This window comes from Podarcis muralis, chromosome 10, assembly GCF_964188315.1.
Source record: "Podarcis muralis chromosome 10, rPodMur119.hap1.1, whole genome shotgun sequence".
Classification (NCBI taxonomy): domain Eukaryota; kingdom Metazoa; phylum Chordata; class Lepidosauria; order Squamata; family Lacertidae; genus Podarcis; species Podarcis muralis.
In genome coordinates, this window is record NC_135664.1 from 9153150 (window position 1) to 9272548 (window position 119399).

General features: G+C 44.1%; 1 protein-coding gene across 1 annotated transcript; it reads left to right on the plus strand.

Annotated features, from left to right (window-relative positions):
* Window positions 1-2810: 2810 nt before the first annotated feature.
* LOC114605062 (sucrase-isomaltase, intestinal-like) lies at window positions 2811-96048 on the plus strand. Its single transcript, XM_077935805.1, has 23 exons — window positions 2811-2901; window positions 8946-9033; window positions 11297-11399; window positions 11847-11995; window positions 30232-30400; window positions 31432-31528; window positions 35371-35483; window positions 49093-49218; window positions 49455-49586; window positions 56656-56769; window positions 57652-57768; window positions 57870-57954; window positions 60054-60171; window positions 70732-70900; window positions 72643-72759; window positions 74201-74349; window positions 80054-80142; window positions 81645-81697; window positions 83564-83694; window positions 84953-85041; window positions 85295-85344; window positions 90765-90923; window positions 95889-96048. The coding sequence occupies exons 1-23, from the start codon at window positions 2856-2858 to the stop codon at window positions 95946-95948; spliced, it is 2523 nt and encodes an 840-aa protein (XP_077791931.1). The 5' UTR covers window positions 2811-2855; the 3' UTR covers window positions 95949-96048.
* Window positions 96049-119399: the final 23351 nt, after the last annotated feature.

The window sequence follows — 119399 nt, forward strand, 5'->3', positions numbered from 1 at the left end:
AGTCCATTGTGGCATAGCTTGAGTGAGGCCTAGTCGCCACAGGAATCATTTACGTATTTCCCCTTGCTTTTGTAATTCAGAGTTCCAGACCCAGAAAAACACACGCCCTCCCTCGCAACAGGAAACACTCAGACTGTTTATGAGCCACAGATTGAACTAAATATCCCTTCGGTTCCACAGCTCTGTAGGCCTTGTCTTCAGCACCTCTGAACCACAACCCCACCCTACAAAATAAGATGAAACCTATGCTGCTCAGAGATGGGGGTGCAGGTAACAAAATTAACACAGGAATAGATCACATGTAGGGACGCGGGTAGCACTGTGGGTTAAACCACAGAGCCTAGTTCTTGCCGATCAGAAGGTCGGCGGTTCGAATCCCCACGACGGGGTGAGCTCTCGTTGCTCGGTCCCTGCTCCTGCCAACCTAGCCGTTCGAAAGCACGTCAAAGTGCAAGTAGATAAATAGGTACCGCTCTGGCGGGAAGGTAAACAGCGTTTCCATGCGCTGCTCTGGTTTGCCAGAAGTGGCTTAGTCATGCTGGCCACATGACCCGGAAGCTGTACGCCGGCTCCCTCGGCCCATGAGCGCCGCAACCCCAGAGTCAGCCACGACTGGACCTAATGGTCAGGGGTCCCTTTACCTTTATCTTTAGATCACATATGAGACAAAGCGGCTCTTCAAGTACCCAAGTACGTGATGGAGTAGGCTCCTGGGACTGACCCACCCCCCAAAAAAATTCAGTTGAGCCCTTCAAGCATTCTGGTCAAATACCCCAAACCCCACAGGGCTCCTTGTTTGTGGAATGCTCTCCCCAGGGAGGATCGCCTGACCCAGGGGTTAGCAAGATTTACCTCGCCTGGGCTGGTCCCCTCCAGCGGAGATCCCTCTGTGGGCTGGATTGTGCACATGCATGAGCATGTGCACCCTCGATATCTGGCGTCTGCAGATGCGATTTCCAGTGCCGCGGAAGTGAGTCCCCGCGCTGTGCTGCGCAGGTTTAGTGCAGCGCACAGGGACTCTCTGAGTGGGCGGCTCAGTTCAGGGGCGGCTTGTGGGCTCGTTAAATGACCCCTGTAGGCAGCTTGTGGCCTGTGGGCCTTTGGTTGCCTACTCCTGGCCTGACCCCTTCAGTACATAGCTTTATATTCAGTACAAAACCTTTCTCTTCTTCCAGGCCTTTAGGTAATGAAACAATCTATGACCTTCTAAACTGTGTGGGGTGGGTATTGTTTTTGTTGTTATGGTATGTGTTTTTTTGTTCTTATATTGAGACCCCTGGGTATAGGGCGGTATATAAAGGTAAAGGTTAAGGTACCCCTGCCCGTACGGGCCAGTCTTGACAGACTCTGGGGTTGTGTGCCCATCTCACTTAAGAGGCCGGGGGCCAGCGCTGTCCGCAGACACTTCCGGGTCACGTGGCCAGCGTGACAAGCTGCATCTGGCGAGCCAGCGCAGCACACGGAACGCCGTTTACCTTCCCGCTAGTAAGCGGTCCCTATTTATCTACTTGCACCCGGGGTGCTTTCGAACTGCTAGGTTGGCAGGCGCTGGGACCGAGCAACGGGAGCGCACCCCGCCGCGGGGATTCGAACCGCCGACCTTTCGATCGGCAAGCCCTAGGCGCTGAGGCTTTTACCCACAACGCCACCCGCGTCCCTTAGGGCGGTATATAAGCAACAACAAAACAACAAAACAACAACAACAACAACTACTACAACAAAAACAACAACTGTCCTGTAACCTTTGGATGATGGTGGCGTAGAAATTTAATAATAATAATAATAATAATAATAAGGCATCAGGCCATCTCTTCTGCCTCTGACCCAATAACACCACATCACCAGGGACCACCCCTAGGTTTCAGGTTAGCCCCCCCCCCCCCCCCGATATCTCAAGGTCCAGGATATTCCTGACCTGGAAACCCCTTTTCAAGTGTTTGAAAGGAAAACTCAAAGAGAACATTGAATGCCTGCCCTCTGCTGCCTGCTATTCCTGCCCTATCCACCTCCATCATGCATTGAAAGCCCTCGCTTTGGAAAGGAGAATGAAGCTCAAGCAGGGTCTCTCACGAAGATGACAGAGGCCAAGCAAGTGGCTCCTCCTTTTGATAGGTGATGCTCTTTTGAAATCTAGAATTGGGGCAGGGTTAAAGTAAAAGCCCCATGATCCTGTGCAGAACATGATGGGTACATGATAATGGCCCTAGTGAATCAAAGACCCATCTAGTCCAGCCAACCAGACCACAGGCAGGGACTGGGTGCAACAGCACTTGCCACACTTGCGATTCCCAGCAGGTAATATTCCCGCAGAGCCATCGTGTTTAGTAGCCCTTCCTAGCCTAATCTTCCACGAAAAAGCCCATAATATCTCTTTCCTGCTTCTATAAAAATTCTTGCAGCATCATTTTCTCAGAGGAAACATGGAGCTTTGACTTTAGATCCATGATCCCCTGCGATAAAAGTCCGCAAAGATCTCCGTAATGTATTGTGGGGTGCAAAATAGTAGGGAGAGTGTTAATGAAAGTGATTTAAGAGGAGTAGGATCATGTCCCTATCTCTGTGGTCAAATGCATGTGTTAAACTTCAAATCTATGCCCACACTGGCCTTGTAGCTTCTGTTACATAAGCAACTCTTCCCCCTTCTTTTCCTGAAGATAGCATTTTTTGATTACAAATAAATTTGCAACTTGTCTTCCCTTCAACCTTACATAACCTGCAAATAAGGTCATTTTCTTTTCCTTATCAAAGTAACAAATATTTGCAGTGTGTCAACTTGCAGATAACTCTGTGTGCCCCACTAGATCTTGCTTATAAAAGGCCATTGTCTGAGGAGCTTGTGTTATATCTATTCAACCATGGAGAGAAATAAGAAGCTTCATTTTTTGGCTCTTGCTCTTGCAGGTAAGATAGAATTTTATAGTTGGATAGCAGTATATTGGAAGGTGTTTCATACTGAGTCAGTCCATTGCTCTAGCTAGCTCCCTGTTGTCTAGACCAGGGATTCCCAAACTTGGGTCTCCAGCTGTTTTAGGACTACAATTCTCATCACTCTTGACCACTGGCCCTGCTAGCTAGGGATGATGGGAGTTGTAGTCCAAAAACAGCTGGAGACCCAAGTTTGGAGTTCCCTGGTCTAGACGAAGTGGCAGTGGTCCTCCAAGGTTATATGACCCTTTGCCAATCGGATGCCCTCCCATCAGCTTCAGTTTGGGGCCAATGGAATTGGTCACCCCAAACATCCTTTGCTACCTTCACAGGTGCAGTTCTCTGTTTAAGTCAAATGTGCCTTGGGGTTATGGAACAAAAAGACACTTTAAAAAAATTGTAGAAGGTGCCTGTAAAGGTGAACTGCGGTAGAAAAGTTGCCCAGATCCATTTGTGTTTCCCTTGATAAAAGACTTTCTTTATAATGCATCTATAATGCATCTACCCTTTTTCTTGTTCTTGGATTGTGTTCGACAGCTGTTATTGATTCTTCATTCATTCAACTGTGTATGTATCTTACCCTTCCAATGCATTCCCTTTTTTTGGAGCAGTTTGTTGTTGTTTAGTCATTTAGTCGTGTCCGACTCTTCGTGACCCCATGGACCAGAGCACGCCAGGCACTCCTGTCTTCCACTGCCTCCCGCAATTTGGTCAAACTCATGCTGGTAGCTTCGAGAACACTATCCAACATCTCATCCTCTGTCGTCCCCTTCTCCTTGTGCCCTCCATCTTTCCCAACATCAGGGTCTTTTCCAGGGAGTCATCTCTTCTCATGAGGTGGCCAAAGTACTGAAGCCTCAGCTTCACGATCTGTCCTTCCAGTGAGCGCTCAGGGCTGATTTCCTTCAGAATGGATAGGTTTGATCTTCTTGCAGTCCATGGGACTCTCAAGAGTCTCCTCCAGCATCATAATTCAAATGCATCAATTCTTTGGCGATCAGCCTTCTTTATGGTCCAGTTCTCACTTCCATACATCACTACTGGGTAAACCATAGCTTTAACTATACGGACCTTTGTTGGCAAGGTGATGTCTCTGCTTTTTAAGATGCTTTCTAGGTTTGTCATTGCTTGGAGCAGTTTACAATAGTCCAAAGAGCTGTGATCCATAAGAACAATATACAAACAGTCTGAGGAGACAGAAATTCAAAGACTCCCCAGAAAAGAAACCCTCATCTGCCTAATATGACAAAAGCTTGCTGGAACAGGGAAGCTTTCACTGGGCAGTAAAGGAGAGGGCCAAATCAACCTTCAGCAATCTGGTGCAACCACCAAGAAGGCCTATGCTCTTGTCCCAGTCAGTCAGGCATCCTGCACAGCTGGGACGTAGAGGAAGGTGTTTTAGGGAGTAGCAGGCTGGTTACAGGTACGGGAAGAGGCAGTCTTTAGTGTATCTTGGCTCAAGCTGTTGATCTGTGAGGATGTCTACCTCCTTCGATCATACGTAGCAAAATAGTTCAAAACAGAACCAAAGAAAGGGGAGAAGATACTGGAAAGGAGGAATGCTTTTTGATAAATTAACTGGCAGTCTTTCAGTTCGAACGCATTCCATAGTGGCTTCTTTGTCGCTTTACAAATAAGACCCTGCAGGTTCTTTGAAAAGGATGGTTTCTGAGCAATTTGTAAAGAAACATGCCCTTGAAGAAGGCGCTTTTGCAAATTTGGCAGGCAAATTTAACAATAAACATGCATCCTTTCCAGCATCTTTGAGATACACTTTCCCTGTTTTGTTTATAGCATTGGATGCTTCCTGTTTTGGAAGGTTTTCCTTTCAGCAAAATAGTTCCCCACACGACGGGCTTTAGGTTGTAGCTCTTCTTTAGGAACAACCGGACTGGTTTCAGCTGAGAAACGGCAGCAATTCTGCCGGCTATCTGCTAAAGCAGGTAAAATGCAATATCCCTCTTCTCTCAATTCCTGTGACGGTGCCTTCCTGCTCTCCCCCAGAATGGGTGGCCAAATGTTGGCTTTGGGAATGGCATGTGGTTATTCTTACCAGCAGGCTATAAAGAATGTCAGTCACCCATGTGGAAAACCAATACTGGCAGCATCTGCTTTCGCCAAAATGAGAGATTTTTTAAAAAGCCACCAGTGGGCAGCACAAGCTTTTGCTAAGGGGTTTTAAACCGTTTTTATTATTAATTCTAAGACCTTCTGCGCGAGTTCAGATCTAGAATTAAAATGCTTCCCTTCTCTAGGGATTGCGTGGGATTACGTATTTATTTATTCACGGGGGAGAGAGCGTATGGGATACGATCTCATTCAAAATGTTTCTGTTTGCAAAGTGGAATACAATGGACAGTATTCTTAAGGCCTGGCGGGATTAAGCATTATTCTAAGCATGCCATAGAACAGTTCCCAAAGCAAACCGGGTCCCTGCTGTAGCGCAATTGCCAGAATTGTGGCAGCACAATATGCAGATTGTGCTTATCAAGTGTTTTCATGGCACTTTAAATATCGGTACATGATGTCCCCATAAACTTCAATATTTAAAAGGCCACGAACATTCTTGGCATCAGGTCACCAAAGAAAAGAAAGAATTTCTGGGGGTGGTCCGGGAGAAACAGTTACACCTCATATTGAGGGAACTCGGAAATCTTGACAGGGTGGACTGGAAAGATGACTGGAAAGTTGCAATTTGCTCAACAAATACTCTGATGTCAAGGTTCTTTTAATTCTGCAGAATTTATTTGTTTTTTTGGGGGTAGCGAACATGCAGGGACTTGAGCTATATCTCTGTAAAGTTCACCATTACTCTGTGGGGTTAGGAAGCATTTTCAGAATGCCAGAAGTCCCAAAATGTTGTCAAAAGGCAATGGGATCGTGACCAGTCAAATAGCGCTAGGTGGAAATATGTAGACCATGGGTAGGCAAACTAAGGCCCAGGGGCCGGATCCAGCCCAATCACCTTCTAAATCCGGCCCGTGGGCAGTCCAGGAATCAGTGTGTTTTCACATGAGTAGAATGTGCGCTTTTATTTAAAATGCATCTCTGGGTTATTTGTGGGGCATAGCAATTTGTTTTCCATCCAAAAAAAATATAGTCCGCACCCCACCCCCCCAGGTCTGAGGAACCAGCCCCCTGCTGAAATAGCTTGCTGACCCCTACAGCATGGAGATCTGCTAGAGCAGGAATGGGGAATATTTGGACCTGCCAGATGTTAGACATGCATTCCCATTGGCCCCAGTCAAGAAATTTAGCTGCCTGAGGCAAAGGACAAGTTGTGCATACCCCCAATTGGTCTGGTAGTTTTCTCCAATACTAGTGAAAGGACACTTGAGGGCAGCACTATAGTTTGTGGGGGAGGAGACAGGCCACATGATAATCATAGCTCTGGCCATGCCCCCACCTCGTTATCTGCCACCTGAGGCAGCTACCTCAGTCTGCCAGCCCTGCCAATGGGTGTTCAGTGCTAACTGAGCCCTTAAAAACTCCCTGGGTGTGGCTTACCCCTTCCAGGCCCTGTGGAAGAAGTCAGACCTAGGGAATACAGTCATACCTCAGGTTACAGACGCTTCAGGTTGCGTTTTTTAGGGTTACGGACCGCCAAAACCTGGAACGGGTTACTTCCGGATTTCGGTGGTCATGCATGTGCAGAAGTGTTAAATTGTGCTTTGCGCATGCGCAGAAGTGCCAAATTGCAACCTGCACGTGCGCAGACGCGTCGCTGCGGGTTGCGGACGTGCATCCCACACGGATCATGTTTGCAATCTGAGCGTCCACTGTATACAGAAAAATAGAGAAAATGGTGAGCAGGCTTGTTGGCATGTGAGGCCCATCGTGACAAGAACGCTGCGTCTTCACTGGCGACTGGCCCAGGGGCTCACTGGCCTGCCCTGTTTCATGGGCTGTCTCTGGTTTGGAAGGTTCCAGGTTTCTGGGGTTGGGCTCAGTGTCAAGATCCAGATGTAGGACTCAGTTGGCCAACTATCAGTCACTGGGACCATGACCCCCAAGTTCATAAATTATACTCTGGTGGGTAGCTAGGTGCAAGGTATCACCTCCTATTGGGACTTTTTTTCAGCCAGAACTTGCTGGAACTCCGGCACCTCTCAGGCGGGCGCCATTGCCATTCTAAGAGAACAAGAGGTGTTTGTGGTGAGTTCCGGCACCTTCTTTTCCAGAAGAATAGCTCTGCCTATTATAAACCCATGGGAGTCATACATATACTATAGAAGTGGATTAACTAGTTCCCAATACATTAACTGAAGAGTCATCATGACCAGAAAGATCCCTTGGTTGGAATTGTGAATGTTGCTCTCAGCCACAGCTTCACTCCCACAATGGTTTATTGTGTGACTTAACCTTCCTGCAGCTTTGACATGCTTCTCATAAGAAAAGAGCCTCGCTTCGGAGATGGATTCAATCACTGATATACTGTTAAATTAAATGGGGATAATTACGTTGAATTGTAATTTGGGAGCCAGCAATTAATATTTCCAGAAGCTTTAGTCAAAAGTGAAAGGCTCCGTGCAGTGGGATTTTAATTGACTTTATATAATGTTTGGTGGCAACAGCAACTTCTTATTAACATTCATGCTTAGGAAGGAACTAATCTTGCATGCTCCACCTTATGTAATTTATTTCTGAGTGGCATTTGCGAACATCACCCTAAAGAGGGCAATAGACAAATGATATTGAGTTGGTATTATGACAATGGAGAGGGAAGGTTGCTATGAATGGCACCTACATTGGAGGGGCACTCCCTCTCTTCTTCGCGTTGCCCAAAGATGTCTGAGAAGCTCTTAGGTCACATCCAAACCATACATTTACATCGCTTCTATGCTACTATGACAGTCTGTTCTGATCCTCTGGCCTACCTGGCAGCCAGACAGCGTGACAAGACCAAGTCCAAAATCCGAGGGTCCCTCAACATCCGCAAAGTCCACAGTCCGAGATCCATAGCCAAAGGTCAGGAAACGAGGTTTAGGGTTGATCCAAGTCCCAAGTCAGAATGCAGTCCAGCATCAAGCCTGAAGTAGAAACCTGTGGAGGTTCAGGAGTATCCAACACAAGGTCCCTCAATTAATATTAATAATAAAAATAACAAATTAATTTTATTATTTATACCCTGCCCATCTGGCTGGGTTTCCCAGCCACTCTGGGCAGCTCCCAACATAATATTAAAAACACAATAAAACATCAAATATTAACAAAACTTCGCTAAACAGAGCTGCCTTCAGGTGTCTTCTCAAAGTCAGATACAGTGGTACCTTGGGTTACAGACGCTTCAGGTTACAGACACTTCAGGTTACAGACTCCGCTAACCCAGAAATAGTACCTCGGGTTAAGAACTTTGTTTCAGGATGAGAACAGAAATCGTGCTCCGGCGGCGCGGCGGCAGCAGGAGGCCCCATTAGCTAAAGTGGTGCTTCAGGTTAAGTACAGACCTCCAGAACGAATTAAGTTCTTAATCCGAGGTACCACTGTAGTTGTTTATTTCCTTGACATGGGAGGGCGTTCCACAGGGCGGGTGCCACTACCGAGAAGGCCCTCTGCCTGGTTCCCTGTAACCTCACTTCTCGCTTTCTTTCTTTCTTTCGTTTTTCAGATTAAAAATTTGCAGTCACATGCCCAACATACAGCATATAAACAAGATTCCAATGGATCTCTTGGAGTTCCCTCCTCCCCTTTGTGGGTCCCATTGTTAATCATTTCCTCCTGCATCTTTTATAATAATCCAAATCTTTTACCTCTCTATTGTGTCCAAAATTAAACTACAAGTGATATTCCAATCCTACTAACGATTTGAACTTTTTACAATGGTCTTTAAGATAAGTTATAAATTTTCCCTGTTCCTTATTTAAAAAAAATTATTGACCCAGAGATGGAAAGAAGTTAAAGTCCCTACCAGAGAAGAATGGCAGATCAAGTTGATGGATTATTCTCAAATGCCTAAAATGACTGAAAGAATCAGAAATCAGGAAGATTGTATCCACTAATTTCTGTTTCTCCCCTCTTAGTTTTAAGCCAGGCTTATGCTGTGAGGGAAGATGGACTGTATGGTTACTCTCTGACTGGAAAACCAGAGAAGACAGAGAAAGGCTGGAGGTAAAAGTCAGTTTTGTTATTCCTCTCCACCCCGGTTCTTTGTGTATTTAATATTTTGTACACTGACAACACTTTTCTGATATCTCTTGATTTTTCCTCAAATGTAAAGCCTTGCTTGATTGTGAAGGAGCCATACGCTTTGCAAATGGATGTGGATTGTTTAATGCTGAAAACAATGTAAAGAGCAACAGAAAAGTGCAACGATTGTGCATATGGTGCAATGCATATGCTAGCACAGATATGCTAGCACACAATAATAATAATAATAATAATAATAATAATAATAATAATAATAATAATAATTTTTATTATTTATACCCCGCCCATCTGGCTGGGTTTCCCCAGCCTCTCTGGGCAGCTTACAGCACATACAAATTGTAAAACATTAGACATTAAAAATTTCCCGATACAGGGTTGCCTTCAGATGTCTTCTAAAAGTCAGTTAGTTGTTTATTTCTTGACATTTGACAGAAGGGCGTTCCACAGGGCCACTACCGAGAAGGCCCTCTGCCTCGCACTATATCAAGGGGATACTCTCTGATATTGAAAAGAATAAGTCATTCATGTGGAGTTCACGGCCGCATCTACACAGCTATAAAAAAACACTCTGAAAAATAACCGCTTTAAAGCTCACAATGGAAAATTCCATGGAGTTCCAATTTCGACTCCACAGCGCCATCTGGTGTCACATTGTTATAACACATTTATAACGTTTTATTTTTGCTAATGTCGCTGAGTCCATGCATGTAGTCCATAGCTGTCAACTTACAGATTTGAAAATAAGGGACCAGCAGCCTTGAAAATAAGGGACCAGCAGCCAAAATAAGGGACCTGCAGCCTCACCTGTTCCAGGCACTCCAGTCTTCCTGTCCTCCTGCAGTCTGGTCAAACTCATGCTGCTGGCTTCGAGAACACTGTCCAACCAACTTTGTAACCAGAGGTTCAACTGAATAGAATCTGAATCACATGCACCACAAGGCCTATGCAGCCTCAACTTAAGATGGCTCCCCAGCCTGGCTTTGCACTGCAAAGTTTGCAGCAGCACGTGCAACAAAATGGCGTCCAGCATTCAAAAAACCCCTCAGCTTACATTAACTAGCCACACACAAGGCATGCAAGCTCCACCCCCAGTCGTTCTTAGACTTCTTATTGGGTGAGCAACACAGCCAAGCAACACAGTTGGAGCCTCCCTCCTCCCTGACCGGCAGGGAGGGAGGGAGAGGAGCTGCTTCCTTTGAAATTTAAGGGACATCATTTAAGGGACATTTAAGGGACATCTATCAATAAGGGACAGCAGCGGGACATGGCGCTGGAATAAGGGACTGTCCCTTCAAATAAGGGACACTTGACAGCTATGATGTAGTCTAAGATCCTTTGAGCTGAATTCTACTTGTGGAAAGGGTGCTTGCGACACCTGCAAATGGAAGAGGGCTAGGCAAAGTGTGCTGATTCCTCTTTCCTTCTGTCCCCACACCCTCAATCTTCTCTGGGACATTGTGGGACCATATGGAGTAGCACAGGAGAGGGAGATTAGGCAAATATTCCCTCTCTTCTTCTGTCAGAAAGAACCTCTCCTGGATCAGAGGTGCTACCCTTCACGGTAAAACTCCTTCTATGAGCAGAAGGGTATCTTAGGATCCCGTCCTGAGTGTCTGGAGAGTAGAAACCATTAAAGCTTTATTTTAATAACAAACAATGGGCATAAGAATTGATTTGATTTTCGCAAATGGAATTGCAACGCAATGGTTCTGAATCAATAAAACTGTTCACTGGACGGGAACTAGATGACATAAAGTTGGATTTAATTACCACAAACTGAATCACAATGCAATTATTCTGGATGAATAAAGGGTTCACTGGACGGGACACAGAGTAATAATGGGCATTTATGTCCCAGATGCCTTCTCTGCCTGTCGACCTGTGTAGCCATGTGGCATTTTATTGAATTATAAGGCCTTGATTGTAGAATTTTGATCCTGATTTAGCTGATCTGGATTAAAATCCCAACGGATTCATGGATCCATTTCCTTGCGTCTCCATGTAAACTATAAAACACTTTGCAGAAATGTCATAAAGCGGTGGGTAATATTCTTTCGATGGGATATACAGTATTTAGACACATGAACTGTTCACTAGAGTGAGATTTTGGAGATGTATGCTTACAGAATGTTCAGAGAACAAAATATTTTTCAATCTCCCTTGCTGACTGCTCATAGGAACAGACAATATAGTGTGAAGATAAATGGCTGTGTGTCTTTTCCAGGGTGGCCCTGTCAAGACATGGAACAGCTTCCCTCTACGGAAATGACATTTCTCAACTTGCGTTGGATGTGGAGTTTCAGACAGAGGACAGAGTCAGGTTTAAGGTGAGTGAAAGAGAAAGCAAGCAAGGAAAGAAGTTGGTCAGCTATCATTTATGCACAACCTACTGATGTTGTTGTTGTTTAGTCGTTTAGTCGTGTCCGACTCTTCGTGACCCCATGGACCAGAGCACGCCAGGCACTTCTGTCTTCCACTGCCTCGCGCAGCTTGGTAGCTTCGAGAACACTGTCCAACGATCTCATCCTCTGTCGTCCCCTTCTCCTTGTGCCCTCCATCTTTCCCAACATCAGGGTCTTTTCCAGGGAGTCTTCTCTTCTCATGAGGTGGCCAAAGTATTGGAGCCTCAGCTTCAGGATCTGTCCTTCCAGTGAGCACTCAGGGCTGATTTCCTTCAGAATGGATAGGTTTGATCTTCTTGCAGTCCATGGGACTCTCAACCTACTGATAACTCTATGTTTATTTTGTATGTGTCTCTTCTTATTTGGAAATAGATCTATGACCCTAACAACCAACGCTTCGAAGTTCCTCTCAAGATTGAATCCCCTCCTCTCGCTGCTGCTGACACCAGCTACGACATTGAATTTGTCAACGATTTATCTCTTCGGTTTAAAATCACAAGGAAAGCCACAGGAACAGTGCTGTGAGTACATGCTATATTAAGTTTGCTTGCTGGGGAAGAAAAAAAAGAAAACAAGAAGTGATGGAACTGAGATGAGCACCATTTCTCATGCATTACAGCTTGGCTCAGCATGAAAGGAAAAGAAAAATGATCCTTTCTATCCTGAGTAGAAGTTCTGTTTGTCACAGAAATAGCAGGGAGCAAATTATTCCTTGTCTTCGCTGAAGGGATAAAATGCCAAGTGCACACATGCAGATGAAGAAATATTGAATGAGTATATTTTCTTTCCATAATCCCTCATCAGATGGGTGATTAGCTAATACTCTTCGCCCTTGTGCAGATAGGAGTTAGTGTTATGTACTGAGTTGATCAGGATCCAAAAGGCAGCAGTCTGATTGGTGCTAGAACAATAGGATTCAGAATGCAGCAGCCTGATTGGTCCTAGAACAATAGGGTCCAGAATGCAGCAGTCTGATTGGTCCACAGGAGCCACCCAATCCAGCTCCACGTGGGGCCCATTGTGTAAATAATGTATATAAAGCAGACATTCTGGGGGAACTTCCATTCCTCCTCACCACTATGAGCTGAATACAGAGCATGAAATCCACACTCGACTCCGAGTATATTTCAGTTACTTTAAGACTTCTTCAGGAAAAGGCGTATTATCTGTGTCCAGATCTTCACATGTAATGATCACATTATCTACCGCGCTTCATATTCATGTAGCCATAGCCAGTTTCAACTTTTGGTCATGCATACATGCAGTGAAATGGGTGATCATCATCATATGTTATAATCTACATGTAGGATGGCATTTATTCTCACGTGAAATCTGCGTAGAAAACTGAGAATGTATGAAGAGGCCCTGAGACAAGGATAAGATCTTCTGCTAGGTTTTGCTAGGTTCTGGTTTCTGAAATGTGGATTTAATGGCATTGGCCAGCTTTACGAAAAGAGGAGACTGAGCAGTAGTTTAGAGGAAGCCAGAGGGCAGTCTTGGCTAATACGTTTATCGGCAGTAAAGCAAGATGCTTGGCTGCTTAACATTGCCTGGAAAGAAAAACAGTATCAGGAAATCATGATTCCTTTCAGGGGCTTATGTAAGTTCTTTCAAAAATCTGCTTCTCTTTCTTTCTTTCAATGGAGAATTAATTTTCAAGGTGATGCTTGGTTAGTCGCTTTTACCAAAAGAGGATGTGTTGAATGAAACATTAGCGTGGGAAAAAGACTAGCAGGGATTTCATATAACATGTTCAGAAAGGAGGGGGGAAGGCATAGACAGTGTCAAGGGGAGGCAGGGTGTGTGTGTTAAAAACAGGCCCCCCCAGCAAGTCGCTCTCCTTCCACTTGTCCCGCCCCCATTTCTGAACTCCTGTTTATTAACAAGTGCATTTTATTTTTCTTTCTCAATTTTCACCCATTTAGAAATACACTTTGCCCCCTCAATATCCCCTCCGCCATTTTTCCATGGCATGAAGGACAGAGCCAGTCAGTATTGATTTCAGGGTCTCCAGCCCAACTGACCTGCACTCTTCTTCATTTCATTTTTTGTGTGAAATAAAAATCCTTGCTCCTTGCATTCATTGGTTCCTCTGTTCAAACTGGACCTTGTTGTTCCCCTCAAAAAACTTGCACTAGCCGGGCGAAGAGGAGAAGGGGAAGGGGATGTTCTTGATGCCATCTTAGAACCATGTCCGCCCAACTTAAACTAGCAGTGTGGCTATTCCCATACTGTAGTTGCATAGCTGTCAACTTACAGATTTGAAAATAAGGGACCAGCAGCATCGAAAATAAGGGATCAGCAGCCAAAATAAGGGATTTTCCGGGCACAGGGATGTTCAACTTCTGAGCCCCTCTGAGCCAAAGGCAGAAAGCCCAGCCAGCAGCCAAATGAAGCCTCATCAATAAGGGACAGCAGCGGGACATGGCGCTGGGATAAGGGACTGTCCCACCAAATAAGGGACACTTGACAGCTATGTGTAGTTGTTTGACTGGCATTTATCCTTCTTGTTTGGTTTCTGCCTTTTCTTCCCTCCCTTGCAATCATTGGGACTGAAACTCTCAGTCTACACCCATAAGCATGCTATTAACTCATGCTTTATAGGGAAGGAAGTCCCACTAGACCAAGTGGGATTTTTCTTCTTAGTATGCAAGTTTAGGATTGTCCTGCCTTTCTCATTTGTTTTCTGTGGGGCTTAGGCATGCCCGGCTACCACCACATGCATATTTGCACTGGCAAACTCTGCTACACAGAAAAGAGTGGAGTTAATATAGTCGGCTTATCAGAAAGCCAAGCCGGGGTTTACAAAGGGATGTGCCTCGATTGCTTAACATTAAATGAACATCCATACAGTGGTACCTCGGGTTACATACGCTTCAGGTTACAGACTCTGCGAACCCAGAAATAGTACCTCGGGTTAAGAACTTTGCTTCAGGATGAGAACAGAAATCGTGCAGTGGCGGCGCAGAGTGGTACCTCAGGTTAAGTACTTAATTCGTTCCAGAGGTCCGTTTTTAACCCGAAACTGTTCTTAACCTGAAGCACCACTTTAGCTAATGGGGCCTCCTGCTGCTGCCGCACCGCCAGAGCATGATTTCTGTTCTCATCCTGAAGCAAAGTTCTTAACCTGAAGCACTATTTCTGGGTTAGTGGAGTGTGTAACCTGAAGCGTACGTAACCCAAGGTACCACTGTAATAAGCTGAGCAGCACAATTGCAGCAGAAGTCTTATTACAGGACTCACAAAGTAATAATAACAATAATAATAAATTTTTATTTATATCCCGCCCTCCCCAGCCGAAGCCGGGCTCAGGGTGGCTAACAACAATAAAATAATACAACAAATAATAATGAAACAATAAAATAATACAACAAATAATAATGAAACAATAAAATAATACAACAAATAATAATACAAAAGTACTACAGCTAATCTACAAAACAATATTGTCAGCATGAACAAAATAGCATCCAGAAAATAAACTGAGCGCTGCTGAATTCGTGCACAAATTCTCCGCACCCTGATGTCCCATAATCTTTCACTTTGTTCAGTTTGTTCTTGTTTGCATTGTTCCCTGGCATGAGGCTCAGGAAAGACCCAGGCAGTAGCAACCGGGGGGTTTCTCCCAGTTTCCAAACACAACATGCCATCTACACTGCTACATTGGCTGCTACCAGAACCATATTCTGCAGGCCAGGCGCCGCTGTGCCTCTTAGTGAAACGCCATCCAGATACATGTTTACCTGCATAACAGGTATATTGAGACCTAAGAAGAATCAGATGGGTGAGGTGGGTGTGAAATGTCAAGTATAAGGTTAAAAAATAAAAATAAAAATAATTCTAAGCCAAGGCAAACTTTTCCAGCAGAAGGAAAGCCTGGCAGGAATTAGAAAACAGTGGAGAGGAATATTTGGATAGGATCTCTCTGTGTGTGTTTTCCAGCCAGGGGTTTCAAAATTAAAGCAGAATTTTTGATAAATGTGTGAAAAAAACAGGCGGTCATTGGGGCTTGCAGAAAAACTTGTGGCAGGAAAAAGGCATGAATTAATATGCCAGAAAACTGACACACACACACACACACACACACACAGAGAGAGAGAGAGAGAGAGAGAGAGAGAGAGAGAGAGAATGTGCAACCAGCTGCAGCGGTGCAGGGCCAGTTGTTTGCCAATAAAGAAAGGGACCAATTTTGCATCTTTGAAAATAAAATATTGCTCAAAGCAATCAATAAGCTGCAAATGAGGCCGGCGGGCAGTTTTTCCAGCTGCATTTGAATGTCTGAATAGATGATAAATTGTGTCTAGAGAGCAACACAAAATCCTTCTGTACCTGCTGTATAATTTGCGGGCCCCTAAAGAAGCTCTGCCATTGCTCTGAGTCACCTCTGAGTTCCCAGACCTTTTTGTACCTTTTATCTCTGTCAAGCAGGCTTTATATTTTTGGATAACCTTGCCCCAAAAGCCCTAATGCACCTCCCTATCCCACAATTTTTCTGGCATAATTCAGGTTAACCCCATTCCAAGGGATGCTGTTGACATAGTGACATGTAGATATTTATATCCAGGGTTAAATCACCTCCCTGCCTTTCTATACTATAATCACTGCAATAAGTAATACGACGCATTACTTACTATACCACAGAGATTTAACAAAGACTGGCTAATTTCCATAGATAAGTGGGTTAGACAGAATAAGCATGCTTTTGACAGTGATATTAGGTGCTTTGCTCAGTTCATGATCTGGCTGGGAAGCAGCTATCAAGACTTTCCCCCAGGCCAGCATGGCTGTCCACCTCCTAGCAAATGTCACAACTTGGCGGTTTAGGCATTGGGTGAGTCTTTGGTGGAGGGGAGGTTGTAGCCCAGGTTTTCCCAAACTTGGGTCTCCAGCTGTTTTTGGACTACAACTCCCATCATCCCTAGCTAGCAGGGCCAATGGTCTCAGATGATGGGAATTGTAGTCCAAAACAGTTGGAGACCCAAGTTTGGGAAACATTGCTGTTGCCTCTGCCTGCTCCTCCAGGTTTTGGGGGTATCCTCTTAAAGGGATCTAGTGGGAGTTGTGTCTGTCTGGAAGCCCAGCCGGGGGTGTGGGCCATAGCACTCCTCAAAGGGGCCCCGACTTGACATGTGTCATAGGCCCCCCCCATCACCCCTGGGTCGACCCCATCTGGTATACCCCAGCAGATAGGCTGGTATCTCAATGGTTATATTCAATGCCTATGCCAAACCTCTGTATCTGTAGTCAATAAAGTTGTGGCCTGATCTGACCCAAATACTGCTTATTGGGACGCGAGTGGTGCTGTGGGTTAAACCACAGAGCCTAGGACTTGCTGATTGGAAGGTCGGCGGTTCGAATCCCCGTGACGGGGTGAGCTTCCGTTGCTCGGTCCCTGCTCCTGCCAACCTAGCAGTTCGAAAGCACATCAAAGTGCAAGTAGATAAATAGGTACCGCTCCAGCGGGAAGGTAAACGGTGTTTCCGTACGCTGCTCTGGTTCGCCAGAAGCGGTTTAGTCCTGCTGGCCACATGACCCAGAAGCTGTACGCCGGCTCCCTCAGCCAATAAAGCGAGATGAGCGCCGCAACCCCCGAGTCGGCCACGACTGGACCTAATGGTCAGGGGACCCTTTACGTTTACTGCTTATTGGGGTGACAGTCATGGGGGCTGCTGGGGGGTGGGTGGGTCACACAAATGTGCTTTATCTGGCTACTATATTGTGTAACATATAGCTATGTTCTGTATCTAAGTGAAAAATCCCGATGGGGAGTTTTTAAATGTCAGACTTGCAGGAGAAAAAGAGGCAGCATATTGAATGGGGACAAGTTAGCCTAGGGGGGGAGTGTACATTCTTGATTGCTGTTTACATTATACTCAGCATTTCAGCTCTTGCAGAGAGATTGTTTGCAGTGACCAAAATGCATGAGCACCAGATAGTGTTCGTAGGGGTTAATAGGCCAGGACTCTGTCAGAGGAGCTAAGTAGGCAAGGCTGCGATGTTAAATTGGGTGGACATCAAGGGATGACCTCCTGCAAACGCGGTGGTTACGTAGTAAGGACGGACGTCAGTGAAATACTCTACACATGAACAAATTTGACAGCACCAGGCGTTAGGTGAAAAACAGAGATTAGATGCACAGCTTCTGTGCAACTGATTCTTACCATACTTATGTGCAAAATGCCTCGGCCCCAGGGCTGTATCCAAGGTTAGTTCTGCTCAGAGAAGACGCATCAAAATTAATGGAAGTGAATAATTCAGGTTCATTAATTTCAATGGGTTTACTCTGAGTATAACTTTGCCGCCTTCACGGAAGGTCCTCGTGGTAACTTCAGGGAAGCCCCAGGAATCCTTGTCTAAATGTTTTCCTTCCGTTGCTCACAGTTGCATGCTGCAATGGCACTGGGAGCATGCAATGGCACTGGGAACATGTTTTTATGCAGGGTACCGCTTAGAGTTTTTAAAAGGATTAAGCAGTTTGTAGCTGCTTTTAAATAAATGCACATATGGATACTGTGTGGACCAACCCTTAGTTCTGATGAACTAAGTGGAACTGAGTAGGAGACTATGAATCACGGGGATGGGGAAAGAGAGTGTGTGAATTCAACAGTGCTGAGTTTGTTAGTTAAGATTGCTCTGTGGGTTATGAGTGCTGTAATGCTTTGGGAATTTTATAATGATTAACCTTTTATATAGCTGTTCTGGGATTTTCTGCATGAAAGGGAGATGTTCTATAGCATTCCCCACATTGAGTGCATTGGGACGCGGTTGGCACTGAGGTGTAAACCACTGAGCCTAGGGCTTGCAGATCGGAAGGTCGGCGATTTGAATCCCTGCGACAGGGTGAGCTCCCGTTGCTCGGTCCCTGCTCCTGCCAACCTAGCAGTTCGAAAGCACGTCAAAGTGCAAGTAGATAAATAGGTACCGCTCCGGTGGGAAGGTAAACAGTGTTTCCATACACTGCTCTGGTTTCGCCAGAAGTGGCTCAGTCATGCTGGCCCCATTACCCGGAAAAACTGTCTGCGGACAAACGCCGGCTCTCTTGGCCAGTAAAGCGAGATGAGCGCCACAACCCCAGAGTCGTTCACGACTGGACTTAATTGTCAGGGGTCCTTTACCTTTTTTACATTGAGTGCAGTCCCCAGACTGGATAAGGTTGCCCACCTCTGCATTACAAAACCACCCAGTTTTACTCCCATGTTACCATGTGGTAAGCTTGTGTCGCGAATCCAATGCTAGGGGAATAACTGCTACCTCTTGACCTTAGAGTTTAGGGTACTGTCCACATCCTCTGCCCACATGCAGTTTCTTAGGCATTTGCATTCATGCCGGAAACCAACCTTATGCCAGGAAATAATGGAGTTCTGTGTCGCCTCACTTGTCAAGAACTTAACTGTGAAGCTGCCCCTTGGTGGTAGTCCAGTATCTCTGTAGGGTGGCCTGGTTACATTGAAGTAACAGGATGCTGAAATAGATGGAGTGCTACTTTTATCCTACGTGATCATTCTCGAATGGCCAACAATATATTTTCCCCTTTAACAACTTAGTGTGGGCATGCCATTTGTAATACAAGTCAGAAAATCTTTCCCCCAGCCAGACAATTTCTCTGCAATATTGACTGTGGTGCAACGCTTTGTTAAACGCTGCAGCTGGAAAAGCAAGAAACAAATAACCACATCTAATCAGAAACTTTGCTAATTTCCAATCCGCTGCTCTGGAGTTCATTTGTTATATATAGATTCTGGTGGCAAACAAAGGCTGCGAGGGGGCTTTCTGCACAGAGAAAAGCTATTAGAATGATTAAAAACGCCATTGTCTTAAGCTGCAGTTCCTCCTGAAAGCAATGCAAATTGCTGCGTGGAATTTGTACAGCCCCCAACACAGCCATTCTTCTTGTTGAGCGTGTTCGATTTTTGCAAAGAATGAGGTGATTCGATTTGTTTTCGTTTGAGGGCGGTGTTTAGTAGGGTGATTTAGAAATCTGGTGTTTGTGTTGTGGTGTGTGTGTGCTTTAATCTAGAAATGCATTCTTCCAAGCAAATGAATATCGAGAATGTGCTTTACTTCCACTGAATGGGCAGCAGAGCTCTGCCAAGGCACGAATGTGGGATTTTTGTGAGATGTTTTCTTGGTGGATTGCATTCAATACAAGGATCTTAATAGAGCAGGCAATTGCAAGAGCACTTAATAACCAATTGGTTACTTGATTTATTATTAGATTTGTATCCCACACTTCTTCCAAGGAACTCAGGATTGCACACATGGGCCTACCATTTCCGCACCTTTGCCCTCACAACAACCCTGTGAAGTAGATTAAGCTGAGAGACCATGACTGTTCCAATCTTATTATTTACACCCTGCCCGTCTGGCTGGGTTTCCCAGCCACTCTGGGAGGCTTAAAGGTAAAGGTACCCCTGCCCGTACGGGCCAGTCTTGACAGACTCTGGGGTTGTGCGCCCATCTCACTTAAGAGGCCGAGGGCCAGCGCTGTCCGCAGACACTTCCGCTTCACGTGGCCAGCGTGACAAGCTGCATCTGGCGAGCCAGCGCAGCACACGGAAACGCCGTTTACCTTCCCGCCAGTAAGCGGTCCCTATTTATCTACTTGCACCCGGAGGTGCTTTCGAACTGCTAGGTTGGCAGGCACTGGGACCGAGCAACGGGAGCGCACCCCGCCGCGGGGATTCGAACCGCCGACCTTTCGATCGGCAAGCCCTAGGCGCTGAGGCTCTTACCCACAGCGCCATCCGCGTCCCAAACTGGGCGGCTTACGGTACATATAAAAAATTGTAAAACATTAGACATTAAAAGCTTCCCTAAACAGGGCTGCCTTCAGGTGTCTTCTAAAAGTCAGATAGTTGTTTATTTCCTTGACACCTGATGGGAGGGGGTTCCACAGGGCGGGCACCACCACCAAGAAGGCCCTCTGCCTGGTTCCCTGTAACCTCACTTCTCGCAGTAAGGGAACCGCCAGATGGCCTTTGGAGCTGGACCTCAGTGTCCGGGCTGAATTATGGGGGTGGAGATGCTCCTTCAGGTATACTGGGCTGATGCCTTTTAGGGCTTTAAAGGTCAGCACCAACATTTTGAATTGTGCTCAGAAACATACAGTGGTACCTCGGGTTAAGTACTTAATTCGTTCTGAAGGTCCGTTCTTAACCTGAAGCTGTTCTTAACCTGAAGCACCGCTTTAGGTAATGGGGCCTCCCACTGCCACCACGCCGCCGGAGCACGATTTCTGTTCTCATCCTGAAGCAAAGTTCTTAACCTGAGGTACTATTTCTGGGTTAGCGGAGTCAGTAACCTGAAGCGTATGTAACCTGAAGCGTATGTAACCCGAGGTACCACTGTACTGGGAGACAATGTAGTTCTTTCAGGACCGGGGTTATCTGGTCTTGGTGGCCATTCCCAGTCAGTCTAGCTGCCGCATTCTGGATTAATTGTAGTTTCCAGGTCACCTTCAAAGGTAGCCCCACGTAGAGCACATTGCAGTAGTCCAAGTGGGAGACAACCAGACCATGCACAGTCTGTGGGCAGGCAGGGGCTCAGCCAGCATAACAGATGGAGCTGCCCTGGACACAGAACTGACCTGCGCCTCCATGGACAGCTGTGAGTCCAAAAGGCTGCATAACGGGTCCTTCAAGGGCGCAGTTACCCCATTCAGGACCAGAGTGTCCCCCACACCTGTCTGCTCCCTGTCCCCCCAAAATAGTACTTCTGTCTTGTCAGGATTCAACCTCAGTCTGTTAGCCACCATCCATCCTCCAACCGCCTCCAGGCACAGGACATTCATTGGTTCTGATTTAAAAGAGAGGTAGAGCTGGGTATCATCCGCATAGTGATGAAGACCCAGCCCACCCCCTCTGATGATCTCTCCCAGCAGCTTCATATAGATGTTAAAAAGCACGGGGGAGAGAACAGAGCCCCAAGGCACCTCACAAGTGAGAGCCCAGGGGTCTGAATACTCATCCCCCAATAACCACTTTCTGGACATGGCCCAGGAGGAAGGAGTGCCCCCCCAGCTTCCAGATGGTCCAGAAGGATGTCATGGTCAATGGTATCAAAGGCCTATGGCTCAGTGCCTTAGGCACTCCACCAGACTGGCTTTCTGAGCACAACGATTGATTGCATCCATAGTCCATCTTGCCTTTGACATACTCACCATGGTTCATGGAAATGTAGGACCATGGCAATTTATTTTTGGGTAGACAATTTATTCTATTTATTTATTTATTTATTTATTTATTTATTTTTATTTTATTCTATTTATTTTATTATTTCAGTCTCAGGGCTACTCTTTGTGATTATGAGCCCAGGGTGGATACAGCATAAAAGCTTTAAATTATAAAATCACTTCTCTCAATTAAAACCTCAAAGGCAAATGTGTAATCTTAGCAACACTTGAGCACCCATAATTTCATAGCTGGCCACATTAAGCCAACCCCCTACAAAGGCCTGAGTGAAGAAGCACGTGTTTACCTGGCACTGAAAGGTAAACAAGAATGAGGCCGGGCGAAGGCTGTCGCCGCAGCAAAAGGCTGCTGAACACGCCCCCCCTCAGGCACCTGGTTGGATGCCTGCTGAGGGGCGTGGGCGCCAGCCAGGTGAGGTGAAGGCAGGGGGCTAACGCCCCCTGCTAGGGGCGGGGCTCGGGCTCCCGCCCACAACCACTCCCCTCTCTTGCAGGGAGGAGAGTCTTTAGCATGTTTTGGCGTTAGTAGCTTGCTCTTAAGCACTCTGTCTTATTGTTAAGGTAAAGGTAAAGGTACCCCTGCCCGTACGGGCCAGTCGTGTCTGACTCTAGGGTTGCGCGCTCATCTCGCTCAAGAGGCCGGGAGCCAGCGCTGTCCGGAGACACTTCTGGGTCATGTGGCCAGCGTGACTAAGCGGCATCTGGCGAGCCAGCACCAGCGCAGCACATGGAAACGCCGTTTACCTTCCCGCTATAAAGCGGTACCTACCGGTATTTATCTACTTGCACTTAGGGGTGCTTTCGAAGGCAGGAGCTGGGACGGAACGACGGGAGCTCACCCCGCCGCGGGGATTCGAACCGCCAACCTTGCGATCAGCAAGTCCTAGGCACTGAGGTTTTACCCACAGCGCCAGCCGCGTCCCTGTTTTATTGTTAGTTTGGGTTATATTTTTATAACCAAAGTCAAGGGGGCCCCTATAAATGACACTGGATGAAAACCACTAAAAAATGTATCCCCGTGAGAATGCCACGTAATGCTTACAGAAGAGATGCCCATTTATTTATTCATTTGTTATTGCAAGCCCTGTCTTTGTAAAAAAAAATATATTAAAAAATCCAAGTTAGCTTCCTAGGAGATAAAAATTTCAAAATACGGGAGGCTCTAAGACTCTTGAGAAAATCATGTTGTTTTGTTGTTGTTGTTTTTAATCTAAGAGACAGAGGAACTTGGAGGAAAATTCAAAATGATCTAGAGAAGGAGGAGAAATCAGGATTTGACCTTGGAATGATGCTTTGATCCTTTGCCACATTCCAAGTCTCTGTGATGTTTGGACGATCGGAATCCTGGGCTGCAAAATATAAGGAAACTATAAAACGGTCTTAGAGGAGAAGGTGTTTTGCAAGTTGCCTGGCTCCTGTCCCTTGGACGGGTTTTGCTCATTTGAAGGAGCAGTCGTGCAGACGTTGGCATTTCGAGCAGAATTGCAATGCGCAGCAATAAATGTTCCTTTGGGTTGTTTACAAAGAAGCCACGGCAGGAAGTTCATAAAGAACCCAGCCAAGTGCAAATGCCGGTTTCATGAATACTGTCATGATTTATCCAAGAGTCGCCATCAAAGTTGTACAACTGTGAAAGTTTATCAGGCTCCCCAGCTGTCCAGATAAGAAAAGCAGAGGGTGGCAACGCCTGGAACTATTGTAGGAAGAAAGCGGGTTGATGTCCTCAGGAGAAAATTAAATGGAACAAAGCTTTTGAGCCATGTGAACTTTTAATGTTCAGGGAATAAGTGACCATGTTTCAGTGAGCCACACTCCTCTGCCTTTCAGTCATCCATGAAATGCTCCAACTAAATTAGTTATATTCTGCCTCCTAAAAATAAACCAAACATTCCCCCACCCCACTGTATTTATTTTCCAAGCTGGCTCACTGTTCCATAATGGTTACACTTTCTCCTGGTGTTGTGGACAGAGAATGCCTTTCTGCACGTCTTCTGTATGCTGTTAAGTTCAAGAACCAGTCAGCAAGGCAGTCTTCAGCCTGCCGTCGCCCCTCCTGGGCTCCTGAGTCAGTCTGTCTTCCTGATGAGAAGCTAAAAATAGCAGCATATCTTCCTAAGCCTCCTGAAACAGGGTTTGGAACGAAGCACCTGTTTTCGGAAGGATATTTACAACAGCAAAACAAGGTACTTCCCAAGCGAGGGAGCTGTCATATACTTAAAAATATATGTGCTACATCCTTTGCTAGAAACCTCATTTTGCTTCCTATTTCCTGCAGACCTTTGGGGAACCAGCAGAAGTAAGGGTGAACTTTAGAGCAGAGCCACAGCAAAATCTTGCGCTCTTTCCTCTTTCCACAGGCATCCACTGCCCCAGACTTCAACCTGGGTCTTCCCTCTTCCTCCTCCTCCTCCTCTCCCTCCTGCTTTCTTCATCTCCAAGACCTAGCACAATGTTTCTTCTCTTCGGCCATTTTGGAGTGGATCGTGCTGTGAGTGGGTGGCTTGACTGACCAACCCCTCACTTCTGTATTTCACTCCCCACCTTTTCTCCATGCTAGTGCATACATGCACAGACTTTTTTTGTCTCATTTTATCTTTCATTATGTTATGTAATTCTGCAAATCTGCAAGTGGTGCCATTTTGCCTACAAAACCATTACAAAACCACACATTCCCCCCCACCAGGTTCGGTGTTAGAGGGAGTGACAGAACAAGGATGAATAAGCTATCTGCTTTTGGGCAGAAGATTGGAGTGGATCCTCTCTTGGGTTATTCCTTGTGGATCACATTGAGATGTTTGAGATAGAATGAGATAATATGAGAGAAAGAGAGAGGGAGAGGTTGTGAGGTTAGATTGAATGGGCCACCATTTTATGAGCTTTCACACTCTGTTTTTAATGCGATGGAATCATAATCTTGCCATTTTCATTCAAATCATGCCAGAGACTCAGTTGTACAGTGCACATTGTATAGTATAGTATAGGAATAAGTGAATTGCCATGACAACTTCAATAATAAATGTCAGCGTGTAGTGGTGGGCCCTTCAGATATAACTGGTGAAAGGAAACAATTGTATGATTCCTGAAAGTATTTATAGGAGTGTTCTGTGGGCTAAAGCAACAATCGAAGAGTTACAGCCCACATTACTCTGTTTCTGTTGTTGCTTTTTCATAAGTATAACGTTGCCCAATGGCAAGAGGTTTGGACTGGGAGCTGGGCATTTTCAGCCGTGGATTCCTTGTGAGGTGCTGAGCACATCACTCACATCTTGGCTCAATTTGCAGCCAAATTATAATGGATTGTTTCATAGAACTCTTGTGAGGATGAACTTAGTAAATACTGTGAAGCGTCTTTTCACAGTATATGTTATGTACTGAAGTTCTCACCCTGGGCCAGCAGGGGGATACTGTAGATAGTTATGCAAATGAAGGACCGAAAGGGACGTTCATTGATTGGATAGTTTTGGAAAGTTGTTACAGTAACGTGGTACTGGAGCTCTATATAAGCAGGCTGACTGAGCCCTTCAGTTCAGTTCTGTCCTGGCCTGTGAATAAACAAGAGCTGTTTGAAGAATCACTGTGTTGTCTGATATGTTCACCCACAACTTAACAGTATATATGTAGTCAGCGCTTTTCCCCCTTAAAAATATTTAGGGGTACTCTCATTTTCCTACTCATATTGAAATACTGCCCCTCAATGAGGCCAAACTTAGATTCACAAAATGTTTAGGGGTATGCGTACCCCTGCGTCCCCCCCAGAAAAAAGTACTGTATGTAGTTAATAGTAACTTGCTGACTAGGCCTATCCAATAGTTCTTAACAGAGCTTTAGCGATTCTTCATGTTCTCATAAGAGGTTTTTGCTTCTTTGCTTTTAAAATTGAAAGATGGTCGATACAAACTCCTGAGGATATATTGTAGTCGCTTCAGCAACAAGAACAAACCAACAGCTAATGTTTCCAATGACATATGCTTCAGCTGTCGGTGAGAGGTGACTCAGGAGCGAAAATTGAAAACTACTTGTGCTAGTGCAGTGATGGGGTAATGCTTTCTCCTAAAACATTACAAAAAGGTGACCCTTCCTCTCTGTTACCTCAGTAAAATCTCTGGTTCATGCCCTGGTTGTCTCTCAGGTAGACTACAGCAATCTTCTCATTTCTGGTCTTCCATTGTCTCACTTCGGTTCCCTCATGTCTATCCAGCATTCATGTGCCAAACCCCATCCACCTTTTTCATCACTTCTGGCCATGGGACACTCTTCCTCACATTGGCTTTGCCCCTCTCCCTGCATCTCTCCACACTTATATCCCCAAACTTGTCTGCAGTCTTCACTCTTCCAACTCCACCATCTCAAGGTCTCCAGCTCCCTCAAAAGACTCTGCCTTTTCTTGTTCCGTTGTTGTTTAGTCGTTTAGTCGTGTCCGACTCTTCGTGACCCCATGGACCAGAGCATGCCAGGCACTCCTGTCTTCCACTGCCTCCTGCAGTTTGGTCAAACTCATGCTGGTAGCTTCGAGAACACTGTCCAACCATCTCATCCTCTGTTGTCCCCTTCTCCTTGTGCCCTCCATCTTTCCCAGCACCAGGGTCTTTTCCAGGGAGTCTTCTCTTCTCATGAGGTGGCCAAAGTATTGGAGCCTCAGCTTCAGGATCTGTCCTTCCAGTGAGCACTGAGGGCTGATTTCCTTCAGAATGGATAGGTTTGATCTTCTTGCAGTCCGTGGGACTCTTAAGAGTCTTCTCCAGCACCATAGTTCAAAAGCATCAATTCTTCGGCAATCAGCCTTCTTTATGGTCCAGCTCTCACTTTCATGCTTTGTAAATTTGAACTGCCTCCCAAAACACATGTGGAGCTGATTCCATTAGTACCTTCCAAAATCTCCTCAAAGACCAGCTTCTGTGAAGCCTAAAGCATAATTCCCTACTTCCCATGTCCTGTTGTAACTCAGCCTATAGCAAAGCATATATTCCCCACCCCAGTTCATCAGTCCTCCCTTCTCTTCCTTTCCCCTTCCCCCCTTTTCCTGCATCAGATTGTAGGTTGTAAATTCCTCAGCTCAGGAACCTACTCTCCTATACTCTGTAAAGCTTCATACACACATGATGCTATATAAATAAGCAAATAATTTTTGCCAGTCATGTGGGTATGCAGCCCATAGGTACAGAAGCTTCTATAGGCATGTATGTAGGTGGTTCGCACTGTGAGATGCACACTTTATAGCTACTAGGTACATCAAAGACTGGAAGCAATTGGCTTCTTTTCCCCCCAATCCAGAAGAATTACTTTGTCACTTGCTGTTTGTTCACAGTAAGCATGTTACAATAGCTAATGATCGCTAATGTTCACATAATCCAGGTACAACCGGGTTACAAAGATAAGTAAGGAATTATCTTCTTTCAAAGACAAAGTTCATTGTTCTTTCTTGATGGGAGGCTGCAAGTCATATGGAGCCAGCCACTGGAACCCACACAAATAAGGCATTTGTCTCAAATTCAGCAAACTCTGTTCTATCAAACTGTACAAACACCATGTCTGAAAGGATGTAATACAAAAGCAACAAATAGCCGTGGTAATTGAGTCATTTTGGGTGTGGAGAACATTCCACTTAATTCATTCATTGGTTAATTTGATCTTCCACTTCATTTTATCAAAGCCCCTAATAGCAAGTAATTTCTGTTAAGAGAAATGCCAATTCCACAAGGTCCTTTTCCAGACAATTTGGTTTAATTTATTGTAGCAAGTCCACAAGTTGACGAGAAGGCCATACATAAATACACCATTCAAGTCAAAAGGTTCGTCATAGCCCTGGTAACGACCAGCGTAATGCGGCAGGCTAATTTGAATGTGCCTGTGAGTAACACAGGGGATTTAGCCGAAATAAATATAAAAGGGCCATGAGAGGAAAGAAGGCAAAAATAGAAAATCAAAGGGAAAAGAACCTTCTCTGTGCTTTGATCAGGTCTGATGTGCCCTAATTTTTTCTTCTAGCTACTGTCAGTTCAGGGAGATGGTAGGCACCTCAAATCTTAATGGCCAGCGAGGAAAGAAGCCTTCCTACACACACACACACACACACACACACACACACACACCCCAGATTATGGTTGTAGGCTCCACTGTTACACTGAGGGGAAGAAATATAATGGCAAATTTTCACAAGTGGATCAGAGTGATAATCCTGGTTTATATCCCCATTGCAAGGCAAACAAATGGGCTTTAAGAAACAGAATTTATTATTATTATTGTTGTTGCTTATTAAATTTACATACCACCCTTCATCCAAGGATCACAAAACACAAAATATGTACCATGATAACAAACAAAAACAATACCTCCGCACACAGTTCAAATGGCCATAGATTAATTAATTAGCCAATTAACTGATGGAGTCACTGTGGTGTGAGGGGGGCATCATGTGTGGTCCCGGGGGGGGGGGGGGAGTTACCTTACTTGGGAGCCGCCTTCCCCAACTTTGGGTTTTGCTAGTACACACTTTTATACCATACATTTGATGTCACTATGACTATGATGTCACTTTGAACAGTCTCTCCAATAATCCTGGGGGCTATAGTTTGTTAAAGGTGCTGAGCTTTGTTAGGATACGATATACGGTATCTTTATTGTCATTGTCCCATACAGAACAATGAAATTGAAAAATCTACATAAGACATTCAAAACCCCCTAAAAACTCTGAAACCCCGTTTTAAAATACAATATACTATAAAGACTCCTTATGCTGCATTTAGAACCAGAATTGCATTTGCGTAGAAACTGTTTCTCAGGCGGCTAGTCCTGGCCTTTATAACCCTATACCTTCTTCCAGAAGGCAGAAGCTGAAAGAGATCATTTCCGGGGTGCGTACTATCCTGCGCTATGTCTGCAGATTTCGTATGGCACCTGACAGCATAGATTTGATCTAAGGTGGGAAGAGTGCACCCAATTATTCTCTCTGCAGTCTTTACAACCCTGGACCTCTATCCCCCCCCCCCCTAGAGCTACAATTCTCAGTTACCTGTGAAGAGGGATTGGTTTTTAAATCACTCTGGTGACTGTAGTTCTGTGGGGAACGGGGCTCTCCCCCATCAACAAACTTCACTTCCCAGAATTATTTGGGGGAAGCCATGACTGAGGCATTAGCTTAGGCAATTGTCTAAGGGACGCGGGTGGCACTGTGGGTAAAACCTCAGCGCCTAGGACTTGCCAATCGTATGGTTGGCGGTTCGAATCCCTGCGGCGGGGTGAGCTCCCGTCGTTCGGTCCCAGCTCCTGCCCACCTAGCAGTTCGAAAGCACTCTTAAGTGCAAGTAGATAAATAGGGACCGCTTTATAGTGGGAAGGTAAATGGCGTTTCCGTGTGCTGCGCTGGTGCTGGCTCGCCAGCTGCAGCTTCGTCACGCTGGCCACATGACCCGGAAGGGTCTTCGGACGGCGCCGGCTCATGGCCTTTAGAGCGAGATGAGCACGCAACCCCAGAGTCAGACACGACTGGCCCGTACGGGCAGGGGTACCTTTACCTTTACCTTTATGACTGTTTTAAAAGTTGTATCATAGTGCTTTAAGTGTGTTGTGTGGACGTGGGCCAAAACGACCAGCAAGGCAGGAAGGATTGGTCCAGTTGTATGGGCAATGGAGATGTCCTGTTTGCAGGCATCTGATTGGCCACTGTGAAGACAGGATGTTGAACTTGATGGGCCTTTGACCTGGATCAGGGGGGCTGTGACAGCTTAGTGTGCTCCCAGTGACATCACTGCATTGCCACAACTTTGTTGTTGTTTAGTCGTTTAGTCGTGCCCGACTCTTCGTGACCCCATGGACCAGAGCACGCCAGGCACTCCTGTCTTCCACTGCCTCCCGCAGTTTGGTCAGACTCATGTTCGTAGCTTTGAGAACACTGTCCAACCATCTCGTCCTCTGTCGTCCCCTTCTCCTTGTGCCCTCCATCTTTCCCAACATCAGGGTCTTTTCCGGGGAGTCTTCTCTTCTCATGAGGTGGCCAAAGTATTGGAGCCTAAGCTTCACGATCTGTCCTTCCAGTGAGCACTCAGGGCTGATTTCCTTCAGAATGGATAGGTTTGATCTTCTTGCAGTCCATGGCCTACCGTCCATGCCTACCGTCAATTGCCTCACCCAAATTCTCAGCTGGATTTGAACTTTAGCTTTGTTCCTTATTGCTGAAAATTCTAAGAAAATTCCCAACCAGTAGGAAACACGTCAGAAAAATAAATGCACCATAACAATGGGAATTCAGTATGTGTATGTGCATAAGTGCTTATTTTTAGTGACATTCTAAATGTCACCATGTGCGGTGTGTGTGTGTGTGTGTGTGACCCACAGGCACCAGAAGAACTGGCAGGCAGGTCAAGGAGTGATTTTGTTTCAAAGACCACATATTGTATTCGTATTTCTTTTAGCAATGATTTTTTTTTAACTTACCTGCTTAATTTTTAGGTATAACCTTTCAAGTAGGTTACTGTCTGTGACAGACGCCATAGTTTGTATCGGGCCTAATGAAATTTAATATCTAGAAAAGCAACCGCGTCACATTTATGCTTGCTCTTCTTTTTGACATAGGTGGGACACGTCCCTTGCAGATCTGGTGTTTTCCCAGCAATACCTGCGCATTTCAACCAATGTCCCGTCCAGTTCTGTGTATGGCTTTGGTGAACACCAGCACCCATCTTTTAAGCACAATATGAACCATATAACCTATGGGATGTATTCTAGAGACCAGTCTCCCAAAGTAAGTACCGGTAGTTCAATATTACATCTTGCACTCCTCTCCCAGAAAGAGCCTTGTGCCTTCTATACGTCTTCTGCCATTTATTAATAGTAGCTATTAGTTAGGCTTCCCCTCACACATTAATCCAAGTTATTAACAATCAAGCACCACATTCTGCTTCTCTGGGCAGTTTTGGCTCATTTCACATAACCCTTGGCCATCTCGGATGAATTGTAGGCAGATGTTGATGGTTGTTTTTTTAAACATGAATTATGTGCTTTTTAAATTAAGTCCATTCATATCCTCCAGTGGATCCTGATAGTTCTGGCTTAATTTGGACACTGTCCTGAGGAATTTAGGAAAACCTAAAATGGGGGATTTGGGACGCGGGTGGCGCTGTGGGTAAAAGCCTCAGCGCCTAGGGCTTGCTGATCGAAAGGTTGGCGGTTCGAATCCCCGCAGCCGGGTGCGCTCCCGTTGTTTGGTCCCAGCGCCTGCCAACCTAGCAGTTCGAAAGCACCCCCGGATGCAAGTAGACAAATAGGGACCGCTTACTAGCGGGAAGGTAAACGGCGTTTCCGTGTGCGGCTCTGGCTCGCCAGAGCAGCGATGTCACGCTGGCCACGTGACCCGGAAGTGTCTCCGGACAGCGCTGGCCCCTGGCCTCTTGAGTGAGATGGGCGCACAACCCTAGAGTCTGTCAAGACTGGCCCGTACGGGCAGGGGTACCTTTACCTTTACCTTAAAATGGGGAAGAAAGAAGAGAGAAGAGAGAAGAGAGGTGGGCAGGCAGGAAGTTGCATAGGGTGATACTGATTTTTAAGGCAAATGGTTCCTATTTGGGAAAATCATCTAAGGAACTTAAAGGAAACAAAATATTTTATTTTATATTTTTTTTTTAAATAAGACTAGCAAAATTTTAACTGAAGACTGTAGAACTTCTTAGGAAGGCGCTATGCCTGTTCAGCAGCCTAGACACTGTTGCGATAACCACACCTGAGTAAAGCAATAAAACTAAAACTAGATGTAATCATTATTATTATTTATTTCAGATGAATGCAAATCTGTATGGAGTTCATCCTTTTTACATGTGCATAGAGAACGACGCAAACGCTCACGGTGTACTTTTCCTCAATGCCAACGCACAAGGTGATCAAAGGTTAACAATTAAACAGAACTGTTTAGACTGCAGTTTATATATATATATATATATATATATTTATATATATATATATATATGGCAAATAATTTCCCTTATTGATGCAATTTAGGGATGAGGCATACCTGAAGTCCCATATCATATTACTACCTGGAACCAAATCCTATTGAGCTTCATGTGATTGGATTTACTGGTGTGTATGTGTATGTGTGTGTGCTTGAGCTGCACACTTAAAGCCTCTTTGCACACTGGAGAAGTGTTGCACATGCATGCATGGACTCCTGGGTTTTCCCATTCACTTCACAGGAGGAGGGGAAACACATGACAACATTTTTGTATGTGAGGAGCTCCAGCCATTCAGGACTGCTCAAGACATTGCTGTCTGAGGAAAATGACAAATTGGAGCGCACACCATTCTGAGCACAGGACAGGCAGCTGGATCTCATGTCAAAACAGACATGAGATTTTCTCAATGACACTGAAGCGCCGCAGACCCCCTAACTTAGGGGTTGTAGGGCATGTGACAACCCAACGCTTCCCCAATGCTTCTCACTACCCAGCCTCTATTGCTTGAGGTGGCCACGTCATTCTACCTAATAGACACGGGTGGCTCTGTGGTCTAAACCACTGAGCCTCTTGGGCTTGCGGATCAGAAGGTCGGCAGTTCGAATCCCCGCAACGGGGTGAGCTCCCATTCCTCTGCCCCAGCTCCTGCCAACCTAGCAGTTTGAAAACATGCCAGTGCAAGTAGATAAATAGGTACCGCTGTGGTGGGAAGGTAAACGGCGTTTCCATGCGCTCTGGTTTCCGTCACGGTGTCCCGTTGTGCCAGAAGCGACTTAGTCATGCTGGCTACATGACCCGGAAAGCTGTCTGTGGACAAACGCCGGCTCTCTTGGCCTGAAAGCGAGATGAGCGCCGCAACCCCTTAGTCGCCTTTGGACTTAACTGTCCAGGGGTCCTTCCTTTACCTTTACCTAATAAAGGCCAGCTTTCACATGCACCAAAATGAAAATGTATGGCCATAGATCACATACCAAAAAAAGCCACTACTTAGCACACATTTCTCATATAAAATTATCAAAGTATTATAATATATAGATGCTTCCAATGCCTCAAAGAGCATTAAATTAATAGAAAGGTGTTCCTTTTCTTTTTTTCTTTTTTCTTTTTTTTCTTTTAATAATTTTATTGGGAATTTTATTTATAACATAACAACCCCCCCCCCAATACAGAAATCCACCCTCAATAAACGTGAACATAACATACAATGAGCATAATATACAACAATACAAACAACCAAATAAAAGACTTCCTTCCTGTGGATATTTAAGTTATAATTAGAAAAATCTGAATAATTATTCATAAACAGTTTATAAGAAGTAAATAAGGAGGCCAGATACAGTATACAGGAATAGAAAGGTGTTCCTAAACCTGCATCAGTGAATACTGGGAGAAAAGTACATTTCCCACCACAATTCAAAGTGCTGTTTTTTTACCTCTAAGGCTAATAATAATAATAATAATAATAATAATAATAATAATAATAATAATTTATTTATACACCACCCATCTGGCTGGGTTTCCCCAGCCACTCTGGGCGGCTTCCAACAAAACACTAAAATACAATAACCTATTAAACATTAAAAGCTTCCCTAAACAGGGCTGCCTTCTGATGTCTTCTAAAAGTTTGGTAGTTATTTTTCTCTTTGACATCTGATGGGAGGGCGTTCTACAGGGCAGGTGCCACTACCGAGAAGGCCCTCTGCCTGGTTCCCTGTAACTTGGCTTCTCGCAGCGAGGGAACCGCCAGAAGGCCCTCGGCGCTGGAGGGCCTTAACATAGCTTTGGACCACAACACCTCCTGCAATGTCTCTCCCCATGTGAACCTACCTGGGTTCTTCATGTCACTGTAGTGGCTCTTCTCCAGGTGCCTCCTCCAGCAGATGTATGGAGGGTGACTGAGGGAGAGATGGCCATTTCAGTAGTAGCCCCCTGGCCTTTGGAATGCTTTCTCCAGGGTCTCCAGGTCTGGTCTTGACTTTGGTGACATCTTTTTGCCACCAAGCCAAGACTTTTCTTTACTCCCTAGGCATTCGATTGTTGAGGTTTCCATATCTGGTTTGTTTTTAGTCAGTGAGTATCTGGCACTGTGGGTTAAACCACAGAGCCTAGGACTTGCCGATCAGAAGGTTGGCGGTTCGAATCCCCGCGAAGGGGTGAGCTCCCGTTGCTCGGTCCCAGCTCCTGCCGACCTAGCAGTTCGAAAGCACGCCAGTGCAAGTAGATAAATAATTACCGCTGTGCTGGGAAGGTTAACGGCGTTTCCATGCGCTCTGGTTTCCGTCACAGTGTCCCATTGTTCTAGAAGGGACTTAGTCATGCTGGCCACATGACCCGGAAAGCTGTCTGTGGACAAACGCCGGCTCCCATTTGAATCCCCGCGATGGGGTGAGCTCCCGTTGCTCAGTTCCTGCTCCTGCCGACCTAGCAGTTTGAAAGCACCTCAAAGTGCAAGTAGATAAATAGCTACCACTCCAGTGGGAAGGTAAACGGCATTTCCGTGCGCTGCTCTGGTTCGCCAGAAGCAGCTTAGTCATGCTGGCCACATGACCCGGAAGCTGTACGCCGGCTCCCTCGGCCAATAAAGCGAGATGAGCGCCGCAACCCAGAGTCAGTCACAACTGGACCTAATGGTCAGGGGTCCCGTTCCCCTTTACCTACCTTTTAGTTGGTCCGACTTTTTATAGTATTTATTTTTCTTGTATTTATGTTGCCTTGAGACCCTTGTGATATAAGGCAGCAAATAAAGGGACAATAATGGTCAAAAGTGCGACTTTAATTCTAGACTGACCGATCTAGAACTGAGGCTGAAATCCTATGCAAATTTTCTTGAGAGTAAGGTCCATTGACCTCAATGAATTTACTTCTGAGTAAGGAAGGAGAGGGATTATAGGAATACAATTCTGTTAACATCTTCTAGAACTCAGTGATGACGCTAGTTTGTGTCTACTAAATAAAGATAACATCTTCAGTGAAAAGCGTTTTAATTTTTCTAAAACGGTATCACGGGATTCCCAAAGTCTTGCTCTCATGTTCCCAGATCCAGTAATAAGCTATTGTTAAATGAAGCAAAATGGGTCTGTTCCACTAAAAATTATGATTAACTGTTAAAAATAGATGCATGTGCTAAAAAAAACCACACAAAAAATGAAGTTGCTACAAATTTCCTCGGGGGTTCATACAGTTGAAACAAACCAATTTAGATTTGTCCTGTATTCTGTTGACGGGGTATAGCTTTGCCTGTTGCCATGGTCACCTTACTGTATTAATCTCGCTCTGTAATTTTCAAAAAGGAGAATCTTCCCTAAAGCAATGAAATAAAAATTCTTAGCCAAGCAGAGGCGAGAAAAGAAGGCTATTTTGCAGTCAGATCTATATTTAAGCATTGTTAGAATGTCTAGAGTTGCCGAGTTGTTATTTTCTAAATAAAAAAGAAACCCTGACTTATTATTATTATTTTGTTCCTGTGTTTCAGAATCGTACGTCAAATCCTACCACTGCATAATCACCTGCTTTTTTCTGTTTTCACATGCACTGGGCTATGTGCCTGACAAAGATGGGTTTGAAGGAGTGTCTGTTTCTGTTTAGTTAAATAATGCTAAATATTTTGAGCTTGCTTGGCGGGGAGTGTGGGTGGGGTTACATTAAGTCCAAGGATGACCTACATAGCAATAATAATAATGTACAGAAAAGGCAAGGTCATTGCATAGGGATCCTTAGCTCTGAGGTAATGTATACTGAATTCAACGTATCTGTCAACTTCTTCTAGATGTCACGTTGCACCCAGAGCCATCTTTGACCTTCCGCACCATTGGAGGGGTTCTCGATTTCTATGTCTTCCTTGGCCCAACTCCAGAAAATGTAATCCAGCAATACACAGAGGTTAGTTGAGAAATCTGTTCAGGCATGCGGTGCTAAGAAAAGCACTTACTTGTTGATTTGGTTGTGGGTTTGCATGAGGTATTGCATTACAATGATGACAGTGAAACTCAATGCGTCACCCCTTTGCAAAACAACAACAAAAACACACACCCTTGATTTAAAGATCAATTGTACTGATCTTTAAATCGACAACTATACTTACTTATTTGCAATGGGATTCTTTTATTAGTCTCCTTGACTCTTTGTTGCATTTGTTGAGTTCCACTGAAAACAAATTGTATCTTCAGAAGCCAGTGGGGCAACTTTAATACTTGTCCTATCTATGAATTTTAATACAGAGTTAGAAGGATTGAAATTGCTGTAAAACATTTTTAAAATGTTATCAATGTGCTAAAAGTTAATGTTTATCAGTCTAGTATCTGGATTACTTTCAGGGAGTAAGAACTGAAATAAATAATAAATAATAGGATATTGGAATGATCACCAAGGGTTTGTAACCCATGTTCCATCTAGATTTGTTTATTTGGTTCCTCCTATTGCTCCTTCCCTTCTCTTCATTGCATTTTTCTGGCACAGAGCACCAATATTTTCTCAAAGCACAAAAGGCCTTCTCCAGTATATTATCCTCAATAACCTGGAGCTCTGATTACAGCCCCTTTAATGCCACCTGTGAATCCTTGTTTTCCTGAGAAGGTGCCTGAAATATACTCGGAGTTGAGTGTGGATTTCATGCTCTTTATTCAGCTCATAGTAGTGAGGAGGAATGGTAGTTCCCCCGAAATGTCTGCTTTATATACATTATTTACACAATGGGCCCCACGTGATTGGCTAATTCGGGGATTCTCCTGTAGGCCAATCAGGTTGCGGATTCACTTCCACCTGGAGTTGGATTGGGTGGCTCCTGCGGACCAATCAGACTGCTGCATTCTGGATCCTATTGTTCTAGGACCAATCAGACTGCTGCATTCTGAATCCTATTGTTCTAGGACCAATCAGACTGCAGCATTCTGAATCCTATTCACCTTAGTACACAACAGTGCCAAATTCCACAAGAACACATTGCTGTGTTACTGTTATGCACACTGCATTTCCTTCCTTTGTTTCGCTCAGTCTGACTTGTGAGGGCTCCTTCCTAAGAGAGGCGTTGCTTGCAAAATGATTGGCTGAAATGCTCGTAGCATTTGCCCGTAATTCTCGGGCGAACATTTCAGAAACTTTACCATGGTTGCCTAGGCTTGTTTCTTAAGCAAGGTTCCTTTGGGCATTCCACACTGCTGCTGTTTTGGGGATGGATCTAGATCGCAACAAACCCGCTCAACCCAAATATCAGACTCCGCAATAAGGAAACGGATGAGGAAATGCCCCTGAAAGTGTAGGATAACACTTGCCCTGATGCCATAGCTGTCAACTTTTCCCTTTTCTTGTGAGGAATCCTATTCGGAATAAGGGAATTTCCCTTAAAAAAGGGAAATATTGACAGCTATGCCTGATGCAACACTCTCTAACCACCCTGCAAGCAAAGCAGAATGAATCCTCAATAATTTGATTGGTAGCTAGGTATCGTGGAATTAACAGAATCACAGAATTGTAGAGTTGGTAGATGGGAAGAACTCTTTAGCTTCCCTAGGATTTCTTCTCCTCCTTAGCTAGAAATGTTCACAACTAATAATCCTACTGCAAAAGAGCCCTGTGATACTTTCTAGATGAACTGCAATATGGCATAAACATTTCTTGGCCAGAGTCTGCTTTTGCTTGTGTTTCTTATCCTAAGTGGGCAGATACCTTATATGTTATGTACTGAAGTTCTCACCCTGGGCCAGCAGGGGGATACTGTAGATAGTTCAGGTCCACATATGCAAATAAGGGATCGAAAGTGACGTTCAGTGATTGGATAGTTACAGAAAATGGTTACTGTTGCGTTCTAGTGGAGCTCTATATAAGCAGGTTGGCTGAACCCTTCAGTTCAGTTCTGTTCTGGCCTGTGAATAAACAAGAGCTGTTTGAAGAATCGCTGTGTCGTCTGATATGTTCACCCACAACTTAACATGATATACTGGGGTAATAGATGGAATAGTGGGGCAGGGGGAAGCGTTATTACCTCAGAGAAGCAGCAATGCAAGAGAGGTGCTTCTGCCATTGCAGTGTTCCCACCATAGGAGGTGGGATCCACAGCCAACCGGTAATGAGTTGGCAAAGCAAGACACATAAACTCCGAGGGAAGGGCAATTGCTCTCTCCAGAGGCACTAGCCTCTCCCAATTTCTACTCAGCCCAAGTCCGATCACGTGAATTCTAACTCAGCAGTTTCATGCTGACATCTCCCTTTGAAATTTCCTAGCTGAAATCTGTTGCTGAAGGCCGAGCTGGACATGTGTTTATTAAATGCACATTGTCCCATTCGACTGTATAAAGCAGGGACTTTTATATTAGAAAAAGCGCACAGAGGAAGGGAGTGAAACCCTCAACTGCTTTACCTCAGTGCACTCTTTGTTCTCTCTCAGCCTAGCTCTAATATTGGAAGTAAGCTAGCAGGGATTATATGGTTTAAGCAGGGGTGTGTAAACAGCGGTTGGAGTCTTTTTTTATTCTCTCTCCCATTCAGTCCTTTTGGAATAAAGGATTGCCCCTCTCCATATCCCTGCCTTGCAGCTGAATGAACAAGTATGTCCATGCACTTCTGATTTCTCCCTGCCCAAAGAGACTGGAATGTTGTTCACTAGTTCCTGGATGCTACCATTTTTCATTCCTAATTGGTGTCCGTCTATTATTCTCTTGTATGATTTGGCCAGGCTAAGTGGCAAAAGGGGATTGTTGGTGCATGGTGACATATATCATATTAGAATGGGGGTCGCCAACCTTTTAGGTCCAGGGGGCACATTTGGAATTTTCAGAAAGTGCCACAGGTGCCAGTCACAAAATGGCTGCCCCAAGGTTGTGGCATAACACAAAATGGCTACCGTTAAGGCATGTCATAACAGAAAATGGCTGCCACATCCAAACAGACAAAGCAAAAAAGAGAAAGGATCAGCTGCTCCGTCAATTGTGGGGGGAGGCACCCACATTGGCTAATGCCACAGTTACAGAGAGCAACTATTTGCACCTCTCCTCTGTTCGAAACAGATGGGAAGATGGTTGTCCAATCCTGGCATCCATTGAAATGTGGGCATATTTAAAGGGATCAGTGTAGGAGAGGCTGAGGCAGTGCTGACAGGAGCCGAGCAGGGAAAGCAACCAGTGTCTCATGCATTGTAGATTTTGAGGGGATCTTTGATTTATTTTTATTTAACAAAATTCAACAGACACAAAGCTTGATGGGGAAGGACTTTTTGTGGGGACCATGGGTGGTAGTGGCAGAAACACGGGCTCCTGCAGGCGCCCCATTGCCAACTGCCACATTAGAAAATGTGCCAAGTATAAGCTCTTAGAGGCAGGACCCATGTTTAATCAGGGGATAGTGTTGTTTGAGTAGACATGGTGACAGAATTGGCATCAGGATTGTAGCATCGGCTCCTTGCTTATTCTGCATCTCTGTTAAGTAGTCACTTTGCGTGCTGACTATTTGCTTTCAAGACTGGGAGCTGCCTGTAAAGATGGGCAGGCCTTTACTTCAGAGCGAAGGGTCATCTTCTATTAAAAGTCGAAGACCCTGGATGATGTGCTAAAGAGGCTTTAGCTGGGCACTGCCCTGATACTTTCACTGCAGGATCTGTCCTGTAACAGGTACCTGTCTGGCATTCTTGGTAGGCATCTTCTCTTGCCCAGGAAGAGGAGACACTGCAGTTTTAACTACGGTGTATGTTTGCAAAGGAATGCCTTTAAAAGCTAACAGCAGAAATTAAGCAAACTGAACCGTTTCACGTTTTCACTCTGGGAGTAAGTGCATTTGTAAAAATTCTGCCTGTTGAGAAGAAGTAAAGATGTCAACCCCGTCCATTTGAAGTCAAAGAAAATAATTCATAAGCCTGTTATTTCATCAGTGCAAAAGCTCAATTTCCCTTTTTAACACCCTTTCAAACTTACATTAGCCTTTCCCAACTTTGCAGAATATGGCATTTATTAATTGTTTAGCTTCTTGTGTCATTGGCGACACCAGATCTCGTCTCCTCACGCTGTCCGTCATACGTTCTTCTCAGAGTAAATGCAGGAATTCTCTTCTAAAGACACAAAAGTAAATAAGGTTATAGCATAGGGCTTGGCTATAGATAACCGGTTGCTATAATAGAGAGAGGTAGCGTTAAATGAATGATATAAGATCAGTAAGGCCAAATAAACTTACCGTATTTTTTGCTCTATAAGACTCACTTTTTCCCTCCTAAAAAGTAAGGGGAAATGTGTGTGCGTCTTATGGAGTGAATGCAGGCTGCGCAGCTATCCCAGAAGCCAGAACAGCAAGAGGGATTGCTGCTTTCGCTGCGCAGCGATCCCTCTTGCTGTTCTGGCTTCTGAGATTCAGAATATATTTTTTTCTTGTTTTCCTTCTCCAAAAACTAGGTGCGCCTTATGGTCTGGTGCGTCTTATAGAGCGAAAAATATGGGGCTTTCCTTAAAATTAGGTATTTCAAAGATTGGCAGGTAAATTTTACACACATTCCCAAACATACACAGTGTACATTTGTGGCATGACAAAACGGATGCTTTGATGGGTGGTTGTTGATGCCTTATATCATTAGTATCATTATTAATCATTGAACTAATTATAGCCACCTGTCAGTAAATATGCCCTGGGCAGCTTACGAAAAAGCATAAAAATAGGGCAGTGAGGCTGTAATCCTATTCACACTTCCCTGGGAGTAAGTCCAAGTGAACTTCCGAGTTAGAGTTGTGATGTGAGATGCTGATTAATATATTTTATTCAATTACTTTCAGTGTCAGTGCCATTGATGGTAACTTTATTTTCTGTCCGTGTTGTACCAGTTATATTGTAATAATAGGAAAACTCCTTGGGAAATTGCCTGTATAAATAAAGCCGCCATTCAGAATTTCTCAGGTGAAATCCTAATCAATTAGCAAACCTCTGGGAAGCCTGCCCCTGCTCCCTGATGTCTGAAATTAAAATTTCCCCAACTCAGCAAAGTGGGAGCAACTAAAAATATAAAGCTCGGTCTTGATTTCTGTTGGTACCTAATGGCAGCTAGGGTGGGGCTGTAAAAAAATAACCGAAGCACCACCTCATATTTCCAAAATAAAAATGTGAGAGGCCAGCAGTAATGGATATTGCCCCCAAGTTCTTTGCTACGGTGGAAATCATGGTGGGAAGTCTGAGGAAGTGCTCTGAGGTAATTTCACTGTGAAATTATTTCTGAAGCCAGCTTCCTGGAAATCTTTAATAGCCAGATGCTATTATTAGAACGTTACTCAATTGGTGAATATGTTGACTGCAAATTTCAAAAGCAAGGGATGTGCCGAGGGAGACAATTTAGTTTGTTCAGACCTGGTGTGACCTTTAACCTGCCAAATTGGTAGCATTCAATCCCTTCTTCTTTTTATCCTGCTTCTCTCACAACTTCTAATTGGGGAGCTTGAGGAGAGCTGATAATAATTCCGGTATAGGAGAAAAATAAATGCCATTCTGACAGGAATAAGTCTTCACAAACCAAAGTTGTTTTCTTTTTTTTTTAAAGATTAGCTTCTAGAGTCCAGGGAATGGTAGTTTGTTATGGGTGCTGGGAATTGTAGCTCTGTGAGAGGATTTTTTTTTTGGGGGGGGGGAGAGCCATGTGCTTTAAATGGATGGTGTGTAGGTCGTTAATATGCATAGTACCCAAGGCCAAAATCCCACAAGTTCTACTCCTTCTCCCTAGCAGTAAAATTACAATAACTTAAGTAACTAATCGTTTTTTGCCCTTTCAAGACTCTTTCAATCAGTTGCCTGAGGCAGTCACCTCACTAAGCATTATGGTGGGGCCGGCCCTACCACTTTTTACCATACAGTGGTACCTCGCAAGACGAATGCCTCGCAAGACAAAAAACTCGCTAGACGAAAGGGTTTTTTGTTTTTTGAGCTGCTTCGCAAGACGATTTTCCCTATGGGCTTGCTTCGCAAGACGGAAACGTCTTGCAAGTTTGTTTCCTTTTTCTTAACACCGTTAATACAGTTGCGACTTGACTTCGAGGAGCAACTCATAGCATAGTGTGGTAGCCTTTTTTGAGGTTTTTAAAGACTTTGGTGATTTTTGAAGCTTTTCCAAAACTTTCCCGACACCGTGCTTCGCAAGACGAAAAAAATCGCAAGACGACAAAACTCACGGAACGAATTAATTTCGTCTTGCGAGGCACCACTGTACGTTCCTTTTTTGCAAAGCGGCCCCACAAAATAAACCTCCCAGCACATAGAAAGCGATCCTACCCAGCCTACAGACTTCCTCCCTGATTTGTCAACTTTATTTGGGTGCACTTTTAGATTTACATAACCTTCACATGAAAAAAACATATCTTAGTGGCAAACAATAGAAAAGATCACAATGCTCTTAGAGTTCAGATAAATCGAGAGGAAACATGTTCCAGGGTTTATTTATTAGAAATAATATTTAAAACTAAAGCTAATGTATTGTATTGTTGTGCTTTTTTAGATAACCTTTTAAAGCCAACATATCCTCTGAATTACACCAATTATTTCCAAACAGATACATTACATTCCCATAAGAATTCAGCTGTGAAGCTTTTTAAGAATGGTCAAATGCAGAAGACACTTTTTGCAGGAAGAATTTATCAAAAAAAAATCCTCTTTGACATTCCCTCATCTCCTTGTTTCTGGCTATAGTAGCCTATAGATTTAGTCCTTCTACGGTTTCAATTATTTTTCTTCACCCTCTATTGTACTTTTGCAAATTATTCTATAGCCTTTGTTCTGTGCAGTTTTGCAAAGCGTACCGAAAGCTCTACACTGAGGCTGCATTTCAAGGAAAGAAAGCTCTATTCTGGCAACATCAGACGTAAATTCCAGGTCTACTAAATTCTGCTCTGCTTCAGCGGAACCATCTGGAATATCTGCCAGATGTTGGTTACTTTATTGGGAAGCTTCAGGGGGATCCATTTGAGAGACCATCTAAGGCGTAATTAGACTAAGGAACATTTGTTTCCCCAGCTGTCCTACTTTTAAATTCTTCTCTTGGACTATTCTGTTAATTCAAAATCAAGTTCACCTTAGATGCTCCAGCCTAATGAACTTGGGAAAGGAACTGTTTTAAAAGTTAAGCACACCTTGCAAGCAGTTTTCTTGTAATTGTTCAACCCTACATGCTGTTTCCTCAGGGGGGCTCTGGCAGAATATAGCCTTGCCTTAGGTTACACCCGATGTTTACAAGCTCAAGGATGCAGTTACGTAACTGAATCTATAACAGGATTATGCATGGGTCACACTGCCTAGAGAAGGACTCCTATAGCCCAAACCAGGATGCTCCTAAAGGCATGCTAATGCAGATGAAAAGTCTAAGTTATTGAAGGACGCACCCTTGAGCTCCAACATCAATATCAACTCAGTACCTAGTTGGTGAAAAGGTGCTGCAGAGGTCTGTCTTGTAGAAAAAAGAAACTGTATCATGTAGAATGGCAGACCTTCCAAGTGTACCTATTTTCCAGAGACAACCCCAGATTTACAGAAGCCGTCCCAGTTTCTGATTTGAACCCAGAATGTCCCGGTTTTCTTTAGGATGTCCCTATTTGCGTCAGAGAAATGGAGGGTATGGAGTTATGTGGCCCCCAAGCCAAGGAGATAAGTAACCATGCACCCTTTAGAAGACATCTGAAGGCAGCCCTGTATAGGGAAAATTTTTAATGTTTAATGTTTTATTGAGCTTTTTCATATGTTGGAAGCCGCCCAGAGTGACTGGGGCAACCCAGTCAGATGGTTAGGGTATAAATATTATCATTATCATGGAATAGGATCAGGGCTGTCTTAAGCATATGCGGTGCCAGGGTGCAATGACCCAACTGATCCCCCCCCAGTTGCCCAGTCCCAGGTGTGCAGGAGGGTGGAGCCGGCCGGCCACCTCAGCATCTCACTGGCTCGGTTGCCCCTGAACTTGCTGCGCAGAGCCACCTGCAGCAGAAGAGCCCGGCGCAGCACTCTGACCAACGGGTGGGCTCTTCTCCGGACTCAACTCTCGGGCCCTGGGCTCTCGGCCTGGCGCTCCTGAGAGCCCGGCACCCAGGTGCCCCACACCCCTAGTGCCTATGGGTAAGATGGCCTTGAATAGGACATTCCTATTTTCATTGGAGAAATGTTGGAGAGTATGGAATGGTGGCTTTAAATCCTGTCCTTCCCTGATATCTATTTTAAAGATGGCATTCAGAATCCATAAAATTCCGTGATAGATTTGTTAGTAGTCCCTCTACCATGCAATGTGGCAAAACTGTTTTTAAAATGGAGGAAAGTTGTTTTTTATTATAAAAAAGCCAACCATCCAGTTTGTGGTATGACATGGAGATCACACGTTCAAAGAAAAAATGATTCTACTGGGTCAGAGAAGCGTGTGTGTGTTTAAGCAGCTTTTTAGACCCCAGTTCTCATATGGAACCAGTTTGTGTACCTCATCTACTTTGTGTACTTCACCGTCTTGGTTCCTTTCCATTTAATTAAGTAAAGTTAAGCCTGATATATGGCTGACCATTTGCTGATAGAAGTATAGGAATCTGTCCCACATGTCCCATGTGCTGTATCTGGCACTGAGCTCAATATTTCAAAGCTTTGAACCTAATATATAGCTTGAGGTAGAGAACCTACCCAGTGACGTGGGTGGTGCTGTGGTCTAAACCACTGAGCCTAGGTTTTGCCAATCGGAAGGTCGGTGGTTCGAATCCCTGATATGAAGTGAGCTCCTATTGCTCTGTCCTAGCTCCTGCCAACCTAGCAGTTCGAAAGCACATCAAAGTGCAAGTAGATAAATAGGTACCACTCCAGCGGGAAGGTAAACAGCGTTTTTGTGCACTGCTCTGGTTTCGCCAGATGCGGCTCAGTCATGCTGGCCACATGACCCAGAAAAACTGTCTGTGGGCAAACATCGGCTCCCTTGGCCAGTAAAGTGAGATGAGCACCGCAACTCCAGAGTCATTCACAAATGGACTTAACTGTCAGGGGTCCTTTACCTTTAGACAACCTACCCACCCAATAGGCAAATAATGTTTCTTCCACATTGGAAATTTCCAGTCTTATTATGCAGGGTTGGCAAGTACATTTGTGGGCTCTGTGGAACATATTATTGCCCTGTGGTGGCATCAGCAAGAGAATCGTGTTGTCCATGGTTTCCCAACCAACCTGATGCTCTGAATTTAGGTCATGTCTGCACGCACTTAAAGCGTGTGGCTTCCGCCCCAAAATCCTAGGAAGGGTGCTGGGAATTGCAACTCTGTGAAACGTAAGCTACAGTTTTTCAAGACTCTTTGGCGGAAGCTATGTGCTTTAAATATATGGTGTTGATGTGACCTAAGATAATGTCATGCAAGGGTGGTACTTACTGTTTGGGAACACATACCCTCAAATACTTAGCAGCAGGGTACTGGTACATTGAGGCCCTTCAGTTATTGAGAGGAAGCTTTAATGCTGTGAGAAAGACTTTCAGTGCTGGAGTCTTGCTCTGAACTCCTGCTGAACTCTTTCTCCTGCAGAAGTATTACTGAGAAGCTTAGTTTGGTCATGCCCTGAGACGATGCATGCATTTTGCCATTGCTCTTGCCAGGAACCTGAGAAAGCCAGGGAAACTCCGGGGTTCCTGCCAAATATCTTCCCAATACCAGCTGCTGCAACGGGGCGGGTAGGGGGAGGCGTCCCAGCTCTGACATATATATTTAACAAATTGCATGGGTGCAAGCCTAATTAGTCCCCGTAACTTCTCCCAAATCTAAAGCAAGCAGACACATCACCCTTTGCATTACTTCATTCTGGAGTCTGGATGGTAATGGAAGTGGCTTTTACCAAGCCTCTTCTCTTGGGAATTCCAGCAAGCCTCTTCTCCACCTTTCCCCTTGAAGAATGTCTCAGTCACCTGGCTGTGAGTTCTGCCACTATGTGGTGTGAATCTTGTACTGACAGGTCTGTAACAACCCAGTACTTGATTATTATTTTTAAGTTCACTAAGAGCCAAGTAGCACACCATGATAGAAGCATAAGTTGTAGCTATACCATTGTTTTTCCTTTAATGAATTATAGGTGAAGGGTGTCTTTATTGGGACCGCAGCATACATGAAGGAGGTTGATACCTTCCTTCTCCAAACATGATTGGGACAAAAGACACACCCTCTTCTTGTACGGCTGTGATGCTTAGAAAATAAGTTCCCATTAGTGCCAAGAAGTAAACCTATTTCTGTCTTCCAGCTTTCCAGCCAATGAGTGCAAAAGCACTGAACTAATTAAAAGCACTAGGTAGATTTTAAATGACATCATTTCATTTTTTGTTCATATTCCCTACGATAAGCACACAACATTTTTGATCACAACATTTTTGGCTAAGGGACAGTGCTGGATTTACGTATAAGCAAAACAAGCTATAGCTTAGGGCCCAGTCTCTTGGGGGCCCCCAGAAAATTTAAAGGGGAAAAAACCTGGATGTACATTTCTAAAATATAAGATAAAAAACAAATAAAATAAAACCTACATACAGCAACAGTGTTTTGCGTTGTGTAGGCTCCTATGATGTAAGTAATGTGCCACTCCTGCTAGCCTGCTCCCTAAAATATCACTGGTTTGCTCATTTCTATATACAGGGGTACCTTAGTTCTCAAACTTAATGCGTTCTGGATGTCTGTTTGTTGTTGACAGAGGACAGCTGGACATATAATGGGCCCCATTACCTTCAGTAGCTTAGGGCCTCATCAACCTAAATCCAGCCCTGCTAAGGGACAGTAGACCTTTGAGTCATAACTTACTGTGTACACAGATGGGAGGTTACTTGTTAGCTTTCAGTGTCAGCAGCCAGGTGAAAAGTGCATTCAACGCTGAAAACTTCTATAACCGGTTCCTCCCCGCTCCTCCCAAAAAACCACATAGCTTTCCAAAGCTCTTCTTACTAATTCTTTCCATGACAAGCCAACCCTCATTTCTTATCTTGAGTTATTCTGATTAGTAGCTGAACACCTGTACAATGCTAGGATTTGATAAAGCTGCAAGAGTTCATTTTCATAGTATCCAGTTGCACTTGCAATGTAAAATTTTAAGATTATATACTATATATAATAAGGTTACCAGATGTCCCCATTTCCCCTGGGACAGACCCCAGATTTCCAAATCAGTCCCCTGACAAAATCCTATCATTCCTACTGAAGTTGAAAAGTGTCCCCAGATTCACTGAAAAACATCTGGTAACCTTAATATATAAGACAGCAATCTTAAAAGTGCTTTGACATTTGGAGAAACTTGCGGTTGTCTGCAGCTCATCCCTGTGGGTGGCAAAGCCATCTTGTGTGATGGTTTCAAGGAGTGCACAATTGTTGTTTTGCCATTCAACAATTTGCAAATGCTTAGCTATACCAAATCAAGTGCCTGAACTATGAGTAGTCGATTGCAATTAGCTGAGCTTTTTGTGTGTGTGTGTTTGACCTGAGGAGGTGAATGCAAATAATTAAAACTCAGAGAGCTCTGAATAAACACCAACCTTTCGATGAGGTAGCTTAGCAGACTGTGGCATTAAAAATAGTATCATTCTGGGCTGGAAAGTTCAAAATGTTGTATTGATTTAATTAAAGGCTTGCTAATTGGCAATGGCTATGAAGAAACTGGGGATTGGACTGAGCCAGTATGTGGAAGAAAACTCAGGGTATTTTTTTCCAACATTTAATTAGCGGAACAGTATTGCTATACAAATGCATGGAACAGCCACCTGTCAATGGGAACAGCTAAATATGGTCTCTTCGATGTGCCATTTAGACCTGAACTTTAGATGGGGGTAAATTGAAACAACTAGGGTACGGACTATAGCAGGAGCAAGAAGGTAGTTTCAGTAAATCCCAGGCACAGCTGAGGCTTGTATTGGGAAGAAAGAGGGAGACACCAGTCACTGGGTGAAATTAGGACACAATTTTGTTTCTTTGTGGGCCTGAAAAGGGGTCTGCAGCATCTGTCTTCCCCACCGCAAAACACCCACTGCTGAAGTGATCAGTGATGTTTATACCCCAAGATGAAAATCCATTTGTTTCCCATCATCTGACAAAAGCCTGAACAAATATGCATTGGGTGAAGAAAATAAGAAGGGAATGCTTTCCCTCCCACTTTGTCCTATTTAGCACAGATCTCCTCAACAGCCTCTCATTCAAGGCTACGAAAGTAGCAAGGACTGCAAAATCAGGCTTCTGTAGGATTTTATAAGGCTGTTTTATATTTGAGGTGGAAAATCCATCAGAAGGTGACCTTAACTCCTGTATGCAGTTCTATAACAATATTCTCATCTGGTGAAATGGTACTAATTACTAGGGTGGCAAAATGTTGAGAGGCAAAATCAGCTCATGGTGGCTGTTCCACAATGCTGGCTTTGAGACATTTTGGCACCTCTGTTGAAAACGATACTTGATCTGATTTCCACCCACCCTACTCGGTAATGATAGATTAAGAGGAAGGAAAGTGCTCTCCTCCGGGGTGGAATCTTCTGCTCGACAAAACTGCTCCTTGATAATGCTGGTTGTGTTCCTGCTCTTCAAAAGAGCTATTGTGTGAATATTCCTTGTGGTACTTTAACTACAAAAGTTTGCCTGCATCTTCGTGACATCTTACTTGTTTAAAAGGCCTCTAATCAGCTTCCCTAGCTATCTTGCCTGCTCAAAGTGCAGAGAAAAACTAACACACAACGAAAATAGATTCCAAAAGTATTTCTTCCCCAACAGAAACAAGGTTTGCAATCCTGTGTACACTACCTGGGATCAAGTCCCCTTGAACTCACTACTTCTGAGAAGAAATATACACTCGCTCTCCACAGATTGTGACACTAGACTCCTGCTTTGTTGCCTGATAAAGTGATAATTTCCCCACAATTCCAAGGTCTGCACTACAAAGAATAGAATTACAGTGGAACCTCGGTTTTCGAGCATCTCGGAAGCTGAACGTTTCAGAAGCTGGACGCCAAAAACCCAGAAGTAATTGCTTCCGTTTTCGAACGTGCCTCGGAAGTTGAACGGCTTCCGCTGCGTGTTTTTCTTTTTTCTCAAAGAAATTTTGGATTTTGCCGACTGCCCATTACGCCTTGGTTTTCAAATGCCTCAGAAGTCAAACGGTCTTCCGGAACAGATTACGTTTGAAAACCGAGGTTCATATTAACAGAAAGAACTAAAAATACTGTATTTTTCGCTCTATAATTCGCACCAGACCACAAGACACACCTAGTTTTTGGAGGAGGAAAACAAGAAAAAAAATATTCTGAATCTCAGAAGCCAGAACAGCAAGAGGGATCGCTGCGCAATGAAAGCAGCAATCCCTCTTGCTGTTCTGGCTTCTGGGATAGCTGCACAGCCTGCATTCGCTCTATAAGACGCACACACATTTCCCCTTACTGTTTAGGAGGGGAAAAGTGAGTCTTATAGAGCAAAAAATACGGTATCTAAATTTCTCTGTCACTGTATGAGACTCTGCAGCACACTTAAAAGAACCAAAAAACTAAAAAATGTTCTGGTTTTGTTTTTTTGCTTTTAAGGCTATTGGACGGCCACATCTTCCTCCCTACTGGTCTCTGGGGTACCAGCTCTCACGATGGGGATATCCTGACATTGGTGCAGTAGAACAGGTTGTGAAGCGCATGACAGAGTATGGCATCCCTTACGTAAGTGGGCATTTTGCAATGTGTATTTAAATTGGTTTCCTGGGGGAAACAATGAACAGAGTGTATCCCTAAAAGAATAGTATTGATAATGTTTGTTGGTATTATATTAATTGTATAATTGATAGGGCATGGGATAATTTCTGTACCAGCTTTTATTATGGTATCAGCCTGAGCAAAAAGGTAAAACTTGACCAACTTTGTGCTTTATTCTTCTTAATTTCTGTTGCAATTGCCAGGATGTCCAGTACGGAGACATTGACTATATGGACCGTAAGCTGGACTTCACATATGACAAAGAAAAGTATGCTGGCCTACCGGAATTCATGCAAGAGTTGAAGAAGGATGGATTGCATTATGTCATTATTCTGGTAAATGAGCTTAAGTACTAACCTTGTTTACATTGCTTTCATTCATACGACTTGCTATATGAATTGTGGCATTGAAGCAAAGATTCTTTCCTCTACTTTCTTTTATAACAGGATGCTTCCCCCCCCCCCCCCGGCCGGGTAATGTACATTGTACTCTCAGTATGCTCTGCTCAGTTTTTTTCTTTTCTTTTTTGGGGGTCCCTAGTGAAAATATGAGAATGGGAGGGGTGGGAAGTGAGTACTGTGTGGGAGAGGAAGAAAACACAAACACCATCATGGATTGGGATGGGGAAGCTGTACTGCAGGGATGGAGGGACATCAGGCCTGGAGGCTACATGAGGTCCTTTAAGCCTCTCTCTTTCTCTGGCTCTCAGGACTTACCCCTCATTGGCCCTTCTCTGTGCCTTCCTCAAGTGCCTCACTGGAAGGTATCCTCTTGCATCCAGTGCCCTGCCTACTTTTGCTTTTGGCCCCACCCAGCCGCCAAGACCACATAACACTGGTCTTGAAAGACCTACATTGGCTCCCAGTACGTTTCCAAACACAATTCAAAGTGTTGGTGCTGACCTTGAAAGCCCTAAATGGCCTCGGTCCAGTATACTTGAAGGAGCGTCTCCACCCCCCATCGTTCTGCCCGGACACTGAGGTCCAGCGCTGAGGGCCTTCTGGCAGTTCCCTCGCTGCGAGAAGCCAAGTAACAGGGAACCAGGCAGAGGGCCTTCTCACTAGTGGCACCTGCCCTCTGGAACACCCTCCCATCAGATGTCAAGGAAATAAACAACTATCTGACTTTTAGAAGACATCTGAAGGCAGCCCTGTTTAGGGAAGTTTTTAATGTTTACTTGACTATTGTATTTTAATATTTTGTTGGAAGCTGCCCAGAGTGGCTGGGGAAACCCAGCCAGATGGGCGGGGTATAAATAAATTATTATTATTATTATTATTATTATTATTATTATTATTATTATTATTATTGGCATGGCACCCCAGGGGAATGCAAGCCTTGGGTTTGAAAAAACCTCCCCATCCCTGCTATGCAAAAATTCTGTTATCCATCCAGCTCAGTGTATCTCTCTGTGAGGGTCTGCATGAATATGGAAAAAGGAATTTCCTGACTACCTTGAACCCACTAAAACCACTGCTTTGGATTTTGTAAGGGGGGGGGGGGAGTACATTGGTTGTCATGATCATAATCTGTTCATAAGGCAGAAGGAAGTTCTTAGGCCATCTTGTGCCCTTTAAAGCCAACTCATGTTACCAGAATAGTGTGGGAGCTACTTCTGTGAAGCTAGATTCTTTACTGCTCTGGAAATATCTGTTGGGAGGAGCCACTGAGACTGGCCAAGTGACATATTTCCTGTTCATGTCAGCCTCAGGGGAACCCCATCCCTCTGACTGTCATGGATGCTCAGATGAAATGTGCAGCATAAATGCACAAAACATCATTATAACGCTAGCCTAATAGTTTCCCTCTAAATGCTTGCCTAATATTTCATCTCTAATTCAGAATCCATAAGCATGCCAGAAAACACAGTTCTTCAGTTTAGTAAATCCATCACCAAAGGAAGCACATTAAGAATTCTTAATGCATCCTGCAGACTAATAGGACCTGGTGTTATAATTGCAAGAATACCGATTAAAGCTGAAGAGCACTTTTTGCTTTCTCCCAAGATCTGTGCTGATGAAAACATGTCAAAAATGGGTCTTTACTTAGAATGGAAGGGGGCATAATCTAGGGAGAAATGCAAATGTCCTCAGCCACAGCTGCCTCTGTGAGCTGCTAGGAGGAGGGAGACGGTCTGCTCCTCTATTCTAGAGACCGATACATGCAGAATAAACTCATTCCCTTATTAGGAGGTGAACGTGTGAATGGCAAACACATTTCAGTGTGAAGTGCAAGCTAGTAATGACTGACCAAGAAAGGGATGTGGTGGTTTTAATGAACAGCTCAGTGAAGACAGGGTTATAGTGTAGCTACTGTGAAAATGGCAAATGCCCTGCTAGGGATCATTAGCAAAGCAATCAAGAACGAAACCGCCGTCTGAAAAATGAATTGCTAGAAAAGGTGAGGCGTAGGACAATCAAAATTATTGTGAGTCTGGAGCAACTCTCCTCTGAAGAAAGTTCATCGTGTTTGGAGCTTTTTAGCCTAGATACAGTGTTTCGCAAACTTGGGTCTGCAGCTGTTTTGGGACTACAACTGCCAATCATCCCTAGCTAGCAAGACCAGGGATGATGGGAATTGTAGTCTGTAAACAGCTAGGGACCCAAGTTTGAGGAACACTGGCTTAGAAGAAATGTAAATTAAGGGGGAGGGACGTGATAGAGGTGGCTTTAAAAGAGAATTGGACAATTTCATGGAGGATAAGACTGTTAATGGCTACTAGCCATGATGGCTGTGTTCTACCAGTTGCTTGGAATCACGAGTGGTGAGGGTACAAGTGCACTGATGTCTTGCTTGGTGGGCTTTCCATGAGCATCTGGTTCTCAACTTTGAGAACAGTGTCCTGGACTAAATGGGCCTTTCGCCTGACCCACTTGCTATGTTCTGCCTATGCATCTATGATAATTAAGTCAACGTATAAAGCCAAATAGGGACACGGGTGGTGCTGTGGGTTAAATCACAGAGCCTAGGGCTTGCCGATCAGAAGGTCGGCGGTTCAAATCCCCGCGATGGGGTGAGCTCCCGTTGCTCGGTCCCAGCTCTTGCCAACCTAGCAGTTTTAAAGCACGTCAAAGTGCAAGTAGATAAATAGGCACCACTCCGGCGGGAAGGTAAACGGCGTTTCCGTGTGCTGCTCTGGTTTGCCAGAAGCACCTTAGTCATGCTGGCCACATGACCCGGAAGCTGTACGCCGGCTCCCTTGGCCAATAAAGCGAGATGAGCGCCGCAACCCCAGAGTCGGTCACGACTGGACCTAATGGTCAGGGGTCCCTTTACCTTTATAAAGCCAAATTAGCTATGTAGTTGTACCCATAATGCTATCAAAGATTTTGAGTTTCCCTTTAAGGTCAGGTTCCTCTATTTATCTTTGATCGTGGTGAACTCCCAATGAGCAGTGACTGTCTACCTGTTTGTGTTGTCCTTCTGAACGAGCCTCCACATTGTGCAATGCACCAGCTTCCTCTGGACATTGGATTTAGAAGAACGGGGATATTTCTTGGAGCAGATGGGGGTGTGTGGCCGTGTTCTTCTGACTTCCTGACAGCTGAGTTACTGCTGGTTAATGGAGGGAGATGGGCGAGGCGATGGAGAAGCAGCACAAAGCAAACACGTGAGCGGAACCAATCTGGTGGCCGCTCTGCTCATTCATTTGCACCATGCCAGACTCCCACCACTTTGCTCCTCCCAGGTAGAAGCTATAACTCAGCTGTTGGGAAGTCAGGTAAGCACTATGCTATCTGCTACTGACACCTCGGGTTTCAATGCATGGAGAAGTGGAGGCAAATTTGGATGCTGCATTCACCTCATAAAAATCACTGTTGTGTTGTTGTTTTTTAAGTGAGTGTATCATGTGAAAAATATATGAGGCAATTTCAGTCTCTCTGCCACCCCTTTGCCTCCTGGCAATTTCCCCCCTAAGAATGTCAGGGCTTACTCATCAGCCTCTGCTGCCTGCCTTGAACAATGGCCCCATTTTCGCCTCTGACTTATTCTGAGTCAGAGCAAATGCATTGTTTCCATACAAAGGTTGATGCTCTAAAAGTAACAATGGTTATCAAGCAGAATGATCAACATCTATTCCAGCGGAATAACTTTAATGAGGAAGGTTGCCTGCTCTCCATCAACCCCCACAGAAAAGAGAATTCGTTGCAACAGCAAAGGGAAACAATTTAGAATTCACTAAACAATTGAAAACAATATTCAGGAACTTTGGCATACAAAAAACTAGGGGTGGGATTAATTCTGAAATGGCAGGTTGCAAGCCTGGGTGTATGATCTTGAGGACTAGGACATTAAGGGTTTAAGATCAGCCCCACTGAGACTGAACATGGTGGGATTTACTTCTGAGTAAACATACTCAGGTTTGGGCTGTTTCCTCCCAGTATGAATGTGATCTGGTTTTGTCAAATGTTGCTTATTTACAGTAGCCCCCAGTGCATGCACTGGGGGAAAAATGTGCATTATTCTTGAATATCTGTTTATCAAAATTATATCCTACTCTTCTGCCAAAGAAATCAGGCCAGCTTACGCATCCAGGGCCGGACCTTTAACTCCAGCAAAAGAACTGCATCGTTGGTGTGCCATTCAGACAATTATCTGGACCCTTTCCTAAGCTATTCTGTCAGTCTCTAATATGGCACTCATTCCCTGAGGAATAGGTAGGAGCATGTGAAAAAGGCACGGAGTTTATTTGGAATGCAAAATCAGTCACCAGAGCCTTTTGTTCTCCTTGGTATGAGGCAGGAGCTGCATAATGTATTAGATTTATGCACTACAACAACACTTTTGGCTACGAGATATCAGAGGTTCAGATTAGGTGTAGATAATTAAACTGAGTTGTTTTAGAGTGTTAATGTCCCCTGGGTATCACCTGCCTGGGTTTTAATTACTACGTAAGGGCAGCACTTAAAAAAAACACCATGTCTGAGGGGTTTTGCGTAAGCTAAAACTGCACACCTGCTGAACGCATGGACTCCTCAAGTCTGTAGGTGCCCCCCGCCCCACTTGAAAGTATTGTACAGTCTGCCAGAAATAAGAGTATTGTGCCCAAAAGCACAGTATTTATCATAAAAGATTATTTTTTTCAAAAAACGAGACAAACTGAGCCGTTATTTAGTTATTAGGGAAGGAATGGAATGAGATTAAAGGCTCAATTCTATGACCCGCTCTTAGCACTTACATGTTTAGGAGTGCGCCTGCTGTGTTGGAAAGATCTCATGTGTTGGCATTGTGCTGGTACAATAAGCCACGCCAGGACGTCACACTGGTGCAACAGTGTGGCTCAGAGCTCCCGTGCCACCACCGCTAGAGTGGCATTGTGCAGTGCTCTTAACGTGGCAATTAATTGGATGGAAAGGAAATTGAGGACAGATGAAAGTGCTTCTGCGCACAGTGCTGTGGAATTTGCTCCCACAAGAGACAGCAATGGCGGTAAACTTGGATGGCTTTAAAAGAAGATTAGACAAATTTGTGGAGGGTAAGGCGTATGAAATGGCTACTAACGGCTGTGTTTTACATCCCTGGTTTTCAACATCACTATATATTGCTGACGCGGGTGGCGCTGTGGGTAAAAGCCTCAGCGCCTAGGGTTTGCCGATCGAAAGGTCGGCGGTTCAAATCCCCGCGGTGGGGTGCGCTCCCGCTGCTCGGTCCCAGCGCCTGCCAACCTAGCAGTTTGAAAGCACCCCCGGTGCAAGTAGATAAATAGGGACCGCTTACCAGCGGGAAGGTAAACGGCGTTCTGTGTGCTGCGCTGGCTCGCCAGATGCAGCCTTGTCACGCTGGCCACGTGACCCGGAAGTGTCTGCGGACAGCGCTGGCCCCCGGCCTATAGAGTGAGATGGGCGCACAACCCCAGAGTCTGTCAAGACTGGCCCGTACGGGCAGGGGTACCTTTACCTTTACCTTTAGTATATATTGCTGATATATCATGATGTCTGAAATAAGGATGGAACTATGTAGAGGTAAACAGTAGGACTGAATGATGTCTGATTTTTGACTTCATGATATATCACCTGCTGAACATCACGATATACTGATATATCACAATGTCTGTAATAATAATAATAATAATTTATTATTTATACCCCGCCCATCTGGCTGGGTTTCCCCAGCCACTCTAGGCTGCTTCCAACAAAGCACTAAAATACAGTAAGCTATTAAACATTAAAAACTTCCCTAAACATAAGGATGAAATCACAATGAAGCTATGTACTGTAGAGGCATTGGCTGGCTTCAGGTTTTCCCCCACATTGTTATTTGTGCATAGCACACACGTCAGCACACATCATGATTCACAATATATTGCCAGGTCAAAAATGATGAAACCAATATCATGAAATGGACTTGAAACCGGTTCTACACAGATATGAAAAATGCTATAAAAAGAAGGCTATAAAAAATATAGCTCCCAATGCAATTTAGCAGTGGTGCAGTTAGATGTTTTCTTGCTTGCTTACTTTCCAAACCCCTTGGTCCCTTGGAAACAAGATAATCTGAATAGTTTGTCACTAGAAGATTAATCGTAAAGGACCCTAACGTGGCTCATGCCAAATCACAATTCGTTCTCATCGCAAACCGTTCAGGCAGCGTGTGTTGCATTTGCAAAGTGTAGCCATACCCAGCGCACAGTTTGAAAGTGCACAGTGTGACAACTTCCTAAGTTTTGGCTTCATTTGGTGATCGAGTTTTTAAGCTTCTTGGAAATTCTCTATTCAAGAAGTTTAAATTCCAATAAATACTCCGATGTTCTAAGAGTCAGTAGTCCAGTGCCAACAGGATTTTTCTGGATTCACACTTTGACTGATAAGCTTCTTCTCTCTCCCTTTTCATGGCCTCTTCTGTAATAATGTTCTCTGACGGCAACCTGGTAGCTTCCACGCAGAAGTGGCCCAAGCAATTTCATACGTGATGGGAATAACCAAATGGCACCTCCATGGTGGTTAATAATATGGTAACAACATGTGGTAATAATTAATTAATTGGACATTTGCCACCATTTAATGGTACCCCAAAAACCCTGCTGTGTGTTGAGATTGGCTACTTCATCTTGCCTAATGGTAGGGTTGGTCCTGCTTCCATCTTTGACATTCTGCCAGCCTACCAATAGTTTCTTCCATGCCATCGTTTGGAAAGAATGTTACATAGCCCATGTCTATGTAGGGAAGGATTTATGTTGTGCTCTGTTAATATACTATATTTGCATTTCTGTCACCTTAAATTTTAACTTTAAGGCTAATGGGTTTCTAGTGGGTGATTTCATATCCAGGTTATTGTCATATCCAAACAGTAGTTCCATTTTGTTCAGTATAATCAGGCATCTCAGATCCATTTTTCAAAACCGGTATTGTTGCAGTGTTTCTATTTCCTATCCTTTACTTTTGTTCTGTTTTGTTCCCTCATCAGGATCCTTTCCTAAGTAAAGATCAAGCTAGAGGGGCTTACCAACCCTACGAACTTGGAGAACAATTGGGAATTTGGGTGAAAAATTCAGATGGAGTGACTCCAGCTGTTGGGCAGGTAGGTATCTATGGGGCAATCCTTTGGATTGGATAAGATAGTTGTTGTTGTTTGGAAGAGTTTACATTGCTGTAACACAGAGTTTCCCAAACTAGGGTCTCAAAGTGTTTCTTTGGACTACAATTCCCATCATCCCTGACTACTGTTCCTGCTAGCCAGGGCTGATGGGAGTTGTAGTCCCAAAACAGCTGGGAAACCCTGCTGTATCATGTTGATCGTTATGTTCTCAAGGCAGCAATGTCCAATCACAGTAGCAGTAAAGGAAGAGAGAGCAACACCCATTCTCACAATACTATTGCCTAATTATGACACTGCTCTTGATGATTTCATATGAACATAGGACAACAAGTCAAACATTGGTCCATCTAACCTAGTATTGTTGACAGTGACTGGCAGTAGCCCTCCACAATCAATTGGACATAAGCAATAGTATTCCAAGAAGAAGTATTTCCTTACCTTCTGCCTTGCGGGATATTTTTGGGAGAAGAAAAGTCTAAAGGGTAAACCCTACACAAATCTGGAGTAGAGTTCCTAAACCCCTGGCACCTTGTACACCTCCTTCCGGCAACTCCTGCACCCAAGCTGGTGCCAAATGTCTTGCTCTGCTTTCCTCTGGACCACATCAGTGAGGCCAAGAGGGAAGCAAAAACAACGTGGGGGGCAGCACTTTCGAGTGACCTGTCCCAGCAGCCACAGCAGGTGCTGTGATTCTCCAGCTGTTTTACTTCACCCCTGGAGGCACACTCCATTGTCTCCCAAGACAGACAGATGCCAACAAGTGGTACACTCTGAGCTTGCATCCCACGCAATCTCTGAAATTTTCCATGTCCATTAGCAGGACCGAAATGTCCTTATCTTAATATATTTCATTCTCACTTCCAGGCCTTGGCTCCAGGAAATTCAGTGTACCCTGACTACTTCAACCCCAAAACAGCTGACTGGTGGACCCAGATGTGTGTTCAGTTCCATAATGTCCTTCCTTATGATGGTATTTGGCTTGTACGTTTGATAATATTTCCCTTTATATTTTATCTCTCTCTCTTCCCCCACCCAAAGTATACCATAAAACCTAACCTGTTTCTTGTTTTTTATTTGGTTAGGATATGAATGAACCCTCAAATTTTCTCAATGGCCAGATCCCAGGCTGTGCTCACAACAACCTCAACTACCCACCTTACATTCCCAGTAAGTGACTTTTGAAAAAACAAATATCCTTTGCCTGATTCCTATAGCCACTTACAGCATCAATGTTTCTAAAAGTTTAGTAGGCACTTATTTTTAAAAAAACAGAATCAGTCCTTCTAGGACATCGCTGGTATTTCACTATTGATCTTGAGCTATATAGAACTCAAGGCTTGATTGTCCCTAAGGGAGAAGATAAAAAGGGGCTTGTATAAGTGATACAGTTGTTAATGATTCCGACAGTAAGTTCTCTTCCAAGGTAGCTACAGTCTCTATCATGATGTTGTGAATCACATTTGTCTCTTGGCATTGTACTACACTGTGGGCAAATCCATGATGCCCTCTGTGGAGAAAATGTGTGGAATTCCCCTTCAAAAATTCAAGGCCTGTACAGGACAGACTGGGAAATGGCTACTTTTGTTGGACAGTGCCCCTGAAAAACACCTAAGCCCAAGGATGGGGATGAGCCCCAGCCAGCATGACCAAAGGCCATGGATGACGAAAGCTGTAGCCCTGTAACATCTGGAGAGCATAAGCTCTCCTCCTTCTCTTCATCACTTTTTCCTCTTCTATCTTTGTGACCACAACTGTTTCAGCAGGATGAAGAGTGTTGGAGGGTGGAGTGGTGTTGCGGGGCAGTAGCAGGCTCATAGAGTTCACTTGCATTCTTTATAACTACCTCTCCAGTCCAATGGTGTCAGGACCCACCAGGGTTAGAAATAGATGTCCATTGGCTCTGATGTGGTGAGACACCAGAGCTGCTTTGGGAGCAGTTTCCCCAGGCTCTGAATTGACTTTGTCCACTCAGGCTGACCATTGAATCCTCATACCCTGGTTAGTCTATAAAGGGCCTCCTGTCTAGGGTGGGATTTGAACAAAAGGTCTTCCTGGTGCTTCAAAAAAGTTGCTTGTTCCTTAGCTCTGTCTCCTAGCTTTTTCTGGCCCTCTGCCACACCTGGTTCCAGGTTCCTCGCTCCCCTCTGACAGCTACCTACAGCTGAGCACTGACAGATGGGTGAAACACAGAGAAAGTGAAATGCTTTTTAAGTCTTATTGATTTCACTCACCCTAATTGTGTTTCTAGAAACCACATAAATCACAAAGAGCAAGAATATGAGAACACTGGTGTTCAAAATTCCAGGCATGACTGTGGATCTGAATATCACAGTGCCTTGCTTATTGCAAGGATAGACAACCTGGTGCACTCCAAGTGTTCTTAACTACAGCATCTATCATCCCTACTGGATGGAGATGAGGGGAGCTGTGGTCCAGAACATCTGGAGGACACCTTCTTTATTGATTTTGACAGTTGCTCAATATTTCACATTCAGTGTCAGCTGGAAGAGGCAATGGTACGGGTACTTATTTGATAACAGGAATCATGTCTATCCTAGTAACCTGGGTGCAGAGTTCAGTGTCCCTATGCAGGCTGCAGTATTCTCTCTATATGAAAGAATTTGGAAGGTTAAAACCCTGTTCTGGGAAGCCCAAAGCCCTATAGCTCCTGCCAGCCATCCAGCAATTAGTCTGGTCAACATCCTTCTAACAAACCCTGGCTGTTTTCAGGAGCCTAATTGGCAGCAAGCAGCTGATATCTATTATGTGCTGCTGACAATGAAATATCAGGGGGGGAATCCAAAACGGAAAACATCATTATGGAACTGCCTGTCACTGAAGGCTTAGTTGTGGTGAACTGTGAGTGAGGAATCTCCTCCCTTTATTTGAGGAAGGGAGCCAAATTCATGGCTGGGAATTTTATTCTGAGAATATTCTCAGCCATGAATTTTGCCACAGTGAATAGCATTGAAAAAATTGGACAGTGATTTATGTGATTACTGTGGGACAAGTTCGTGTACAACAAAAAGAGCGTTTCTAGTTTATACTCTAGGTACAACTACATCCTGCATGCCTTATTGTTCCACAGCCAGATGGCAGGAATAATCATGGGAATAAATGTAATTATCGGTGGATGTATAAAGCAACCCAACAAAAACTTTCAAGTTTATTTCTTATGAATCAACTTTACTTTTAAAAAATGACTGTGAATGTGAAGGGACTTGTTACTCAACAATAATTCTTAATATTTTGTATTCCACTTTCAGGAATATCTGATTCTTCTCTGTTTCAAAGCACACTGTGTCCAGATTCTAAAACTTTTCTGGGAGATCTTTATGACACACATTCCCTCTTTGGATGGTCTGAAGCCCCACCTACGTTCCAGTAAGTTCTCTGAATGTCTTCCACTAAACGCTCTGAAAATCTTTAAAGATACGTTTCACCGTTTTCATTTAAGTTTTTTTGTTCAGGAAGAATTGGTACCACCTGGAAACATGAAATGGGCTGTATTTAGGATCTCATGTTGCAAATGCAGAGGGTGGACTTGAGAGCAGGGCAAACCACTCCCAGTCCATATAAAATGGGCTGCCTGGGTACTTTATGTACTTCAGTATAATTTACTTCGGTATAAAGTAATTTCATATGTCCTTGCAGAAACTATTGCCAAAGTTATTCCAGTAGTGGTAGTTAGGAGGGAATTTATCACAAAATTGGCTAGATAAGTGCTGTCAGCGCCAAGGATTTCAGGCACATGTTTTCAAGGATGAAAGTAAAAGATGAGAGGGAGAAGCAGCAGTGTGGTGGAAATTAATTCAGAAAATGGCTAGTAAGGAAAGTGTTTTACACACACACACACACACACACACACACACACACACACACACACACCATACCACTGCTCTAAGCCATGGGTAGGCAAACTATTTTTTTATATATAATTTTTTTATTAATTTTCCAACATAAATAAAAAACAATACAATAAACAATACATAAACACACAAACATATAAACACGTATAATTTAGCAACCTCTTTTTCATAAACCTTACGTCCCCAACTTCCCCACACCTCCCCCTTCTGCATCCCTATTTCAAAATTTCTTCAGCAACCCCTCGCTTCAATTAACTGATTACTCATTTTCTTCTTTTTCCCCCCCTTTCTTCTCTTACTTAATCAATTTACAGCTGTAATTCTATATTTTCTTAACCTTGACATTTTAGCACTCATCAATTTTACAACAATTCTTAAGGTAAACTTTAAATTTCTTCCAATCTTCATCCACCGTCTCTTTTCCTTGGTCTCGGATTCTGCCGGTCATCTCCGCCAATCCCATATAGTCAATCACTTTCATCTGCCATTCTTCCAGCGTGGGTAGTTCTTGTGTCTTCCAATACTTTGCTAAGAGAATCCTTGCTGCTGTGGTAGCATACATAAAAAACGTCCTATCTTTTCTTGACACCAATTGACCGACCATGCCCAGGAGAAATGCCTCTGGTTTCTTATAAAAGGTACACTTAAGAACCTTCTTAATTTCATTATAGATCATGGGTAGGCAAACTAAGGCCCGGGGGCCAGATCCGGCCCAATCGCCTTCTCAATCCGGCCCACGGACAGACCAGGAATCAGCACATTTTTACATGAGTAGAATGTGTCCTTTTATTTAATCTCTGGGTAATTTGTGGGGCACAGGAATTCGTTCATTTTTTCCTCAAAATATAGTCCGGCCCCCGACAAGGTCTGAGGGACAGTGGACTGCCCCCCTCCTGAAAAAGTTTGCTGAGCCCTGATCTAAGCCATACTCTCCATTTTTATAAAATTGCTATCAAGGCTTCCTTCCACACATTTATACTTATTGTATTGCCTGCCTTAGTTCATCTGGGAGATTGCAGGCTCTAGCTACAGTGGTACCTCGGGTTACATACGCTTCAGGTTACATACGCTTCAGGTTACAGACTTTGCTAACCCAGAAATAGTGCTTCAGGTTAAGAACTTTGCTTCAGGATGAGAACAGAAATCATGCTCCGGCAGCGGCAGGAGGCCCCCATTAGCTAAAGTGGTGCTTCAGGTTAAGAACAGTTTCAGGTTAAGTACGGACCTCCGGAACGAATTAAGTACTTAACCCGAGGTACCACTGTATTGCCTTACATGAACTGTGAGTACACTCTGGACCCCATACCCAAGGCTACCTGAAGTTGCGAGGAAGATCAGTAGAGAGTCAATGTAGTATAGTATCAGAGGGGACCCAGGTTAAGTTTCAACAGTCAGCCATGGGAAGAACCACATACATCACTCTGAGCTTCCTGGAGGAAAGCCAGGTTGCAAATGTGATAATAAACATAGTGAATAGCAAACTGTTTTTAGGAACTCTTATCTCCAGTTACAGATCTTTTCGCTCAGGAACTGCTAACAAGCTTCCACAGAACACAACAGTTCCCTGGGAAATGGTTTGAAAACCTTACAACCTTAAAAAAAAGAAAAAGAAACCTCTGTTAAGCAATTGTTTCTCCATGAGTTTCTGCAAAAGTTAAAAAAAAAATCATAGGAAGGTTACAAATTTGAGGCTATAAAAAGCTCCAGAGATTGCCTAAATCAGGCTTCTGCAACCTAAGATCCTCCCTGTATTTTGGACTTTTAAGTTTCAGCCATCTTAGGAAAGGCTGGTCCAAATTACCATTTTACACTGGACCGTATGAGGCAGTGGAATGTCTGTTGCTAATATTGCTACTGTAAACCACTTATTAAGGGATGCGGGTGGCGCTGTGGGTTAAACTACAGAGCCTAGGACTTGCCGATCAGAAGGTCGGCGTTTCGAATCTCTGCGACGGGGTGAGCTCCCGTTGCTCGGTCCCTGCTCCTGCTAACCTAGCAGTTTGAAAGCACGTCAAAGTGCAAGTAGATAAATAGGTACCGCTCCGGCGGGAAGGTAAAGGGCGTTTCCGTGCGCTGCTCTGGTTCACCAGAAGCGGCTTAGTCATGCTGGCCACATGACCCAGAAGCTGTACGCCGGCTCCCTCGGCCAGGAAAGCGAGATGAGCGCCGCAACCCCAGAGTCGGTCACAACTGGACCTAATGGTCAGGGGTCCCTTTACCTTTACCTTTACACCACTTATTGCAATCTTTTTTATAAATAGTAAGTGGTCCAGAAGTTGACTAAATAAATAAACAAATAAATAAATAAGTAAATAAATGTTCTTTGAGCAAAGTGCCATACAAACGTTCCCAATTTCATATGATGAGTCCATGACAGAGGTGGGATTGAAACACAGGTTGCTAGCCAGCCTTAAAGCAAGCAAGCAAGCACATTTTTGCAGAGCAAGGGACGCTCGGTGCTGCTGTAGATTGAAGGCACCTGTTGCTCTGAAACTAGAGTGGTTGAAAAAGGGAAGCTAGACTCTTTTAAGGTCTGGAAAAAAGGAGAAACAGCACAGAAGCATCATGCTGTTTTCAATACAAAATTGAAACTGGATAAAGTAACTTTAAGCTGCATTATGAGAAGAATGAGCCCAGAGGGGCTTACGCTATGACTCTTCGGTTCCTATTATTGAACGTCCACCTACCCCAGAGAGATTTAAAAGAGGCTATAGGTGAGCAGTCTCTATAACGAATAGAGTAGGAATCAACTGGAGTTCATTCTAACAAAGAGCATTCAGAGCCAAATCAGGGCTCTCCCCTCTTTTCATATAATGGCTAACTAAGGGCTTTATTATAGCATCAGAAGATTCCTGGGGATGAGCCCGGCTCCACTTTTGAATTATTCCCCAGGGGTTTGTAACCAACCATTTTACTTCCCAGGAGGAAGTCTGATTTAAACTGCGCACCCGCTGTGTCTGTTGTACAGAACTAAGCCAGCAACTAAAGGTCAATTTTGACCTTCTCCCGCATGTATGTCATTTCAGCTCCACACAAAACATACTATACAAAAGCATCTCTCAGTGATCCTCTTGCCCCTTGGGGCAGAACAGTTGCACTCATATGCAAATGCTTTATTTGGCTAAACAAATAAAAGGTTGGAAGACAGAAAGGTGTTCAAAAAGGAATCTAAAAGTGGAAGCCAATGCTGTGCAGTAATAGAATTTGGCCGCAAGTAGGAAGTAAAATTCTTTAAACAAATTTGCCACAAGGATGGGTGTGGGTGTATATATAAACAGTATATATGCAGGTTTTGGTGTCCTCGGGTGTCTTCCCGTGTAAAAGTTGGGGTGTCTAGGCGACGTTTCGACGAGGTCTCACTCGTCATCTTCAGGCTGGTGCTTTCGGCTTCTTGTTACTGGAACAGAGCAGGATCTCAGTGTTTGAGTTCCTATAAATACTGTTGAAGGTGTGGTGTATAGCCTCCAATGTTCTGGGCAGAGAGGAGGTTCCCAGGCTAGTGTGCCTTTTCTTCTTTTGTTCCTTAATTACTTGAGGGATATCTTGAGTGATTTCTTGAGTGATATCCTGAATCCCACTTAGGTGGGTCATTAGGTGTGGATTAGTTGCTCAAGCCTTTGTGTCTTGAACTCTTGAACTTTGTGAAGAGTTTTTCTGAGAAGATGGCTGTACTGCATTTGGTTGTGCTCTGGCTTGGCTTCGTGTATAGGGGCGAGCTGTGGTTTTGTGGCCTGTGCCAGCCAGATCTGTGTAGGGGTTGCGGGGGGGTGCAGCATCCGGAGGTGCCACCATGGTTTGGCTACTGGATGGTGTCTGTAATTTATCTGTGGAGAGGGTCTGGGTTTGGGTCTGGTGTGGTTGATTGGTGATGGCGTTCTGTGTGCCTCTGGATCTGGTGTCAGATTTTGTGGGGAGGGCTAATTTCCAGATGTCTGGCAAGCGGGATGTGTCGTCACGCTTGTTCATGTTGTGAGGGTGTTTCTCTATCTCGATGGCTTCCATGATTATTCTCTTGTGGTGATGTTCCATGTTAAAGAGCAATTTGGAATCTGCAAAATTAATTTCGTGTCCTGTTTCTTTCATGTGTTGGAAAAGAGAGGAAGTTTTTTCTTCTTTTTTGACGGCATTCTTGTGTTCTGCGATACGTGCATTTATTCGTCTGTTTGTTTGTCCAATGTACGTGGATGGGCAGACTTTGCAGGGTATTTCATAGACCCCTTGGTTTTCCAACTGGATTTTATCCTTGGGGTTTCTGAGGATATTGGCTATTTTTTGGTTGGTGCAAAAGGCTGTTTTGATATTGTGTTTATGGAGGATTTTGCTAATTTTATCTGTAGTGCCCTTGATATAAGGAAGGAGGGCCATGCCATTGTTTTCTTCTGTGTCTTGGTTTTTGGGGGGTGTTTCTTTTTGGATTAGCTTCGTAACCCTGTTTTGCTGGTATCCATTGGCAATTAACACATTTGAGAGATTCTGTAACTCAGTTGTCAAGTGGTCTTCGTCAGCCAGGCGTTTGGTTCTGGAGATGAGAGTCTTGGCTACGGAGTTTATTTGTGCAGGGTGGTGGTGTGATTGTGCATGTAAGTAGCGGTTGGTGTGTGTTTTTTTCCGGTAGATACACACTATCTACCGGAAAAAAACACACACCAACCGCTACTTACATGCACAATCACACCACCACCCTGCACAAATAAACTCCGTAGCCAAGACTCTCATCTCCAGAACCAAACGCCTGGCTGACGAAGACCACTTGACAACTGAGTTACAGAATCTCTCAAATGTGTTAATTGCCAATGGATACCAGCAAAACAGGGTTACGAAGCTAATCCAAAAAGAAACACCCCCCAAAAACCAAGACACAGAAGAAAACAATGGCATGGCCCTCCTTCCTTATATCAAGGGCACTACAGATAAAATTAGCAAAATCCTCCATAAACACAATATCAAAACAGCCTTTTGCACCAACCAAAAAATAGCCAATATCCTCAGAAACCCCAAGGATAAAATCCAGTTGGAAAACCAAGGGGTCTATGAAATACCCTGCAAAGTCTGCCCATCCACGTACATTGGACAAACAAACAGACGAATAAATGCACGTATCGCAGAACACAAGAATGCCGTCAAAAAAGAAGAAAAAACTTCCTCTCTTTTCCAACACATGAAAGAAACAGGACACGAAATTAATTTTGCAGATTCCAAATTGCTCTTTAACATGGAACATCACCACAAGAGAATAATCATGGAAGCCATCGAGATAGAGAAACACCCTCACAACATGAACAAGCGTGACGACACATCCCGCTTGCCAGACATCTGGAAATTAGCCCTCCCCACAAAATCTGACACCAGATCCAGAGGCACACAGAACGCCATCACCAATCAACCACACCAGACCCAAACCCAGACCCTCTCCACAGATAAATTACAGACACCATCCAGTAGCCAAACCATGGTGGCACCTCCGGATGCTGCACCCCCCCGCAACCCCTACACAGATCTGGCTGGCACAGGCCACAAAACCACAGCTCGCCCCTATACACGAAGCCAAGCCAGAGCACAACCAAATGCAGTACAGCCATCTTCTCAGAAAAACTCTTCACAAAGTTCAAGAGTTCAAGACACAAAGGCTTGAGCAACTAATCCACACCTAATGACCCACCTAAGTGGGATTCAGGATATCACTCAAGAAATCACTCAAGATATCCCTCAAGTAATTAAGGAACAAAAGAAGAAAAGGCACACTAGCCTGGGAACCTCCTCTCTGCCCAGAACATTGGAGGCTATACACCACACCTTCAACAGTATTTATAGGAACTCAAACACTGAGATCCTGCTCTGTTCCAGTAACAAGAAGCCGAAAGCACCAGCCTGAAGATGACGAGTGAGACCTCGTCGAAACGTCGCCTAGACACCCCAACTTTTACACGGGAAGACACCCGAGGACACCAAAACCTGCATTCTTGTACCCGTGAAAATCTACGAAAGCAAACAGTATATATGTATATATGCATTACATACCGTATTTTCCCGTGTATAAGACTATATTTTTTCCTAAATTTTTGAAGTTTAAAATAAGGGGTTGTCTTATACACGGATAGAGCATAGTGCATTGTCTTAATTTTGGGTTAAAAAAAATAGGGGTCGTCTTATACACGGGGGGGCGTCTTATACATGGAAAAATGCGGATACACAGAATATACACATGCAACTGGAATACATATGCAGATACCTTATTCTGTGGCAAGACCAAGTTTAATCATTATTATTCTCCTGCCCCCTTCAGAGTGTCTAAGGTAAAGGTACCCCTGCCCGTACGGGCCAGTCTTGCCAGACGCTAGGGTTGTGCGCTCATCTCACTCTATAGGCCGGGAGCCAGCGCTGTCCGAAGACACTTCCGGGTCACGTGGCCAGCGTGACAAGCTGCATCTGGCGAGCCAGAGCCGCACACGGAAACGCCGTTTACCTTCCCGCCAGTAAGTGGTCCCTATCTATCTACTTGCACCAGGAGGTGCTTTCGAACTGCTAGGTTGGCAGGCGCTGGGACCGAACGACGGGAGTGCACCCCGCCGCAGGGATTCAAACCACCGACCATGCGATCGGCAAGTCCTAGGCACTGAGGTTTTACCCACAGTCCCACCCGCGTCCCTAGAGTGTCTAAGAATCTAGTTTAAATACAAGATTAATAGGTTATCAGCAATAGTACATGAACCCTCCCTTGCCCCCTCTAGTAGCATTTCAAGGGACTGGATCCAATGGAAAGAGTCAGTGACACATTAACTTCTCATGCCAAGATCCAAGTAACTTGGCAATGCTACTCAGTGCAATGACCTGAAACCTAGGTTCCTGACATTAAGCCTCTACACTTTGTACCACACTTGCTCCTTAATGTTGGGACAGTTGTCAAAACTCATGTGGAACATCAGTGTTCCCCAAATTTGTGTGCAGAATCCATGCTCTCCACCTTTCATACTTTGGATAGGAGGAGGGTTTTTGGCAGGCAGCACATTTCTCACCTTATCAGGTGACTTGCTGCACTGACCAAAATTCCTTCTTCCATACAAGTATTAAAGGTGAAAGAGTCTTCCTCTCTCATGCAGCTGGTCACTTTCCCCAGCTGCACTGATTTCATGTTCCCCAAAACCACAAAGGATCATTGTGGAGTCAACATGACATTAACAACACTGCACCTTCTTTCCCCTTGGCCCTGTTTAATTATTATTAATTACTGATCAGTACCTGCTTCCAGGCAATAAGGAACTGTATTGGGAAGCACAGAGTGCTCACGTGTTGCGAATGATCCAGATTTATCATGTGTAAATCCTTTCCATGTTGCAATTTTTGGAAACGGCAAAAGATGTGGCAATAGCCATTCTCTTAAATGGCTTTTGTTAAGAAGGGACATGGGTGGCGCTGTGGTCTAAACCACCGAGCCTCTTGGGCTTGCCAATTGGAAGGTTGGCGGTTCGAATCCCCGCAACGGAGTGAGCTCCCGTTGCTCTGTCCCAGCTTCTGCCAACCTAGCAGTTCAAAAGCACACCAGTGCAAGTAGATAAATAGGTACCGCTGCGGCGGGAAGGTAAATGGTGTTTCCATGCGCTCTGGCTTCTGTCACGATGTCCCGTTGCACCCGAAGCGGTTTAGTCATGCTAGCCACATGACCCAGAAAGCTGTCTGTGGACAAACGCCGGCTCCCTCAGCCTGAAAGTGAGATGAGCGCCACAACCCCTTAATCACCTTTGACTGGACTTAACCATCTAGAGGTCTTTTACCATTTTTACCTTTTTTGTTAAGACTAAGGCTGTGTAGATACAATATACATTTAAAGCACATTTGAAACACACTGCCAAGAATTCTTTGAGAGCAAGAATGTGCCTAAAATTAAAGTCATAGTGTGTTGCACAGCCATATATACATGGAGGAGAGTTCTATCAATAGCTGCAATAGCTGCTTCAAGCTTTTTAAAACTGCCAGCCAGTAAGCATCAGTCATTTATATCCATGATTAGATTCATTCTACTCCAGTGCAGTCTATTCATAAGCTCTTGCATCTACAAAACCAAACTGGAACTTGTATAAAATATTGTGGCAGCACAGCTTTCAGGCAGGAGACAACATCCTAACTATATTATACACTTGGACACCTTGTGAATGGCTTCCCTCTTCCCATCTCCTGTTACCCCTCATTCCCAACCATGGAGACTAGCTAGCTCCCAAGTCCTGACATTCACATATGCAGATTCCAAGGTAAGAGGCAGTACAGTGGTACCTCGGGTTAATAACGTAATTCATTCCGGAGGTCCATTCTTAACCTGAAACTGTTCTTAACCTGAAGCACCACTTTAGCTAATGGGGCCTCCTGCTGCTGCTGCACCACCGGAGCACGATTTCTGTACTCATCCTGAAGCAAAGTTCTTAACCCAAGGTACTATTTCTGGGTTAGCAGAGTCTGTAACCTGAAGCGTCTGTAACCTGAAGCGTCTGTAACTCAAGGTACCACTGTACATGCACTTACATTTTTTGTTAAGACTAAGGCTGTGTAGATACAATATACATTTAAAGCACATTTGAAACACATTGCCAATAATTCTTTGGGAGCAAGAATGCGCCTAAAATTAAAGTCATAGTGTGTTGCACAGCCATATATACATGGCGGAGAGTTCTATCAATAGCTATATGGAGATTCCAGGGTAAGAGGCAGTAGTTCCCTGAGAGCCACTTGCTGGGGAGCGATTGCTTGTTGGCATTTGGTTGACCTGTTGCAAGCAGGATGTTGAATTTGAATAGGGATAAGGGAACTACAACTCCCATTTGCCCCAACCAGCATGGCCAACTCAGGGCACTGCAGCCCCACAACACCTGGAGGACCACAAGTTCCCCATCTTGTTCTTAAGTTCACACAAAATTCTGCTTCCGATATCAGGTAAGCAACACATTTAGATCAGTAGAGAAAAACATGCATCAGTGTTAATCCCTGATCCACATCTGTTCAAGCAGCTGGTGCAGCTACTTCACAATCTAACCTCCAGCCATGTTTACCGTTAATTAAACCCACCATTGGAAGTTCTTTGCTGGCATGGTAGTGGTAGGTTGAACTGCAAGTAGTGTTTACTGTGGTGATTTCAGAAGGTGCCAACCTCCACATGGATCCATTTGGTAAACACTTGGTTGAAAGGCTTGGCTGTAAGTGGGAGCGTCATCCAGTCAGGATTAGAGGCAGTTGGAGTCAGTAAGAATGAAACCTGACATACGTAGCAAGCTGGTGCAATACATCACTGTGAATGTCAGGACTTGGGAGCTAGCTAGTCTCCATGGTTGGGAATGAGGGGCAACAAGAGATGGGAAGTGGGAAGCCTTTCCGGCAGTAGTAACAACGTCAGGGTTAAATTTAATCCATTCACAAGGTGTCCAAGTGTATAATATAGTTAGGATGTTGTCTCCTGCCTGAAAGCAGTGCTGCCACAATATTTTATACAAGTTCCAGTTTGGTTATGTAGATGCAAGCGCTCATGAATAGACTGCACTGGAGTAGAATGAATCTAATCATGGATATAAATGACTGATGCTCACTAGCTGGCAGTTTTAAAAAGCTTGAAGCAACCAGCTGCCCAAATCCTCCTGGAAATTCAATAGAAGTTGGGTTTCTGCAATCTTCTACATTCTGAAAACTCCTTTGTTAGTTATTAATACAGGATATTCTGTTAAATAAAATGACATCTAAAAGTGAAAACACATTTCAATGCATAGAGAGGGTTGGCCAGTTTGTTTTCTTGTTCAGCAAGCAGTGGCCCCTAAATTACTTGATCTTTTTTTTTGCAACTGTGAGATACTATATACTCTTTGAAGTTCAAAAGAGAAGGGAAGCATTCATCTGGGAAAGAAGCCTTTATCGAGAAATTACTATGTCGCGCCAAGATAGGAAATCCAGCGTCAAATAAGGATTACATTAGAAATAGCTGCAGACATTTCAAAGTTGCATTTGAAGTTTTGCCTCTGCTCTGGTTTCATTTTTGACTTCCAAGCTAAAGGAAAATGAATTCCCAGGGCTTTGCTGATGTGGGTGCATTTTTCATTCTCAGGGCCATCAAGGAAGCCACAGGAAAGAGGCCATTTGTGTTGAGTCGCTCTACGTTTGTTGGAAACGGGAAATATACAGCCCACTGGCTAGGGGACAACCATGCTCTTTGGGAAGACATGCACACATCGATAATTGGAATTTTGGAGTTTAATCTTTTCGGAATTCCCCAAGTAAGTGGTTTTGAAGGCACGTCAGGCAACCATTTGCGTACAACGTTGTACCATTTCAAAATGGCCACAAAAGTTGGCAATAACAACAGAAGCAAAGGAATATAAAGTGTCCGTTCAGGGGGTGGGGGTGATGTTGTGGCATGGTTCAAATGCTGCACTTGTAGGCATCAAGGGTTTAAGTCCAGAGGGTATATTATACAATGGGGTGGATCTACAGAAGCATGACCACAAAGAGGCAATTTTTCCATTCCCTATATCCTGTAGCAGTCCTACAGCCCTCCCCCACTTCTCCTGAATATCCCTCTGGAATGCCATGGGGCTCGGGAGATTTCATTGGGAAGGTGAATCAGAAACATAGCTGTCAACCGTCCCTTATTTGGCGGGAAAGTCCCTTATCCCAGTGCCGTGTCCCGCTGCTGTCCCTTATTGATGATGTCTCTTACATTTCCCGGGTTTCAAAGGAAGCAGCTGCTCTCCCTCCCTCCCTGCTGGCCAGAGAGGAGGGAGGCTCCAACTGGGTTGCTTGGCTGCGCTGCTCACCCAATAAGGAGTCTAAGAACGACTGGGGGGTGGAGCTTGCATGCCTTTTGCCGATCAAATCGGCCTTGTTGCCTGGGGACTCGCCTTTGCTCAGTGCTTCCCAGCGGAGAGGTGACGGTGGTTTTCCTTGCTGCATCCCCTTTGCCGGGTTGCTGCGCTGTGGGAACCACCACTTGAGGCTTCATTTGGCTGCTGGCTGGGCTTTCTGCCTTTGGCTCGGAGGGGCTCAGAAGTCGAACATACCTGTGCTCTGAAAATCCCTTATTTTGGCTGCTGATCCCTTATTTCCGAGGCTGCTGGTCCCTTATTTTCAAATCTGTAAGTTGACAGCTATGATCAGAAACCAAGCAAGATATATACTTACATAGTTTCAAAAAACTATGCAGGATTTTGAAACCTGGAAGAGAGGCAAACAAGTAGCCTCCATGTTAGTAGACCATACAGGAGTGTCTACAGCCCTGGTGATTCAATGAATACTTCGCAAAAAGAGCAAAAGGACAGACTCTGTTACCAGTTAGGGTAGCGTATGCTAATAAGCTTACATTTCAGTGCTAGATAACTACTTTTCTTGCATGGAAACAAACTTAATTACAAATTTCTGCAGGGTTCTGTTGGCATACGTGAGAATAATCTGGAAGAGGAAGTTTGAGCATTGTGGCCTCAGTGGTTTGCACAAGGAAGTGTCTCTGACAAAACAATTGGCCTTCACAAGCCACAAGCGCTAATTCACCCTACTTAAATTTGATATATTATCCAAAGCTCAGCAACCAAACACCATTTAGCATAACAGAGTTCTACATACACAGAAATATCCATACCTTGATCTATATACAAGATCTTTTGCTGGCCCATTCATTCCAAAAGAGGGAGCCAAGCTGTCCTCATGAAGGGATTTGCATACATATCAGTTGCCTCTATTGCAATGAATGAATCCAACACCTGTTACAGACATACGGACTTAAGTAGCAAGGCCTTATGAAATCCAGTATAAAGAGCATTGTGGTTTATTTTGTATGTATATTGAAAAGGTCTGATGGGCTTCACCTCCTTAGCATCGAGAAATCAACGGACAATTGCAGCACTGCAGCTGCTGCATACAGTTGCTGCTTACCTTTTGCAGTAGGCAACTGGTATCCAAGTGAATTGTGGCCAGTTTACAGCATGAATGGCAGGAAACACTGATTTTCTGTCTGTCTTCACAGGTGGGTGCTGATATCTGTGGCTTTTACTATGATACTACTTTTGAACTCTGCCTGCGTTGGACACAGCTTGGTGCATTCTATCCCTTGTCCAGAAACCATAATGCATTTGGTCAGAAGGTAAGTAGGTGCCACTTAGAAATATTGCAGTTTGGACATTAAATATATATATATATATATATATAGACAAATGCTCACTTTTCTGGGCTTGGTACAAATTTGGAATGTTCTCCGCATTTGTTTTGACATTCAGTATTGTAGGATTGATGCAATTCTGATGGTTGGCCTGGAAAGACGTTTTTAAATCATGAGCAACTTTGATCATTTGGTTTCTCAGTTTGATTAATCCCCTTAATCTTTTTACAAAAGCTTTCAAAAGTATCAGCCAAGTCACTAGCCTTGTGGAACAAACACCTTTCCTACTCAAAAGAAATCATTTTGGTCAGGTTTGTGTAATGAAATACAGGGCCAAGGCTGAGGTAATTTGCTATCTGGTCACATCAGGGTCTTATGAAAGCTTGTCAAGCACTGCTGCTGTTGTGAACAAACCAGCGCCCATTGAATGTCTATTGACCCAGCTACTGTAAATAAGCAGTGTTGACAGAAAAAGGGGGGACATTAAAATTATGTCTCTGGAAACCAGCTGATTCAGAGAACAGCATAATGTCGGTCAACTGCCTCAGAGGCCACCAGTCTGAAACATAAAATGTAGAGGATCAGAGTTTTGCTTTCTTTGCAAATGTAATTAAAAGGAAGAGGATGCTTTGGTTATACCTGAACAATAAACTTTTAAATAACATTTTTGGGATGCATTTATTTGTAACACTTTTATCCCATTCTACTTTTGAGATGCTCAGGACAATATTGGTTCTCTGCCTTCTTTAGTCCTTACGTGTGTGGGGGGGGGGTCCTAATTGGGGGAGGGAGGGTGTCAGATGACCACAACAGATATTGAAAGTACCTCAGGGGTGAGGAGATGAAAAGAACAGCCACGCTCCCAGCAACATATGCAGCAGCCGCATACATAAACATAGTGTACAATGGGCTTCTACATGCATATTAAAACTGGTCAAACTGGGTAGGGGAGAGTCATTAGCAACCTTCATGCATTGTTCCAATGGGGGGGCATCTGAACCCTCCTCTATATCATGAGATGAATTGTGTTGAGATGTTGTGGTTGGCCCAAAGTTACCCAGCAAACTTCCATGTATGAGCTGGAACTTGGATCTCCCTGATCCGTACCACGACATCTCACTGGTTCCTGCTCCCAGGACCTTCACAAAAAAATCTTGTTTTTTTAATATATTGTGATTAGATTAGCTCATCCCTGACCACTGATCCTGCTAGCTAGGGATGATGGGAGTTGTAGTCCAAAAAAACCCAAGTTTGGGAAACCCTGGCTTAGTTAAAAGCCAAGAAGTTGACGAAAGAAGTCTTTAATAGGTTTACATGCCAAAGCCTGTTGTTCCCTTAGCTTTCAGGATGGGGCAGGGGGTTCAATAAGCTTGAATGCGTAAATATAAATAAATGCAAATCAAACCGAAATCCTGCTTTTTCACAGGAACAAGACCCTGGAGTGTTTGGGCTTGAATTTGCCACAATTGCACGATCAACACTGCAGATTCGATACTCCCTCCTGCCATACTTGTACACCCTATTCTTTGAAGCTCATGCCTTTGGAAATACAGTAGCCCGAGGTTTAATGCACGAGTAAGTTACCCATTCATTTTTCCTCCTTGTCATGGGTTTTTACTAAAATATATGTTATTTGGTATATGGGTCCTCCCTTAAAGAGGGCACGTGTTGCGGCAAGACCTGGCAACCAAACCCTGTGTTGTGGGTGGGTATGATTGGATAGCCACAACACCCAATTGGTAGGTCCCTTGATGCTGGGTTTAATCAGGCCAATGGGACACAGTCCAACAGATCAAGGGACCTATGTATACCTATGCACGTGACCCAGAGCTTCTTCTTTCGGCGCGTGCATTCGGAACACCTGCCCACCTCTCCCTATTTTTAGGGCTTGTGTGCTTGACCTTGCTAAACCGCCGTGTGTTGTCTGTCGTTGGGACAGGGGCACAGCAGGAATTTTCCCCACTTGGCTGATTGGCTGTTGCCATTTGGATTTCGCCTGCCTCACGGCAAATCATCACAACTTGTAAGGTTGTGGATAGGCTCTGGTTCAGGTGATAGGGATGGCGGAACGCTCTCGCCATCCCTATGTGAAGGGTATTCCGTTAAAGGAATCCAGGGACTCAGTGTTTTGGTCAACCCTGTGAGGGGGTTGTGCCCATGCCAGAGTCCAAAGGGACATCTGGGTGGTGGACATAGCCTGTTCCCAGCTTTCCGTCTATCCAGGTGTTCACCCTAGGCTGACCTATGCTGGTGCCCTGGGTCAGCACTACCTGCAACGGTGCAGAGAGCTTGTTGAACCAGAGCCTATGCAACCACTCACGTGCTGTAATCAATAAAGTTGTGGCCTAAATTCTGCCAAAAACCAAACCAAAATTTGAGTATTGTCTGAATTTATTTAAGGGGGAGGTTTAAAGGTCTGAACACGCAATTATTTTGTTGATCGTAATGATGATGGTGAATTAAACAGGGCTAAGTGTTCTCCACAGGAACAGCAACAGCAGGTTACAATGGAAATATAATATTTACAGGCATATTTAAAAAGTCCATTGCTTACCATTCAGAATTCTTTGTTAATGGAAGGTTTGTGGCTAAGTCGATGATAAACTGTTTGAGGGTCTCCAAACGAAATTCAGTTACAAAACAAAGACAGCATTGCTCAGTTTCACCCAGGGTGTGATGACGGGAATTAAAAATGATAGTGTAAAGGCAAAAATCATGTATAAGCTTGGCCCTACCATGAGGCAGTGGGATGAAGCTGCCTCAGGTGGCAGATGCTGAAGGGGCAGAAGCAGACAGACCTGTATGTACCACGTGATCTGTCCAATGCCCCTTAAGTTGGCCTTGTGTCCTCAGGTGCAGCAGAAGATGCTAGCATCAAAGTAAGATTCAGCTGCCACTCTGGTTGACTTTTGTATGTGGAATATGCAGAGGCACAATCTTCTCTGCCTCGGGCAGCAAAATGTTTCTAGCTAGTCCTAGTCATTACAATGACAGGATGTTCTAAATACCTTTTGGTAAGCCCTCCTTCAGTCAAAAGACCTCTTGCAATTACTGTATTTTTTGCTCTATAATACTCACTTTTTCCCTCCTGAAAAGTAAGGGGAAATGTGTGTGCGTCTTATGGAGTGAATGCAGGCTGCGCAGCTATCCCAGAAGCCAGAACAGCAAGAGGGATTGCTCCTTTCGCTGTGCAGCGATCCTTCTTGTTGTTCTGGCTTCTGAGATTCAGAATATTTTTTTTCTTGTTTTCCTCCTCCAAAATTTTCCTCCTCCTTATGGTCTGGTGCGTCTTATAGAGCGAAAAATACGGTATATACCCTGCCCACAGGTTGAGTACACCAAACAGTGAGCCATTCATGCATCACAGTTTTCATGCAAACCAGTCCCCACCACGTACTTTTCTCTTCGGTGCTTCAAGCAGCCAACAAGAAATATTTTGTAGCACATGAGAACGGCCAGTCTACACAGAGAGACAAGTTTGTGCCAGGTTTCTGTGCCTGTTTAGTGTCATCGAAGCAGCTGTCTGCTGGAAACCAGAAATAGCTGTGTGATGAGGAAAGATGAGATGGCTGCCTCTGGGAGCAGATTTTGGTTACTTTTAAGAGCAGCCCGTTTTGTTGGGAGACAGAGGAAGCTAATGAGGTTAGAAACTTGGATTTTTTACCTCAGGTAGAAAAAATGCCTGCTCTTAGTAGTTCTAGGTTTTTAGTGCCACAGTTAGGTGTGCCTCTTTTACCTCCTGAAATGGTATATAATACTATGCAGATACCCCATGGAGCCTGCTAAATCTATTGGGCTAGCACACTATTTGAAAGCATTATTTGGGTTGTGTTTTTAAAGGGACTCATGACGTAGACATGCAGGTCTGAGTTTGATCGATTTCCTCTTTATATTGGATGGTTTCCTTTTTATATTGTGACAGCATCGAAACCATTTAATCATGCTCATTGTGCTTGCATTAAGAGCAGTGTTTCTTAGTCACCTTTCCTTTTATCATTTAAATCACATTATGAACGTATGCGTCTTGCCTCACTGAGGAGAAAGGGAGAGCAATAGCCCAGTTTCTTTTCCATCCAAAGAGCAAAACATAAGGTGTCTCTGTGAAGTTTGTTTTGCCACAAAGCTAAATAGAGGAGGAAGCCCTGAAGGAAGCCCGGGAGCATATTTACCCTTGCACATTGTGACCTCACAAAGTGTCAATAGCTTCAGAAAAACGAATAGCTCAGATTCCTGTGGGCTCCTTTTTTCTTCAGAACATTAATGGCGCAACCATCCCTTTTCCAAACCCTCTGTGTGCACATATGACAAGCTGGTCTTGAGCTTCCTCACAGTTGCTATAAAGGCCACTGCAGCTCAGATTACTGCCGAGTTTGATTTCATTTCTGGGCGAGGGAGAGATTGTGATTCAGAAGCAAACATGCACCCCATGTGTTTGACTCCTGCTAATAAAACATCAGGCAGCCACTGACATGCAGCAATGCCATGGAATACTAACGAGAACAGCTTTCTAAAGCTCAATATAGAAGCCCCCAAATCTATGTCAATGATATCAGTTACAGGTAGGTAGCTGTGTTGGTCTGCCGTAGGCAAAACAAAATAAAAAAATTCCTTCCAGTAGCACCTTAGAGACCAACTAAGTTTGTTATTGGTATGAGCTTTCCTGTGCATGCATTAGTTGGGATGCTGGTGGCGCTGTGGGTTAAACCACAGAGCCTAGGACATGCTGATCAGAAGGTCGGCGGTTCGAATCCCCGCGACGGGGTGAGCTCCCGTTGCTCGGTCCCTGCTTCTGCCAACCTAGCAGTTCGAAAGCACGTCAAAGTGCAAGTAGATAAATAGGTACCGCTCTGGCGGGAAGGTAAACGGTGTTTTCGTGTACTGCTCTGGTTCACCAGAAGCAGCTTGGTCATGCTGGCCACATGACCCGGAAGCTGTACGCCGGCTCCCTCGGCCAATAAAGCGAGATGAGCGCCGCAATCCCAGAGTCAGCCACGACTGGACCTAATGGTCAGGCGTCCCTTTACCCTTTACCTTTAAGGTGCTACTGGAAGGAATTTTTTTATTTTGTTTCAATTACATCAGATTGGTATTTTCTTTTTTGGAACATAGGTAGACTGACTTCAATACACAGTGAAACCATTTAACCACAAATATCTACACAAAACTGGCAGTGGCTTTCCATAGACCCTGACAGAAGTATTGCCAAACGTTGCCTGGAGATGCTGGGAATTGAATCATAGAATTGTAGAATTGTTGAGTGGGAGGGGACCCTGAGGGTCATCTAGTCCAACCTCCTGCAATGCAGAAATCCTTCCCACAGCTGTCCCTAGGTGGCCTCGAACCGCCAACCTCCTGGTTAACAGCCTGGTGCACTGACCCATTGCACCACCTGACTCTGGAACCTTTCGCGTGCCAAGCATGGGCTCTGAACTATGGCCCTTCCCCTTTCAGAGAAGGAAGCGTAACATTTCCTATATTGCTGTGCCTTTGGCTTCTACGGCACACAAACTGGTAACCAGCAGGGGTGTAGGTGGGGGAAATTAAAACAGAAATGTGGAGCTCCGAAGTGCTGTGGAGCTTCACATAGGCAGGGGCTTCTTAATTTTTCCTCGCGGAGGAATGCTTTGCAGTCATGGGGCATTTCCTGGCATTAAAAAGAATAAAGGACGACATGTTTATACTGTGTTCCATGTTGTATCCCATTGATCTTTTCAGTGTGACCCAGAGGCTTATGCCATTTACATTCTATGTACAATAAACTGAATCCTAGTCTATAGAAATAAATACTCATCTTATTGAAATAACTTAAAATAAAGGAATCTCTGGTTTGGCAGCTGCTGAGCTAGAACAACATAACCAAGCCTGAGGTGCCTACAAAAAGGCGGTTGAACATGAACCAAGGCAGTTGCATGACAAGGCAAGACTTAGGGAAATTTGTATTACTGCCAAGTGATCAAAGTACTCAGCCGAATATTATTGGGGAAAGTGGCTTCAAGTATGAAGAACTGTTTCAGCTATCTTTTATTATCTCTGAAGTTTTAATCTCAGAAGGTTGTACTGATTACCGAATGGAATTTTAAGATAATGTTTAAGATAGCACATGGGGAATAATGCAAGTAATTTTATTAATTATAATTGGCACTGCACTTGCCAGCATGCTGAGTGTTTTAGAGCAATTTCATTTATCCTGTCAGCACAATACAATTTACTGAATGTTGGATATGCAAATATCAGTCTGGAAGAAAGTTTTGTTAATATTGAAGGGAAAGCCTAAAAAAGAATGACAAAAACATAGGCTCTGGTGCATTTGACAAGGGTTGATATTATTTTGCCATACCACAGACAGAATAACTGAAAAGAAGGGCATAACTGGGTACAAAAGTACCACAATTCCACATCCAGCCAGTCAAACAGGCTAGATGGGACCTCCGTAGGCTTCACTATCAAATACAAACAACAGGAAGGAAAGTGAAACTAAAGTAACTGCTTTGCCCTGAAGGCGCTATGTCAAAAAATAAAGTTGTGTTGATAGGGAACAGCCCCAAATTTTCACAAGAAATATATCATAATATAAGATAACATAAGGTTATGTTATGTTTGGGTCCTAATGATTCAGCAAAACTGGTTAGAGTCAGAGCATCTCTTTATGTGCGTGTGTGTTTAAGATTAGACTTTATCGCAAGGAACACACGTATTGGTTAATCACGAGTTATTCTTAAGGTGGGGACGCAGCTGTCGGAGACAGCGAGGATACACAAGCTTTGAAAATAGACATTTGACATGTTCTGGAATGTTGGAGGGTATGCACTGTACAGTGGTACCTTGGTTTACAACCACAATCCGTTCCGGAGGTCCGTTTGTAAACCAAAACCGGTTGTAACCCAAGGCACGCTTTTGCCAATGGGGCCTTCCCCCAAAAAATTTGTTCGGAATCCAGAAAAAATGGGTTGTAATCCAAAAAAATGTTGCAAACCAGGACACGCACTTCCGTGTTTGACGTGTTTGTAATCCAAAGCATATGCCAACCAAGGTACCACTGTATAGGGCAGGAGCTCTCTGCTAGGGTATAAATTATGGACAATTTGGAACTTTTACACCCGCATTTATTATGAATTATTATTTCTAATACAAATGTTGGTAGCTCCATCCTACTTGGCAAATGCAGACAGGGAGCCTTTGCAAGCCGATAGAAACATTCTGCAGACACAGGGGAGCATCCAAACCTGTAGAACAATATGAGTTTCCACATACTGAGCAAATTATACAATTCTTGTTCTAGGTTTCCAGCTGACCCTCAGACCCATGAAATAGACACAGCTTTTCTTTGGGGATCTGCGTTTATGATTGCTCCAGTTCTTCAAGAGGCAAGTACTGGAAACACAATGGTACTGGGAGGAAGTGAAGATGGGCAATATCATTCATAGTTTTCAAACAGAAACAGGATGAACCTCTGTTTGCTCATGCCCTTGCTGCTGCCGCTGCATGATCACAGCCAATTATAGAAAATGATTGAATCTCGGAGATAGTCATTATAAATTGATCCTAGTCAATTTTCGGAAGGGATTGGATCCAAGTAAAACTGAAGCAGTGAATACTAGCTCTCACCCAGCTGCTCCCAAATTTTCCTGCATCTCTTGCCTCCCTTCAGAGATGTGTGTTTGCACTCATAGTAAATCAAATTGCTAGAAATAAGCAAAAGTAGGAAAGGGAGGGGAAAACACAGTTGTAAAGCAAATTGAAATATTTTGATACTGTTTTTTTTTTTTTTAAAGAAATAAATCTGTAACATGCGGCCAGGCACTGAGAAAAGGTTTTAAACCACCACGAATACTGATTCATGCATCAGTTATTCTATGTATATAAATCTATTACCTTAAGAGTGCCGCAGTGTGTACAGAGCACAGTAATGAACTCATTGTACTGACACAACGAGCCTTTCTACCCTTGTACAGCAGGCCAAAAAATTAGATCATAAATATGCCTTGCTTAAAATGCAGATGCCTAATTGTCAGGGTTGGCAGCCTGGAGGAAAGCGAAGGAGCGGGAAGGTAGCGACAGGCAGTCTTCTTTGCTCAGTCTGTGCTGAGCAATGAGTTGCTTAGACTGAGGAGCCATGCCTGAATCATTAGCTGCACAAAGCTAGGTGAAACCCTTTTGGTCATTAGTGCCATGTAACTTGGAGACGTGGGTGGCGCTGTGGGTTAAACCACAGAGCCTAGGACTTGCCGATCAGAAGGTCGGTGGTTCGACTCCCCGTGATGGGGTGAGCTCCCGTTGCTCGGTCCCTGCTCCTGCCAACCTAGCAGTTCGAAAGCACATCAAAGTGCAAGTAGATAAATAGGTACCACTTCGGCGGGAAGGTAAACGGCGTTTCCGTGCGCTGCTCTGGTTCGCCAGAGGCGGCTTAGTCATGCTAGCCACATGACCCGGAAGCTGTACGCCGGCTCCCTCGGCCAATAAAGCGAGATGAGCACCGCAACCCCAGAGTCGGTCACAACTGGACCTAATGGTCAGGGGTCCCTTTACCTGTAACTTATAGTAACTGCAGTACTGTGTCCTAGTTATGGTGGTGCCTGCAATGGTGGCACTGAAACACAGGCAAGAGCAAGTGAACCACTTCCTCCTCCAGCTTGTGGCCATCTTACACTAATTAAATCAAGCCACAGTTGTGATCGTAGTGAAGCCAAAACAAAAAGCCTAAGTTCTGAAGATGGTGGTCATTGCACTTTTGAAATTTGATAGCATCACAATTTGTTTACCAGTGGTATAGTTGTATCTGTAGAAATATCAAACCAAAACTGAGGATATCAACATTGATATAGCAGAAATGTATAAAGCTGTTCCAACTCTTTCATGTTGGTTACAGGGAGCAAGATCAGTAGACGTATATTTCCCAGAAGCACCCTGGTTTGATTACTATACGGTATGTATTTGCGTGTCGAGGTCCCCAAGCCACCCCCCAAATAACTCACAACGCACACTTAATTTTTGTTTAAGGTTTTTGGCATAATTTTGGCCACAACTTTATTTAAATACAAAACTGTGAGTGGTTGTTTAGGCATTGGTTAAGACTATCTGTCCCCCCCGCCTGGGGACAGAACTGACTTCCGGGCACCACCGAAAGACAGTGCGGGGGAAAGCAAGTCGGGGAGAAATGGAGCTGAGTCACAGACCCTCAATTCTCACCCGCATGCTCCCCGAAGGCTTGCCGGCCCTAGTCCCATTCCAGGGATTGGACGAAAAGATGGCAAGCCCCAGGATTCCTTTAACAGAATTCCCTTTCCGCAGCAACCATGGAGGGGCAGGCCCAGCCTATCCTAACCCCTCCTCCATCAATTTATAACCAATGCCTAACCGCAACCTTACAAGTTGTGACGATTTGCTACTCAGTAGGCAAAAACCAAATGGCCCAGCCAATCTGCCAGATGGACAAATTCCTACCAGGCCCCTGCCCCAACGGCAGACGACCCCATGACAGGCATAGCAAGGTCAATGCAACAACTCCTTACTCAAGGGCGGGTGGGCGGGTGATCCATTGCACACAGCAAAGAGAAAGCTCCAGGCTGTGTGCAGAGTATTTAAACATTTTACCCCTCCCACCAAAATTGCAACATAACTTTTACCCCAGCAACCCAGTGAACCAATCACTGCCCCAGGCCATCTTTAGAGATCCTGCCTGGTAACAGAGGGGTGGCTCAGCAGACCCCACCGTAACACGTGCTCTCCCTGAAGGAGAACACGCTTTGTAAAGATTACATTATGTTATATATCACTGAGTGTCTTGCATAAAATCTCACTGATCTCCAGTCAGCTGGCATTTCCATTGTTTTTCTTCATGTGCCCTTTACTAAACTTCCTAATTTCCATTTTCAAAATCATCATGGAGTCCATCTTTGTTCTGTGCTGAACTAAATCTAAAAATGTTGAAATTTCAAGGAGCCTATGGAATTGCGACTCAGCTGAGCAATGTTTTCTTCCACTTTATGCATTGATTTCCCCATTTTGCATTTTATATATAAAGGTGTGTCTTTCTATACTCTTGTGTGTAATACCCCACACAGCCTTGGCAATAGGCTCAGGACTGAAAATAGAAAATACTACTTTAGACAAAACAAACACATGCTTAAATTCATCATCACAAGCTAGTTGAGACAAAAGCTATCTAGATGGCTTTAAGAATACATTTAATTTACAGAGGAAAGATCTACCCAAACCTACTAGCTAAATGCATCCTGTAAGTGCCTAGGAATGTTTACCAGATGTTGAGGATAAGAAGCAAGAGATGGACATCTCCATCTTGCTTTGTTTATGAGTTCCTCAAGAACATCTGGTTGGCCATTGTTGAAGATACAATCCTGGACCAGGTGAACCATTGATCTGATCAAGGATAAGCAGGATGCTGCCTTAGGTTCCTTGGAGGAAAGGAAGGAGATAAATGTAGTAAAACAAAGACAATAAAATCTTATTTTTCAGACTAGTTACAAATATGTTTATTTGCATATATGAGAAGCTATAGGTCCCAGGAAGTAATTTGCATTTTTGTTTCAGTAAACATTGTACTATAAACAATAGGCAATTTTGAGTTCAGATTAAAATCCAGTTGACATGCCAACTGGGGAAATGGCTTATGTATTTATTTTTTAAAACTATATACCACAGTTTACAACAGTTGCAATACAGTAAAAGCCACAAAAATAATCAAAACAGATCACCGGCTATTTATATAGCCAGAGATGCTGCTACGATTGCTTTTGGGGAAAAAATTCAGCTGTGTCCAATTTTTTGGTAGGGAGATAAAGTGCCAGAGTCATCGCACCGTAAGCGTGTCAACATTGATGCCCCACTGGAAAAGATTCCACTCTTTATCCGAGGAGGATATATTTTGCCAACGCAAGCACCAGCCGTAAGAACTGCTAAGAGGTAACTAACATAATCACCTTTTTAAAAATGATCAAATTAGAAAACTGGCCTGAACTTGGTACCATGCTGAAATTTGTCTGTGTTGTGCACCAAGTGTCAATTTCTTATAAATTACTATGGTAATGAGCGTAATCTCACTTTGCACACTTAAAACCTTCCTGTTTGTTTTTTTCAAATGAAGTTTGATTGCTTTTTGCTCCTTGACATGGCAGAAATGAAATACGGGGCTGTGAGCACGCATGGCATTTGGGAGGTGGGTTTCCGAGTAGCCCATGCCTCAATCTAGGTCTACCCAATCTCTATCCCTAGTGCTTATTTCAGGGTTGTTTTTAGCATTGGAGATTCAGCCTTTCCGCAACTAACATGTCCAGCTGTCCCTTCTTGGGTTTTTGTGGATTGTGGGAACAGGTTTTGCCTCAATGCTTTTGTTTTTCGGGGGTGGGGGGATGTTGCACCTAAATGTGCAAAAAAGGTGCACCTATAGCAAACCTGTATGTTCCTGATGAGTACATTAATGTTGCACCACAACCAACTCTGCAAATTTTCTGTTAGTGTATGGGTAAGAAAATTTCTATTAGTGTATGGGTAAATAAATGCTAAATCATAGCTGTAGATACCAATGAATTTAATAGCCTTCTCAGTTATTCAGGTACACCTCCACGTCACATTTTTGCTATAATGATATGACCAGGGAGGCTGAAAATTTTGGATTTGAATTGTAGCCTTTGAATTAAGTCTCATGCTCTTCATATGCTTTGGTCTCCCATCGCTATTTATGTCAGATGCTCATAGGGCACTTTCTTCTCCATTACTGGATAGCTCCCACTTGTTCACAGGACCATATTACTGGGTCGTCCTTTCTTGTGTTTCATAATTGTGTTGTTGTTGTTGTTGTTGTTGTTGTGTGTAGTGTGTTTTTATACTGTAAGCCGCCCTCTGATCTCTGGATGAAGGGTGGTATATAAATTTTATAAATAATAATAACACTAATGATAATGAAATGTCTATGGTTAATTGTCATTGTGTTGCATTTTGGTGTACCTTGATTTATATTGATGTTTAATGCATGATTTGTGCATGGTTTGGTTTTGAATGTGGAATTTGTATTTTAGTTCTTTTATTGATTCCTTTTAGTTTGGATTGGCAAACTGCTTAGAGATTTCTGATGAAATCTGAAGCCGGATAGGAGTTAATCAAATAAATAAAAAGACTGTATCACCCACATTTCATAATTAGTTTTACATTAATAACCCAACAGCCGACTGAATCCATTTGGACTCATTGTTGCCCTGGATGAACAAGGCCAAGCCACTGGTTCTCTCTTCTGGGATGATGGCGACTCTGCCGGTGAGTGTTCAGAAATGCTGGTATTGTATCTAAAACACATTGTATAAAGTGTAAAAGGGGCAGGGAAGGGTCTGACCTACTAACTGTCCCTTTAACTTGTGAGGAGGGGAGGGGGAAGGTTATTATTGAATAGGCAAGCACATGTTGTCTCAACGTGTGTCCTTTGTTATGTTTGAGTCTAAAAGGAAGCTATTCCTTTTCCTTGTTAGATGACCTAATACTAACATCAGTCTTGTGATTTGTGTTTTGGCAGACACGGTCGAGAATGGAAATTATTTCTATGCCAGATATACATACAGAGAAGTAAGTAGAAAAAAGCACTTGGACAAATAAGGTGTGTATGCAGCAGATGTGGGTGGGGATGGAGAAGAGAGGTTCAGGAAGCAAAAGCAAAGTAAGGAGTAGAAATGAGTAAAAATTAGGCTGGGGAAGTGGTAGCCTCTACTTAGGGAAGACATGTATCAGTTTTTGTTGTTGTTGTTTAGTCGTGTCCGACTCTTCATGACCCCATGGACCAGAGCACGCCAGGCACTGCTGTCTTCCACTGCCTGCCGCAATTTGGTCAAAATCATGCTGGTAGCTTCGAGAACACTATCCAACCATCTCGTCCTCTGTCGTCCCTTTCTCCTTGTGCCCTCCATCTTTCCCAGCATCAGGGTCTTTTCCAGGGAGTCTTCTCTTCTCATGAGGTGGCCAAAGTATTGGAGCCTCAGCTTCACGATCTGTCCTTCCAGTGAGCACTCAGGGCTGATTTCCTTAAGAATGGATATGTTTTATCTTCTTGCAGTCCATGGGACTCTCAAGAGTCTCCTCCAGCACCATAACTCAAAAGTATCAATTCTTTGGCGATCAGCCTTCTTTATGGTCCAGCTCTCACTTCCATACATCACTACTGGGAAAAACCATAGCTTTAAGTATACGGACCTTTGTTGGCAAGGTTATGTCTCTGCTTTTTAATATGCTGTCTACGTTTGTCACTGCTGTTCTCCCAAGAAGCAGGCGTCTTTTAATTTTGTGACTGCAGTCACCATCTGTAGTGATCATGAACCCCAAGAAAGTAAAATCTCTCACTGCCTCCCTTTCTTCCCCTTCTATTTGCCAGGAGGTGATGGGACCAGTGGCCATGATCTTAGTTTTTTTGATGAGGCAAAAACAAGGGACACACATTTTGAGGGGATCCAGTGAATCCTCTTCCTGATTCTTGATATCTCTTTGAAAATCTTCAAGGATGGAGATGCCATAACCTGTAGGAGCTGCTCCTTCTCTTCTTTCTAATATCCTGGCAAATGTTTGAACACTGCAGGCATCTTTATCCTCCCTTAATGTCCCTTCCAAGTCAGCTTCGTGCTGTTAGTAATATTGGCAAACATCATGTAACAGGCTATTGGCTGACCATCTCTTTGTTAGGGAGATCGCTTGTTGATAGCCCAAAATGGTTGGTTTACTCAGTGGGAGGTATGGGTTGAGAGATCACTCTGAAAGGAAAAGCCATGAGTACAGATTGGGGGGGTGTAATGTGGGGTAGCTGATCTGCTGCCGGATAAGAGTTCTACCCCACTTAGGTTCTACCTATATATTTGTAAACCAAGCAGTTCTTACAAACATGTCACAAATCCTCTATATTCTCTCACCCGAAAGGAAGCCAAATCAAGGTAGAGTTTTCGCTGCTTGTGGGGAACACACAAAATATCAAGCATTGGTGTTGCTGTAAGTCAGCATGCATATCTCTCTATGAAGAAAAAATCAGAACATTAGGGAGGACTGAATTACCGCTACTCTCTGATTGCTGCAGCCGAGAAAGGTTCCTTTCCTTCCAGTCCTCCTCTACAGAGCTGCCTATTGATGATGATATTACTCAGGTCTGCAGTCCCAGAAAGATGCAATTGGCATGCAGTCCCAGAAGTATGCAATTAATAGGAGCCATTTAGAAGAACAAAATGACATTAATATTCCTGTGGTGTTGTTCCCAGACCTCCTGCTTACAGCACTGACAGTGAATTGGAGAAGAGTGATGACTATTTTTTCTGCATGATTATCTCTGCAGAGACTGGCATCGGATATTTCGTCTTAAGACAGCAGATGCTTTCCCAGCATTAAGGCTCCTCCTTTGCTCTTTTCTTCAGAGTGCTTTTATCTTGTTGTCTTGCACAAAACTGGCATGGGCTGAATGGCAAAGGAAGGAAAAGATTAGACTAGGCTTCTGTCTTTGGCGTGGCGGGCAAAATGTGCCGAAGGCAATTGAGAGGCGATAGCCACTTTTATGTTCTGCAGGAAATCGCTTTGCATTTGATTGCTGGCTCTGTGGCACTTCTATTTCTCATTGCTTAAATTGGATTCTTCTCTGTAGTACCTGAAATTACAACCTGCATTTAAGCCAGCCCTAACCGCCAAGTTAACATTGCAAATGTGAGGTAGTTAAATCGGCATTCTAATACAGAAGAGGCATGCAATGCAGTGATATATAAGAGAGGCCTTAGAGAAATGTGTGTGTGAATGAGCAGACAGGCAAACAGACACACAGACATACAGTATTGAACTTTCTTAAAACAACATTCATAAACCTACAGTAGTGAGAGAGGTGGGAAGCAGGGGCCATTCCATCAGCTCTGTTGAAAGGTGCTCTGGAAGCCTTTCCTGCTGAAGAGTGATGTACACACACATTCTTTATTACGGTCCAAAGACCCACAAAAACACCCCCGAAAGCAAAATACAGCAGGTATACAGAGAAAACATTTTATTAAGAAGAGTGAAGTGAGCTTAATAAAACCCCAATATGATAAACCAAGAGAAATGAAAATTCCCAAGAGCAGTGATCATACTCAAAACTGCATTACAAAGTCAAGGGGGGCGGGAGTTCAGACCAAATTCATGAGGTCGGGGAATCTGGAGGAGGGCCCTCAATGCCAACCAGAGCAGGCAGGGAGAAATATGTGGCCAAAGATGCTCAGGTCCCAGGCTATTATACAGTGGTACCTTGGGATGTGAATGGGATCCGTTCCGGAGACCCGTTCATATCCAGAAACAAACGTAACTAGCGACAGCACGTCTGCACACGCATGCGCCGCTTTTCGCCACTTCTGCGCATGCGTGTGACGTCATTTTGAGCATCTGTGCATGCGCGAGCGGCGAAACCCAGAAGTAATGCGCTCCATTACTTCCGGGTTGCCGCGGAGCGCAACTCGAACGCGCTCAACATGAAGCATATTCAACCGGAGGTATGACTGTATGTAAAATAAGTAAGTAAGTAAGTAAATACTGTAAATCTTCATATGCTGTAAGTTTCTTACAGTCTATTTAGTCTATTTTTCACTAAAACTGTTCTTACACATGTCTTAATTTTATTCTGATTGAATAGCTGGCCCCGTTTAAGACTGTTTAAAGTAAGAGACACTTAGCATCTATTCATTTCCCATTTTATTTTTCAAAATAGAAAGAAACAAGGCACCTATCCACAACTTGAAAACTTATTTATTTATTATCGCATCAACTTTATATGCTGCTTAAATTGTAGAAAACCTCAAAGCAGGTTACAAAAAAGATAAAACAATAAAACTTGGGGGGGGGGGATATCACAAGCAAACTTTAAAACATACAAAAGTTAAAATACCCAAACACATTAAAGTTAAGTCAGCTTTCTAAGCATCTGGTTAGGCTTGTCTAAACTAGGTGACAGAAATAGTACAGTGAATAGCCTGCTTGGTCTCAATAGGCAGGGAATTCCCAAGTGCAGGTGGAACAGGTATTATGGGGCACCTATACTAGTGCCATGGAACGCAGGTGGCGCTGTGGGTTAAACCACAGAGCCTAGGACTTGCCGATCAGAAGGTCAGCGGTTCGAATCCCTGCGACGGGGTGAGCTCCCGTTACTCGGTCCCTGCTCCTGCCAACCTAGCAGTTCGAAAGCACATCAAAGTGCAAGTAGATAAATAGGTACCGCTCCGGCGGGAAGGTAAATGGCGTTTCCGTGCACTGCTCTGGTTCACCAGAAGCGGCTTAGTCATGCTGGCCACATGACCCAGAAGCTGTACGCCGGCTCCCTCGGCCGGTAAAGCGAGATGAGCGCCGCAACCCCAGAGTCGGCCACGACTGGACCTAATGGTCAGGGGTCCCTTTACTTTCTACTAGTGCCAATTCCGACTGAAGCACATAGTGGGTACATAAAATCATTTTAAAAATAAAAAAAATCACATAATAACAGGTGTAGAGAGGAATTCTAGCGAACCGCTGTTGGAAACTGACAGATCTGTCTAGCGAAGTAATTAATACCTCCTCAGTAGCTGGTTTTTGTGGGTCTTTTATTGCTTGAAATGCATTTGGAAGTTGCTCAGTCATTGGCAGCTGTCCCCTTGTGTGTATTTCTTCAGCTTTTAGTGCTAAGGGTTATCTCTCTGAGAGCAGGTGTAATAAAGCACAGCACTCAGAAGTTGTATCCTGTGCCAACACAGGGCTGTGCTGATTGTGTTTTGACGTGGTTTTCAATGTATAGTGGTACCTTGGTTCCCAAACTTAACCCGTTCCGGAAGTCTGTTCTAAAACCAAGGTATGCTTTCCAATAGAAAATAATGCAAAATGGATTAATCCGTTCCAGACTTTTAAAAACAACCCCTAAAAAGCCATTTAACATGAATTTTACTATCTAACGAGACCATTGATCCATAAAATGAAAGCAATAATCAGTGTACTGTACTGTAAAATAAATAAGACAGTATTGTAGGTGATAAAAAAAATAAAAAAAAAATCTTATGTGCACTGATGATAGTCATTGTTTGGATGGGGGGCTTTTATCCATTTCTGCAGTCACACAATCAATCAATCAGTAGCTGAACTGGGTTCCACACAGTCACAAAAAACAAGTCACAGAAACGAAGTCACAAGCCACAGTCCCAAGTCAGTCCCATAAAACGAAGAACAAGTCATTGTCAAAAACACGAAAAAGCCGCACAAACCAAAACGCAAAAAAATAGCAAAAGCTCTAAATATCACCTCTGTGTTGCATGGGTGCTTGGGACTCAACAGCCGACAGACTCAACAGGTAGCCTTTGATTAGCAGTGGGGGACACAATATACAAATGGAACACACTCAGCATGTTCTGCTTCCAAGGCAAACACCTACTTCTGGGTTTGCAGCGTTCTATTTCCAAGTTGTTCATAAACTAAGCTGTTCTAAAACCAAGGTACCACTGCATGACTATCACTCTGCCTACAATGCACAGGAGACAGGGGCTGGAATCGTGTGTTGTTAAAAGGGTGTCTGAATGGCCTCTCGGGGTTTTTTTTTAAAAAAAATTATTCTTTGAATAATTCTGAAAAAACGCATCATGTTTCTTGCCTTGTTTATCAGAGCTTTCCCAGACCTTATCAGCTTCTTCGGTATCTTTAAAAAGAGGGCATATGGAAACTACAGTAACTAGCTTAGGAGAACCTGTAGAGAGGTGAATAACTAAGCCATTAAATTGCAGCTGTGGTAGCTAGTGGCTTGTGAAAGACAAAGTCTCTCTTGTGTAAATGCGCTATGATGTATGTAGCAGCTGGTCCTTTGTGTTCCAATTTAGCTGAATGTTTGTTCATCTGTACTTCTGACACCAAACTGGAATTCTGACAGCAGCACAAGACAGTTCTGTGTAGGACTTTTAAAAATAAAAAAATAGTGATGCCTGCATCGTTTGCCATTGCACTGTGTGTCAAATGAAGGCCTAAAGTATTCTCCTGCTGAATTATTCCAGGGGCACTTGAAGACAAGTATTGTTAACAACAACTACCGTGGGGTCGATTCTCTGATATATGATACAGTTCAGATCCTTGGTGTGACCTCAAGACCTAATGCTGTTGTTATGAATGGAAAAGCCATCCGCGGAAGTGACATACATTACCAGGAAAATGGGGTAGGCATTCTGCTTGTGAATTACTTAAAATATTTGTTGTTGTTGTTGTTGTTGTTGTTGTTATTCCTGTAATATATATATATACCATATTTTTCGCCCCATAGGACGCACCGGCCCATAGGACGCACCTAGTTTTTTTTGGGGGGGGGGGAATAAAGAAAAAAAATTACACCCCCCCCAGGTGCTGGGCTGGGGTGGGGGAAGCCCGAGCTTCCCCCGACCCCAGCCCCCAGAACAGGCTGCTATCCGCAAGCCGTGGGAGAGCTGTGCGAAGTCGTGCTGCTCTCCCACGGCTAGCATAGAGCTGCGCGAAGCCCGAAGCTTGGGGCGTGCTGAGCAAAGCGCGCCCCAAGCTTCTGGGTGCCGGCAAGCTCTCCGCTAGCTGTGGGAGAGCTGCGTCTCCCACGGCTAGCGGATAGCTTCCTGAAGCCTGGAGAGCGAGAGGGGTCGGTGCGCACCGACCCCCCTCGCTCTCCAGGCTTCAGCGAAAGCCTGCAATTCACCCCATATACCGAAAAAGACGGTATATATAGCACTGTTTCTGTTTTGCTGCAGTTAATCTTCAGACAAAAACTATGTTATTTATCTTGCTGTCCGTAATGTGCTTTATGTAATCAATTAAGTACATTGCATTGTCATTACACGATTCCACTCTGTTCAACTGTGTGGCATTCACTATTGGCAGTAGTACACTGTGTGCAACATACCAGAAAGGACAGGGGGTAGCCTGAGGTGAGTGTGGTGCAAACACATGGGCAGGAGCGCCAGATTGGTTCTGGCACATTTGTGTCATGCCATCAGTGGCGTCTCCTTCCTCTTCCCCATCTATGTCCCAATTTGCTGTAGTTCAGGGGTTGGCAATGTTTTTTGTTTCCACCTCCATCGTTCTGCCCGGACATCGAGGTCCAGCGCCAAGGGCCTTCTGGCAGTTCCCTCACTGCAAGAAGCCAAGTTACAGGGAACCAGGCAGAGGGCCTTCTCGGTAGTGGCACCCGCCCTGTGGAACGCCCTCCCACCAGATGTCAAAGAGAAAAAGAACTACCAAACTTTTAGAAGACATCTGAAAGCAGCCCTGTTTAGGGAAGCTTTTAATGTTTTAATAGGTTATTATATTTTAGTGTTTTGTTGGAAGCCGCCCAGAGTGGCTGGGGAAACCCAGCCAGATGGGCGGGGTATAAATAATAAATTATTATTATTTTGAGGCCGGTCCTGTCCACTCCCCGGCAGACCTCTCGGTGGGCCAGAGCATGCGTGCCCATGCACGCACTCAAGCTATTTCCAGCACTCTTCTGGGTCGGAAGAGCACCGAAAATAGCGTGTGCGCATGCACACGGATGCTCCTCCGTCCCAGAAGTGCGCCGGAAATAGCTTGTACGGACGCGTACAGGCGCTCCTCTGGGTGAGGAGTGCCTGTGTGCATACGCTATTTCTGGCACTGTTCCAACCCAGAAGTAGGTCCCCATGGCGAGGGAAAAAATGGCGCCACAGGGGGGGAAAGCATGGAATCCCCATGCTGATCCACAGAACCGCTGTGGGCTGGTTCCAGGAAACTCACGGACCAGAACTGGCCGATGGGCCTTAGGTTGCCAACTTCTGCTGTAGTTACTTAGGCTGGATCTAGCAAACCAGCGTTTCAGTTAAACATGTTGCAAACTTTGTACGAGAAATCGGGTTGGCAAAAGCGGAACTCCACAGTTTTAGAATGCATAAACAACGCATATGAAACGCTTTTTCTTTGCTGATGTAGCTGAGTCCTCAGTCAGACGGAGGTCAGGTGAGCCATCCCATTCCATTTGCTGTTGACTACTAGCAGACGTGGGTGGCGCTGTGGGTTAAACCACAGAGCCTAGGACTTGCTGATCAGAAGATCGGCGGTCCGAATCCCTGCGACAGGGTGAGCTCCCGTTGCTCAGTCCCAGCTCCTGCCAACCTAGCAGCTCAAAAGCACATCAAAGTGCAAGTAGATAAATTGGTACCACTCCAGCAGGAAGGTAAACAGCGTTTCCGTGCGCTGCTCTGGTTCCAGAAGTGGCTTAGTCATGCTGGCCACATGACCCGGAAGCTGTACGCTGGCTCCCTCGGCCAATAAAGCGAGATGAGTGCCGCAACCCCAGAGTCGGTCATGACTGGACCTAATGGTCAGGGGTCCCTTTACCTTTACTAGCAGGTGGGTGTCTGGTGGTGTGTGCAAATCTAGATAATGTTGAAGGTGGTTTGCTGCTACAGGGAAAGCCAGAAATATTTTTCTTTGAACCATCACTATACGCTTGCAGCCATGACCTATGGACATGAGGAATGAAGAAGGAAATGGGGGGGGGGGGCTTTCTAGGAGAAAGTGCCCCCGTTGCCTATTAATCAAGCTGAACAGTTTGGCTGCTCCCCATAGTGTTAATATTTATCCAGCATGGGCATGTGAATGGTTCTTTCTGTTCCATTTGGCAGAATGTGCAGTTAGCATTTCAAAAACAGCCACCGCAGTAAGAATGGGAAACTTTTCTGTGCACATATGTGGGAAGGCTGCCTGTCTTGTTTCGTGACTGCTATTTACATAAGCTCACAATTACATGTTTTCCAAGCAGCTACAAAATGGCAGCTGTCAGCAGATCATTAGGGCATTGTGTCACAACACTGTTAGGGCCACAGTGAAACATAATAATAATAATAATAATAATAATAATAATAATAATAATAATAATCCAGGGCTGGGTAAGGGGTTCAGTTATAATTCCTAAAACAATATGCGATAAAATAAATTCAGCCAGAATTTTGCTTCCAGTGAAGAAGCTCCATAAAGTCCCTCACATCTGGGGCAGTTTCTAGGCAGACTTGATCAAAGTTGGTCCCAAATCCATTTTCTGACCTCCGAGTTCTCGAAAACATCCTCTTCCTTCAGAAAAGGGACCTGGTTTTCTGCTGCTTTCTTGGCAGTGGGGGGGGGGGGTGAGAAATTTCTCCAAAATTTTTGAAAGGAGCTGCTGCTTACCTTTACTGGATCTTGCCCGAAAGTATGGCCAGTGAGAAACTCTGGTAAGAACCTCAAGATGCCTTCTTCTTGAAACACCTTGGTCGCGGCATGAAATTGTGTTTTTCCCAAGTCTTTCCAGGTAGCAGAGCCAGTGGGAAGTTGTGGAGTGAGTATTGTGCTACCGAGAGTGGTGTAGGGTACTTATTTCTATATTTTAAAAGGATGGGGGGAATTGGGAAGCCCTTCTCCACCTCATAATATGAAGTAAGGTAAAGAGCAACACCTTCCTGAAAATTTCAGAGAAATGCCTCCCCCCATCCTGTGATATTTGGGGAGGATTTCATCCCATCACCACCCTGCCATCCACCCAACAATTCATCAAAAACTGGGGGGGGGGGGGAAATGAAATTCTTAGCATAGCTCTTGGCTTGAGCCTAGTGCCTTTCATTTCAGAAATTAATGTCAGGTCTAGAGTAGGAAGATTGAATTTCCCCTAATAGAGATTTTTCCACTCCAAATACCTTGTAGTTGGCTATTTCACTCCAAATATTTTCCGTTATAGATGCTTCACAATTGCACTGCCCTCAAATGGCCCTTAAAGCCAGTAAAAGTCAGAAATCGCTTCTGAACACACCATCATATTTTTCTGGAAATAAATCACTAAGGACGCAAGCAAAAAAAATAATAGTTTTTGCTGTGCTCTCTAGCTGGGAAATGGAGTCAGGATAAGAAGCCCCATTGCTTAATGCTGTTTCTGTAACTTACAGTACTGAACAAATTGGTTGAACAAAGAACTAGAGAAAGAGGCTTTGAATGGAAGCAATGGGGAAGTCGACAGTTTCTATTTTAAAAGTGTCAGACTTCATCATTATAATTACTTTAGAATATTTCTTCCCCTGCCTGCATTAAAAATATACTGGAATTAGGAAAGGTGCCTATCAGATCACATAGCAAAACCAATACTTTTTGATGGGGAGGGGACTGTTCAAGGAAATACCAGTGGCAGGTGATGGGAATGACCTCTGCATGACATGTTGGAGAACTGTTGCCAATCAAGAGTGGGCAATATTGGGCTATAGGGACAAATAGTCAACACAGCTTCTTGCATTCCTAAAGCATAATATTGTTTTGCCAATAGAAAAGAGAAATTGTGTATCCTTGGGAAATAGTTTCTGGAATAAGGTAGTTGATCAGAATAAGATAAGCCCAGGTAATCAGTATTTGTCCAAAGCAGGCATAGGCAAACTCGGCCCTCCAGATGTTTTGAGACAACAATTCCCATCATCCCTGACCACTGGTCCTGTTAGCTAGGGATGATGGGAGTTGTAGCCCCAAAACATCTGGAGGGCCGAGTTTGCCTATGCCTGGTCCAGAGGATATTGGTTTAGTGTGGCTACAATAGGGCTATCCTCTTTTCTTATTAAGATCTCTCATTCTTATAGTAAATAGTGAGACTCTAGGGGCCTGAATTCACCAACCTCTCTGTGTGATTTGCTGTTCTTAACAGGATAGGCTTGTGCACACATCTCCTTTAAAACTGTAGACAAATAGTTTGCAAATGGATAATAGAGAGAACTTTAGTTAGATTGAATCATAAAAAGATGTAGCCTATTTATTTTTCATGTTGAAATCAGTAAAGTTGCATTTTAGTTGTTTTGGAAGTGCTGGAGAGTTCTCAACCATTATCTGCAAAAAAGACAGTGTCTGGGTAGTGACCTTTATCCTGCCTTAGACTTCAGGTGTCTAGACTAGGTATCTTAGCTTATTTCTACATGAGAGGTATGTTATACCAGTCAAAATGCAGTGGTATGATTCCAACAAAATGAAGCACTTTTATGTTTCATTGTTTCATAAAGTAATTAAGCATGTATTTAAACCTTCCCCTAAGGGCTTCCCAAATGTTTAGCTTTGGATGGATTGTTCCTCTTCTGGTAATTTCTAATACTGGAGGTGGTTTTCTTTAAACCCTTTTAACATTAATTTTGTTTCTTTCTCACTAGAAACTTGTTGTGCATCTTTCTGTACCACTTGGTGAAGAGTTGGACCTCATACTTCAATAGGATGCTGAAGAAATCAAATAATTTGCTTTGTGATTAAATCTGTAATTTGCATGTCTTCATGAATTCTCTTCTGAATTAATAAACATCAGTAGCTTGCATATCTTTGTGAGTGTCCCATGTGTCCTCCTTTCTAGAGAATTACAGGGTAGGTTTTTCTGAGAAGCATAAATCAACGTGTCATTTTTAATGTTAATAAATGTCTGGATACAAAAGTAAGCCGGCCTCCTGCTTCCATAGCAGGCTAGACTTTTTGAAGTCACTTCCAATTATACGAGATATATTCAACTAACTATAATGGCCACAACTAATTTAGGTCCTTTGCAGTGTCTACTCTAAGTAGAAGTTAGTTGAATTCAATACTATGAATGTTGCATCTAGGCCATTTTGCTATGACAGCCACATCTACTTTCACCTAATATCCTAGACTGGATTTCTGTACCCCAAGGAGAATCAAAAGCACTCACCAAAAAGGTTGACCTCCTCATCATCAGGCAAGATTAGATATATGGTGGTTCAGTTTTTAATGCAATTCATCCCTTGATGCTGCTGTTGTCAAATGCTGATGTCAGGGTGGGTGTCAGGAGCAGGTCAGCAATAACTCACAAGGTATCAGTGAAGTTAACTCTTTATTGAAATAAACAAAATGGCTCAGACCTCATGAGCACAGCAACCCTTCCCAGTAGATCTTGCCCCAATGAGGCAGTTCTGAGGACGAAAGGTCCCCACCTTCCCAAAGCTCCTTAAGTATCTTCCTCCCTCGGGTCATTCCCAAGTGATCTGAGACTATGATGCCTTGTCTGTTTTTGCTCCACCCTCTTTATACCTCTTCTGGTTCTGGGAGACCAGCAGGGAGTGGAATTGGTTGCAGCAAGAGGGGAAGACAGCCTCGCTTACTCACCAGCCTGACTCATCTCTGCCTCTTGGCATCTCCAGCCTCCGCTTCTGCCTCTGATTCTGGACTGTTCTCTGCCACAGTCTCTTCCTGCTCACTAAGCCCTGTTGCCTCTTCAGCTTTCGGCACTTCCTCCTCCCAGTCTGCTCCCACTTCTCCTTCTGACCACTCAGTGTTGTCCCACCACCAGTCCCCTAGCTCCGAGCCTTCTTGCCTTGAGTGTTCCCCAGCTGGCTCCTCACATGATTCCTCTGCATCCAACCAGTCCATGACAGCTGAGCATTGGTGTGTAAACCAAGCTTAAGTGTTTAAGTCATCTAAAGCAAGCCAACTTTTGAGAAGAGAGTGAAAAATATTGTTCCACAGACCCGGTCAAAACACTTTTTAAAAAGCTGCTTTCATGTATGTCTGGGGGTCTAGAGAGGGAAATATATTCAGCTACTTAACATGAATGTAAGTGCGATATATTTTAAAATGTTTAATTTATGCTGCAACTTGAATTATTTACTTGGCTCCCTGATCAGCTGATAAGTTCAAATGCACATACTTTCTTTGCCAAACCTTAACTTGTCTAATGGTTCATGCTTTTTTCATGCAATGCATTACTCTAAAAGCAGCCAAAGAGAGCTCCAGAGATAACTGAACAAGGGAAATGGACTGGACCAAATCATGCTCACTTGACACATTGATGCTCTTGGGGGCCAATCCTTAGAATATTTTTTGTATGCTGCCACCCAGGTATAAAAAGCCTCACATCAGCTGCTAATGGCGTATGCACGTTGAAATCACAGCTTTTTATAGCAAAGTACACAGGCTCAGCTGCTTGCAAGGATCCATCTCCTCTTTCTATCACTTTTGACAATAAAAGTGACAGTTTAAATGAAAGTTGACCATTCACAACTGATATGAGATACCTGCCACACCCGCCACACACACTGCATGTTTCAACTAGACAGAGTCAGCCTTCACAATACGTTAATTTCCTAAATCAGGCAGCACATGAGACACTTTTCAGATTTCACCTTACAGATAGCTTACCTTCCATGCAGTAGTCTGGTGGCAAATTCAGATGTTCCATGTCCCTTCATGATAGCCACAGCCATGCTCCTTTCTAAGATTATGCAACCTTCTCATAATCTTATAGTTATAGAGTCATAATAATTAGGGATGCATCGCAACAATCCGTGCTGATCTCCATGCATTATCTTTCAGCTAAATCTATTATTTTTAGTACATATACATGGATAATAATAATAATAATAATAATTTATTATTTATACCCCGCCCATCTGGCTGGGTTTCCCCAGCCACTCTGGGCAGCTTCCAACAAAACACTAAAATACAATAACTTATTAAACATTAAAAGCTTCCCTAAACAGGGCTGCCTTCAGACGTCTTCCAAAAGGCTGGTAGTTGTTTTTCTCTTTGACATCTGGTGGGAGGGCGTTCCACAGGACAGGTGCCACTACCGAGAAGGCCCTCTGCCTGGTTCCCTGTAACTTGGCTTCTCGCAGCGAGGGAACCACCAGAAGGCCCTCGGCGCTGGACCTCAGTGTGTATCTTCTTTCAGCAAGATTTAAACTGTGCTTTCCTTGACATTCCGGTTGAATGCAACAGGACAGGAACACCATTCTCTTGAAATTGAAGTACCTTGTGTTTTCTGTGTTCTGAAATCCTTAGCACTGGAACATGCGGAACTCTTGGTGATCTTCCTGCACACCTTCTCCAGATTGACCCTAGGAGCCCATCTTCAGTGACTCACTCACCTCCATTTGTTCTGATTGGCTCCAATCAGCACAAAGGGTGAGAAGACCGATTTATCAGTAGATAAACACTCCCCTTTCATGCTGCTTGGGCAGCTCCAAGACACTAGAGACAGAAACCCTGTTGAGAGAGACCCACCTCTATTCTCAAGGTCTAGAACAGAGGTGGGTAGATGGTTACTTAGAGATCTATTACTGGTTGAATTGCTGTAGTTCAGCAAGGGGTTCTAACTCCTGTCTGTATGACAACAAGAGACTCTCACCCGACAAATGGGGCTATTTGGACTTCTTGGTCTACAGTAAGATGTAGATCTGTATTTATATATGGATATCATCCCTGTGTATGTGGCCTATGGGGTGCAGCAGGTAATTGGCTCCATCCTATGAGCTTTCTCTTTGCTCCCCCACCCCAATATTTTCTTTGGTTTGCGGACCTCAAAATTCCAACGAAAAGCAAAGTATTTCCTGCAAGACTGAATTCAGGCCACACCTACATTAAAATGATTGCTCACTTGGCAGAATGCTATGGGCCAAAACACCGAGAACAGGCTTTTCGCCTTGCAGCCATAAAGAGAGCACTTCAGAAATTGCAGTATGACAGATGGCAAAGAACTAAGATGTTTTGCTTCATCTAGTGTCTAACGTCAACCGCAGTCACAAGTTTGTATAAAGTTTGCTCAAGACATAAATGCACCGTGTGTAAAAGTGCCCTAATGGAGCCTCCCTCTGCTTTAGCCATAATTACAGAAGCCCTGAATGCAAACTGAGGTGTAAGTATATTTCCATTCATTCTCGGTGCAAAATCCTCACAAGAAAAGTGCTTTAAGAAAATGCTTCTGTGTGTAGATAGTGACCCTGTGTTTTTGAAAATCACATTTATCAAATGCATGGCTGCCGAAGTTAACTTGGGAATTAATGACTACGTGGCACAAATGTGCATGCCAAAGTGTGACTTCTCAGTGCAAATCTCTGAAGGATCACAATGTGCCTTTCTCATCTGAGCGCTGCATAAGTGCACCCACGATCAAAGGCTTCCACTCGGAACCCACTAAATCTGTCAAAACATTCCTTGCCTGAGCCCTTCAGCTGGTATGCCTTTGCTATTTGCCATCTCATCTCCTCAGCTGCCTGCTCCCGTCGGATAATAAACTGTGGAATGGATCTGAGTGCCACAACCAAAATTGAGCTCTCCTGAAATGCCACACGCCTGCCTGCTTGCTTGACAGCCACAAAGCAAGACACTTGTATGCACATTGTGTTGGTTTTGTGAAACTTTTGCTTGGCTTAAAAACTGCCCAGGTTCTACCAGATGTGTTGTTTGGGGAAATTGCACTGAAGGACAACTTTGTACTGAAATTTAGGATATAATATATTAGGCTTTTCCATCCAATAAGGTATGGAATAACAATAAAATGCTTTTTTAAAAAAAACCACACTCATCACTATTCTAGCAAAGATTGAAACCAGGATTAAGGATTAGGAAATTCTCACTCGTAGCCTCCAAACAAAATAAAGTTCTCAAAACTTCCCCAATTAAGACACCTGAGTTTCTTCTGAGACAGAGAGGATTCTCAGGCAACATAAAATCAGGGCTGCTCTAGCTCTCCAAAAGTGAAATCATTAGGACTGAGGGTCACTTCATCGACTGCCCTAAAATTGCAGGTTACCGAGCCAATTAGAACAACTCAGAAGTGAAAGACAGCCCGGAGAGTCACCTCTGCACTGTAATTTTGAGCATTTAGGAGCTTACATTGCTGATAAAAGAAACCTAATCTGAAAGGTTCTTGCGACCTTACCCTCTGGTGTGGGGTCCAACAGCATAATAATACAACTGATCTCTATGCACTAAAAAAATACAACTCCGAATGAGCCCAATGCTTGTGATTTCTGTTTTTAATCTTTTGATCAGCGGCCATGTTTTCCAAGGTATGAACTGTGAGCTACATGCAATCCTACCATGGCTTTCCTTCCACCCTGCCCAACTGAACTGTTTTGTGCCCTCTTCAACGGGCACAACACTCTGCAACGGTTTTGAAATAAATGTGCAGCCAGCCAGCGGGAAGACAGTCGTTAGCAATGTTGCTGAAGTATGTAATTCTTTGATTTGGAATATGGACCATGGTGGCTCATAATGTTCAGTGTGAAACAAGCATTATGAGCCCAGATCTTCTCAAGATTTGAGTTTAATCTGAGCTAGATAAGACCTCTATCCACCCACTTTTTAATGGATTTTTAAAATTTCACCATCCACTCATTTACTTGACTTTTGCTGTGGTGGCGGCAGCAACAACGAGGAAGTGAAGTACATCTCCTGCCACATTCACTCTACCTTCTTTGCCCTCAGCATCTGCAACACGGCGGCAATTTGGTTCCAGAGGCAGGAACCATGGGAATGTGCTATTCTCAAGGAACCTTAGATTAAGGTAAAGGTAAAGGGACCCCTGACCATTAAGTCCAGCCGTGACCGACTCTGGGGTTGCGGCGCTCATCTCACTTTACTGGCCGAGGGAGCCGGCGTACACAGTGGCGTAGCGTGGGGGGTGCAGGGGGGGCCGGCCGCACCGGGCGCAACATCTGGGATTAGGGCAAATCCACAGGTTAGGGGGCGCAAATCCACGGGTTAGGGGGCGCAAATTACTTGCCTTGCCCTGGGTGCTGACAACCCACGCTATGCCACTGGGCGTACAGCTTCTGGGTCATGTGGCCAGCATGACTAAGCCACTTCTGGCAAACCAGAGCAGCGCACGGAAACACCGTTTACCTTCCCGCCGGAGTGGTACCTATTTATCTACTTGCACTTTGACGTGCTTTTGAATTGCTAGGTTAGCAGGAGCAGGGACCGAGCAACTGGAGCTCACCCCGTTGCGGGGATTCGAACCGCCGGCCTTCTGATCGGCAAGTCCTAGGCTCTGTGTTTTAACCCACAGCGCCACCTGCGTCAACCTTAGATTAGCATACCAGAATTCCAGGTGCCTGGCTAGGGAGCAGTGGCTGACCTGAGGCCACAAATTCCAGCAGCGCCCTGTACAACACCAAAATTTGCCTTCCTCGCCTTCCATTCTACATCGTAGCTGTGACACCCCATAGTCTCTGCGCCCAGTGTGACAAAACTGGTTGAGCTGGTAAGGAGAAGAGGGAGTGGGGCCAGGGAGAGAAGGAAGAAGATGGAGGGAGGGGAAGAAAGTTCCTTCTGCTGTCCTTTCCACTGCTAAGCAGCAGTAGGAGCAAGGAGTTGGGTGGGAGAGGGCTCCTGCAGGAGGGAGCAGAAATAACAAATGAATTTAGAACTCTAGAGTAAGGTTACCAGATTTTTTTTTCAATTAATCCGGGGACACTTTTCAATTTCAATAGGAATGATAGGATTTTGTCAGGGGACTGATTTGTAAATCCGGGAACTGTCCCCAGGAAACGGGGACGTCTAGTAACCTTACTCTAGAGCCCAATGAAGATTGCAGTAGCCCACCCATCACTAATAAGCATGGTAAGATAGCATTTCCTCTAGAATTTCAGGCAGGTCTCAGCTCTGCTTGGAGATGGGGGGGGGGGGCAATTTGTGACCTTCTTTGCAGAAAGCAGAGCAGATGCTGTCCCATTGAGGTACAGCCTTTCCTTAAAACCTCACAGCAGTTTAGTGCAGTCGAGAATCACCAAAGGGTGGATGTTTTCTCATGATCGCTATATGCTGAAGGTGTCGTGGGCAAGATCTGGCTTTTGTTTTCTTGTGATATATTTATGCACATTCTAATGTTTAACATCATTGGAGGGACACGGGTGGAACTGTGGGTTAAACCACAGAGCCTAGGACTTGCCGATCAGAAGGTTGGTGGTTCGAATCCCCGCGATGGGGTGAGCTCCCGTTGCTTGGTCCCTGCTCCTGCCAACCTAGCAGTTCAAAAGCATGTCAAGTGCAAGTAGATAAATAGGTACCGCTCTGGCAGGAAGGTAAATGGCATTTCCGTGCGCTGCTCTGGTTCGCCAAAAGCAGCTTAGTCATGCTGGCCACATGACCCGGAAGCTGTACGCCGGCTCCCTCGGCCAATAAAGCGAGATGAGTGCCGCAACCCCAGAGTCGGCTACAACTGGACCTAATGGTCAGGGGTCCCTTTACGTTTACCTAATGTTTAACATCAAGTAGTCCTTAAAGGGTCCAGGAAGATGATAAAATGAGAGGATGTGATCTGCCTTCTCCAGTTAACCCCTGTATTTGACACTGCCTCTCCTTTAACACTTGGTTAGCTATGTCCTGCCAGTCCTTTTAATTGTTCCCACTGCTGTCACTAGAGATCTTTTTCTTTACTTTATCTTGTATTCATAGTATTTTCTGCTTTGATTTATCATTACTAAGAATCTGGTTACTTTCCTGCTAACTATCCCTAAATTACCGAACATTAAATAGTGCTATCTTTTACACAGAAATATATAGCACTCCTCCACATTTCACTCTGGAAAATAGTAACATTTCTCATTAGCATGATTCATTAGTTCTCATTTGCTGTTTTTCAGCCAGACTGTGAGGTTTTATAGGCAAACCTGTATTAATTGATTTCTTTGTGTGAAACACTGCATCCAGTGATTCATTATACCGTGTTAGGGGTGATTTGTGGGTGGGGGGTTGATATTTTAAAAACTTTCCTGGCAACTAATTAGATTTACAAAGCCAATTGTGTGTTCTGCTATACAGTGGTACCTCGGGTCACATACGCTTCAGGTTACATACACTTCAGGTTACAGACTCCGCTAACCCAGAAATAGTACCTCGGGTTAAGAACTTTGCTTCAGGATGAGAACAGAAATCGTGCTCCAGCGGCACGGCAGCAGCAGGAGGCCCCATTAGCTAAAGTGGTGCTTCAGGTTAAGAACAGTTTCAGGTTAAGTACTTAACCCGAGGTACCATTGTAATCTTAGAATATCTAACTGTGAAGATACATAAAATGAAAGGGTTTGAGGTGAGTGAGAAGGAGGAGGATTGGTTTGAGAAGATATTGAATTATTTGGGTAGGTTTGAACAATTTGGGGCAATTAAAATGTTAAAAGTTAAATAAACCTTGTGGAGGGAGGAGTGTTAAGGTATATAGAATTGTACATATGGTTGATTTGAATATGTTATTATTGATTATGTATACCCAATGTCGGACGTGGGTGGCGCTGTGGGTAAAATCCTCAGCGCCTAGGGCTTGCCGATCGAAAGGGCGGCGGTTCGAATCCCCGCGGCGGGGTGCGCTCCCGTTGTTCAGTCCCAGCGCCTGCCAACCAAGCAGTTCGTAAGCACTCCCGGGTGCAAGTAGATAAATAGGGACTGCTTACTAGCAGGAAGGTAAACGGCGTTTCCGTGTGCGGCTCTGGCTTGCCAGAGCAGCGATGTCACGCTGGCCATGTGACCCGGAAGTGTCTCCGGACAGCGCTGGCCCCCGGCCTCTTGAGTGAGATGGGCGCACAACCCTAGAGTCTGTCAAGACTGGCCCGTACAGGCAGGGGTACCTTTACCTTTTATACCCAATGTATCAGACGTCTGGGGGGTTTCACTGTTTGTGTTTTGGTTGTTGGTAAAAAATAATAATTAAAAACAACAACAAAACTATCTCCCCACAGAGGTGAGTCTTGCTCCTTCATTATGTGGCTTCCATCAAGTGCTGAAGACACACATCTTTATGCTGGCCTCTGACACCTGAAATACAATGTTTTCTAGGACTTGTCTTGTTCTTTTGAATGTAATTTGTTTTAAACTGTTTTTAATACTGTATTTTTAAAATTGCTGTATCCCACCCTGGGACCTTGAGGTGAACAGCAGGTAAGGGATGGAATAGGTAAAGGTACCCCTGCCCGTACGAGCCAGTCGTGTCCGACTCTAGGGTTGTGCGCCCATCTCACTTAAGAGGCCGGGGGCCAGCGCTGTCCGGAGACACTTCCGGGTCACGTGGCCAGCGTGACGAAGCTGCTCTGGCGAGCCAGCACCAGCACAGCACACGGAAACGCCGTTTACCTTCCCGCTATAAAGCGGTACCTATTTATCTACTTGCACTTGGGGGTGCTTTCGAACTGCTAGGTGGGCAGGAGCTGGGACCGAACGACGGGAGCTCACCCCGCCACGGGGATTCGAACCGCCGACCATGCGATCAGCAAGCCCTAGGCACTGAGGTTTTACCCACAGCGCCACCCGCGTCCCTTTGGAACAAATATGGAATAAATAAATAAATATGGAATAAATAATAATAAATAATTATAATTCTGTAAGGTCTGCAGAGAGTCAGATTGAAGCTGGGGGTCCAGATATTTTAGATCTAACTGGCTTCGGGTAAGGAAGGAGAATAAACACTTGCATGAGAGATTTTTGTCTTTGACCGAGGTACACTTGATTAGTTTTGAATGGTTGCTATTATTTAAGGAAGGTGTGTGGAACCTATGGTCCTCCAGATGTTTCCAACTACAACCTCCCTCTATAACTCAAAAACAACTTATCTGTCATAGTTCAAATGGCTCGTTTTTAAATCCACTTATTTGGAAACAGTAAGTGATACAGAGCATTATTACTTCCACTTCCTTGGAAGCTGTGGGTATTGCGGGGTTAGCAAGCGCATTCCCCACTCATGAAGCCAGTAAAGAGATTAAGCAATCAGGAGACAATTAAAGCCAATTAGAACAATTTTGCAGCTGTGAAAGGAGACCTTTTTGTTTCAGGGATTTTGTCCTTACAGCATACGTAATGAGAAGCTTATGACTAAGTAAAGACTTAAGGGGAAAAACAAGGCTGGAACACTAAAAATAGAACATTTTCCTAAATATTTATTTGTATCCCAATTCTAGAATATTGTTTTTTTAAATAAAATAAAATATGGATGTGCACTTGAGAAAGTCATGTTTTCTCATTCCCTTAGTAGCTTAAATACAATAAAAGATCCTGTTTATATCAAGCCAAAGCAACCAAATCTCCCTGAATATTTATTTACAAACCAAGTTCCATCTTAGCCACCCATTCAGCAGACCTAGGCCTGCTTCAACTCACCAGCATTAATGGGCTTAAGTGCATCTCACTGTGTTGGGACCTCAGCCATCTTGAACAATTTAAGGACTTGGGCTGCAATGTTGTTGTATCCATGCAAATCCTTTAGTCTCGGTGATTACATGAGTGCTTAAACCTGCTAAACCAAGTGTATGATTCCAGCAGTAACCTTTAAATAAAATATCTACTTAGCAGGGTAGGATAATGTTTCTATACAAACATTTCATTCGCTAACGACTTACTTTCATGCGGAACTGGGCTTATAAAAACATTGATGCTTCCATTTTCATTCACACTAATTTCGTTTCAGTGGCAATTATCACATGCAAATTTCAGATGTCAAGCTTAATGCTGACAATTGGAGCCTAACAGCTAAGTCTTCCAAATGCCTCACTAGTCCATGTGTGCCTTTCTTGAGAATATGCATTTCATTCCTTCCTATACTGAAACCGGGTGGTCCTATCCCTGACACGTAGAAAGAGTTTGAAACAATACAGTGGTACCTCAGGTTAAGTACTTAATTCGTTCTGGAGGTCTGTTCTTAACCTGAAACTGTTCTTAACCTGAAGCACCACTTTAGCTAATGGGGCCTCCTGCTGCCGCCGCATCGCCAGAGCACAATTTCTGTTCTCATCCTGAAGCAAAGTTCTTAACCCGAGGTACTATTTCTGGGTTATAGCAGAGTCTGTAACCTGAAGCGTCTGTAACCCGAGGTACCACTGTAGTGATTTCTGTATACTGAAGGTATGCATGCAAAAGAAAGATTTTAGTTTGTAAATTAAAAGGGGGGGGAATTAATAAAAAGAAAACAGAAAACACTGCCCTACAGTAGTTTCCAGGACCTACTGAATATTGAGGGTATGGGGGGGGGGGGAGGAAGGGAGGGAGTTGGCCTGCTTGAGCCCCTATGTATTTACGTTGCAAGGCTCACCTGACGACAACAACAACAACAACAACAACAACAAATAGGGTCTTCAGTCTCATTGATCCAGTACTGCAAACACTCTGCCAATCGAGTTTGAGCAGGAAGCTTCTGTTTCAACTTTTAGATGTCTGCTGAAAACTTTGTCATTCCATCAGGCCTATGCAGGCATCTAAGAATATATTTTTCCACTATACAGTAGTTAGCTGGTGTCTTGTTTTCAGGGCTGGCCCAAGACACTTTGGCACCCGAAGCAAACCACAAAATTGCAGCTCCCCTACCAGGGAAGAATAGGAGAGTGAAGAACTACATCAGGACCAGGGGTGGGGAGAGGGAATAAAGATCAACAACGGGAACAGCGGGTGGGAGAAGACAAGCAATGCCTCCTATTCACCAAGATGGCGGGGGAGTGCACTCCCCACTGCAGCCGTAGATGATGTGTTCCTTGGAGACTGAATCTGCCGCCCCTTGGGATCCTGCTGCCTGAAGTCACCTCTCTTTGCCTCATGGGAGGGCCGGCTCTCTCTCTTTTTAACTTTTTATCTGCTTTTAATTGTACGGTTTTGTGTGCTGTTCTTGTAAACTGCTTAATTTTTATTTATTTTTAAGAATAAAGGTAAAGGTAAAGGGACCCTGACCATTAGGTCCAGTTGTGACCGACTCTGCGGTTGCGGCGCTCATCTCGCTTTAGTGGCTCAGGAAGCCGGCATACAGCTTCTGGGTCATGTGGCCAGCAGGACTAAGCCACTTCTGGCGAACCAAAGCAGCACATGTAAACGCCGTTTACCTTCCTGCTGGAGCGGTACCTATTTATCTACTTGCACTTTGACCTGCTTTTGAATTGCTAGGTTGGCAGGAGCAGGAACCGAGCAACGGGAGCACACCCCGTCACGGGGATTTGAACCGCCGACCTTTTGATTGGCAAGTCCTAGGCTCTGTGGTTTAATTCACAGCACCACCCGCGTCCCTTTTTAAGAATAGAGGCCCATAATTTTTTTAATAAACAAATTGCTCTCCATTTGCAAAACCAGTCTGTACAATAATCCCTTTCTTGTATAGAAAGAATGCATAGTTAATACTATTTCATCCACTTATATATATTTAAATTAATAGGAAAAACTTTTTGTGTAATTGGGAATTTTAAATGGCAAGGGATTATGAAATCCCCACATCTTAGTATTTGATGAACAAGTCACTGACAAAGCTTCAATCTTCTTTCCTCTTTAAGTCAAGAAAAAGACTGACTTCACATTTCCCTCCCTCTAACTGCTTCCATCCCCTTAATTGAATTTCTCCCTCTCCTTTATTTCCATGCCATTACCCTTTGAAAGGAGCTGTATTAATAAAATGTAACATATATTTCTTGTGGAACAAACAAAATAAAAGCATGGGGGGGAGAGCACAACAGAGGAGGTAAAGTAGTTTTGAGGTATTACTAAATGATATGTTATTTATAATTCACTGAGAGAATTGAGCAATAAGGCAGATGAATAAATGACATGCAACTCAATAAGAAAAACCAAATGCTATTCCCTTAATGGGATTAAGAGTACGGCTGGATCTGAGCCAAGACCCTTTTGGTTTTGCACAATATTAGTTTAATTAAAGGTGTGAGAGAGAATAATAACAATATTCAATTGCAGAGGTGCCCATTATGTGTCGTATTAAACCACAGAATAATTACCCTTTGAAGTGTGTTGCAACCAGTGAAAACCATAGAGGGAGCAATATGTAACATGCTAACATTATTACAACCCATTAGTTTTCTTTTAGCTTGTACGCAAAGGCCAAATTCTCCTGCCTTCACTTATGCCAGGATCCTTAGTTCTAAGGAATGCAAAACACTCTACAGCCTGGGGCCTAACACTCCAGGTTCCTGGGGGTCCAGAGGACCCCTTGTCCCCTTGCTTTCGCACACAAATCACAGTGCTTTCCCATTCTTGGCCCCACTGTGTACCTTTTCTTCTCTACAGTGGTACCTCGCAAGACGAATGCCTCGCAAGACAAAAAACTCGCTAGACGAAAGGGTTTTTTGTTTTTTGAGCTGCTTCGCAAGACGATTTTCCCTATGGGCTTGCTTCGCAAGACGGAAACGTCTTGCAAGTTTGTTTCCTTTTTCTTAACACTGTTAATACAGTTGCGACTTGACTTCGAGGAGCAACTCATAGAACGCGGTGTGGTAGCCTTTTTTGAGGTTTTTAAAGACTTTGGTGATTTTTGAAGCTTTCCCAAAACTTTCCCGACACCGTGCTTCACAAGACGGAAAAAAACGCAAGACGACAAAACTCGTGGAACGAATTAATTTCGTCTTGCGAGGCACCACTGTACTTCTTTATGTACTTCTCACTGTACTTCTTTATGTTCTCAAATATTTCTATCCTACCTTCTTTTTCCTCACCTGTTGGTATTGCTTTTTTTCTTTGGTCTTCCTCTCACCTTCTGCTTAATTTTGCTCTCTCTCTTCCATCTTAATGTCACTTCTCTGTGACTCCTGCCCCCTCTTAATGTCAACTTGCCTGAAATAAAAATGGACATGGAATCTGGGGTGCATCAGCCTCAGAATCTAATATAGCTGGCAGACCTAATGTGGGCTTCCAGACCACTCTACCTGGCCCTTGGGACCATCACCGTACCATGAACCCTCACCAGCCCTGCTCTGTGTACCCCAAACCACCACAGGTTATTTTGCTTGGCTGGAACGCCCCTGGACAGTATCACTCGTTTGCCTGGATGGAGGATAAGGAGGTGGAAACACCTGACTTCTGCATAATTGGAGTACAGCCTACTGTACAAAGGTAAGACTCACATTTGTGGCTTTGCTGTGGCGCTGTGGGTTAAACCACAGAGCCTAGGGCTTGCCGATCAGAAGGTCGGGGGTTTGAATCCCCACGACGGGGTGAGCTCCTGTTGCTCGGTCCCTGCTCCTGCCAACCTAGCAGTTCGAAAGCACGTCAAATGCAAGTAGATAAATAGGTACCGCTCCGGCGGGAAGGTAAACAGTGTCAATATTTTATGCAAAATCATGCAGGTCCCTAAATTCAAATGTAAAAAATGTATAAGTAAGTAGCATTTGAGCATTTAACAACAAAAAATAGTACAGTGGGAAGCTTGAGGTTCTGAAGCACAATTTTGCTATCAGTTGCCGGAACAGGGCTTCTGAACAGTAACTAAAGCTAATGCAAAATGGAGAGAGAGAAACTTCCATATATAGTATTAGAACTCTGCAATTCCATGTTTCTTTTCACTAAATAACAGCGCTATTTTTTTAGGAGTGCAAAGACTGAGTCACAAAAGTTGTCTTTTTCTTGAGATGTACTAATTAATGACCTACCAGGAAGAAAATGGGGGAGTGATCAATGTTTGCATCCTGTGGCAGTCAAGTTCAATTATACCCTGAAACTTGGAAGAAGCAATGTTAAAGGTAATTTATTCAGTGCTACACATTTCATTTATTTTACTTTGGGCAGGCTGTTTGTAAGTCATCTTTCCCTTCGCCTTGAAATCAGTGTGAATAATTGCCACATAGCCCAGGCATCCCACATTGTTCTGGCAGCACAGAAAGAGGACCTCCCACAATGCCAGAGAAACTTTAGGTGGGGTGAATAGTATCATCCTGCCCTAGTTCAGAAGAGAATTTATGGTATTTGGGTTTGTAAAATCACACTTTTTATAGGTATGCTCCAGTTCTAACGTACTTGGTGTTTTGTTGAATCCAAAACAACATTGATTACTGGCATGCCAGGTAATCATTTGTAAAGCTTTCTATGGCATCAGTTCAACACACATCGTATCATGCTTGCAACAACTACTATCCAGCACTTGGAATCATAGAATTGTAGAGTTGGAAGGGACCACAAGGGTCATCCAGACCAACCCCAGTGTGGGGCTCAAACCCACAACCCTGAAATTAAGGGTATCATGCTCTACCAATAGAGCTATCACTTCGTACAATGAGCTTCATCTCACATCTGACATGTTTCCTACATGGAGATAACTTCAGGGTAAGGTGGGGGAAAACATGTACAGCATTTAGTGTGAATGAAGACGGGTTCATTTAGTGCTAGTTTTTGCTACAGTGGTACCTCGCAAGACGAATGCCTCGCAAGACAAAAAACTCGCTAGACGAAAGGGTTTTTGGTTTTTTGAGCTGCTTCGCAAGACAATTTTCCCTATGGGCTTGCTTCGCAAGACGGAAACATCTTGCAAGTTTGTTTCCTTTTTCTTAACACCGTTAATACAGTTGCGACTTGACTTTGAGGAGGAACACATAGAACGTGGCGTGGTAGCCTTTTTTGAGGTTTTTGAAGACTTTTGAGGTTTTTGAAGCTTTTCCAAAACTTTCCCGACACCGTGCTTCGCAAGACGAGAAAAAACGCAAGACGACAAAACTCGCGGAACGAATTAATTTCGTCTTGCGAGGCACCACTGTAGTGATATATCAATTACAAGGATGGTGGATAGAAAATACGATACGGGAATGCAAAGCATGTGGAATTGGAAGTGTTGCCCTGCCTTGCCTGTCCCACCACTGGTGGAGAAGCTTGCACCAATTTCTGATGAGATCTTGCCCCAAATCAGGGCCGATGCCAGTGCAACTTCTCCACCAGAGACAGAGGCAGCGGGGCAGGCAGGGTGCTGGAAGGGGTGCCACCTTGGGGGTTCTGCCACCTGAGTCAGTGGCCTCACGCCACCTAATGGCTTGGCCGGCCCTAATAATAATAATAATAATAATAATAATAATAATAATAATAATATATTTATACCCTCCCCTCCCCGGCCAAGGGCGACTAACCTCCCCTCCCCGGCCAGGGCGACTAACACCAAATATAAATTACAATAAAACATAATAGAAGAAAAACACACACACAAAAAAAAGTTAATTAAAATACGGCTTAAAATACAGCTTAAAATGCAGCCTCATTTTAGTAGCAGACCATAAATCAAGACCATAAAGGGGGAAACATCAGATATTCACCCGAGCAAGCTATCCATGCTGGCCCTACATGGGCCAGCAAAAAAGCCAAGGGAAAATTTATATACCAAATCCCATATAAGGGGTCAGAGTGATTCTATGCCGAAGGCCAGGTGGAACAGCTCCGTCTTGCAGGCCCTGCGGAAAGATGTCAAATCCCGCAGGGCTCTGGTCTCTTGTGACAAAGCATTCCACCAAGTTGGGGCCAGTGCTGAAAAGGCCCTGGCCCTAGTTGGGACCAATCTAACCTTGAGGCTCGGGACCTCCAAAATGTTGTTATTTATGGACCTTAAGGTCATCCAGGAGAGGCGGTCCCATAGGTACGAGGGTCCTAGGCCGCATAGGGCTTTAAAGGTCAAAACCAGCACCTTACACCTGACCCTGATGAGTCTATATAAAAACAAGTGAATTGTTTCTTCAGGAGCACAGGTCACAAACAGGGATGGAGCCATAATGGCTCCTCCTATCATTTGTTTCTACTCCTGACATCCCATGAAGTTTTGATGCTCTAATGTATTTGGCAACTAGCTGCTGACATTGCTGGAAGAAAGTATGAAACCGTTCTATAATTAACTGTTAAAACAATCTATATCAGTTTAGCATTCCAGTTTTTAAATAAGCAAACCTAATGTGCTTCTAAATATCATTACAACAGACTGAGAAATCATTAAAAACGATTAAAGTACTTTAAGTATAAATGTAAGTACATTTACAAGTACATTAAACTATAAGCCGTACTTTAGCTTAAATTCACATGCATCTCTTCCTCACAGATTAGATGGCTTTTCATTTTTATTACTGGAATCATGCAGTTTTATGCTCAAATAAGAAAAAAAAAACCCAAATATTCCGAGGGAAATAGAGAATTTTAAGTTCTGCTCTAAATGTAATAGAACTTTCTTTCTGTAGTTTTGTTTTATTCAAGTTTATGGCATTGCTTGGAACTTTTGTTTCTTCCCAGATGTGCTTGGGGTTACATCATTAACCAAATATCATATATTGGCAAAGGTTCCAAGGCCAAAAGAAGTCAATAGTGAAGCAAACTCTCATTGGATAATCTATCATAAAACCAAGCCAGAGAAATCCAAGCTGATTTTGAAAATACTTGTGAACAGTTCTTACTGATACATTAATAATTTCTAACTGAAACATGGATTGATGAAAAGCATATGTATCCTTGGCTGCAGTGGTTTGGATACTGAACAGCTGGAGTTCAAGGGAGTTTTAATTTCACCATCCCTTATTAACAAATAGTTTGTGTCGCAATGTAAACTTCATCCCCGAGCTTTTTAAAATACTCTTTTGCAGGCTGGCTTACTCGTAAAAGGTTTAAGGCAGGGATGGCCAACCTTTTGTGTCTGTGGGCAGATTTGAAAACCAGAGAAGCTATCACTGCTCCACAACTAAACACAAACTGCAACCATTCTATTGTCTCCAACAGAATGCTTCTTCCAAGCCTTATTCCATGGAGACAGAGGACTATGTGGGCATCAAGAGGGTGTCTATATGCCAACGGATGCTACCTTGGCTTAGGGGAAGAGCTTGCAGCTTCAAATTGATTCTTTGGTGGCCAACTCTTAGAACTGCAGCTAGGGGTGCTCTGATGAGCTTGCAAGACAGTGCATGTCCTGATTCCCTGCCCCCATGCAGTTCGAAAGCATGCCAGTGCAAGTAGATAAATAGGTACCGTTGTGGTGGGAAGGTATACGGCATTTACATGCGCTCTGGTTTCCATCAAGGTGTTCCGCTGTGCCAGAAGCAGTTTAGTCGTGCTGGCCTCATGACCTAGAAAGCTGTCTGTGGGCAAACGCTGGCTCCCTCGGCCCGAAAGCAAGATGAGCACCACAACCCCATAGTTGCCTTTGACTGGACTTCACTGTCCAGGGGTCCTTTACCTTTTCTTTTCTTTTTTACATTTTGCTACTTGCACAGGAATATTTACTTGTTCATAAAAACAGCTGGTCGTAGAAGTGCTATTGAATAATAAATACATGTGGAACAAAAACATGTTTATGTGTTTTTATGGATTAGTATGCTGAAACTAAGGGTGCTTAGCCAGGAATTGTGCTCAGGATGAAGCCCCCAGAGGGTGCTATGGACACTCTCAACCCATCAGCCAATCCGCGATAAGTCTGGGCTGCCCGGCCACTCCCTCCATAAGTCCAAAGTGGTTTTGCTATTGTCTTTGTTGGCTCATCCAACCTTGCCCGAGACAGACGCCCCTTCCTTCTTTCTCGCCTCACCTTGCCTATTCCAAAGGGAAGAGTCTGAAGTCAGTTTTATTGCACATAGCCAAAGGCTGCCGCAATGTCCACAGAATCATTCAACAATTAAAAGAAAATATACTGGATTGATACAAAAAACTTAAAACATTTATGTTATCAAGACATTACCTACACTAAACAGAGCTATAAAAGTACCTTAATATACAAATTAAGACATTAAACAATAAAATTTATAAGCTAAAATTATCACATGGCCACCAATATATTAAAAAATGATGTTAATTAATGCAGTATATTCGGAGTTTGGTGATAAGGATAAAATATAGCTTGATGTAGATAGGGTCAAATAAATTAATCTCCTTTACAGTTGGTGGCTACTTTGGCTATATAATTTGCAAAGAGTGCTGCACGCCAGGTCACATCTGTGTCTGCGAGGAGATGTAAAATCATGTCAGAGGGCTTCTGGCCAGGAGACCTTGTCATTATAGGTGCTAAAAATCTGTCTCTTGATTCATAATACAGTGGTGCCCCGCAAGACGAATGCCTCACAAGACGAAAAACCCGCAAGACGAAAGGGTTTTCCGTTGCGGAGGCGCTTCACAAGACGAATTTCCCTATGGGCTTGCTTCGCAAGACGAAAACGTCTTGCGAGTCTCGCCATTTCCCCCCCGCTTCCCCCCCTTTTTCTAAGCCGCTAAGCCGTTAATAGCCTTTTAACAGCTTAGCCGCTAAGCCGCTAAATCGCTAATAGCGCTAATCCGCTTAGACGCTAATGGGGTTGCTTCGCAAGACGAAAAAACCGCTAGACGAAGAGAATCGCGGAACGGATTCTTTTTGTCTTGCGAGGCACCACTGTATAAGGGGCAATGCAAGATATAATATATAACGTCCTCTACTTCAGGACATCCCCTAATGCAAACACGTTTGTTTGTTGGTATGCCTCTGTGTCTCCCATCTCTATAAGTAGAGTTTATTGTATTTAATCGTAACTCTGTAAAAGCTTTCCGAAGTTGTGCAAAAGTCAATTCATTAAAATAAGATGTATGTTCATTGGTCTCTCTAAGTTGAAAATATAAGGGAAGAGTCCCCTCTGTGCCTGTGGGATGCCCAGGACAGCTGTGTTGGGCTGCCCCTCCCTCCCTCATGTGCCTCTGCGCTCCTTTGTAGTGGGCAGTTCCCTTTGTCCCTCCAGGGCTCCCCAGTTGGGGCAGCTGTTCCCCCGCCCCCTGTACATGGCCGCTCTGATCTGCAAGTCTTTAAAGAGACACGAGAAGCTTCTTTTGCACAATCCTGTGATAAAGTTGTCAATTTGTGTGTTTGCTTTTTGACAATTCAGATCTCAGTCCCCCTGCTGCTTCTTGTGGGGTGGGGAGGGGAGAAGAGGGAAATTAGACTCGAAGAACTAAAAGCAGACAGAGAAGCAAATAACCCTGTGCTGTGGAAAAGGGAGTGAGGCAATTTCTTATCCTACTAGGATAAGTAGGATTTGCACTGTTAACATATATGCATATTTACTCATGAGTTCAGAAGTAAACCCTGGTGACTAGTGCAATGCCTATGCATGCTCTACTCAGAAGTAAGAATCGCCGAGTTCAAGAATAAGCTGTAGCGAGTTCAAGTTGCCACTGTTTATAATGGGCACGATGTCAAAGTGGTGTAGTGGTTCAGAGCGATGGACTCGTAATCTGGTGAACCGGGTTCGCATCCCTGCTTCTCCACATGCAGCTGCTGCGTGACCTTGGGCTAGTCACACTTCTTTGAAGTCTCCCAGCCTCACTCACCTCACAGAGTGTTTGTTGTGGGGGAGGAAGGGAAAGGAGAATGTTAGCCGCTTTGAGACTCCTTCGGGTAGTGATAAAGCGGGATATCAAATCCAAACTCCTCCTCCTCCTCTTCTTCTTCTTCTTCTTCTCAGAAGCCAAATATTGGAAGAGAGCAAAGATGTGTATACAAACATGCACACTCCATGTATGTATGTATGTATGTATGTGCCGAACCGAGTCTTTGACCTGGGTGAAAGAAAGCCTAGTTTCACCACTGAAGCATGCTGCAAGCCGGCCCTGTGTTCTGCTTGTTGTTCTAACCAAACAATGGCAACACTGGGCTTCTGCTTCTTAAACATTGGCCAAGAGGGTTAGGGATGAGCGTTAATCTCGAAGTTTTCCACCATGCCCTTTGGTACAATGGATTTCAAAAGTGGTCATTACTGTTCAGAGCAATCAGCTGTCTGTTTATTCCAGTGTGTTACCCTAAAAGGGGTTCCAGCTCCAACGTCAAATGGCTTTACACTACCATGAGATCCAACTGTGCAACAGCGATGTTGCCAGAGAAAGTACTGTGCTTAAAAGCTTTAGAGAAGAATGACTTTTAGTCTGGAATGCAAAATTCATGAATGTTAGCAGAGCTTAGAAAGCAGAAGAGAATCATCTATATTGCATTATGCTTGTGGCAATGAAGCCTGTGGTGCTGATTGGCTGAACTGCTAATGGTAACTCAGAATCTTTGTTCTTGACGGAATTGAACAACCTGCTGTCCAGATTCTGTGGTGGAAGGGGAAATTGTTAGTTTGGCTGGGACTGGAACCTGACCTCACACTGGATGGCTGAGGACTGAAATGAAGCCCTAGGAGGCAGGGAGACTAAGGAAAAGGGACCTTAGAGGCAATGACACTCAAGGAATGGTGTTTAAGAAATACAGCAATAAAACATAAAGGAAATGTAGGAAGTAAATGAAGTTTAAGGAAAAGAGGAGATAAGAAACTGAGGCATGAAGCTGCTAATAAGAGGGGAAGTGAAGAAATTTTATAACACTGGGTCTGTCTGCTGTGGCAGGCAGAGAAGAATGATAAGGAGGCTAGTCAAGAAACAAAGTGGTTAAAGGAAGCAGTACCAATTAGGCAGTAGTCTCGAAAACAGGGACCTAGGAAACAAGGGATGATGAAGACAACTGGAAAGTTGGACTGGAGCTGTGTACTACTGGCAGGGAGGAAGGGAGCAGATGGAGAGGGGAGCTGAGGAGGTCATAGGATTGCCAGAGTAGTCTGGAATTCTGCCAGTTGTGGCTTTCATTGTAGAACTGTGGCATTCCCAAGAGTAACATGGCGAAAGAAGCAGTGTGGTGATGGAGAGGCTGTATTTCACATTGATTTGAACTAATCAACTCATTTTTTAACCGCAGGTCCCAAATTTCAAATTGAATGTACACATGTATGTACTGGTATATTGTCATGTGTGAATGACTGCATTTGACGTTCTCTCATATAAACATGAATATGGTGCAGAAAGCAAAACCAAGCCACTTTGAAATCAATTGCATGTTCTGGCTGATGTAGGTGTCAGGGCATCTTCATATATACTACTAAAAAGCACCTCTGACTCTCAAATTTGTTAATACGTACCAAGTGCATCTGCCATTAATGGGCTAATCACTAGTTACATGTAAAATGACCTTTCATATGAATTACAGACAGTGAATTTCACAAAATTAAAGGAGCTCTGGAGGAGAGATGGAAGTAGGTGGGGGAAGCAATGGAAGCTAAAAAGATGGGATAAATAAGAGAAACAGGTGGTTCCCAGAAGAGACCTGAAGGCACATGAACTGCTGAAACAAACTGGGAGTAGCAATGACTCCTGATTCATGTGGCTGTATGGCATATGGGATATGAGCTTTAAGGATGATAGGCAGGATGGAATGTGGAGTGCTCCTGTTCACTGTTCCAGCCAGAATATTCTATAATATTCCACTGTATTCCTGCCCCCACAAACGCAGCTTTCCATTCTCCCTCCCCAACATCATTCCATGCCCACTGAGTATGCTCAGCCCTTATTATACACTCTGAGGGAGGTTCTCTTTTAGGGTCCCCCACCCCGCTGTCTAAAGTTCCCCCAAGCCTGCCAATTCCTTTCCCCTTTGCAAGGATGGTATCATTTTGGCTACATAAGGACCAACAAACGGTTCTGAGCTTTTTATTTCAGGCAAATCTCACAAAGTGGTTTACATAGAAATATCAAAACTATAATAAAGCAGTAAAGACAAGAAAGTAAAGGAAAAAACCAGATTCCTCCCATAGCAAGATGATTCCTGAGAAGCACTCTGGCGGGGCCTGGGGGAGGAAAAGGCCACTTCAGCTGAACATTGAGAACTAGATGGGCAGAGATCCAGGCTGCTCTGTCTTCTGGTTGTTCTTGTTAAAAATGTCAAGTCACACGCTAGTGCTAAAAGAGACGTCTCTTTTCTGCTTCTTCACAAATGCATATTGGATGGACCCAAGTAGTAAAACTGATCAGTTGTAGTCAGAGCTTCATTCCATATTATGAAGATTGTATATAGTAGCAAGCATGTCCATGAAGGAACTTCAGAAGCCAAGGGAACAAGTGAAGCCCTGTAACAAAATGTCGCAGTGTATCCCATGCATGTGTGTGTGTGTTATCTGAGGCTATGGCTGATGTGGATGGGGAAAGTTGTTGTTGTTGTTAAAAAAAAAGCTAGCTCAAAGACAGGAATCCCTGCTCTCAGAAGAGCTCTCCTACCTACCGCAGGGGTATAACTGTGAACTACACAGCAGAATTGTTTAATACAATTCTCTAACTTTTAATATGGGGATAAAAGCAATGGACAACCTGGCAGAAGTGTAAGCTACTGTTTTAGCCCAACTTGCATGTCCAAAGTGTTTGGAAAACACTGCAGGACTACCTTAACTTCTCTCCACTACAACCCCTTCTAACCTGCAATTTGAGAACAATGAACTGCATTTCTTTAGGAATTTGCATTACCAGGGTTCTTTTTTAAATGTTTCACACTAATAACTGTGTTAGAGCAGAGTTAAACACCTCTCTAGTTTTCTTGGTGACAGGGATAAACACATTGATGCCTAATACCAGCTACGTTACCATTTAGGATTTCCCCACTCATTTTTCTGAGTATTGCCTTCGGGGGAGGGGTGTCAGTGAAAACTAGCATCACAATGTGAACCAGGAATTGACCTCTCAACCACTCAATATTCTGTGTTGGTTGGTTATCATGGGGCTGCAGATTATTTTTGTACTTATGTATACCTCAGGGTTAAACCCCCTCCCTTCCATTTTGGCTACCTAAGAATGACCATGGGAAGATGAACTGGCATGATTAAATACTTCATCTAATAGTGACAGTGAGGCAGCAATCCTATGAACACATTCAGCAAAGCAAACCCTCTCTCTCTGTGTATGTGTGATCTTATTTCCAAATGCAGATGAACAGAAATAATTTATCAGATTTCTGTAGTAGGCTGTTGTTACCCCTTCAAACCTTGAATAGGCTATAAAGCTCAATAAATAAAACAGGAGCAAGCAATTTTGGCTACATTCCTGTGCCCACTTACCACTGAAGTCAATGGGACAGGCTTCTGAATAGACATGTATGGGATACCGTATTACTTGTGAAAATGGTTTTATTAATTCCAGCAGGCTCTGAAGTTGGTAACTATCCAGCTTGGGAATGGAGGTGCTTTTCTGGACACCAGCACCATAAATATTGTTCAGGAAAAACAGGAGCAACTGCGTGGCATTTCAGAATTCAGTGGTGCCGTTAGGACTTAAAAGCACATTACTTCACTTACTTCAAAACGTGGAAACCCACTCCTGCTGTGCCATAGGCGCCGACCCCATGGGGCCTGAGGGGGCCCGAGCCCCCTCAAAAATTT

Coding starts and splice junctions, on each gene's coding strand:
- LOC114605062 (XM_077935805.1), top strand. CDS start 2,856: ATGGAGAGAAATAAGAAGCTTCATTTTTTGGCTCTTGCTCTTGCAG. Junction 9,034..11,296: donor AAGACAGAGAAAGGCTGGAG/GTAAAAGTCAGT, acceptor TGTCTTTTCCAG/GGTGGCCCTGTCAAGACATG. Junction 49,219..49,454: donor CAGAGTATGGCATCCCTTAC/GTAAGTGGGCAT, acceptor TGCAATTGCCAG/GATGTCCAGTACGGAGACAT.